Below are 142,780 nucleotides of genomic sequence, written 5' to 3'. Positions count from 1 at the left end.
GTTGAAATTGCACACTTAGATGACACGTCTTGGGTACAAGCACACCGATATGTTCTTTTCCATCACGATTCAATAGATCCCTTTCGCACGTAAGTCTTTCTGACCCAATCCTAATGAAATCTCTTTATCTTTTATATTTATCAATTTTTAACTACATAATATTCTTTATAGTGAGTTTAAAGAAGTATTGAGATATCGAGCATGCTCCCGAAGATTAAATCAGCGAGAGCTACAGAAGTTATTCACAGAAACTTTTCATGAATGGTTAAGCCAGACGGTAAGCAACAAAATCTTACGAATCACTTAAAAATTATATATGTCTTGCTTTTTATATCGACATCAATGCAAATTAATTCACCATTCATGTGTAATAGGTTTGGAGTGGGAAAGAAGTTAGTGATGAAGTTAAATGGCTTTCTCAAGGTCCAAATAGAATAGTTAAAAGATATAATGCCTTCCTCATTAATGGGTTCAGGTTCCACACTGTAACATCCTCAATACCGGGTTAGTGACTAAATTGGAAAGTTTCAGATTTTGGTGATTAAAATAGAATGAATGAATAGTATAAAGATATATATATATATATATATATGATTGTTTAGGATTGAATTGAAAAGAAGAAGGAATAAAATGACAAAATAATCATTTGCAAGAAAAATTAGTTAAAGAAAGGATATATATGAGTACACGTGGGTTGAAAAGGAGAGAACACCACAGGCTTCCAGAGTTCTCTTCTTTTTCTTTCTTCCTTGTACGTGTAAAGCAAAACAAAGGTGAGTTTTCTGATTATTGAGTTTCTTGTTAAATTTAAGATTGGGTTTTGATTATTAGATGGTAACTAAGCTTAAGAAAAGCTTAGGTTATCTAATAATCAAAAGATAATGGAGTTAGAAGAGAATAAAGATTAGAGGTTCTTAAATGAAATTTTGGAATAGAGTTCATATATAGAATTGGAAGTTAAATTTGGCTTGTCATCAAGTTAAGACATATTAAGAGTTAGAAGTTGAATTAAATCATGTTGCAAAGTTGGTATAATTTTTGGAATTCACAAGGAGGATAGGATTCTAAGGTTTAAGATGAAATAAATGAGTATAGATTGGTTTAAGTATATGTACTGGAGTTAAGAATATAAAAGGGGATAAAACAAAAAAGATTTAAGTTGAAATGGATGAGTTTTTGGGTTCAAGATATGAATTCTGGGCAGAGTGCATCGGTGCACATTCAAAGTGTACCGATGCATCAAGAGAAAATCCCAGAATTTGTTGAATGTGCATCGATGTATAAGGAGTGCATTGATGCACTCATTTAAATTAATGAACATCGAATGCCATTAATGCATTGATGCATAAGGAGTGCATCGATGCACCTGCTTAAAATAAAAACATCGAATATGATTTATGCACCGATACATGGGTAGTGCATCGATGCACCCGTCAAGGGATGCATCGATACATGGTGTAGTGCATCGATGCATACCTTTAATAAGAGATGGAAATAGCTTTCTTTTAGCCTAAGAATTAATAGTTTAAAATATATCAATTCGTATGCTGATAAGTATCAATGTATTACTATGTAGATTTAGAGCGTAATCTTGTTCCAGAACAATCGAAGGATTAGAATCAAATCAAGCAAGGCTAAGGTAAGTGCATTTTATAGTTAAAGTGTATAGAGACAAGACTTGTGATAAGTCTATCTCTGATAGTTGAATTAATAATTCCATACCCATGTATATGCATACATATACTATTGTAATAGTGATTGCATGCATAATTCATTATATGTTCATATGGCATTGAATGAATGAATATCATTGCCAGAAAATATAATCCAGGTATGTGAAATACTATAAAAGATTATGTGTTTACATGAAAAGTGATGAAAGAGATATGAAATGAGAAACGTATTCATATTAAAGCCTATGTTATATGATACGAGAGCTATAGGTATAGTTGGCATGCCAAGAGTCGAGGGTATATTAGTCCTTCGGGACATAGTGGTCCTTCGGGACATAGTGGTCCTTCGGGACGTATCCAGTGGTCCTTCGGGACAAATACTGAACAAATGTTTGGTGCCCCATGAGGGAATTTATTGAGTTGTGATGACAGCATTAGTGCACAACCTCAATATACTCAAATACTTATGTTCTCAATAATGTACATGGGTAATTGAAAGATAAAGTAAGGTGAAAGTGATACAAGAAAATAAGTTTCATTTGTACATGACATGATTGTATCGGTTACAGTGAAATATATACATGCATATTGAAATGTTATGATCAAAGGGTAAGAATTGCATATTCATGAATATATAGCTACATGTTTATTTAATGCCTCAGTAAGTCTATGACTTAGTGTGTAAGTGATTTACACGTAGGTACCAGTAAACAAGAAGAGCAGTATTAGAAGTGGCGAGAATAGCATCACTACTAAAAGATCAGATCAGAAGTAATTGGCAAAGTAGGTATTTTGGGTTGCGTATAGAGCGTTGGCATGTAATAAGTTGTTAATTACGAATGCTCTGGTCGATTTTGTATTTCGTAATCTCTTGTATGTAAATTAACGTATTTTGTTTTAATGAAAGTTTAAAATTTCCCTGTTTTTCTTTAAGTGGCAAATTTTGAAAAGTCAATGTCACATCTCGGACTCATATTCGGGTTGGATACGGGTTAGGGGTGTTACATTTAATGGTATCAGAGCTACGGTTTAGTCATTTCTCGGTATAAACTGAAGTCTAGAGTGTTTTATGATGTATACATGCCAACAAATTAGTGAAAACTTCTGATCTGATAGAATAGTAAGTATGTTGTTTTGCTAATAGAATGATATTATTGTGTCTTAATAGATGTCCGGACATGGTAGTTTTAGAAATGAAGCGGGAGATGATAGACCCACTGAAAGTAGCAATTCACCTGCCCTAGCCAGGTAGAGTGAAGAACAGACACCCTCTGGAGTGCCTGTGAATGAACAATATGTATTCTTTAGAACGTTAGATGCGGTATTGACGCGTTTCCAACCTCCTACTACTTCAACTCTGAAAATGAATGTTGCGAAAGAGTTGAAGGGTTTAGGATCTCCAGAGTTTAGAGGAGAAGCTGAGGAAGGTCCTGTTACTGCGGACCTTTGGCTTAATGACGTGAAAGTCATGCTTGAGGGACTTCATTGTTCAGATGCTGAAAAACTGGATGGAGTAATTTCCTTGTTAAGAGGGCAAGCGAGGATTTGGTGGACCAATGTTACCTTGAGGATGTCTACTAATCAAGTGACTTGGTCATTGTTTTTAGAAGAATTCAAGCATAAGTACATCGGAGATCAATTTGTTCGACAGATGAAATAGGAGTTCATGAATTTGAAGCAATGGAATCACACTGTATATGAGTATGAGTGTGAATTCAATAAGTTGAGCCGCTTTGCTACCAGACTTGTTCCTACAGAAAAGGATACTTGTGAATGGTTAGTAGAGGGGTTACGTCCTCGGTTGAAGGAAATGCTGATTGTATTGAATCTATCCTCGTTTCAAGAGGTATTCAATCGTGCCAAAGCTTTGGAAAGAGCTCAGAATGAGAGATTTGAAAATTCAAGAGCTTAGACAGTCAAAAGAATGAGTGCTTCTTCAAGTTCTGCACCATAAAAAAGGGGCAAAGATGCTGGTTCTCGACCCCAAGGGAGATCAAAGTCAGTGTCATCCTCCTCTTGAGGATCAAATCCGATGAGAGGTGGATAAACTCAGTTAGTGGGATCTGGAGCTGGGAGAGCTAATCAGAGTCAAGTCATACAATGCCCACATTATGGAAAGAATCATTCAGGGATATGCAGGAGAATTTCTGGAGCTTGTTTTAAATGGGGGAGACCGGACATTTTGTTCGGGATTGTCCCAGAGTAACCGATGATTCTGCACCACTAGAGAGGTCTATTTCCGCAGGCCAAAGGGGAAGAGGAAGAGACAGAGGAAGAAATCAGTCAGAGTCCTCTACTCAACAAGAGATACACTCCACGGCTCGAGCGTATAATCTCAAGACCAATGAGGATTGGGATGACCCAGAGATTGTAATAGGTACCTTTCTATTGTTTGATAAAAATGTTATGGTATTGATTGATACGGGGTCTACATATTCATACATTACTAGTAAGTTAGTGAAAGAATTGAACATTTTGTTAGAAACTACTAGCAATGAGGTGATAGTGACAAATCCATTAGGGGACAGTGCTCGGATAAATTTGGTAAGCCGAGGGTGTCCCATACAGATTCAGGGAATTGAATTCCATGCTAATCTGATGGAATTACCTTTCGACAAATTTTAAGTGATACTGGGAATGGATTGGTTATATCGTTATTACGCTAATGTCGATTGTAGATTGAAAAGAGTAACGTTGAAAAGTCCATAAGGGGTAGATGTGGTGGTATTTAGTGAAGGATAGAATCTATTGGCAAATGTAATTTCAGTAATGTCGGCGAAGAAGTTAATGTTACAGGGATGTCAAGGGTTCATTGCTAATGTATTGGATGTTAGAACCAAGGAGAAAGGGATTGATGAAATTCTTATAGTCAGAGAGTTTTCGGACATTTTTCCTGCAGAGTTACCAGGTTTGCCTCCAGATAGAGAAGTGGAATTCCAGATTGAAATAATGTTTGGAACTTCACCTATTGCAATGGCACCATACAGAATGGCTCTAAAAGATTTGTAAGAATTAAAGATTCAATTACAAGAATTACTGGATAAAGGTTTTATCAGACCGAGTGTCTCACCATGGGGAGCTCCAGTTTTGTTTGTTAAGAAGAAAGATGGTCCAATGCATCTCTGCATTGACTACATGCAACTCAATAAAGTAACCATCAAGAACAAGTATCCCCTCCCCCGAATCGACGATTTATTTGATCAATTAAAGAAAGCTTCAGTGTTCTCAAAAATTGATCTACGTTCGGGTTATCATCAATTAAAGATTCAAGAGAAAGACATTTCAAAAATGGCGTTTAGAACAATATATGGTCACTGTGAGTTTATCGTGATACCGTTTGGAGTTACGAATGCACCAGCTGCTTTTATGGATCTAATGAATAGAATATTTCAACCTTATTTGGATCAGTTTGCAGTGGTGTTTATTGATGATATTTTAATATATTCAAAGTCAGAAGAGGAGCATAGTTCACATTTGAAAATGGTCTTGCAAATTTTACGAGATAAGAAGCTTTATGCAAAATTTTCTAAATGTGAATTTTGGTTGAGTGAAGTAACGTTCCTTGGACATGTAATTTCTGCAGAAGGAGTTCGAGTAAATCCCCAAAAGATTAAAGCTATTCTGGAGTTGAAGGTTCCAAAGAATGTATCGAAAGTTAGAAGTTTTCTGGGGTTAGCTGGTTATTATCGAAGGTTCGTCAAAAACTTTTCGATCATAGCATTGCCCCTAACTAAACTTTTGAGAAAGGAAGAAAATTTGCTTGGACTCAGGAATGCCAGGAGAGTTTTGAAAAGTTAAAGAAGATTTTGACAAAAGCTCCAGTGTTAGTTCAACCCTAGTCTAACAAGAACTTTGTAGTGTATAGTGATGCGTCTCATAATGGCTTGGGATGTATGTTGATGTAAGAAGGCAAGGTGGTGACCTATCCTTCGAGACAATTAAAGTCGCATGAGAAGAATTATCCTACAAATGATCTGGAGATGGCTGCAGTAGTGTTCGCTCTTAAGATCTGGCGTCACTACTTGTATGGGGAAAAATGCTACTTGTATACGGATCACAAGAGTTTAAAGTATTTGATGACTCAGAAAGAGTTGAATTTAAGACAGAGAAGATGAGTGGAATTTCTTAAGGATTATGATGTTGTGATTGATTTTCATCCCGGAAAGGCAAATGTGGTAGCTGATGCTTTGAGTCGAAAGACGTTTGCAACTTTGCGAGCTCTTGATGCTAGATTATTGTTAAGTGGAGATGGTGCAATATGTGCAGAACTGACTATCAAACCATCATGGCTAGATCGAATTAAAGAATTGCAAGCTAAAGATAAAAAGTGTTCAAAGAAGATACAACAGATAAAGAATGGAGAATGTACGGATTTTGAGATCAAGTCTGATGAGAACTTGTATTATCGAGAGAGATTAGTAATTCCAGATGATGATGGATTAAAGAATGATTTGGTAATGGAAGCTCATTGTAGTCCATTGACAATACATCCGGGAGGGAACAAAATGTATATGGATCTCAAGAGTCGATATTGGTGGCTGGGAATGAAGAAAGACATTACGGAGTTTGTATCAAAGTGTTTGACTTGTCAACAGGTCAAATATGAGCATCAGGTTCCGTCAGGACTATTACAACCAATTTCGATTCCCCAGTGGAAATGGGAGAACGTAACAATGGATTTTGTGTCGGGGTTACCTTTAACTCCGAACAAAAGGGATTCAATTTGGGTGATTATAGATAGATTGACTAAGTCAGCCCATTTTATTCCGGTGCAAACTAATTTCTCCATGGATAAGTATGCTGAGATGTATATCAGAGAGATTATACGTTAGCATGGTGTACATATTTCCATAGTTTCTGATCGGGATCCTAGATTCATATCGCGGTTTTGGAAGTCATTACATGGAGTATTGGGAACTCGGTTGAACTTTAGTACAGCATTTCATCCTAAGACCGATGGACATTCCGAGCGAACTATCCAAATTCTGGAGGATATGCTTAGAGCTTGCGTAATCGAATTCAAAGGATCGTGGGAAAGGTATTTACCATTTGATGAATTTGCATACAACAATAGTTATCAGTCAAGCATCAAAATAGCTCTCTATGAAGCTCTTTACGGGAGAAGATGTAGTACGCCCTTGGACTGGTATGAACTTAAGGATCGAGAAGTTATAGGTCCTGAATTGATTCAGGATACGGAAGAAAAAGTTCAAGTAATTGAGGTTTGGATGTAAAGGAAAGTTGAGTCCTCGGTTCATTGGACCTTACGAGATTACTAAGAGGGTAGGACCAGTAGCTTATCAACTAGCCCTGCCATCTGAAATGGAAAGGATACACAATGTCTTTCATGTCTCAATGCTTAGGAAATATCGATCTGATCCATCCTATATTGTGACTACTGAAGAGATCGAGGTTCGATCGGATTTGACTTATGAGGAAGAACATGTTCAAATATTAGCTCACAAAGTCAAGCAACTAAGGAACAAGACTATTCCGTTGGTTAAAGTCTTGTGGAGAAATCACAAAGTAGAGGAAGTAACATGGGAACGTGAAGAGGACATGAGGATGAAGTACCCCTACCTCTTTTCATAATGAAAATTCGAGGATGAATTTTTTTTGGGGGAAAGAGTTGTAGCATCCTCAATACCGGGTTAGTGACTAAATTAGAAAGTTTTAGATTTTGGTGATTAAAATAGAATGAATGAATAATATAAAGATATATATATATATATATATATATATATATATATATATATATGATTATTTAGGATTGAATTAAAAAGAAGAAGGAATAAAAGGACAAAATAGTCATTTGCAAGAAAAATTAGTTAAAAAAAGATATATATGAGTACACGTGGGTTGAAAAGGAGAGAACACCACAGGCTTCCAAAGTTCTCTTCTTTTTCTTTCTTCCTTGTACGTGTAAATCAAAACAAATGTGAGTTTTCTGATTATTGAGTTTCTTGTTAAATTTAAGATTGGGTTTTGATTATTAGATGATAACTAAGCTTAAGGAAAGCTTAGGTTATCTAATAATCAAAAGATGATGGAGTTAGAAGAGATTAAATATTAGAGGTTCTTGAATGAAATTTTGGAATAGAGTTCATATATAGAATTGGAAGTTAAATTTGATTTGTCATCAATCTAGTTAAGACATATTAAGGGTTAGAAGTTGAATTAAATCATGTTGCAAAGTTGGTATAATTCTTGGAATTCACAAGGAGGATAGGATTCTGAGGTTTAAAATGAAATAAATGAGTATAGATTGGTTTAAGTATGTGTACTGGAGTTAAGAATATAAAAGAGGATGAAACATGAAAGATTTAAGTTGAAATAGATGAGTTTTCAGGTTCAAGATATGAATTCTGGGCAGAGTGCATCGATGCACATTCAAAGTGTACCGATGCATCAAGAGAAAATCCCAGAATTTGTTGAAGGTGCATCGATGCATAAGGAGTGCATCGATGCACTCATTTAAATTAATGAACATCAAATGCCATTAATGCATCGATGCATAAGGAGTGCATCGATGCACCTGCTTAAAATACAAACATCGAATATGATTTATGCACCGATTCATGGGTAGTGCATCGATGCACCCGTCAAGGGATGCATCGATACATGGTGCAGTGCATCGATGCATACCTTCTATAAGAGATGGAAATAGCTTTCTTTTAGCCTAAGAATTAATAGTTTGAAATATATCAATTCATATGTTGATAAGTATCAATGTATTACTATGTATATTTAGAGCGTAATCTTGTTCCAGAACAATCGAAGGATTAGAATCGAATCAAGCAAGGCTAAGGTAAGTGCATTTTATAGTTAAAGTGTATAGAGACAAGACTTATGATAAGTCTATCTCTGATAGTTGAATTAATGATTCCATACCCATGTATATGCATACATATACTATTGTAATAGTGATTGCATGTATAATTCATTATATGTTCATATGACTTTGAATGAACGAATATCATTGCCAGAAAATATAATCCAGGTGTGTGAAATACTGGAAAAGATTATGTGTTTACATGAAAAGTGATGAAAGAGATATCAAATGAGAAACGTATTCATATTAAAGCCCATGTTATATGATACGAGAGCTATAGGTATAGTTGGCATGCCAAGAGTCGAGGGTATATTAGTCCTTCGAGATATAGTGGTCATTCGGGACATAGTGGTCCTTTGGGACGTATCCAGTGGTCCTTCGGGACGTATCCAGTGGTCCTTCAGGACGTATCCAGTGGTCCTTCGGGACAAATACTGAACAAATGTTCGGTGCCCCATGAGGGAATTTATTGAGTTGTGGTGACAGCATTAGTGCACAACCTCAATGTACTCAACTCTGTTCTCAATAATGTACATGGGAAATTGAAAGATAAAGTAAGGTGAAAGTGATACAAGAAAATAAGTTTCATCTGTACATGACATGATTGTATCGGTTACAGTGAAATATATACATGCATATTGAAATGTTATGATCAAAGGGTAAGAATTGCATATTCATGAATATATAGCTACATGTTTATTTAATGCCTCAGTAAGTCTATGACTTAGCGTGTAAGTGATTTACACGTAGGTACCAGCAAACAAGAAGAGCAGTACTAGAAGTGGCAAGAATAGCATCACTACTAAAAGATCAGATCAGAAGTAATTGGCAAAGTAGGTATTTTGGGTTTCGTATAGAGCGTTGGCATGTAATAAGTTGTTAATTATGAATGCTCTGGTCGATTTTGTATTTCGTAATCTCTTGTATGTAAATTAACGTATTTTGTTTTAATGAAAGTTTAAAATTTCCTTGTTTTTCTTTAAGTGGCAAAGTTTGAAAAGTCAATGTGACACCTCGGACTCATATTCGGTTCGGATACGGGTTAGGGGTGTTACACACACAAAATCTCGTGAAAGATTAAGGAGGACACAAAATTGTGGAGTCATAGTTACTTCGTCAACTACAAGTTATGCTACTGTAAGGGAAAATAATCTGCATGAGGGAGATGTCGATTATTATGGAAATCTTACGGACATTATTGAGTTAGATTATTATGGAAAACGAAAGGTTGTGCTATTTCGGTGTGACTGGGTTGATATAAACAAATGTATAAAAAGTGATAAATTCGGGTTTACAATGGTGAATTTCTCTCGATTAATTCACACGGGTCAACATTTGATGGATGAACCATATGTATTTTATTCTCACGTGAAACAAGTATTTTATTGTCACGATCCAATGGATGACGGTTGTTATGTTGTGCTTCGAAATACTCCCAGAGACTTGATAGACATCGGGGATGGAAGTAGAGATGACATTGAAACAAGATCAGAATGTTTACCTCTACTACCACAAAACTTAGATGAAATTATCACTAATACAACACAATTTCAATGGGTTCGAGAGGACGTTGATGAAGATATTTATGACAACTGACATTACATAAAACTTTTGTACTATTTTATATCTTCATTTATTTATTTATAATGTTATAACCTTTAACATATTGTCTTTCAATATATTCATTACTTAATTCATTTTTTTATTACTCATGTTTGTTTATTATAGATAGCATGCCGAGGAGAAAAATAATTGATTTGCGGGTTGTTCGAGCTTCTGAATACCATGAAGAAAGAAATAACGAGGAATCGAATGCACCTGACACTTCTGAAGTTCCTGAAACTGTTGAAGAAGAAGTATAAATTAAAAGCAATCTTCAAAACATTATTTACTACTTTGTTCTTTTTCAAAACTGGCCTTTAATAATTTATTATATAGTTGAAAATGCTGAAACGCGCAAGACTCGAGGATGTACAACTTTGAAGGAATTATACCAACTTCCTCCTGGGCATCGTGTCAAAGTTTCAAGAAATGATGTCGCTCAGCCTATTGGCCCAGAATCACGTCTTCTAGCAAGTTACTTAGGCATAGTTAGACGTAATGCGAATCTGTTACCTATCTATTACGAGTCATGGCGCGAAATGCCTAATAGTAACAAAAATCAAGCGGTGGATTTTGTTAAGGTAATAATGTCATTATAATAGATACTCTATAGAAATTCAATACTAATTTATACTTATAGTGCACACTTATTTGTTGTATAGGAGAAATTTTCTTTAGAGGTCTTTGACGATTATGTGAAGCAAGCGTTAGGGAAGAGATGGAGGGACCACAAGAGCTCCGTAAAGAAGAAATACTTCAAGAATGATCTCAGCCTTGAAGAGAAGTTACAAACAGTCCCACCAGGAATGTTCAGGTACCAATGGGAATGCAGTCAGATTTTGGAGTTTAAAAAAAGGACAAGTATGATGTATTTTTCAGAAATAATTGTAACGAATTTTAAATCATCATTAAAAGTGATTGTTTGACATTGTAAGACCGAGAGCATGTTGGTGTTTCTAGCAGGCAACAATAAAATTTTACGCACACGGCTGGATCAAAAAGCTTTGCTTGTATAGCTCATGAGGATGTATTATAGATTATTGAAATAATTTTTTGTATTCTATGTACATACTAACTCATAGTAATTATATTATGGTACATTGTAGGAAAATGCATCTGGTTCTAAAGTTGGTCGAATCCAACTCTTCGACATGACACATACGAAGAATGATGGCACTTCTATGACTGCTGACACTGCAGAAATTATGGTACGTTTATTGGGTAGATGTTTTAAATTTACCTAAATTTATTTATATTTATACCATGACATTTTTTATTTTAATTAATTATTCACTTTATTATTAGGAAAAATTGAGGGAGAAAAAGGCGGAGCATCATGCTACTGCTTCGAGTCAAGGTATTGTTAATGATGATGACATTGAAAACCAAGCTATTAATGACGGTTTGGGTCCTGAAAAATATAGTCGGGTGTGCTGTCAAGGATCATTCGTTACTCCCACCAAATATTTTGGATCCAGCTCATCACAGTACATGTCATCACAGTCTCGATCTTCCCACCACGAAGTTAGTCGTTTAAAAGAAAAGTTGACTGAGATGGATCAACAAATGGCTAACTTAAAAGCGGAAAATAATGCAAGGGAAGCAGAGAGAGCAGTAGCGAAAGCAACTAGAGCAACAGCGGAAGCAAAGAAAGAAGCAGCAGCAGCACAGAGAGAAATAACATATCAGCAGAGATGTAAAGAATTTGAAAAATGACTCAATGATATGATGCTAATGATACAGAAAATGCAACCTCAGAATCCACCATCGTAGTCTCATTTATGTTATGAGCATTCTGTTAATGTTACTGAACCTTGTTTAACTGAACTTATATTACATTAATGAAAACTTTTATTTATTATATTGGATTTGATGATGTTTTTTATGGATATAGAGTTTGATGTTATTATTGTTTTGTTTGTTGGATAATGGAACAAGTTGAAAAAATAGATTTGGGGTAATCAAGCATTATTTTTAGAACTGTTAAATTTTGTGTTATTTAGCGGCGTTTGTAAAAAAAATGTCGCAATATACCATACATTTAGCGGCGTTTGTATACTAGAAACGCCGCGATATACCCAACTTTAGCGGCGTTTGTATACTAGAAACGCCGCGAGATACCCAACTTTAGCGGCGTTTGTATGAAAAACGCCGCTAAATCTCAACACCTATTACAACGTTTTCAATAAAAACGCCGCTAATTCTCAACCCTTATTGCGTCATTTTCGATACAAACACGGTTAAATCTGAAAAACCTACTGCGACGTTTGTGGGAAAAATGCCGCTAAACATCATCATCTTTTGCGGCATTTGTGAAAAAAAGCCGTAAAATATCAACACCTACTGCGGCGTTTGTAAGTAAAACGCAGCTAAATCTCAACACCTACTACGGCGTTTGTAGGGAAAACGCCGCTAAACACCAATACATATTGCGGTATTTTTGTGACAAACGCCGCTAAATAACAACACTTATTGCGGTGTTTTTTGTTAAAAAAACGCCGCTAACTTTAGCGGCGCTATTTTCAGCGGCGCTTTTTGCGGTGTTTTTCAAAACGCTGCATGTGTTTTTAACGGTGCTTAAAAAAGCCGCTATATGTAAAAAAATGCCGCAAAAAATTTGTTTTGTTGTAGTGCGTGTTTATGTCTTAAAGGAAAATATATTATAATCATTTAAAAGAATTATTTTAAACAGATAAACAAATAATAAATGCTTACATCTTATCTTGTCTATAAAATAGAAAGAAAGAAAAAACTATCTCCACATGCATGGGATAGCATAATTGAAGATTTAGGGTTCAATTTTTGAGCCATATCAATTAATTCAATGCCTTTGAGAGTTTTTCCCCCTTTAGATGTATATAATATCTTATTTAAATTAATTAATAAATTAAATATTAATAATTTTATTTAATCTTAACATAAATAATTTGTTTTTGGTTTAATATAAAAAAAAATTTATATTGTATATTCATATTGTTTTTTATATAATATTTGTGTTTGTGAAATTTTTGTGATAGTAAATTTTTAAATTAAGAGAAAGTTAAGGAAAATATGAAACATATATACTTTCAGTGTTTATTAAAAATAGAAAAATTAATTTTAGTAGATCTCCAATAAATAAGTTTCCTTTCTAATCAAGTAACTATCCTATAAATATATACTATGGAGGCCATGGATCATATCATCGTTGGGGATTCCTTTTTGTATTCTTCTACTTTCAAAATTAGTGAATTTTATTATCTTTTGCCAATTATTTTTTCTGAAAGGAATTTCCACGTAAAATCTTAGTGCGTCTCTTTTATTGTGTGATCATTGTATTTTTCATTATCTTTTAACAAATTAGTATCAAAGCGTCCGAGTTGCTTTTCTTAACTATAATAATGACATCTTTGAAGTATGATATTTCGTTGTTGGATTATAATACCAGATTTACGTTGTGACAAATAAATGTATGAAAATTTGCAAAAGCTTTCTTATTGTGATGAAAGGATAGAGAAAAATTGTCGCATTTTATGATTTAGAGGGTTTAACAATTCTAGGAGAGGAGGTTCTTATTGTTCTCCTTTGTGTCAAATGATGATGTTTCTAGTAAACATATATTAAGTGAATCAAGCAAATGAGGGTTTTATGTTGAACAAAACAAATGTGAGCATAACTGTTTTGGGGATCAAAAAAGAGTTAAATTATGTGGAAATAATATATTTTAGAAGCAAATAAGAGTTCAGTTCTTTAGGCATAACAGATCCGAGAGGCAAAAAATTCAATTATGTGAGCATAATACCTTTGTAAAGAAATTTTAGTTTATCACAAGGATTAATAACGTTAAGGGAATGATTGTTTCTTCACAATGTCCTATTGTTGGGAATAAATATAGAAAAGAAATTAGACCTCTACAAATATTTAATGAGGTTAAAGTGTTATGGGTGACTAAGGATAGAAATGTCATTAGTGGTCGAGGTCGTGTTGTGCATGATATTGCTCATGATAATATATTTGTGAGTAAATTTGACACTTATGATGATCTTATCGATGTGAAAACTAAATTACCTCATACATCCACGTTTTAGTAAGACTTGAATTCAATTGAAAATCATTGTTGAAATATACCTCTTTAAGAGATCTCGTGGAAGAAGATTAGGAGTATATTCTTAAGGTGGATAACTTATTTGTTGATGTGAAAAATTGTTATTTTGTTGAGTTTGGGTGTTTCATCAAATTTGGGATGTTGTCTTGAATTCCTTACACTTTCAGAATCAGTGTCAATGTGGAGATTATTAGAGTTTGCTTCGAATTTGATTTGACCCAATTAATGGAGATATAAATTAAAAGAAAATTGAAGAAAGTAGGAAACCTAGTTTTATTGAAAGTATAAAATATATCTACTTTCAATATTGATTAAAACTAAAATATCTAATTTTAATAGATCTCTATTAAATAAGTTTTCTTTATAATCAATTAACTATCCCTATAAATATAACAAAAATTTCTCTTGTATTCTTCTACTTTAGAATTAGTATTTTTCTCCTATTCTACTAGTAGTTTTTCCCAAAAAAAGTTCACGTAAAAACTTGATGTATTTTTTATTGTACGATTATTATACTTATGTTATTTTTAAATATATATACACATATATGTACTAAATTGCAAGAAATGGGTCTTGCGGTAATAACTATGTTGTTAATTTATTTCGATATATAAAAGAAAGTAAACATCCAAACTAAAATTAAAATTTTAAAACTTCAAATGTGGTATTAAAAAACAATATTTCAACGGTTTAATTTTAATTTAATTGTAAATTTAAAACCCAGCTCTGAATCAAATTCGACACAACTACTACAATTATTTGGTGTATAAATAGATACAAAAAGAAAAAGTAGAAAAAATAATGAAGCAGAATACACGTGTCGGAAAGGGAATAAGCAACTATGAAGTCCGCCGCTTCGGCCACGTTATTTCCAGCTTACGCCACATGCACCGCCGTAGGCCCACACCCAGCCCACCCCAACAAATTTCCAGCCATTTTGACTCCTTTATCTTTTTAAAGAAATAAATACATAAAATATAAGATAAGCTTTGCTTAGTCAATTTCTCGTGTACTACGCATTCCAATTTTGAGTCAATGGATGATTCCTACTTTATGTATAATTTTTAAAATTCGAAAATTTAAAGAAAAATTCCTCTAATTTCATATAATGAGTCATCTTATTGAATTTAATTGAAATAAATTTATTAAAATAAGATTAAACATCAATTCGACGAGTTTAACAAAAACAATCCGAAAAATAAGCAAATAAATTTATAAAAATAAAATCAGAATTTATACATGATAAAATAAAATATGTATGAAGATAACCATTTTCATTATTTTCATTAAAAAGTTTAAAATTTATTAAAAATAATAAAATCTTAGAAAAACAATCCTTTGTTATCATTGATAAGATTGATCTATAAAAAAACTGAAAGAGAAAAAAGAAAGTGAGATGGGAGGGACAGTCCTCAATTGTCAACGGTTAAAACTAGGACTATAAATGAGAGGAGATAAATCGCGATTTACTCGAGATCGATTTGATAAAGGCTCGATAAATACTCGGATCGAATGAAATTGACTCGATCAAGGCTCGATAAATACTCGAATCGAATGGAATCGACTCGAGCTCGGCTAGAGTTCTTAACTGGCCGAAACGAGCTACTTGATATTCGACTCGAAAAGCTCGTGAGCAGCTCGAAAATATAATATATTAAGATTTTTTTAAAAAAAATAAATTATTAATAATATTAATATTAATATTTATGTGTTGGTTTCTTAAAATACATTAAGATTTTTATGTATTTAAGGTTCAAGTTCGAGTTTGAAGCTTCAATTGAATTAGTTTAAGAATTTTTTTCATTTCGAGCCTTTTCGAGCTGCTCACGAGTTTCAGTTCAAGATTTCGAGTTCAAGTCGAGCTTGAAAATTTTAAACTCGTGAGTTTTCGAGTCAAGTCGAGTTCCATTTCAAAGTTTTCGAGTCGAGTCGAGCTCAGCAATACTTGAGCTCGACTCGTTTACACCCCTAACCTAAATTTTATAGTATAGCGAGCTTTGTTATTTTATTAAAAAATAATCTATTACCAACAATCAATCGGTCTAATAGGACAAGACATTAAATTCTTTAAATAAGGTTAGAGTTTGAACATTGACTTTTGTAATTGGAGCAAACTGGGTTGAGAGGGTCGTCATCACCTCTACATTATTTAATCTGAAATAGTCGATCAACAGATCAGATACTAGTTATTAATAAAAAAACAATCCATTAATATGATTAGAATATAAAATATAATGATTGGATTGTTAAAATAAGTTGATAGGTTTGAGAGCATAAGCCGAAGAAGTAATTAATATATAAAGCTTTACCCGGAAAAGTTCGTCGCCGAGATCGAACAGACGCTAAAGCTTGACGGCGTTGCATTTTACACCTGGCGTTATCGAGACGGGGCGACAAGTACTCGGCTAACGATTTGTACAGCATTAAACCATTGAGTAAGTTTTTCCGGCGATCGGAGTTGGTTCGTGTGCGTAAAGTTGACGGGTTCGGGTTGGACACCGAAGTTGTATTTCGTAAGAAGAAAATGATCCAACGGTACTAATTTCATTTGTTATTATTTAGTTTTGACTAAACTAATTATGAAGGATAATTAATTAATCAAATAAATATTTTTTATTGTTTATTATTAAATAACTATACATAAATTTATTGTTTATTATTAAATAACTATACATAAATTTATTGTTTATTATTAAATAACTATACATAAATTTATTGTTTATTATTTGGATTTGTATTATTTTGGAGAGGTAGGTATATAGGGTTATCATGTAATAATTGATTTGTTACAAAATTCTAGACATCTCTTTTGTTTTGCTTATCTTATTTGTAACGAAATATGTAGTTTAATTGGGACGAGAAAAAACTTGATTTTTTATTTTTATTTTTTTGTCCTTAATTTTTTTATTTTTCGGTGAACACAAGAAAATATTTTTTAGAGATTCTTAATCATTTGACATTAAATGTTTATACACTTCTATATATGTGATGTTTAAATTCAAGATCTCCAGTAATAACAATAATTCTTTAACTATTGAATTCGATTGGTTCGTACACTTAGTTTGTTGTTTGAATACTTATGATATCATTATTAATTTAGTTTAATTCTATTGATATATTATTAGTATATTATAGAGGACGATATAAAATTTAGTATATTCAACATTTTAATATTATTTTCAAAAATTATCTATAATATCTCTATATGATTTTTATAAGTTAAATTGTAAATTTAAAAATAAGCTTCTTTAATCAAAATTTGGGTAAACTACACATATTATCACTGAGTACTCTTCTGACTCATTTTTTGGTCACCAAACTTTATAAAATCTCAATTTTATCACTCTATCCTTAAATAATTAATAACATTATGACATGACATACAACACCAAAATAACATAGTATTGAAAAAAAAATTACACCAAAATAATGTTGTTTGAATCATGTAAAATCTTTTTCTCCTTATTTTTTCCCTTATTTTCTCTTTATTTCTTTCAATTTGTTCAGATTTTGACCACTGCTCTAATCGCTATTGACAGTAACTGATGAGTCCTAAAATTTACCACAAATTGCATTTTATCATTTTAAATGTAAATTCAGTGTTTGTTTAATTGTAAATCACTCCATACATCATAATTATAGTGTTAAACGCTTTAGTTTTTTGTTCTTCAATCTCCGTCATCTTTTGTTGGATGAAGCCTGAATGGAGGAATGTTGCTTTGTCCAAAAGTGGTATTTTGTAACACCCCAAAATCAGAGATAGTGACTAAAATGTAAATTTTGGAAACTTTGTGCTCAATTTCGAAATGAGCTAAAAGTTCAAGGACTTAAGTATGAATATATTAGTATGGGATTAAATAATAATTATGGAAGAGTGAAGGGCATTATGGTAATCTTAGTTTAAAATATATTTTTATCCTTTTTTATAAGAGATATATACGTGAAAAAGGAGGAAGAATTATTCAGAACATTTTCTTCCTTTTTCCTTCTTCCTCCTTCCTCCTTCCTCCTTCCTCCTTCCTCCTGTTGCTTTAGCTACAAAGGTAAGTTGATTTAAGTTGTTTAATTCTTAGATTTATAAGTTGGTTTTGATTATTTGGGTGTTCTATAAGCTTAAGGAAAGCTTATATAAGCTTAAAATATCAAGAAAAGAGAATTAGAATGGAAATTATATTAGGAGTTTAGAAATGAAATTTTGATATAAAGAGGTTTTTAAAGTTCTATGGATGAATTTGACTTGTCATTAGAAGGAATAGGAAGATTGAAGCATTAGAAATGAATTTAGAAAACATGGAAAGTTTGATGAAATTCTTTGATTCAAGAATTATGGTTAATTATGAAAGATGATGAAGTGTTATAGTGTTATAAGAAGGTTTATATATGTATAGATAAGTTTTAAGGCATAAGGAGGGTTAACAAATAGAATTTGGGGGCAAAGTGTTAAATTTTCGGGTGAACAAGTCTGTTCTGTGCAGGGTGTACCGGTACATTATGAACAGGTACCGATACACTAAGACCAATTTTGAAGAACATCTTCATGTTGTATCGATACATAGGTGGTGTATCGATACCCCATTGAAATGGAAATTTTGAATGTAATTTGTGTACCGATACATAGGCAGTGTACTGATACACCAGTGAAGGGATGTATCGATACCCTATATTGTGTATCGATACACTTCAAAGGGAAAATTGAATTAAATCTTTCTTTTAGTTTAAGAAATGAAAGATTAGAGTATGCCAAGTGAAATGTTGATATGTATATTATACGTGTGATTGTGTATATATCAGTCGAGAGCAATGTCCGGACAAGGTGTCAAGTATTAGTCGTCAGGAAGAGATAAGGATTAGGTATTGACTAGTGAGGCAAGGTGAGTGCATATTCATTGGTATATGATATGTATGGAAATAAGACTCGCGATGAGTCTATTTCCAATATTTGATTGCATGATTTTATGAATGTTAATATGGGTGATATGATTATTATGTATGCATGAATACATTAATAGAGTTATAAGAATTATATATGATTTTGTGTGATATGGGTATATGTAATTGTATGATGATAATGTATCAATTATATGAATTAGATTTAAGCGAATAAATGAAAATTGAGATAAACAAAGTAGGGTTGACCTATATGATACTATAATAATATGAAATAAGTTATATGATAAAGATGGAGCATGTAGATACTCGATTTGTCCGAGGCAGGCCAAATGTTACATGCATGACCCAAACATAGGCCCAAATCAGAGCAAACCTATTTGATCGGAGCCCAAGACACAATTAACCCAGCAAGTGTAGGCTCAAGAGTGGAGACAATACCAAAATCTTCAGCAGTTTCTTTCCATCCAGTAGATGCCAGACGAGTCCCATAACCGTGCAACCGTTTTGGAGATACCTGCAACAAATAAGGGACGTGGGGATATACCAACGGAGAAGGGGGAAATAACCACTGATTATAAAAAAAGGATCACACATAAAAGATACACAAACAGAGAAAAAAAGAGGACAGAGAGCAATTAACCGAGAGCAAAAACAAAAAAAAATCTCCATTGTTTCTCTTTACAGAAAGTAGATAGCAAAACGAAAAAACATTATACTGTATTTTCCTTCAATTTGAAAATCAAAGGAACGGAAGAGTTCACTCATTTCAACGAATCAAAGCAATACAAAGTGGAATTTAGTTCCTACAAGGTTTTTTTTCTTTCTTCTCTATGATTACATTAGTATTTCTCTTCATCTATTTTAATTTTTTTAACTAAATGCAAATTGTAAAGTAAAAACAGAAATTAATAGTTAGTTTTATACCTTGTTTCGCTTCAATTTCGCCGGAGATGAGTGATCCCTTCATCGGGAGTGGAAACTTGTTAGACGAGTGATAGGGGCCGCAGTGGTTGTTTTCTCTCGGTCGTGGCCTGTGTTGAATGGAGAAGAGGGAACCATCTTGAACAGTGGTCGGCTTTATTAGGATCGATTGTGTAGAGTTTTAGGACGAGAGTGTGATGGAGAGCTATGGTCGGAAGAGAGGTGGCCACCAAAGTATGGTGGCCGAGTGTTGCAACGAATGCCATCGGAGATTGATGGCCAAGCTTCGGTCGATGGGTCTCAAAGCGAGAGAGAGGGTTCTTGTTTCACAGTGGTCGGCATAGAGAGTTGCATAACTCTCTGTTTGAGAAGACGAGAGAATAGAAATTGAGCGTGAGAGGAGAAAGGAGTTTGCTGTAGGTTTAGTTTACATTAGATTAGGTTTAATTTTAGTTAAGTTATATATTAAAACATTAGGGTTAATTATTGTTAGCCACCGTGAACTTAGGGATGGATTAGGTTTAGGCCCTCATAACTTAAGCATTTTCGTTTTAACCCTTGTTTTAATTAGTGATATATACATATATATTTTTAATTTACGCTTTATTTCCTTTTAGTCCATTTAGTTTATTTGTTTGTACTTCGTATAGTTTATGTATTTGATATGTTTTTTTATGTTCTTTTATTTCAGTACTATGTATGCTTATGGTTTATTAGTAATTTAGGGTCTGAATTATTTGTCCTTCATGTTAAAATTGTATGAATTTGTGTAGTATACTGAATTGTACATTTAAATTTAGTCACTACATTTATGTATATATATTTTTAAATTTTTAGTTTAGCATGTTATGTTTTTGTTTTTATATTTGAGTCATATTTGTACATTGTATGTTAATAGGCATAGTTTATAATTTGTAATTAAAATATACGTATATAATTTTTTTTATGTCACGTTGTATGATATTTTTAATGCTTTTTAATTAATTTTGGCATGACATCCTTTTTGCACAATTCGCATAGTAACCGCATTTGCATAACTCGACATAATACATAATTGAATTAAGGGTAATACACTTTTAATTTAAAATTGTTTTAAGTGGGCAGTCATAACTGATTTGAGGTTCGCTTTTAATGATTTTAAAATAAAAGTCTATCCCATTAGTGACGCCTAAAAATTGATCCGTCACCTAAAATTTGGGAACGAAAGAAAATGAAATGTTCGTTTATTTAAATTTATCGAGAAAAGGTTGTTATAACTTTTAAGATATGGTCTCGATATTTGTAAATAATCGAACATTCTTTATCTTTCTAAAATGATTCGGTAATTTTAATTTAATTTATTTGAGTGCTTTTGAATGTTTTAAATTTACATCTTTGTTTTTATGGGATCAAAAATCAAATTAAGTTCGAATTTGTAAAGTTCAATGCAAAGACATTAATTAATCGACTAGGTACCGTTTTAGAGCGTTGTGGGGGTGCTAATCCTTCCCCGCACGTAACCGACTCCCGAACTTGGATTTTGGTAATGCAAACCTTAATTTGTTGTTTTAATTAAAATTAATTTTTATTTAAAATAACAAAACATTTTTGGGTGCCCAATCACACCCTAATCAAAGATTGGTGGCGACTCTTTGAACCGTATTTTTTTTATCGTAAAGGAAATCCAAAAAATTTCGAAACGAGAGGTTTTTAAATTGCATTTGTTTTTAAATTAAAAGAGATAATTCAAAAATTAATGTGGTTTTCAAAATCTCACTTTTTCACCTTTTAGAAGAAAAAAAGAGGTTTCGACAGCTTGGCGACTCTGTTGGGGACTTTTTTTTAGATATTCAGGCCGATAGTCGATTAATTAATTATCTTTGCAATTGAAAACTATAAATTCGTTTTAATTTGGTTTTTGATCCCTTGTTTGGTTTTTAATAAGTTTTGTTTGTATTTTAATTTTTTTAATTTAATTCGATTAACTAATAAATAGTTGTACTGATTTGTTTGCTAATGGTTTCAGAATAATTATGTGTTTTGGGAATTGATTTTGAGTGTTTTTATTGTTTGTTTTTTTTCGCTTTTCCTCACACACTACACAACTGCATTATCATAACATGAGCTAAAACCCCACTCCGTCCTATTTAAGTAGGAGTGAGAGACTATGCCCTCGTGTGGTTTTCACCTCCGCATGGGATATTGGATTGCTCCTGGAGCTCACGCCTTATGGTCCTCGTGATGGTAATCACCTCTGCATGGACATAAGAAGGTGTGTTCCCTCGAAATTGAACTCGATCTCCTAAAGCCTATGATGGGCCAGGATTGAGGGTTCAGCAGCCCAAGGAGGCACCGGCAAGGACAATTCAAGAACCTATTACTTTAGAACCGAACCCAGCATATAGTGAACATAGAGTCTGAACTTAGGTGGAGCCTAACCCGAACCTTAATAATCCCGTGAGGAGGGTACACAAGGAAAAGCTTTTTTGAGTCATTTATTTTCGTTTTTCGAATAAATGCATGCGAACTAGATATCATGCGGTTAGGTTTATTTTTTGAACAAGCATGCGAATTAGATATCATGAGGTTAGGTTTATTTTTTGAACAAGCATGCGAATTAGATATCATGCGGTTAGGATTTCCTTTTGTGAATAACAAAGCATGGGGGTAGATATCATGTTGGGTAGGATCTGATAAAGCATGATTGGGTAGCCAACATATGGGTAGGATTCTTTAACAAATTATTATCCCGACTTAATTGCTTTATGTTTACTAACCGATCTGTTGTTGTCTTTGCCTTGTTTCTTTTCTATTTTACATTGCATTATCCATTACATGGTGTTGATTTGGGATCGATATCCATATAGAAGGCCAGTAATATGGAACGAACGGTTCAGAAAGAGGTTGAAGATAATGCGGATGTTCTGAGGTGGTCGAAACAGTCACAACTGACCAATAGGGATAGTGTGATGCCTGGATATGTGTCGGAGTTATTTGGTTACACTCACATCAACGTACGTCAGAATGATCTGAGTGAACTAAAAGAGGTATGGGGAAGATGGGAAGCAACCGACAAGGAGATGATTTATCAGTTGTATGACGATATTCCTTATCTTTTGGATGTTCCTATTGACCGAAATCTGTTTAGAGCGTTGGTGCAGTTCTGGAATCCGGCCTATAGCTGTTTCACATTTGGTAGAGTGGATCTGACACCAACAATAGAGGAGTATCAAGCTTTGGTCCGTTGTCTGAGGTCCCAGATAGATAGAATATATACCAAGCTGCCAGTCACTCCTTCGTTTAAGAATAAATTACTATTGATGACCGGAATGAGTGAAGATTGGGTAGTCAGAAATATTAAGAAGAAGGGAGACAGTGAGTGCATCTCTTGGGCTGCTTTGAAAGATGTAATTGCTCATCACCCTGATAAGAGAAAGAAGCTTGACTTGTTTGCTTTAGGGATTTATGGGCTCGTTATTTTTTTAAAGGTGCTAGGATATATAGACGTATCAGTCGTTGACCTGTTTGAAAGATTGGACAAGCACGTAGATCTTGTTCCAGCCATTCTAGCTGAGACGTTCTGGTCTTTGAGTTCTTATAGGCGCGAGGAAGAAGGACGCTTTATAGGATGTGCGCCTTTGCTGCTAGTGTGGATTCTGAGTCATTTCAAACATGTTGAAAGAGTACCATGACGAGTGTTTCTAGAGGGGTTTTCGCCTTTGAAGGATTTTCATTCTAAAGAATGGCTTGGGGGCTTCACCGAAGAAAAATGGATGGTCATCTTCAAGGATATCAGAGATGGTGATATTTTTTTGCGAGCTTCGTGGAATGTCTCTTCGGCTATACTTTACCGATGTGGAGAGCGAGATTGGGTTCCTTTGCCAGGTATATAGGGTTCTGTTGGGTATGCGCCGCTACTAGTTTCCAAACAGTATGGGTCAAGGTAGTTCATTCCAGCCACATGGGACTTGGTAGGGTCGGATTTTGCATTCAAAGGAGATCAGTATAAGGGTAAAGTTAAAGGGATTGCTGAGGTCTAGAAGCAAACTCGTCGTGTGAATCTGTTCACTTATGATCTCGAGTTATCTCAAGAGTACGAGCAGTGGAGAAGCGGTCGAGTAAATGACAACATCCCGATAGTGAATCCTGAAAATATTCAGCCGGTGGAGGAACAATTGAGAGTGGTGCCATCTCCATTAGAGTTAGCTAAGCGCGATTTCGAAGTAGAACGGAGGCAATGGAGAATGACTTTGCATAAGCTGGAAGATGAAGTGTATTAAAAGGGATTGAAGATTGACATTCAGAAGAGTAGAGTAGATCGAATTGAAAAAGTGGAGAAACAACTTCGGCTAGACTTTGACGATCTTCGATCAACTTATCAGCGAATGGTAAAAGCTCAGACAGGTTCTAGCTCGAGTAAGTTATCTGTCGAATGGAGGCAAGAAGTGGCAAGCCTCAAGAGAGTAGCCGGAGAGAGTCAAGAAGAGCTCAAGCAAAGCAGACACCAAGTGAAAATTTTATCGAAAGAAAAGGATTCTTTAGAGCAGCGGTTACAAGAGAGTCAAGCCCATAACGAGAAGTTGAAGGGGAAAATTTCAAGTTTAGAGACTGTATTACGACGATACCGAAGCGGGGAAGGTAGCTCGAGCCAGTGGGAGGTTGAAAGTCTAAAAAACAAGTGAGTGAGCTTGAAGCCATGGTTCAAGATTTTCAGAGGCAAGCAAGTGAGATATTGATAGTTCCTTATGAGGTGGATATACAGTGGCGTTTTCAATGGGAGCGAGCTCAGGCGAGAATTAAGCAAAGAGAGGACCTTATTGCTTGTTACTTAGGACACGCGCGGAGAATAGCTCAATATTTGGTCATTCTATCTGAGGAAGCTGCTGATGTGACTGAAGAACTGGATCCCGAGGCTGAAGAAAATCAGAAGATCGTGGAGTTGCTAGCACATGTACAGCAAATAGGAGATATGGTGCAGATTTATTTGTGATATATTTCAACTTTGTAATTGAACGTCATTCTAATATAAAGAGTTGTTCTAAGGAGTCGTTCCAGGATCAACACCCTGCATTTTGCATATGCATTTTTTAATACATTTAAATTTTTGCATCGCATTTTATTCATTCATAATCATATATTTAATATTCATTAATAAATATCAGCAATAACAAAATGACTCTGTGACAGAGTAATACTGGAAAATCCCAAGCATACCTACAAAACCAGGAAGAAAGTTATAGAGGACAAACTTGCCCAAATTGAGAAGGCTCAGTTGGGTTACAAGATAATATCAAGAAAATGCAAAAAGATATGATGAATGCCCAAAAGGAGATGTTTGCCAAGTTTGCGAGTATGTTGGAAGGAAGAAATCCAGAACATGGGAAAGGCCCTATGCCGGGAGCTGTAACTGAGGACCCACTTTATCCTCCAGGGTTAACCCCAGAATAATCTCAGAACATTCAAATGACCCATGTTCATATCGGAAAGGTGCACATTAATCCAGTCGGTGTTTCTGTTAACGTACAGCCTGGATCTAGTTCATATCAGGAAGAACATCAATATCATCAAGTTCCAGACCTTGATGAAGAATCCAAGAAGGACCAAAACAATCCGCTGGAAGAGAAATGGAAACATCTAGAAAGAGAAGTCAGAGCCATGAAGGAAGATACCATTGTCTATGGATTCGACGCAAAGGAATTAAGTCTAGTTCCGGATTTGGTTTTGCCTCCAAAGTTCAAGGTTCCTAACTTTGAGAAGTTTGATGGTACCAGGTGTCCCTCTGCGCATATCACTATGTTCTGTAGGAAGATGACCGGATATATAGGGGATGATCAATTGTTGATACACTGCTTTCAGGAAATCTTAACTGGTTCGGCAATCTGGTGGTATAACCAGCTGAGTAGAGCTAATATCAAATCGTGGAAAGACTTGGCTAAGTCATTTCTTGAGCAATAAAAATATGTAAAAGATGTTAGGTCCAACAGGATGATGTTACAAGGAATAGAAAAGAAGTCTAACGAGAGTTTTAGACAATACGCTCAAAGATGGAGAGATGTAGCGGTGCAAGTCCACCCACCATTGGAAGAGGAGGAAACAAATATGCTTTTTGTCAATACCTTAAGGGCTCCTTTTTTCTCCTATCTTATCGGTAATCCTTATCGAAGTTTTACTGATGTGGTTACGGCGGGAGAAATGATTGAAATGGCGGTTAAGAGTGGAAAGCTCGAGGGAGGAGAGTCTAGTAAGAGGCCACCAATGAGGAAAAAGAAAAACGAAGTCAATAATGTGAGGCAGTACGATTCTAATAACATCATTGTTTCTCGTCCTCAAGGAGTAGGGTCATCAACACAAAATGACAATAGACAAGGGGCAAGGGACCAGAGGAGAGAGAGGCCTCAATTTGACCCCATCCTGATGACTTATAAGGAATTATTTCAGATTTTGTATGATCGGCATGTGGTTTCGCCGTATCACGTGACACCAATGCAACCTCCTTTTCCCAACTGGTATGATGCTAGTGCTTAATGTGAGTACCATGCGGGGAATCCCGGGCATTCCATTGAGAATTGTACTGCGTTTAAGAAGGTTGTCCAAGCTTTGAGAACAAGGAATGTCATCAACTTTGGTAACAGTGAGCAGCCGAATATAGCTCAGAATCCGTTGCCAAGCCATGCAGGGGCAGGAGTTAACGCGATTACTGAAGAGAAAAGAAAGAAAATTATAAGGAATGTTAGTGATGTGGTATCACCCATGAGTTAGCTGTGGTGCCAGATGGTTAAGGTAGGATTATTGAAGCCCAGTTTGATGGTTGAACAGTTTAACAGTGGAGAGGTATGTTAGTATCATAACAGTGAAGGACACAATATTCAGTAATGTCCTGACTTCCTATATTTGGTACAAGACATGATGGACAGTAAAGAAATTGAGTTCTTTAAAGAGATTGCTGAAGAAGAGGAAGCGGAAGTTTGTGCTTCAGAAGGATCATCTAAAGGGGTATACAATGCTAGTTGCCTCCTAATTATTACTCCCAAGAATCGAGTTGCTGAAAAGATAGCTCCGAAAGTGGTTATTACACCTCCATCTCCATTCCCATATCGGGATAATAAACAAGTGCCTTGGAGATATGATTGCCAGATGGGAGATGTAACAAAAGAAAATGAGGAAGTAGATGAGGTGGGACACTTTACCAGAAGTGGTAGGTGTTATTCTTTTAATCTACCTAAAGAGTCTGAGAAGAAGGTTGCGGTTGATAAGGGGAAAAAGGATGATATTCAAATAAAAGAAGATGAGCATGTTATCAATGAACCAGTAACTGAGAATGAAACGGTAGAATTTTTGAAGTTTCTGAAGCACAGTGAGTACAGTGTTCTTGAATAGTTACACAAGTTTCCTGCCCGTATTTCTGTTTTATCATTTCTTTTGAGTTCAGAGGACCATAGGAATGCTCTGTTAAAGTTTTTGAACCAGACTTTTGTTACGAAAGAGTTGCCCATTGAAAAGTTGGACCGGTTAGTTTCCAATATACAAGCTGATAATTTTTTATCTTTTTCTGAGGATGAGATCCCTTCTGGGATGATTGGTAGTCATAAGACTTTGCATATCACAGTTAAGTGTAAAGGGCATGTGTTGTCCCGAGTTTTGGTTGATAATGGTTCGGCTTTGAATGTGATGCCCTTAGTGACTCTGAAGAAGCTTCCATTAGATAGTACGCTTATGAGAACCTGTCAAAGTGTGGTTCGAGCTTTCGATGGGACTAAAAGAGAAGTGTTGGGCAAGATTGATGTTCCTCTAACTATTTGTCCAGCAACTTATGAAGTTGAATTTCTCGTAATGAACATTATGCCTATGTACAACTGTTTGTTAGGAAGGCCTTGGATTCATCAGGCCGGTGCAGTTCCGTCCACATTGCACCAGAGACTGAAATTTGTGATTTATGGAAGGTTGGTATGTATTCATGCTGAAGAGGACATTATTGCTTCTGTTTCTACTACTGCTCCGTACATTGAAGTGGATGAGCAAGCGGTCGAGTGTTCTTTCAGATCGTTGGAGTTTGTCAATGCTACGTTTGTAGCTGAAGGCAGGAAGATACCAAAGCCCAGATTGTCAAATTGTACCAAAATGGGACTCAAGTTGACCCTTGGAAGAGGAGCAAAAGTTGGGAAAGGGTTAGGAAGTCAGTTACAAGGACCGGTGTATTCAATATGCCCTGTTACTAAAAAGAGATCGATTTGGTTTGGGGTATCAGCCAACTCCGAGGGATAAACTGGGGGGAATTAAGAAGGGTCAGGAAATGAGAAAGGCCAGATTGGCTGGTGAATACCTTAGCTGGGAACCCATGACTTTCCCGCCATTGAGTAGCATTTTCATATCTGGAGGGTATATGTTTCAAGGGAATTCAAGGAGTAATAAGATAATGGTTGAGAATGCCTTGGGAGATTTAGGCATTAATGTTATAACTGATGATGAATTTGAGGAAATGAGAGTTATGGGTATTTATCCTGCACCGCCGGGCTTCGTGTTGAACAATTGGACCGCGGAAGAACTGCCTGTAGTTTACAAATCTGTTACAGAGTAATGCACTAGAACTTTCTCCCTATTGTTCATACCCTGGGGCAATAGGTGATTTTATGTAAAGGGTTAAGCTGTTTGTTTTTTCTTGCTTTCAATAAAGATGCATTCTGTTAGTTCCAAATGGAAAACATTCTCCCATGCATTTCATTCATTCATTCTTTGTTGTATAATGTATGTATTTATTTATTTCTATTTATTTATATAGGAAAATATCCTCCCATATGTATATATGTATATATATCTTCTCTTTCATTATTTTTTTTCAGGAGCTCAGATATCAATAATATGAATGCTAATGACTCTGACCCGGAGATTGATTTCGAGAAGCCTATATGTCAAGGGGAAATCGAGGATTGTGATGATGATGAGGGATGTGAACTACCTTCTGAATTATTGAAAATGGTGGAGAATGAAGATAAGCAGATTCTGCCTCATAAAGAGTCTACTGAGATTTTAAATTTGGGGACAAATGATGATAAGAGAGAAGTAAAGATTGGTATCACTCTGTCAGTTGGAGGTCGACAAGATTTGATAGAATTGCTTCGAGAATACAAGGATGTGTTTGCTTGGTCATACAAAGATATGTCGGGTTTAGATACAGGACTGGTTGTTCACAAACTGCCAATAAAGCCTGAGTGTAAGCCGGTACAACAAAAACTGAGAAGAATGAGACCTGAGATGCTACTCAAGATTAAAGAGGAAGTGAAGAAACAATTTGATGCCGGGTTTCTTAAAGTGGCTAAATATCCTGAGTGGGTGGCGAATATCGTCCCAATACCGAAGAAGTATGGGAAAGTTCGAATGTGTGTTCACTACAAAGATCTCAACCGAGCTAGTCCAAAAGATAATTTTCCTTTGCCACATATAGACACTCTAGTGGATAATACTGCTAGAAATTCTTTGTTCTCTTTTATGGATGGTTTCTCTGGCTACAATCAAATTAAGATGAACCCTGAAGATATAGAAAAACGACGTTTGTTACCATGTGGGGAACGTTTTGTTATAAAGTAATGCCATTGGGATTGTAAAACGCAGGGGCAACATATCAAAGGGCCATGGTGACGTTGTTTCACGACATGATGCATAAATAAATAGAAGTTTATGTCGATGATAAGATTGTCAAAGCTAAGACAGAGAAAGAACATATTGGGAATTTGAGAAAACTCTTTAAAAGACTAAGAAGATGCCAGCTAAAACTCAACTGAAATAAATGTACTTTTGGGGTGACATCTGGGAAGCTGTTGGGATTCGTAGTAAGCCAAAATGGAATTGAAATAGATCCAGATAAAGTAAAAGCTATTCAAGACTTGCCAGCCCCACGAACACAAAAAGAAGTCAGAGAATTTTTGGGGAGATCGAATTATATAGCTCGGTTTATTTCATAGCTGACAGAAAAGTGTGATCCCATATTCTGCCTCCTTCGCAAGAATAACTCAGGGGAATGGAGTGAGGATTGTCAAAGAGCTTTTGAAGCAGTGAAAAGATATTTTTCGAGCACTCCAATCTTGGCGCCACCCATCTCAGGCAAACCATTGATTCTGTATTTGTTTATTCATGAAAATTCAATGGGGTGTGTGCTGGGGCAACGTGACCAAACTGAGAAGAAAGAAAGGGCTATTTATTATCTCATCAAGAAGTTCACTGAATGTGAGACAAGATACTCACCCGTTGAAAAGTTGTGTTGCGCTTTAGTATGGGATACTCGAAGGCTTAGGCAATATATGTTGTATCATACTACTTGGCTTATATCCAAGCTTGATCCCTTGAAGTATCTTATGGGTGTGCCTGCATTATCTGGAAGATTAGCTCGTTGGCAGATCCTATTGTCCGAATTTGACATCCAGTATGTAAACCAGACGGCAATCAAAGGAAGTGCTATAGCGGAATTCATTGCAAGTAGGGCTTCGGGAGAATATGAGCCGTTGAGCTTTGATTTCCCAGATGAGGATTTAATAACTATTTCGGTAGAAGAAGCAGTGGCATCCACTAATAAATATTGGAAGTTGAACTTCGATGGTGCTTCAAATGCCATAGGACATGGAATCGGGGCAATTTTGGTCTCACCAGAGGGAGAGCATTATCCTTTCACCAGTCAGCTTAATTTTGATTGTACAAACAATATGGCCGAGTATGAAGCTTGTGTTCTAGGTCTTAAAGCTGCTGTTGAACGCAAAGTAAAAATGCTCAATGTGTATGGGGATTCAACTTTGGTAATTTACCAGCTCAGAGGAGAATGGGAGACAAAAGATCCTAAGCTTTTAGAATACCGTAAGTTGGTTATGGAACTTGTTGAAGAATTTGAAGAAGTAACTTTCAATTATCTCCCCAGATAAGAGAATCAAATGAAAGATGCCTTAGCCACACTGGCAGCATCATTTAAGATGAACGAGCATTCAAATATGATGCCCATTGAAAGCTATTTGTCATGGTCAGATGTACCAAAAACGTATGATACGAGCACATGGTAAGAAAGTTCGTCTTCGAGAATTCCATGAAGGAGATTTGGTGCTTAAAAGGATTTTGCCTGTTCAGAAGGATTTACGAGAAAAATGGATGCCCAATTGGGAAGGACCTTATGTTGTCAAAAAAGTATTTTCTGGGGGAGCTCTAGTCTTAACTGAAATGGACGGATCAGAATTACCCTATCCAGTGAATTCCGACGCTATTAAGAGATATTTCCCTTGAAGAAGAAATAAAAAAAAAGGAGAAAAAAATAATGAAAAACGAAAAGAAGAAAAAGAAGAAAAGAAAAATGGGAAAATGGAAAAAATGAGAAATGATGAAAAAGAAAAAAAAGGAAACAGAAAAAATAGAAAATGGAAGGAAAAATGAGAAAGAAAAAATGATGAAAAAAGAAAAAGAAATAAAAGGGGGGTTCAAGATGAAAACCCGAAAAGGGCGTCTTGAAACCAAAGGAGGTCTCAAGTTGAAAACCCGCAAAGGGCGGCTTGAGTTTTGTTTAAATTCAGAATCTGTGCATGGTGGAGGTTCTGAATTGATTTTGAAAATGAAAAGAGTTCCTGATATGAGTAGTAACAATGACGTTTGGCGATCAGGATTGAGACTAAAGATTAATGGGTCTCAATTGAAATAACCAGGAGAGAAATTGAATGCACATGAGATTCAATACTGGTTTAGGGCATCCAATGATGGAGATTTAGGAGTTTAGAAGTAGCTTCACACTCTTAAGCATCATCACAATTTTGGAGATCCTTTCGACAGAAGCTACTCTCGAGACATTCTAACGGATTGCCAGTTCAAAAGCATTTGCATTATTGATATTTGAAGACGCCTACTATTTTGTTCTTTTACTTTTTCTAATTAAAAGTTTGTCATGTAGTTACCTAAAAATTCTCTGCATTTATAAAAAGATGTCTTTTCTTATTAATTCCCTTTTTGCGAGCATCTTATTTTGAAAAGTTAAAACATATAACTTAACTTGAAGTACATGAGATCATTTTGTAATATTGTGCAAAAGGTTTTGGACAATGCAGGTATTCTGAAGCTGACAATGGTTTAAACATGTAAGCTTGTGTGGTTACGGGAAACTAAAATCTTGGAATTCATAGAAAATCTCAGCCATGATAAGAAAACCTAAGGAGATTGTCATTAATCAATAAGTTGGTTATGGGTAGCAGTGGGTTTCCAGAAAAGAAAGAAGTCAAGGTCCTGTTAAGCCGAGAGATATGGAATTGAGATTGTTAACTGGGGTGAACTGGTCAAATGTTCTATACCCAAGATAAAGCTGAGTTCCATCAAGTTCAAAGAGTTCCTTCGAAGAAGAAAATGCATTAAATTGCATAATTGCATACGTTTTAGGCATGAATAGGATCATGGCATTCATAATTGCATGATGACTTAAGCATTTACAGGTTTTCCAAAGATAGTTGAAGATTGAAGATATTGAAGCATTGAGATGAAGATAACTAGTTTTGAGATCTTGAAAAGAATGTTGTTTAGACGAAAACTAAGCCGAAGTAGATTCACGTATCCAATGGCTTCCAGACAAGTTTTCGCGATGGAGATGGATTTTCATAAATTTTCTCAAATTCTAAATTTTTTAGTATAATATTTTCAAACATACATTAATGATTGGTAATGTTTGATTTTCAGGTTGGACTTTCGAAACAATTCAAACTTTAGCCTTCACGGAAGAGTAGTGAAGCAAATCATCTATAAGCCTTCACGGAAGAGTAGTGAAGCAAAGTCGTTTGTTGAAGATTGAGTCCTATACTCTCTGAAGGAATAGGGAGCAGACAAATTCGTTGAAGATTGTTCAAGTCCATACTCTCTGAAGAAATAGGGAGCGGACATATTTGTTTCAGATTGATCAAGTTCTATACTCTCTGAATGAATAGAGAGCGGACCCGTTTTATGAAGATTGTTCGAGTTCTATACTCTCTGAAGGAATAGAGAGCGAACCCATTTTATGAAGATTGTTCGAGTTCTATACTCTCTGAAGAAATAGAGAGCGGACCCGTTTGTTGAAGATTGTTCGAGTTCTATACTCTCTGAAAGAATAGGGAGCGGACCCGTTTATTGAAAATTGTTTGAGTCTTATACTCCCTGAACGAATAGGGAGCAGACACGTTTGCTGAAGATTGTTCGAGTCTTATACTCCTTGAATGAATAAGGAGCGGACCCGTCATTTGAAGATTTTTCAAGTTTCATTTATCCCGAAGTAATAGTGAGGTGCTTTAACCTTTTGAAGTTCTCATGTTCGGACAAATTCGATCATCTTTTTATCTTTTCTATATTCTCGTTATACGACAATGAGCAAAGAGGGGCAGTTGTAGATACTCGATTTGTCCGAGGCAGGCCGAAGGTTACATGCATGACCCAAGCAGGGGCCCAAATCAGAGCAAACCTATTTGATCGGAGCCCAAGACACAATTAACCCAGCAAGTGCAGGCTCAAGAGTGGAGACAATACCAAAATCTTCAGCAGTTTCTTTCCATCCAGTAGATGCCAGATGAGTCCCATAACCGTGCAACCGTTTTGGAGATACCTGCAACAAATAAGGGATGTGGGGATATACCAACGGAGAAGGGGGAAATAACCACTGATTATCAAAAAAAAAGGATCACACATAAAAGATACACAGACAGAGAAAAAAGAGAGGACAAAGAGCAATTAACCGAGAGCAAAAACAAAAAACAAATCTCCATTGTTTCTCTTTTCAGAAAGTAGATAGCAAAACGAAAAAACATTATACTGTATTTTCCTTCAATTTGAAAATCAAAGGAATGGAAGAGTTCACTCGTTTCAAAGAATCAAAGCAATACAAAGTGGAATTCAGTTACTACAAGGTTTTTTTTCTTTCTTCTTTATGATTACATTAGTATTTCTCTTCATCTATTTTAATTTTTTTTAACTAAATGCAAATTGTAAAGTAAAAACAGAAATTAATAGTTAGTTTTATACCTTGTTTCGCTTCAATTTCGCCGAAGAGGAGTGATCCCTTCGTCGGGAGTGGAAACTTGTTAGATGAGCGATAGGGGTCGCAGTGGTTGTTTTCTCTCGATCGTGGCCTGTGTTGCATGGAGAAGAGGGAACCATCTTGAACAGTGGTCAGCTTTATTAGGATCGATTGTGTAGAGTTTTAGGACGAGAGTGTGATGGAGAGCTATGGTCGGAAGAGAGGTGGCCACCAAAGTATGGTGGCCGAGTGTTGCAACGAAGGCCATCGGAGATTGATGGCCAAGCTTCGGTCGATGGGTCTCGAAGCGAGAGAGAGGGTTCTTGTTTCATGGTGGTCGGCATAGAGAGTTGCATAACTCTCTGTTTGAGAAGACGAGAGAAGAGACATTGAGCGTGAGGGGAGAAAGGAGTCTGTTGTAGGTTTAGTTTACATTAGATTAGGTTTAATTTTAGTTAAGTTATATATTAAAACTTTAGGGTTAATTATTGTTAGCCACCGTGACCTTAGGGATGGATTAGGTTTAGGCCCTCATAACTTAAGCATTTTCGTTTTAACCCTTGTTTTAATTAGTGATATATACATATATATTTTTAATTTACGCTTCATTTCCTTTTAGTCAATTTAGTTTATTTGTTTGTACTTCGTATAGTTTATGTATTTGATTTGTTGTTTTATGTTCTTTTATTTCAGTCCTATGCATGCTTATGGTTTATTAGCAATTTAGGGTCTGAATTATTTATCCTTCATGTTAAAATGGTCTGAATTTGTGTAGTATATTGAATTGTACATTTAAATTTAGTCACTACATTTATGTATATATACTTTTTAAATTTTTAGTTTAGCATGTTATGTTTTTGTTTTTATATTTGAGTCATATTTGTACATTGTATGTTAATAGGCATAGTTTATAATTTGTAATTAAAATATACGTATATAATTTTTTGTATGTCACGTTGTATGATATTTTTAATGTTTTTTAATTAATTTTGGCATGACATCCTTTTTGCACGATTCACATGGTAACCGCATTTGCATAACTCGACATAATACATAATTGAATTAAGGGTAATACACTTTTAATTTAAAATTATTTTAAGTGGGCAGTCATAACTGATCTGAGGTCCGCTTTTAATGATTTTAAGATAAAAGTGTATCCCATTAGTGACGCCTAAAAATTGATCCGTCACCTAAAATTTGGGAACGAAAGAAAAGGAAATGTTCGTTTATTTAAATTTATCGAGAAAATGTTGTTTTTAACTTTTAAGATCTGGTCTCGATATTTGTAAATAATCGAACATTCTTTATCTTTCTAAAATGATTCGGTAATTTTAATTTAATTTATTTGAGTGCTTTTGAATGTTTTAAATTTACATCTTTGTTTTTATGGGATAAAAAATCAAATTAAGTTTGAATTTGTAAAGTTCAATGCAAAGACATTAATTAATCGACTATGTACCGTTTTAGGGCGTTGTGGGGGTGCTAATCCTTCCCCGCACGTAACCGACTCCCGAACTTGGATTTTGGTAACGCATACCTTAATTTGTTGTTTTAATTAAAATTAATTTTTATTTAAAATAACAAAACATTTTTGGGTGCCCAATCACACCCTAATCAAATATTGGTGGCGACTCTTTGAACCGTATTTTTTCGATCGTAAAAGAAATCCAAAATTTTTCGAAACGAGAGGTTTTTAAATTGCATTTGTTTTTAAATTAAAAGATATAATTCAAAAATTAATGTGGTTTTCAAAATCTTGCTTTTTCACCTTTTAGAAAAAAAAGAGGTTTCGACAGAACATGTGATTTAAACTACAAGTTAAAGAAATTATATGATATCTGTGAACATAAGATATTCAAGTGTAAGACATGTGATATTGTATAAGGGATTATACGAGAAAAGTTATGAACTCTATGAGATATGAACTACGTGATCATATGAAAATGTGACAGTGAGCTATGTGAAAGAAGCTATGAGATTATGTGCCTATGTGATATGTTTATATGAATATGTGAAATGATAAATGGAAATGCCCATGTTATGTGTCATAAGAGCTAGAGGTATAGTTGGCATGCCAAGAGTCGAGGGTTCTACGTGGTCCTTCGGGACATAGTGGTCCTTCGGGACATTTCATAGTGGACCTTCAGGATAAATTTCACATGCCCCTAGTGGGACCCCATACGAGCTGTGGTGATAGCATAGTGCACAACATCTATATACTCACATATCTTTGGTTCTCACATGTGCACATGGGCCAACAAAGAGATAACAATAAATATATTACATGTAATGTATAAACTTTTGTGTGATATGAATTGTATTATATGAATATGAGAATGTGTGTATTGTTTGATTAAAATGTTAGGTATAAGAGGATATGATTAAAATATATAAATGATCGTAATGTTGATAGGGAAATAAGTTAAATGATGAAAATGATGAGTGATGTGTATATATATATATATTTGATTATACGAAAGCTTATATAGATAGATGAGTGATTTTTATGTGATGTCATAGTATGATATATTCATGCATGGTTAAGTATATCGAGTTTCAATTATATATATATATTATGCCTCACTAAGTCAACGACTTAGCGTGTAATTGTTTCACACGTAGGTTCGAGGAGATTATAGCGCAATAAGGAGCAAGACACGTCAGTTCTCCTTGCTAAAGATCAGATCAGAAGAGAAATTGATACGATTATGTATTTGATATATTGAATGTAGTTGACATGTACTAGGTGATTTGTATTGAATATGCTCTGATAGGCTTTGTAAAACTAAATGTTTTAATTAATGCAAGTTATTCAGTTTTATTTAAACGAGAAGCTAAGTTTTCTTTAGTCATTTCGCGAAAAGAAACAGTTTGAAAAGTCAATGTGACACCTCGGACTCGGATCCGGGTCGGATACAGGTTGGGGGTGTTACATATTTTCACCATTGAGATCTTCAAATGGAGGCTACGACCATCAAAGATTTTTTTTTCATTTTTCTTTATGTTTTCCTTACATTAATCGATAATTTCTCCTTTTTCCAACGAAAGTTTTTTTTTCTTTGTTTTCTGAAGGATAGAACCCTAAGTTTTGGGTGACTCACCATTTGTTTTCAAATAGAGGCCGAGAGTGGTGGTATTGGTAGGTGAGAATGGTTTATTTTCTGAAACCTACTAGAAGTTTTAGGGATAATGGTCACGAAATGGTAATGGATTTGGGATTTGAGCAAAATAGAGGTCAAATTCTGATTTAAGAGATTGAAACATGAAGATTTAAACATGAAGTAAAGTGGTTGGACACAACAAACTATGGTCAAAATCTAAGTTGGCGTCTATATGACTAAAAAATTAATTAAAAAAAAAGTTAGCGTAGAATTAGAGAGAGAACATATGAGTGACCAAATTAATAATATCTAATATTGAAGTGAGAAAATTAAGAATTTTTAAAATTTAGTGATCAAAATAAAAATGAGAATAAAATTGAGAATAGTTTGTATAGTTTACCCTCAAATTTGTTACAATAGGACCTGATATGTTTACCCTGCATAAAACTGATTAGTTTTACATTAAAAATATAATCATCACACGAATTTAATGAAATATTGAGATTAAAACCTTATGCATTAGTATTATATTTTTGCTTTAATTTTTAATAAAAATTAAATTGAAAACCTTTTAATTTCAAATATTTATTTAAATTCATTCAATAACCTATTTTTTTATATAAAACTAATGAAGTTTACACAATATAAACAAATAGTAATTCCTATTACAATTGGATTATTAATTGCATATTGTTCACCAAAGAAAATTTTCTATAAGCAACTATATAATTGTAACAAATATCTCTATAATAAATTTTAAAATTGAAGAGTAAAAGAATGAATTATTTATTATAAGTATAGTTTTATTTATAAAAAGATATATTTTTTATTATCAGTGCATATAATAATAATTATAAAATCCATTATATATAGAAGAATAGTAGAAAGAAACAATGAACAAGCGCTTGCGGCTTTCGGCACGTTATTTCCAGCTCGTGCTAAAGCCGGATTTTCCAACTTTCCTCGTAGGTCCACTGCCCACACGTAAAGCACACTCAACCCGAACCCAACCTAATAATAAAGGAAGCATTTTTTTTACAAAAAATTATTAAATACATTATTAATAGAGTTTTAAAACTTTACAAGTAAGGTATTGAAGGTGACATATGTCCTATTGATAGAATGGAATATTGTAAAATTAATATAAAAATTGATGACAATATTGCATGTATGAAGGATGGTGTCATATTCATGAAATTAAAGTAATATATTAACAAAAATAAAAGCATTAAAACATTGGTTGAATTAGGTTTCTTGTTGAATATTCTCATAATACTACGATATAAACAATTCAAGATCCTACCTTCCTTAAATAATATTATGCTGAAATAGATAGAGGAAAGTTGGAGTGCAGTTGTATCCCTAGAAATTTCAATTTCTCATAGTTTAGAAAGCAGAGCATGCAGAAATGGGTTCATAGATATCTATAACTTCATCCCTATCCTCCACCAAATCATGTCCTAATACATAATGGAAGTGTCACAATGCCAGAAGGAACAGAAAATGGTACATCTCAAAAGATTGAAAGGAGCCTAATGCACGTTGATCCCAATGATCTTTGAACTACATCAACAGGAAAACATACCAGAGTCAACTAGTTGTTTTCATTCATTCTTCCTAGAATCTTTGAGTTGTCCCCTCTTTCTAATGCCAAGACAAAAGTGCAAACGCCATGCATCGACCATGCTCTCCGGCAGTGAATAAGCCAAGCCCCAGAGGATGGAATGGGGCCAGTAGGGTGTGCAACGAGGTTCATAGCCTATCCAGCGCATGGCTGCACGAGCATAACCATCTGTTGACGGAACAAAGAAAGAAGATCTTCTGATTGATGCCATTTTCGTTGCCACGTATAACGGAACCTGCATTTAGAAACCCCTTGGTCAATTAGAGAATGTCGATGCATAGAGTCCAGCAGGTCTCTATGTTTGCAACAATATTAAGACAAAATATTTGTAAGCTATAGCTTTCGTCAACCGACCTAAATACACCAACTTCATAGAAGTTCAACTTTTATCTTGTGATGATACAAATGGATAGACTTCCTGCCCCCGGTTTAACAATAACCCTCCCTTTTATTTTGACAATAAAACACAATGTAACCTTAGATGTCAATACTGAAAATAATCTCATCAAGATTTACGAAGCTGATTCACATGAGTCATCAGAAATACATACACGAGAATTAAGGATTGAGTGAACGGAAAAAAGGGATACTAAGAACCATTCAAATCGAAAGGAGTATTCAGAAAAGAAATCCTAAGATATAGAAAACAATATGATCTTGGGGGCTATACTAATGTGAAAATTGATGACCTATTGATGACAATATTGCACGTAATTGAGTAGCATGAATGAAATCCTGGAACTAAACTAATATCATAAAAAACGCATAAAAATATGCTGAATCAGCTTTTTTGCTCATCGTCTTGCAGTGAAAGCAGCGTTTAATATATTCATAATACTAACACCCTAAGAGAGTGAAAGTGATTGAAAAGATTGTACGGTTGAAAACAGTAAATCATTTCTTCTCCCAAAAGAAATTAGCAAATCAAATTTTGTCAACATTTCTGGTCAAGTAGATTAAAAAAATGCCTTTTGAAACAAGAAAACAAGATAATGATATATACCTAATTTCTAAAAACAGGACAAGTGGGGTAGCATGCATGGCCAACACACATTTGTAAAAATCAATATTTCAGAACAAGAGTCCATTTTCGCTGAACGTTCACAAATTAGATTGTTTACACATAGAATATCAAACTGTAATATACTACATATAGAGGTAATTCGTTGTTGATGACACATCAATTCATCACTGAACCACTTTTAACTTATGAGCTGCAATTTCTAACAAATGAAAAAGTGGCAATGCACTTCTACCAATAGAAGTTTGAAATAGTAAAAACACATAGCCAAGATATTTAGACCTGTGTTTCTCTACCCTCAAGTGTGTCAAACGCGCGAATCTCCCATCCATTACTATTCATTACAAACTTGATCACCATTCATCACTATCCATAGGCAGGTCCTACACATATGGTGGTAATGGTTGATGGATTGGAAAGTAATGGACAAATTACTAATGAATTGGATCTCAACATATGTCAAAGACGTATATGGCAATATGACCTCTAAGGATCATCCAAATACATGAAAAAAAACATAGAAAAGACTGATCACACTAAGTCGAATGCATACCTGTATCTAACACTCACACCCGAATCCAGGTAACATAGATATAGACTAATCCATATCTAGAATATCGGTTCAAGTTTCAACCTTTACAGAATATGCCTTTAGCATTTATAACTCTATACTAAACCATTGGTATATATATATTAGCAAACATTACCTGGCACTGAACATCAATCCCACTGTTCTTGTATTCAACATAAAGGCACCTAGAGAATTGATCAATATACCTGAAAAAAATCCCCCAAAACAATCAACTTCAGCTTCCAAAAAGCAATAAAACCCCGATTAACATTGTAAATATCAGAACACTCACGCCTTAGTAGCAGCATAAACAGCATATAGTGGATCAGAAGGTATAACAATGGCAGCACCAGAACCAATATTCACAATAGCACCTTTCTTTCTCTTCACCATCCCAGGCAAAACAGCTTGAGTAACCTTTGTGGTGCCTTCAACATTAACCTTAATCAAATTCCTCAACAACTCCTCGTCAACCTCGTGGAAGAATCGAGCATAAGGATACGAAATGCCAACATTGTTGATCAAAACACCAACATCCAACCCTTTAATTGTTTCTTTAATCTTCTTCACACCTTCATCGAGATTGCCAGTGAAGTCCACGACCACGGTCTTGATCTGAATCGTGCCATGCTTGGCCAAGATCGAATCGGACACATCTATGAGTTTATCAGGATTACGGCCCACCAAGACGAGATTAAGCCCTTTCTTCGCCAGCTGAAAGGCGAAACCTTTGCCTATACCGTCGGTTGGACCGGTAACAAGACCCCATGAGCCGTATTTCTTGAGGTTTTTACCGGGTCTGAGGAAATTGACCCAGACCCATTTGAGGAAAACAAATGAGAATTTGAAGATTGATAAAGAACCCAAAGTGAAAAGGAAAATGACCCAGAAAGGTTGAGACTTGAGAGTATCGAAGAAACAGTTTTCCATGGATTATTTCGAGGGAAAATTTGAAAATTGTGTGAAAATAACAAGAGAGATCTAAGGGGGAATATAAATAGAGTGTACAGAATCAAAAAGGGGGGATCTTTAGCAATCCTTTTATGAAGAAACAGTTGGGGAAAACTGGAAAGGATTGATTATCTATAAATGAAAAGGACAATAAGTGGATAAAGTAGATGAGCTGAAAACAACCATAATTAACTACTCAATACGAGACTTGGGAGAGCTTGTCATCTCATGTTTTGACTGTTCAACTATTGTTATGGCTAAAAGTATAAAAAATCCCTCATTTAAAAAAATAAAATAAACCAGTTAACTCCATTAGATTTTTTTAACTTAGTATTATTGTTATCATTATTATGAACTATATTAGTAGTATTGAATTTTTAAGAATACTTTTACTTTAATTATTAAGCTTTTAAAATTATATTAAAATTATTAAAATTTTAATTTATTTTTAATATAAATATTAAAAATATTGATGTGACATATTAAAAATTCAAAATACGAATTTGATTTTTTAATATGTCACATCAATATTTCTTAATATATATTTATATTTGATTTGTATAAGATGGTTATAATATAATATTTATTCGAAAGTCTTTTAAACATTTGACAATGAACACGCTCAAACACACCTACAAATATCGTATTTGAATCTAAATTCATCCCTACTATCCCTTTAACTATTAAAATCGCTTGATTCTTAGCTCCGAATTCAAATATGAATATGAAAGATCCAGATGAAATTTAATGTGTACGTATGAATTCTAGAGTGTCTAGCAGGTACGAGTTTTCAGTCGTTTTCACATGGCGGTTTAATGGGTTCGTTGCATTTTTGTTAAGAAGATGGAGATAATAAACGAGTGGAGCTCAGTTGATGAAGACAATGAAGTTGAAGCTTAATATATGTATGAATACTGGGTATATTTTTCTCAAGTGTTTACGTACAAATAATGTTAGATATACACGTAAACTATATACAATAAAGATGAATCTTAATGTATGAATGCATGGTATGAATACAGACTTTCATTTAATCTCCACCCATCCAACCCGATCCGAATACTATTTTCTTTTATATAAAAAAGCACGATTCTACAAGATTAGATCGAAACCAATCAGATTTAGATCTTATGCATATTCTATATTTTAGATTATTTAAATTATCTATCGAAACTAGGAATGTATTAAAACGGGTCAAATTATTTTTTATTTTTCATAAATACAATTTTCTTTTACTTGAGGAGTGCTGGATAAATTTTTTTATTTATTTTTCAAAAAAAAATATTTTTTAATATTAATTAATATTTAAAAAAAATTGGCGGGGGAAGGGGAGAAGTTCCGCTTGTAACATTTTATTCTAGGGTGACCCAATTGTACATAAACTGATAAAAGCAGGACAAATTAAAAAAGAAAAAAGAAAAAGAAAAACTGTTAACAACATATATCATATGCTATTAATTTTAGTCTATTAACTATCATAATGTGCAACGCTTCACTTGAAACAACTCACCAATTGTTGCCTTCAAAAGTATGAACCCTACATCCTCCACAATTCTAAAATTGAGAGTGCGGATATTAAATATATATCCATGATTTTATAGAAAATAAATAAATAAAAGAATGGGAACGAACAGAATGGCTACCATATTTATCCATGATGCAACGTTGTGGAAGCAGATAGGAATACCAGAGGATTGTTGGTCTCACGAACTTCATTATAAAATGGTTCCGAGTAGCCATATATGTAGGAGAAGACAGTAGGCAATGAGGCCGAGCCTCGCTCTGGGACGACTGCTTAGAACTTGGCCACTGGATACCCTGTAACATACAAAAACAAGTACAAATCATTCAAATGCATACGGTAAGAATTAGACAGCACTTGAATATTCACTCCGGGGAAAACAAAATTTCCCTTTCCATGAGATAATTTGGGTAGAGATTTTACCATAATCCATCGACTGGATCTGCAATCAACTTTCCTTGCTTTGGGATGAGACCGGATGTGTTGAGGGACTTGAACAAATGACCTGTCAAAAAGAACAAAAATGACATCTGCTTAAGTTCCGCAAATCAGAGACTTGTACTCATTAGATGTAATTCTTTCTATATATATGAGAATGCCAACCTTTCTGCTCATCAGTTTCCTCACTGTTGATCAAGCTAACAGATTCTGGTTCAATATTAAGTGCAAGATGATCTGTTGATCCTTTTCGCATACTTCGGACGTGCGGAGCTAAGGGCACAGGAGGCATTGTGTTCTTTCCATATGATCCCTGAAAAAGCATCTAAGGTAATTAGAGAATATAAGAGCAGAGTTTAAGAGTGTTTTATGTACAGAAGAGCCTCGAAGAATGGGATTGGCAATTGAAATCCGACATTCAACTTTAAATGAGAGTGGTGCTTCGAATTTATGAAATACAAGTGTTTCTTTTTCGGAGAAACATGATGAATGTCATTGTAAAGCTAAGCACTTATTTGACAGTACAAGAAGTTACATGATATCTTTCACTGAATCCACAGACTAGTTCAAATATTTTCCATACTATTTCGTAAAACAAGCATAGCACAAAAGGCTTTCCTTAATTCACCTTCCTCCATATTCGCACACAGTTACAATGGGGAATCATGCTCAAATCCTCATCTACAGTAACGAAGCAATTTCAACAAACATCACTGGAAAATGCTCCAGTAATATGTACACACACAATATAAGCGAAGCGAAGGATCAAAGATTAGGCCCATGAAAGTTTCACTATATAGCCATAAGAACATGAGGTCAGAGAAATAAATCTGTCAAAGCAATGGTACAGCAATAATGAAGCAGATTCTTTAACAAAAAAGTGATCTATTGTATTTCCCTAGAACTAAAGAACCATACTTATGATTAAATTTTGAACCTGCCGCTAAGAGAAAATCAGAGGTCTATTTTAATTGCCACGCATATAATATATCTTCCAAGAAGAAAACCATCCCAACTCTTTATTTTATATGCATGTTTTCAGAACTTCTTACCCAGTTAGATTCTACAAAATTGAAGTAACAATAATAACTCAAATGCTAATTAAACAAAACAAGCTAATTTTACATGCATCAAACCATATAGTTCAGTGACAAGATCAATTTAATAAAATGAATTAATTGGAAACATGTTAAATAATTACTTACTGGGTCTTCAATTTCAGATATTTCTGATCCAGTGGAAGCAGAAGGTGCTTCAAAGATGCTCCTTTCCTGGACATTCTCAGGAAGAACAGTCTTACCCTGTATAGAATCTTCAAGCAACTTAACCTTAGTTGACGATTCATTCACGACTTGTTGGCTTCCGGCCAACTTGGTACCAAGCTCCTCTGCTTTAGATTTTGAATTTTCAGCCTCTAACAGCAGGGATTTAACTTGCTTTTCTAAATCAGGCAAAAGTGTTTTTGTACCAACAGGATTCTGGTCTCCAATAAACTCTTTACCTCCCAAGACAACGATAATCTTTTCCAAACCAAATGTAACCTCAAACAGCTCCGTTTTCATCTGTTTCAAGTCTGGCTTATTCGTAACACGTGTTTCAATTTGTTCTTTAAGATGCTCAATTTCAAAATTCTGTCTTGAAAGCGTACACTTTAAGATAGCAAATTTAATTGGTTCTGCAAATCAGTGAAACTACCAATAACAGAAAACAGTTTCTTAATATCAGAAGAGCTATGGGGTTCCAGGCTGTCGGACTCCACAAGAGGAATTTCAATCCCACTTAACTTTTTCAACAAAATTCTTGTTTGAGATGCTGACAGGAGAGGCTCTTCAGCTTCTACAACAATAAAAAAATCAACTTAATATGGAGTATTGACAATTAAACATCAAGAGCACAAGAGTAACCAAGTGAGAGGGAAACATTTACCTTTTTCTTTCATTAACAAGCTATTGTATGATGACAAAAGTTCTGCATCTTTTTCTTTCCATCTGTCTTCTTTGGCTTGATATTCCTCTATCTTCAGCCTCGCTTCTCTGCATGAAACTTCCAACACACCTACATCACTCTCCAACTTCAAAACCCTGCTTTGGGATACATCTCTCTCTTCAATTGCTTTCTGTAACTCTATTTCTGTATTGTTTTTACCAATTTCCATCTCCTTTTTCTCTTCAGCAAGTCGGGAGAAATCATCCTTTGCGATAGCCAATGAGTCTTCAAGTAATTTCATAGTTGATTGGGCCTCTGTTAACTTGCCAGCCAGGATGCTCGCCTTTGCTAACTTGCCAGCCCGGATGGTAGCCTCTTCCTTTACTTCCCTCAACTCTTGTTCAATCTGTATCTTGGAAGTCTGACAATCATCAATGTACCCAGCAAGCAATTTCAGCTTCTCTACAGGCTCTAGTAATGCCGAGTCAACTGGAAGAACAATGCGATTGATAGATTCAATTACCCTTTGTAATTTGCCATTGCTCTCGAAAAAGAACTTCTCAAGTTGATCCTTTTCCTCTTTCATAGATGCAAGGTTTCTCTCCAACTTTGGGATGCGCTCTAAATCAGCAAACAAAGTACTGATCTGCCCTGTGGACTCAGCAACTCTAGACTCTTCCAGTTGTAATTCAAGCCTCAGCTTCTCAATTTCCGACTTCTTTTCCTCCAGAAAAACTTTCAATTTATCCCGATCTTGAACCAATCCCTTGCCTATCTTAACTGCCATTGATAACTTCTCCCTCAACAGACCAGATTTCTCCTCTAACTGTTCAAGATCTTTTTGTAGAACATCTTTCTCCTCCTTCAAAGCAAAGAGTTCCTGAGAAGTTACTCGGAACTGATTTGACAGATCATTCAGTTGTGACCTCAACAACATATCTTCTTCCAGTATCTCCTCACAAAGCATCAACTCCAGATCCCTAACATACAGAAGACTCTGAAAATTTTCAAAAAGTTCTGCATCCGCAAAAGGAATCTCCAATGATTCACTTGTTTGTTTCGTTATCTTCTTTAAGCACCTATCTATCAACATGGATAGATTAGAAGAAGTCTCTTCAATCCCTTCTTGATCCCCATCACTATTCCAGAACCCTCTACCAATAACTGGATCATTTGATCTTTCTCCGATGAAAGTTGATGGAGCTTCTCAACTACTTTTTCATATTTACTAGTGAGATTTTCCAACTCCTTTTGATCATATTCTTGTTTTTTTCTTGGTCATACTTTTCACCTCATCCTCTGTGGCCTGTAATTTTCTTAACAGGGCTGCTAATGACTCATCCAGGAAGCTCGAAAAACCTTCAAACCTATCTGCAAGGAGTTTATTTCGCAATTGAAACACTTCTGTAAACCTTCTAAAACATGAAAAATCATCAGCATTTATTGCATTGGCTTCGGAATTCTCCATCTCAATACTTAAAAGTATTATCAGTATCATCAAAGATTTGACTCAGCAGACTAGCAATATCCTGTGAAGAAAAAAAAAAAGGAGAAACAATTAAAAAGAGCAACAAATTCTTTACTCATTCAGGAAACTGAGGAAAGATGGTGATTCAGTGTCCAGAAGGCAATAAGCTAAAGAAAAAGGAAAATTTTGCATCACCTCTATGAGGGGGTAACCTTGCAGAAGTTCCAAATCCTTGTCAAATAAATGCTCCCTTGTGTTCTTAATGGTAAGGTCCAAATGCTTAAGGCGCTCCAAGTTCCTATCAAAGCATTGCTTCATTGTAGACAACAAACTTTGGTCTTTGACAAACACTTGAAGATTGTTGAGATGACCAGCCAACTCCTCCATGCACGCATTCAGTTTGGAATTAAGGGTTGATACCTCCTGATCAGCAGTTCGTTTTTCGTCTAGAAGTGCCGAAAAGTCATTTTCTGCCTTAACCAATGCATCTTCTAGTGATTTAATGGTTTTGCCACCTTCTGTCAGCTGGCTAGTCTGGGACTGGATTTCATGTTTCAGTCTTTTCAGCTCATTGTTCAAGTTGGTTATTTCCACCTGTGCATTGTTGCTTTGTTCAGTTAGTGAATTAACCGTCACCTCTGACAGAGAAAGTGCATTTTCAAGTGACTTTATAGTGTTATATGCCTCTGTGAGTCTGCTGGTCTGATAAGTAACTTCCTCTCTCATTTTCTCCACTTCTATCTCTGAAACAGCTTTGCTACCTTGAACCTCCTCTTTCTCACTGATTAGTAATGAATTTTTATTTTCTGCAAGTGACAACGCCTCTTCAAGCGACTTTCTAGCCTCGCAAGCCTCAGCAAACTTGTTAGTTAGCAAATCAATAGTTGCTTGGTCCTCTGCTAACTTCCTAGCCAGGGTGCTAGCCTCTTCCTTTACTTCCCTCAACTCTAGTTCAGTCTGTGTCTTGGCAGTCTGGCAATCATCAATATACCCGACAAGCAACTTTAGCTTCTCTACAGGCTCTAGAAATGCTGAGTCAACTGGAATAACAATGCGATCGATAGATTCAACTACCCTTTGCAATTTGCTATTGCTCTCGAACAAGAACTTCTCAAGTTTATCCTTTCCCACTTTCATGGATGCAATGTTGCTCTTCAACTTGGGGATGCGCTCTAAATCAGCAGACAAAGTACTGATCTGCCCTGTGCACTCAGCAACTCTAGACTCTTCCTGTTGTAATTCAAGCCTCAGCTTCTCAATTTCCGACTTCTTTTCCTCCAGAAGAACTTTCAAGTTTTCCCGCTCTTGCACCAATCCCTTTCCTTTCTTAACCGCCATTGTTAACTTCTCCCTCAACAGACCAGATTTCTCCTCTGCTCGTTCTAGATCTTTTTGCAAAATATCATTATCCTCCTTCAATGCAAAAAGTTCCTGAGAAGTTACTTTGAACAGATTCGACAGATCATTCAGTTGTGACCTCACCATCATATCTTCTTCTAGTAATTCCTTATAAAGCATCAATTCCAGATCCCTAACATGCAAAAGAAACTGATATTTGTCAAATAGTTCTGTATCCACAAAAGGAATCTCCACAGATGGACTTGTTTGTTCCTGTATCCTCTCTAAGAACCTATCAATTAACATGGGTAGATTAGAATATGTCTCTTCAATCCCATCTTGATCCCCCATCACTTTTCTGGAACCCTCTACCAACAACCGAAGCATCTGATCTTTCTCTGATGAAAGCTGATGGACCTTCTCAACTACATTTTCATATTTATTTGTGAGATCGTCCAACTCCTTTTGGATTTTATCCTTCTCAGTTAGTTCTGCTGTAAGTGAATCACTTAAATGATCCTTGTCCAATGCTATGTCTTCTGCCCTTGCAACAATTTCATCGTTTTTAATTCTGAGGTGATCAAATTCTTCTTTAATGTAGTCCTTCTCTTGTTGTATAGTCAAAATTAATGCACTCACTTTATCTATCTCATCACTTGCAACTTCCTTTGTTCTGGACAATTCATTTTGTAACATATTTATTTCATCTTTAGCTAGGTAAAAACATTCCTTAAGCCAAGCCAAGCGAGAATCTAAATAGGGAAAGGAGATATTTTCAGGTAAATCAATTGCACAAATGGTATCTTTCAATCTGTAGAAGTCCAATGCAACATCCTTCAATTCATTTCTTTCATTAGCAAGCCATCTAACTCTTTCAACAATATCCACTGATTGGAGTTCCTCAGGTACATCAAGATGAGATAGGATGTGTTCAAATGTCTCAAGGGTCAAGGTCTTTTGCGATAGTGATTCTTGCAATGATGCAACCAAGTTTTCACTTTTCACCAGCTCTTCCTTATGTAATTCAACAGCCTCTAGGGCACTAATCTTCTCTCGCAATTCGACCAGACATTTATCAAGCTCATCTGTTTTATCAGCCAGGGACTGCTTCAGAACATCCCGCTGCTGAATCAATGACTTACCTTTAGTCACAGCCAAATTCAATTTTTCTTTAGCATTAGCACGCTTCATCTTTTCCTGTTCAACCTCCGTCTTCATTTTTCCAAGCTCCGAATTCAGAATCTCCACTGTTGATTTCTCATTTTCAACTTGTTCAAGCAATTTCCTATTTTCATCTTCCAAAAGACCCATTTTTTCAATCAGCTCTGCTTCCTTCCTCCTCAACTCAAATACCTCATCACAGGCCGCAACAAATACAGTCCCAAACTCCTGCACACCAAAATCATACTCAGCCTTTGTCAAACACTGCCTAAGTTGATTAACTTCAATAAGAAATTGGTTATACTTCTCGATTAATGCCAACTTGCTTTTCTCAACAAGATCAATCTGATCTCTGCCAGAATCACCTAAAATATCACCTTGATCAACAACTGACCCAAGAGCAGCCAAAATCCTCTCCATTGCAACCTCACTTTTCCAGTGTTTCTCTGCATAAACTTCCTTGTCAGCTTCAGCTACAGAGCTCGTAACCTTCGCATTCAGCCCTTCAATCTCTTGATCCTTTATATGAACCTCCCTTGCGAGCACCTCCATTTCTCCCTGCATACACTAAATCCCTAAGCATCACTTTGAAAACATAAAAATTATTGACCCATATCTGGACAAATCTACTAAACCTTGTATTTGACTTCAAGTTTCTCTTTTTCATCAACTGCCTGCTCGAGGGAAGCTTGCAAGCGCTCTATTTCATTGAAAAATTGATTACTATCATTATTGTGCATTTCATCAAAATGTTTAGCTACTGCCTCCTGTTTTTCCTCCAAATAGGCAGCGCTCGGACTTGCATTCGCCGTTTTTGAATTCGGCGTTCCACCTTCCTTATTGTCATTCAACTCATCCGGAGCATCCATAAACAGATCTTCTCTGCTATCAACATGAAGCAGCTCTTCCTAAATTGATTTTTGGAAACAAAAAAAAACCGTAATTAAAGATTTTTCTATCAACGATGACAAGAATAAAAGGAAAACAAAACTGCGATTACAAATTGTAAAAAAAAAAGGAACCTGATCAGTCAAAGATTGAGGTCGATTATCAGCTCCGGAATTTTCTGTATCGAGAAATTCAGACATTTTTCTATCTCCTACTCATCATATAAATTCATAATAATTAAAACATGTTCCTTCTTCAACAACACTAATCAAATGTGAAAGAAAAATCCAACGCCAAACAGACAAAAGAACAAATAAATTAATAAAAACCCTCGAAATCAAGGTGTGAAATGGATTCTACCTGGATTTAAATCATACGGTAAATCATAAGGAAGTAATTTCTTTTTGTGTTTTTGTTTCGTATGATTTTGTTTTGGTTCTTGACCTTACGCTGTCGTTTTTCGTTGATGAATATGCATGACGACGAGGTTGGCTCCAATTAGATGCAAACGTCTAGTCTCGCCATTGTCAATGATTCATTTCCAAAGATGTCCCTTTTTCTCTTGTTCATATCATCTCAACTAAATTGGGTCATATTTGAAAGGACAAATTAAATTGGAAAGACATTGAGTTATGGTCAAGTGATCATTTTAGTTATTAGATTTTTAAAAATTATAAAATAAACACTAAATTGATTGAATATTTACAAAATTGTCATTACAATGTTACAATAATTATATTTTTTTTAAATCTAATGATTATTTTATAATAGTTAGATAAAATTTAACATTATTTTATAATAGTTTAACAAATTTAATAATCATTTTATAATAATTCGATGAATTTAATGATTGTTTTATTATTTTTAAAAGTTAAGTGACCACAATAATCGCTTAAACATAATTCAATCACATCTAATGTACTTTACCTTATTTGAAAATATGACAAATATAAAAATAATTTTAACTCGAACCATTTCAGATCTAAATGATTCCGACCCAAATTAAAATTTAATTTTTTTACAATAATATTTTTAGTATGTCGTATATAAAAAAATAGTTATAAAAAAAAAGAACAATCATATATGAAGTGATAAAAAAAATAGAGGAATTTTTTTGGATTCGTGTCTTTTTATTTATACTTGTGTTGCATGCTTATATTTATAAAGTACATAAAGTATAGTAAAATAAAAATGTCATTGAACTTATAAAGTTCAACATTCACATGTTTTTATTTGCATGTTAGTTTATCAAATATCAGTTAAAGTAGCACTGTCGACGAGCGATTTCCAGTACCTTCTATTTAAAGTACAATATTCAATTTACTTTAATATGGATATTTGCACTCCTAACATCTTATTGATATTTCTGCTTTTAATTCTACTATTATTTTGATGTATTACGTTTCAGATCATATTATATCTTGGAGATTCGAATTTGTATAAACGTTTTTACTTTATTTATGTATTTGTTTTATTTAGTATGTGAATTTTGAAAGCATTTGATGTATTTGGTCTGAATACTTAAAGGTTTTAAAGTTGATAATCATTTTGGTGGTCCAATACAACATCTTAGGCTCATCGTATATCACAATTCGATTTTAGAATGTTACAAATAAACGTTCAATGTCCGAAGAATAATGATATGGATCTTACCTCAACTCGAAGCATGAACAAAACATAAAATTGGACTATTAATGTATACGTTTTTATTACAAGATGAACGTACATGTGACACCTCAAGAAACAAACTCCCAACAGGGAAATCTAAATTAATCCAAGAATAAAAAACAAAATAGAAACAACAAAGAAAATAAACTATAAAAGAAGAAAATAAGCAACAAAATAACCACTTTAAAAAAATTTCTATTACAACCGAACCACAATTCCCAATATTTATTCGAGGAGGAAGCCGAAATTGTGTTTTTTACTGAAGCGACTAGAATAAATAGAGAAATAGTATGGATAAATTATTGTCACCAATGAACAAAACATTCAATAAATTCTTATTTTTTAGATTTGTCGAAGAAAATCACATTTTTGAATTATTAGAGCGACAAAGATGAATGGAAAAGATGGGAGGCTGAACAAACTAATAGAAGAGAAAAAAATAACAATATAAAAAAAAGACTCATAAAAAGGAGGTGTAGATAGGGAAGAAAAGAGAGAATGAGAGAGTAATAGAGATGAAAAAGGATTGTCGACAAAAAAAAATATGTCGACAATGAAAAAAAAAACAAAAGAAAAGAAAATGGAAAAAAGAAAGAAAATTTGTGCATTCTAACAAGTTTAAGAATTCTAATTCATTCTACAATAATTATGTGTAAAGATGACGAAGAAAAAATATTAATATATTTATATTTTATTGATTCCGCTCATATCCTATATAAAAAAATATTTATAAAATAATTTTTTATTCAATTAACATAGTTGTTATTAAAACATTTAAAAAATAAATTCGGTTTAACCACGTATTAACCTCAAATATAAATATTTATTAGTATCATTTAGGGAGAGAGATCCACACACTCCTAATATATTTGTGATGTGATTAATTGAATATTTTATATATTAAATGTTATTTGTAATACTAAGATTGATTATTATTAAAATATTAATTCTCAATTAAAGATGTCATCATTTTGTTAGAACCCGTGTCGGTAATAATGTCTAAGTAATAGGAGAACGCATAAAAATCTTATTGATACGATATTGTAAAAATGGAAATAAAATATTTTAAAGTTTAAAATTAATTTAAAAATTAGAATTATAGTTTAAAAATATTTTGTACAATTAACTCAAAGTTATGGTATATATAAAATTATTTTAAACTACATATATCTTAGTCATGAAAATAATATTTAAGGCTATTCACATATAACGATATATGCACCCAATATATTAAAAGTATTCTCTTGCTGTTTCATTTTTTTAATAAAACTTTGATAACATATGTAAATGCTAAGAATTTAATACAATGATCCAATATATTACTTTAAGTCATAGTAAGAATTATGAATTTCATAAATCAAGTAAAATAAGTTTGATTTTTAATAAGGGTTGTATTTATAATTTTAATAATAATTATAATAATAAGATAATTTAATAATAAAAGAATTTGATATTCTCTTACATCATCATTATTATTATAATCATTACTATCATTATTTTTATTCGAAGGAAAAAACAAAGAATAAAAATTGCTAAACCACAAACTCCTGAAACAACTAGAGAACTCGACGTTCTCCTAAAACTAATGACACTCCATGCATTACCCCTTCCATATACACTATATTAAGCAGGAACGATACGTGTAAAAGACTCTGAATACACATAAACTTAAAGCAAGAAAAAATAAAAATAAATAAACATCGTCATTTAAACACATATAAAAACAAGACGATGATTTTAAAGCACGTCTTTCAGGCATTATTTATTGCTTTCTACTTATCATTGTCATTCTCCTTCGCACATTTTCAGGATGTGAACTCGACTCCGGGCATCTCTGATCCACTTCCTGTAAAGTTGAATTCTGGTTCATGTTCACATTCTGGTTCTTTCTCACATTCAAGTTCTGCTGCAGCTTCCCACTCTTTTTCGGGTTCACAATCCTTTTCGGCAAAACATGACGATGGCCAAGGCTCTTCTTCTTCTGTATCACATTCAAGTTCGGCTTCTGGTGCATCCTCACATTCTACTTCAGCTTCACATTCTGCTTCTTTTCATCATTCTGGTACTATTGAAGGTTCTGGCACTACTACAGATTCTAATGATTCTAAAGGTTCAGGTCCTGGTGTGACTTCTAAGTCTTCAACAAGTTCTGGGGATTCCGGTTCCTCTATAAAATCTGGGGTTTCTAAGGGTTCCGACGAATCCTCAAAACCCAATTCTACAAATCAAGGTGGTGCTACGGGTCATAGCTCTGCATCTTTCTCACATTCAAGTTCGGCTTCTAGCTCACATTCAGCTTCTTTTAATCACTCTGGTTCTTTTAAAGGTTCTGACGCTACTGCATATTCTAATGATTCTGAAGGTTTAGGTTCTGCTGTGACTTCTAAGTCTTCATCAGGTTCCGGGGCCTCCGGCTCCTCTACAAGTTCTGGGGTTTCTAAGGGTTCTGAAGAATCCTCACAACCTAGTTCTGCAAATCAAGGTGGTGCCACAGGTCATAGCTCTGCATCTTTTTCACATTCAAGTTCAGCTTCTAGCTTATCCTCAGCTTCACATTCAGCTTCTTTTCATCACTCTGGTTCTATTAAAGGTTCTGGAACCACTGCAGATTCTAATAATTCTGAAGGTACAAGTTCTGCTGTGACTTTTAATAATTCTGGGGTTTCTAAGGGTTCTGGACAATCCTCACAATCCAATTCTGCAAATAAAGGTGGTGCTACGGGTCATAGCTCTTTATCTTTCTCACATTCAAGTTCAGCATCTAGCTCATCCTCACATTCTAGTTCAGCTTCACATTCTGCTTCTTTTAATCACTCTGGGTCTATTAAAGGTTCTGGAACTGCTGCAGATTCTGATGATTCTAAAGGTTCAGGTTCTGTTGTGACTTCTAATTCTTCATCAAGTACTGGGACTTCTGGTTCCTCTACAAGTTCTGATTCTTCATCAGGTTCTGAGGTTTCTAAGGGTCCCAAAGAATCCTCACAATTCAATTCTGGAAATCAAGGTGGTGCTATGGGTCATAGCTCTGCATCTTTTTCACATTCAAGTTCACTTTCTGGCTCATCTTCACATTCTAGTTCAGCTTCACATTCCGCTTCTTTTCATCATTCCGGTTCTATTGAAGGTTCTGGCACTACTGCTAATTTTAATGCTTCAAAGGGTTCTAGCGAATCTTCACAATCCAATTCAACAAATCAAGGTGGTATTACGGGTCATGGCTTTTCATCATTCTCACATTCAAGTTCAGCTTCTAACTCATCCTCGCATTCCAATTCAACTTCACATTCCACTTATTTTAATCATTCTGGTTCTATTAAAGTTTCGGGAACTACTGTAGATTCTGATGACTCTAATGGTTCAGGTTCTGCTGTGAATTCTAAGTCTTCATCAAGTTTCGGGGCTTCTGGTTCCTCTACAAATTCTACTTTTTCATCAGGTTCCGGGGTTTCTAAGGGTTCTGGCGAACCCTCACAATCTGATTCTACAAATCAAGGTGGTGCTACGGGTCATAGCTCTGCATCTTTCTCACATTCAAGTTCATCTTCTAACTCAACCTCACATTCTAGTTCAACTTCACATTCTGCTTCTTTTCATCATTCTGGTTTTGTTGGAGGTTATGGCACTACTACAGATTCTAATGATTCTAAGGGTTCTGGTGAATCTTCACAATTCCGTTCAGCAAATCAAGGTGGTATTACGGGTCATGGCTCTTCATCTTTCTCACATTCAAGTTCAGCTTCTAACTTATATTTACATTCTAGTTCAGCTTCACATTCTGCTTCTTTTAATCATTCTGCTTCTTTTGAAGGTTCTGGCTCTTCCGTGGATTCTAACAAGTCTAATGATTCCAATTCTGCTACGAATTCTAAAGGTTCTGACTCTTCTATAGATTCAAACAATTCAAAGGATTCCAATTCTATAGGGACTTCCCGATCTTCATTAGGTTCCGGGTTAGCAGATTCCTTTGAAAGTTCTGGTTCATCATTAATTTCTAACGATTCTAAGGGTTCTGGCTCATCCTTACATGTAAGTTCTGCAACTCGCGCTGGTGCTACGGGTCATGGCTCTTCATCTTTCTCACATTCAAGTTCAGCTTCAGGATCATCCTCACATTCTAGTTCATTTTTACATAATGTGCCTTCTGACGGTTTTGGCTCTTCAGCAGATTCTAACAAGTCCAAGAATTTCGATTCTGCTACGATGTCTAAAGGTTCTGGATCTTCCTCACATTCAAATAATTCAAAGGATTCCGGTTCTACTGAGACTTCCCAGTCTTCATTAGGTTCTGAGGCTTTGAATTCCTCTACGACTTCTAGTTCATCATCAGCTTCTAACGGTTCTAAGGATTTTGGCTCATCCTCACGATCTAGCTCCGCAACTCACGTTAGTGCTACAAGTCATGGCTCTTCATCGTTCTCACATTCCAATTCTACAGGAACAAATTCCCAGTTTCCACTAGGTTCTGGGGAAACAAATTCCTCTAAAAGTTCTGGTTCATCATCAACTTCTAACGATTCTAAGGGTTCTGGCTTATCCTCAAATTCCATTTCTGAAACTCACATTGGTGCTACGAGTCATGGCTCTTCATCTTTCTCACGTTCAAGTTTAGCTTCAGGATCATCCTCACATTTCGCTTCTTCTGAAGGTTCTGGCTCTTTCACGGATTTTAACAAGTCAAACGGTTCTGGTTCTGCTATGATGTCTAAAGGTTTTTACTCTTCCGTAGATTTAAACAAGTCAAAAGATTCCAATTCTACAGGGACTTCCCAGTCTTCATCAGGTTTTGGGGCTACAAATTCCTCTGAAGGTTCTGGCTCATCATCGGCTTCTAGCAATTTTAATGGTTTTGGCTCATCTTCATATTTTAGTTCTGCAACTCACGCTGGTGCTACGAGTCATGGTTCTTCATCTTTCTCACATTCAAGTTCAGCTTCAGGATTATCCTCACATTCCGATTCAGTTTTACATAACGCTTCTTCTGAAGGTTTTGGCTCTTCCGCGGATTCTAACAAGTCTAATGATTCCAATTTTGCTACGATGTCTAAAGGTTATGGGTCTTCCTTGGATTCAAACAATTCAAAGGATTCCGGTTCTGCTAAGACTTCCCAGTCTTCATTAGGTTTTGGGGCTTCGAATTCCTCTGCAAGATCTGGTTCATCATTAGCTTCTAGTGAATCTAAGGGTTCAGGAATATCCTCACATTCCAGTTCGACAACTCATGTTGGTACTACAAGTCATGGCTCTTCATCTTTCTCACATTCAGGTTTAGCTTTAGGATCATCCTCACATTCCGGTTCATTTTCACATTCTGCTTCTTTTGAGGGTTCTGGCTTTTTAACAAATTCTAACAAGTCTAATGATTTTGTTGAAAACATTTTGATATTTCGATATAACAAATTAAGTTAAATAAATTTTAAGATTTTCCAAATGATTTTCTAAGTATATTCGATATAACTATTCGAATTTCAAAACATTACTCCAAATCTTTCAAAAATCATTTTTAATCCTTACTCAAGTGTAAAATTAAGTTTTAATCTTAAAACAATTTCAAAATAATTTTACAAAGTATTTCGAACCATTTCAAAGCCAAAAATTCTAGATTGCTCAGAGGGAACCGATTCCCCCCAAGGGGGTACCGATTCCCCCTTCATGGTTTGGCTCCGAGAATTCCAGTATGCTCGGAGGGAACCGATTCTCCCCCAGGGGTACTGATTCCCCCCTTGTATAACGGTCGAAATATTTGAATTTTACACTTAGGGAACCGATTCCCCATAGGGGGTACCGATTCCCCCCACACTCCAAGCTATTTTATTAATTGTTTTCACACTAAAACGGCTATAGTATCTTCTCTAATCATCCCCAACGTTCAGAAGTGATTCAAGATGTATTTAAGCAAGCTTAGAAGCCATTGATCAATAACAAGAAACATCAAGCAACTAGAATCAAGAGAGAATCAAAGAAAAAGCATCAAACCTCAAGTTTGAGCATTTCAAGCCTATTTTTCATTCAATATTCATTTTGCTTTCAAGAACACTTATTGTGCTCAATTGTATTTATTCTTGAGTATTCTTTCTTTGTTCTAGAATTGTGCAAACATATTTGCCTTGTGAGGTTTTTCTTGTAAGTTTGCAAATTTGTATTTCTCTTTGAGAAAAGAGTGTTCTCAAGAATTGGGGTATATTCTTGAGAGAGTTGTAAGGTTATCTCTTTGGCCTCAAAAGAAAGAACAAATTAGTGAATTTGTTGGAAAATCCTTAGTGTGGATAGCTAAGGTAGTGGACGTAGACTTTGGTTGATAAAGTCGAACCACTCTAAATCGCTGTGCAATTTCTTTCAATTTTCTGCAAAAGCTTCAACCAAAATTTTTATTGCCAATTCACCCCCCTCTTGGCCAATTCTGTCAATCGATTAACTCAACAGATTTTAATTCCGCTACAACTTATAAAGGTTCGAACTCTTCCATAGGTTCAAACAATTCAGAGGATTCCGGTTTTACTGAGACTTCCCCATCTCCATTAGGTTTTGTGGCTTCACATTCTTCTACAAGTTCTGGTTCATCATTAGCTTCTAGTAATTCTAAGGTTTCTGACTCATCCTCACATTCTAGTTCCGGAACTCACGATGGTGCTATGAGTCATGGCTCTTCATCTTTCTTACATTCAAGTTCTGCTTCAGGATCATCCTCACATTCCAATTTATTTTCACATTCAGCTTCTTCTGAAGGTTATGGGTCTTCAATAGATTCAAACAACTCAAAGGATTATGGTTCTACAGATACTTACCAATCTTTAGTAGGTTCTGGGGCTTCAAATTTCTCTCAAAGTTCTGGTTTATCATCAGCTTCTAGTGATTCTAAGGGTTTTGGGACACCATCGTATACCAGTTCCGTAACTCACACTGGTGCTACGAGTCATGGCTCTTTATCTTTATCACATTCAAGTTCAGCTTCAGGATCATCATCACATTCCAATTCATTTTCACATTCCGCTTTTTCTAAAGGTTTTAGCTCTTCAGCCGACTCAAATAAGTCTAAGGATTCCGATTTTGCTACAACTTCTAAAGGTTCTGACTCTTCCACAGATTCAAATAACTCAAAAGATTATGATTCTACTAAGACTTCTCAGTGTTCATTATGTTCTGGGGCTTCTAATTCCTTTGCAGGTTCTGGTTCATCATCAGCTTCTAGCGATTCTAAGGGTTTTGGCTCATCCTCATATTCCAATTCTGCAACTCGAGCTGGTGCTATAAGTCATGGCTCTTCAACTTTCTCATATTTAAGTTCAGCTTTAGGATCATCCTCACATTCTGCTTCTTCTAAAGGTTTTGGCTCTTCTGCGGATTCTAACAAGTCTAAGAATATTGATTCTGCTACGACTTCAAAAGGGAATTCAAAAGGTTTTGACGCTTCTACAGGTTCAAAGGATTTCGATTATACTAGGATTTCTCAGTCTTCATTAGGTTCTAGGGCTTCGAATTCCTTTACAAGTTCTGGTTTATCATCAGCTTCTAGTGATTCTAAGGGTTTTGGCTCATCCTCACATTCCAGTTCTGTAGCTCAAGCTGGTTCTACGAGTCATGGCTCTTCATCTTCCTCACATTCAAGTTCAGCTTCAGGTTCATCCTCACATTTCGTTTCTTCTAAAGGTTTTGGCACTTATTCGGATTTTAACAAGTCTAAGGATTATAATTCTACTAACATTTCTCACTCTTTATCTGGTTCTGAAGCTTTAGGTTCCTCCACAAGTTATGGTTCATCCGCATATTCCAACAATTCTAAAGGTTCTGGCTTATCTTCACAATCTGGTTCAAGTCATAATGTTACTACGAGTCATGGCTCTTCATTTTTCTCACATTCAAGTTCAGCATCAGGATCATCCTCGCATTCCGGTTCATTTTCACATTCCGCTTCTTCTAAAGGTTCTGGCTCATCTTCACAATCTGGTTCAAGTCATAATGTTGCTACGAGTCATGGCTCTTCATTTTTATCACATTCAAGTTCAGCTTCAGGATCATCCTCGCATTCCGGTTCATTTTCACATTCCGCTTTTTCTAAAGGTTCTGGCTCTTCCCCAGATTCCAACAAGTCTAAGGATTGTGGTTCTGCTATGACTTCTCACTCTTCATCAGGTTCTGGGGCTTCAAGTTCTAGTTCATCATCAGATTCTAGTAATTCTAAGGGTTCTGGCTTGTCTTCACTTTCCGGTTCTACAAGTCATAGTGTTGCTACAAGTCATGGATCTGTTGGGAAATAAACAAGTAACAAGTAATTTCCCTATAGCCAGATTAGTGAGAATACAAAATAAAAGCGGAAAAATAATACCCGAAAAATTGATAACGGAGTTCAGCCAATTGTGCTTACGTCTCCGGACTGCTGTAGATCTTTTACTAAAGAAAAAAAATTACAGGTGTTTACAAAACACACTTGAGAGAGAACTGAAAGATTTTGGGATGATTTTGAAGCTAAATGGGCTAGGGTATATTTATAGTTGAAGCTTAGGGCCTAATCTTTGAAAATGCCCTAAATTGCAATGACTAAAGTGTAATTATCTCATAATAAAAGTCAACATCTCATGCTCATTTTTTAACCAATTTTTTCGGTGCATTAATGCACCACATGCACCGAATAAATTTCTACAAATCCCACCGAAAATTTGCCTGCAATTGTTGACTTCCATCCAGCCCCCAATTTTTGACTTTACTTTCAACAATCTCTCACTTGAAGACTGATTTTAATCTTTCTTCACACATCGATCAATGCAGCAGCATTTCTAGTCTTGTTATTCTAGCATTCCAACTGAAGTTGAACACAACTTCAGTTTATCTGTGGTCACTGTCTTTGTCAACATGTCTGTCGGATTTTGAGCTCCACTGATCTTTTCAAGTTTCAAAATCCAATCTTCCAGAAGAGACCGGATAAAATGATATCTCAATTGTATGTGCTTTGTTCTGGAATGAAAAGACGGATTCTTTGCTAGATGTATAGCACTTTGACTATCGCAGTACAAGACATTGTTCTCTTGTTTCTTGCCTAACTCTTCCAAGAAACTTTGGAGCCAAACCATCTCCTTGCTGGCTTCCATAACAGCGACATATTCTACTTCAGTTGTGGAGAGAGCAACTATCTTCTGTAGTTGAGAAACCCAACTCACTGTAGTACCTTCTAGAGTATAAACATACCCTGTAGTGCTCTTTCTGATGTCAACATTTTCGGCTAAGTCAGCATCTACATAGTCTGTCAGTATCGTATCTCCACCTTTGAAATAAAGTGCTTTATTTGTAGTACCCCGCAGATATCTGAGGATCCAGTTGACAGCTTCCCAGTGTACCTTGCCAGGATTATTCATGTACATGCTAACAGCTCCCACTGCATGAGCAATATCTGGTCTGGTACAAACCATGGCATACATCAGACTTCCAATTGCTGAGGCATACGGCACCTTCACCATGTGTGCACGTTCTTCCTCCGTCTTTGGTGACTGTTCTTTGGAGAGTCTAAAATGAACACCTAAAGGTGTACTTACTGGTTTAGCATCTTGCATGTTGAACCTGGAGAGTATTTTGTTAATGTACTCAGCCTGTGATAACATCAAAGTCCCCGATTTTGAGTCTCTATTGATCCTCGTCCCAAGAATCTGCTTTGCAGCGCCCAGATCTTTCATTGCAAACTGCTTCGATAATTTTTGCTTCAAGTTTATAATCTCTTGCATGTCTGAGCCTGCAACGAGCATGTCATCAACATACAACAATAAAATAATGAAGTTGTTGTCGAACCTCTTGATGTAGCAACAATGATCTGCTTGGCATCTGGTAACACCACTGCTACTCATGAAGCTATCGAACTTCTTGTACCACTGTCTAGGAGCTTGTTTTAAACCATACAAGCTCTTCTTCAACTTGCATACCAGGTTTTTGTTTCATGCCTCTATGAAGCCTTCTGGCTGCCTCATATAGATTTCTTCATCCAAATCACCATGAAGGAAAGCTGTCTTTACATCTAACTGCTCAAGATGTAGATTTTCTGCAGCTACAATTTTCAACACCAGTCTGATAGTAGACAGTTTCACAACTGGAGAGAAAATTTCATTGTAGTCAATACCTTCCTTTTGCTGAAAACCTTTGACAACCAATCTCGCTTTGTAACGTTTGCTCCCATCGTGCTCTTCTTTGATCATGTAAATCCACTTGTTGTGAAGCGCTTTCTTGCCTGGTGGTAATTCAGCTAATTCCCACATCTGATTTGACATAAGTGAGACCATCTCATCTTTCATGGAAGACTCCCACTTGACTGAATCCTCCACTTGCATTGCTTCATCATAGCACTCTGGTTCACCATTGTCAGTCAGTAACAAGTAGTGCAAAGAAAGAGAATACCGTTGGGTTGGTTTAGGAATTCTGGAGGAGCGTCTTAGTTCCGGTGTGCCTGGTTCTTCTTGAACTGCTTCAGGACTGATCTGAACATCATTTTCAGAAATCTCCTCGAACTCAGCAAATTTCTTTGTTTCAGCTTTGGTATTGAAGCTGCTTGATTCTACAGTTGACATGTCTTTGTACATCACATTCTCATTGAAAATGACATCTCTGCTTCTGATGATCTTTCGATTTTCATAGTCCCAAAACCGCTAACCGAACTCATCACAGCCGTAACCAACAAAGGCATATTTGTTGGACTTAGCATCAAATTTACTTCTTTCAGCCGAGTCTATGTGTACATAAGAAATACAACCAAACACTCTTAAGTGTGAAAGGTTTATTTCTTTCTTGCTCCAAACTTTCTATGGTATTCTGCCATCTAAAGGAATTGAGGGCCCACAGTTGATCAGGTAAGCTGCAGTGTTGATAGCTTCAGCCCATAAAAATTTGGGCAATTCGACATGTATCTTCATTCTTCTGGCACGTTCATTCAGAGTTCTGTTCATGCGCTCTGCTACTCCATTCTGCTGTAGTGTCATGGGAACTGTTGCCTCCATCTTGATCCCATTGTTTGCGCAGAAATCTCTGAATCTCCTATTTTTGTACTCTCCTCCATTGTCAGACCTCAACCTCTTAACTTTCAGACCAGTCTCATTTTCCACCATGGCCTTCCATTTTCTAAAGGTATCAAAGACTTCTGATTTCTTCTTCAGAAAATAAACCCACACCTTCCTTGTAGAATCATCGATGAAGGTGACATAATATAATGAGCCTGCAAGAGATGGAACTGGAGATGGTCCCCATACATCAGTATGAACCAACTCTAACTTTTCAGCCTTGGGTGTCTTACCAATCTTTGCAAAGCTGACTTTCTTTTGTTTGCCAAAGATGCAATCCTCGCATAGTCCGACATCTACATTCTTTAGATCCGATAACTTCCCCTTTGACAAAAGTGTCTTCATCCCTTTCTCGCTCATATGGCCAAGCCTTTGGTGCCATATGTTTGATTTTCCATCAGCATTTGCTACTGCAATGATATTCTCTAAATTTGAGGTTATATAGAGAGTACCAGTTTTCTTACCACGAGTAATGACGAGTGCTCCTTTAGTAATCTTTCATTCACAGCCTGAAAAAGTTGTGCTAAATCCTTCACCATCAAGCTGTCCTATAGAAATCAAATTTCTTTTGAGGCAAAGAATATGTCTCACTCCTTTCAGCGTCCAGGTGGTCTGGTTTGACAACTTTAATCGGATGTCTCCTTTTTCGACGATCTTCAAGGTTTCATCATCGGCTCGATGAACCTTCCCAAAATCACCACTAACATAGTTCTCCATGATTTCTCGGCATGGGGTGGAGTGGAAAGATGCCCTTGAATCCAAGATCCAGGATTCAATCGGACTGTTGACGCTTAGAATCATGGCATCACCTGTCTCCTCTGTCATGTTTGCATATTCCTGTACGCCGGTATCTTTCTTCAGTGCTCGACAATCCCTTTTAAAGTGACCCTTCTTGCCACAATTATAACAGGTAAAATCTTTCTTTCCCGTTCTTGATTTTCCCCGTCTGGATTTCGATCTGCCACGATTTGAATTTCTTTATGAAGTTCTCCCTCTGGACTCCGTGTGCAAGGCTGAGGAGGTTGATGCTTCACCCGATTCTCTCCGTCGAATTTCTTCGCTCAGTACCAGATCCCAAACATCGTCAAATTTCAATTTACTATTTCCCGACGAGCTGCTAACTGCTGTAACAGTAGTATTCCAACTGTCTGGTATAGATGATAAGAGAATTAAAGCTCGAACTTCATCATCGAATTTAATTTCCACGGAACTCAACTGGGTTGTGATTGTGTTGAGTTCATTCAGGTGTTGAGCTAATGATGCCCCTTCCGTCATCCGCAAATTGAATAATCGCCTCATCAAATGAACTTTGTTTGAGGCCGATGGCTTCTCATACATACTGGAGAGAACCGCCATAAGATCCGCTGTGGTCTTTTCCTTTGCTATGTTGAAAGCAACATTTCGGGACAACGTCAGTCGGATAACTCCGAGGGCTTGTCGGTCGAGAAGAGCCCAGTCTTCATTCTTCATGCCCTCTGGTTGTTTTCCTGAGAGGGGTTGATATATATATTTATGGTACAGAAAATCTTCGATCTGCATCTTCCAAAAGTCAAAGTCTGCACCATCGAACTTTTCAATTTTCACATTCCCTTCGTCTGCAGCTATCGCTCCCACTCGAATCTGGCTTCTTCGGATCGTTTCTGACAATTTGTGCGAACCACCGTGTATTATAACACCTCTGTCGATAAATTCGTATCGCCGAAAAAATTTCACTATTCATGAAATTTACTATTTACTTGAATAGTAATAAATAGTAACCTCGCAAAAAATTGACAAAATTCACAACCCAAAAGCTCTGATTACCAGTTGTTGGAAAATAAATGAGTAACAACTAATTTCCCTATAGCCAGATTAGTGAGAATACAAAATAAAAGCGAAAAATAATACCCGAAAAATTGATAACGGAGTTCAGCCAATTGTGCTTACGTCTCCGGACTGCTGCAGATCTTTTACAAAAGAAACAATTACAGGTGTTTACAAAACACACTTGAGAGAGAACTGGAAGATTTTGGGATGATTTTGAAGCTAAATAGACTAGAGTATTTATAGTTGAAGCTTAGGGACTAATCTTTGAAAACATCCTAAATTACAATAACTAAAGTGTAATTATCCCATACTTTTTTTAACCAATTTTTCGATGCATTAATGCACCACATGTACCGAATAAATTACTGCCCACTGAAAATTTGCCTGCTATTGTTGACTTCCATCCAGCCCCCCATTTTTTACTTTACTTTCAACAGGATCTTCATCTTTCTTACATTCAAGAGCAGCTTCTGGATCATCCTCACATTTAAGTTCATTTTCACATTCAGCTTCTAAAGGTTCTGGCTCTTCCGGAGATTTGAGCAAGTCTAAGGATTCTGGTTCTGCTATAACTTCTCACTCGTCATCAGGTTTTGGGGCTTCAAGTTCATCTTCAAGATCTGGTTCTTCATCAGGTTCTAGCAGTTCTAAGGATTCTGGCTTGTCTTCACATTCCGGTTCTACAAGTCACAGTGTTGCTACGGGTCATAGTTCTTCATATTTCTCACATTCAAGTGAAGTTTCTGGATCATCCTCACATTCCAATTCATTTTCACATTCCGCTTGTTCTAAAGGATCTATTTCTTCTGCAGATTCGAACAAGTCTAAGGATACTGGTTCTGCTATGAATTCTCATTCTTCATCATGTTCGTATGATTCTAAGGGTTCTGGTTCATCTTCACATTCCGGTTCTGTTTCTAGATCAACCACACATTCCGGTTCTATTTCCGGATCAACCACACATTCCGGTTCTGCTTCTGGATCAACCTCACATTCTAGTTCATTTTCACATTCTGGTTCTTCTAAAGGTTCCGACTCTTCTATATATTCTAACAAGTCTAAGGATTCTAGTTCTGCTACAACTTCAGATTCGTTATCAGGTTTTGGAGCTTCAAGTTCTGATTATTCATCAGGTTCTAACGATTCTAAAGGTTTTGACTCTTCTAAGTCAGAATCAAGTTCTGGTTCCTCTGATTCGTCTACAAAGCATGGTTCCTCATTAGATTCTAGTAATTCGAATGGAGAAAGCTCTTCTAAGACTTTAAAATCTACAGAAGCTTCTAGTTCCTTGTCAAGTTCTGGTTCCTCATCCGGTTCCTCTGCAGGTTTCGGCTCTTCATCAGGTTCTAGCAATTCTAAGGGTTCAGTCTCATCCTCACATTCTGGTTCAACTTCTGGGTCATTGTCCCATTCTAGTTCATCTTCACACTCCGGTTCTTTTAACCATTTTGGTTCCTTCAATGGTTCTGGTGTTTTTAACTCTGCCACAAACTCTGGTACATACACAAGTTCATAATTGTTATCATGTTGTAAACATTCTAAGGATTCTAATAATTTGAATTGTACATCAGGTTCTAGTGGTTAAAGCTCATCCACAGGTTCAAGTTCCGGTAATTCAAGCACTTCCACAGGTTCAGGTTCCAACAATTTTGGAGATTCACAGGCTTTATCACATTCCGATGATTCCAGTTCTTCCATAGGAACTGGTTCTTCTACGTCTTCTAGTTCTACTATGAGTCCTTCCACAGGTGTTGATTCTTCTAAGGGTGATATTTATACAAATTCTGGTGAGACAAGTTCAGGCTCTTCGGCACACACTGGTTCTTCTGCAAAATCTAATCACTCTGCGACACAAAGCGGTTCTTTTGTGACATCTGGTCACTCTGCGGCACAAACTGGTTTTTCTTCTGCGACACCTACACACAGCGGTTCTTCTGCAACAGCTAGCCACTCTGCGGCATACACCGGATCCATAGGCACTAATTCTTACGATGCTCAAGGTTCTACAAACTCTGGCTCTTCCGCAGGTTCTGATATTTCTATGGATTTTGACAAAAGCCAATTTAGTCATAGTTTTTCCAAGGTTTTTGCTTTTGGAGACTCGTACACCGACACCGGAAATGCCCAATCATTAGGCATTATGAAAAGCTTTGTGAGTGAATTTTTATCATAATTTGATCAAACCATGCACTCAAACCTTGAGTTTAATGGTAGATCAAGTAATGGTTGCTTGGTTATTGATTTTCTTTGTGATTCTCTTAACATATCTGTGTTGCCACCATTTGAAGTTGCTTCCAAGAACCCTGATATCAAAGAAAATTATGGAGTGAATTTCGCAGTTGGGGGTTCGACTTCTCTTTCGAGTGATTTTTTTAGTGCTCACAAGGTCTCCAATAACTTTGTGTGGCAAGGCACTCCATTAGGTTTCCAAACACAAATAGAATGGTTCAACCAGTTCTTCACAGAAAAAGCCTGCAATGGGAAAATCACAGAACAATGCAAGGCGCAAATGGGAAACAACCTCATTTGGATTGGACAAATGGGTGCAGATGACTTTGCCCGTGTTATCGGGTCTTCTGTTTCCTTGCGGTGGCTCACCGATATAACTCTTGATCAAATTTTCAAAATCCTCACGGTACTTATATCTTGTCTGATATTATCAGGTTTAGCATCAAATATGCTGAAATATGAACTTGAAACTTTGTTTTTGTTGCAGACGGTGTTGGATAGTGGTGCAAAGTTCATCGTGGTTCAAGGACTACCACCGGTGGGGTGTTGGCCATTAGCCAAGTTATTAGCTCCCCATTTTGCCAAGGACGAAATGGGGTGTTCCGAGGTTATCAATAAAGCAGCAATGGCTCACAATGATCTTTTACAGAAGACATTGGACGAATTCCAAAAAATACATTCTGAATCTATAATCGCATATGCCGACTATTACAACGCATTCAAGACAATCATGGGAAACCTCTCTAGGTTTGGTTTTTCAGATGGAGTCGACACATGCTGTGGCGTCGGGGGTGGACTCAACTTTAACTTGGACATTCTATGCGGTATGCCTGGCACCAACACTTGCAGCAACCCTGATAGTTACATCCATTGGGATGGACTTCATCTTACAGAAGCAATGCATAAACAAATATCTCTTCTCTTCCTCCATGATGGCTTTTGCAAACCACCTTTCTCCGAACTCGTCAACAAGGAATGTACCTTACTTCAATCCTCTCATCCATAGGCTCATTCTTGTATATACATTTTGTCAATAAAATAGTCCACATACATCCCTTCTTCACATTGGTAGAGCAAGAGTGATGCACCATAGACTTCAAGATGTAATAAATATGTATCATTCTGCACTTTATTAGATGATATGGTGGCGGCTTTTGTCGCCCTTTCTTATTCTATTTTCGATCTCCATAGACTTCAATTTGTGTTACTCGGACTTTTCATTTCTCCAAATATCTAATATCATTGAAACTAAAACAAGGACAGGAATCTGATTTCATGTTCCTGTAATATGGAATAATAACCACGAACAGAAACTTGAAAGCATGGAAATGCAAGAGGTAGTGGTTTCCGATTACAGGTTCCGGTAGCATTTGATGCACACTGCATGAAAACAACTTGGTAAGACCATTTTGGCGCAAGGCTCCAAGCAAATCCCACATTCATCTTCCCTCTCCAAGTCAATATGCTCGAATCCTCTCTTACCGAAACTCTCTATTATAAAACGCCTTTCCTTATCGTCATCCAACTCCCTCAAGCAACCATGAAGCATTTGAATAGATGGCAATATAACACCTACAATGCGATCAATTAGACAACGGTACATTGATAAGGCAAACGAATCACAAAAGCAGCAAATTATAAGTTCATTAAAGCATGAAAACACACACAAATAATCATATGCATGCCATAAAAATTCCCTAATTGTTGTCTTCCTTCCATGTGTAGATATCTTTGATCTCTCATCTGCGTACTATCCATCCATTGTAGCAAAAACAGAAAGAAGGGCCAAATGGTTGTACACCAATTTCATAATTTCATTTGAAGATGTGCACTGCTCTCGGCATCCGAAGTTGCGGCGGCCGTATAACCACAACAACACAGGCGCATAGAAGAATGAAAGTGGAGACATCTAAATGACATTCAAAATCAACATCCAAGCAGCACACATAGCCTAATGTTAGACTAAAGATTAAAGGCCAAATCCCCCAACTTCTATTTGTTTTTGAAGTGAAACCTTGTCATAAACATGCAGCATTAATATAGCACTAAATAGCCGAAATCAAATTCAGTTCCTATCAGCTAAACAAGCATCAAAATACCAACAAGTCCAGCAAGTACTCACATAGATTTTAGCTGGTATAAGCCTTGTTAGGCTGACAATTTACCATACCAAAGATTATAAAGTAAACAGATACAAGAGCAAGTAAAGAAAAAACTCATTACGGAGATGGTGAAAAAGGAATCAAAGTGTCCAGATTCGGTATGTCATATTAAGTAAATATGACACACTGATATATACCATTAATTAAATTATCTTTATTAAATAAATATTAAAAATTCTAATGATATATCGACAATTAATCCTTTATTAAAATTTAGTTTTAATTCTAATAAGAATATAATTGAATCATGATTTTTATTAAAAATTATAATTAATTTAGAATTTTATTTGTGCAAGATTCAAACACTTAATTTATGTAACTTTGTAGATTCATCATCAACAACAATATCAAAAATCAACATCCGGCGACCATTGTTTATCGTCGAGAAACCGTTTTCATCGCATGGAAAACCTTTACTTCATGATATTGGTTTATGAGCTTCATAATTTTGGTGAGATGGACATTATATGTCAATGAGATTAACTCTTCTAGATTACACATTATAAGAAAACGATTTTCTAATTCATAAACCAAGCATCACAAACAGCAGCCGAGTTCTTGAACAATTCATTATTTACTAGATTTGATGTCTCTATGGATAATGTGTGAGGTTGAATATAACTGAAGTGATCAAGTGAAAGAGGTTGGGTTAGCATTCTCCTTAGAACAAGTTAGAATAGAAAAGAAAATGGGGTCCAATTCCTTCAGCGGAGCCAATTGCAATATTCATCCTTCTGGTCCAATCAAGAAGACATGAGGCCGAATGGTGTCCATGAAGATGTGAAAGCAAACTCAGGTTGGGCAATTGGTTCTTGATGTTACTGTTGCTGATGAATCTGTAAACTTATATGAATTAAGCGTTTGAATCATAAACAAATAAAATTTTAAATTAATTATAATTTTTAATAAAAAATGATTTAATTATATTTTTATTATAATTAAAACTAAATTTTAATGAAGGACTAATTATTAACGATTATAATTTTTAATAAACCAATAATTTTTTGTTTGACATTTTTATAGTCGGATACTACATATCTTTCTGGTTCACTATACATAACATCAATCTCGACGAGTTCTACATTTTCACAAGGTAAAGTATCACTGTAAACAAGTTTGACAGCTTCTGAAAGTTTAGTCGCGCCACGAATGTTCTTGAAGTTAATGTTGTTTAGTGTAACTTTTGATTCTGCCTGCATGATCAAAATAGTAATTAGATGATTGATCAACTCTTTTCATTGTATTAGGGTGTGCATAAGTATCCACGTACATTCATGTTGCATTTATTTCATGGACAATACTTCTGGTCAGTTAAGATGGGGCAATTAACATTCTTCATTGTGATAACCACAAAATGCATGTTTGATGCAGTGCCAGAAAATTTACTTGTCCAACTCTTGATTCTAACACCATTCGAAGTATCGATTAGTATCCAACTCTTGATTCTAACACCATTCGAAATAATGTTTAGAGTTTATTTGGATATTTTAATTTCTTTAACAGGTTCTTCATCCCCAGTTAAAAACAATCATCACCTGTTTTTATATTTGTATTAAGAACCTTAACCCCTTCTGATTTTTATTAATATTTGAGTTGTAAAACGAGTTGAAGAGATGGATGAGACTAAACCAAATGCAACCATATCGCAAAAACACTTGTCCCAACGGTGAACAAAGAACAATGTGATTGGGAAGCAAACTCGGGATAGAAAATGTTAGGGTAAATCATTTTAATCACTTACCGTTAAAAAAAATTGTTGATATAATAAATTTTAATTTCTTTTTCAATAATAATGTGACATTACTTTAGAGTAACACGTCATCATCACTATTAATTTTTTAACTACAAGTAACCAAAACGATATCAAAAACAAAATGTTAGTGATAATATTTTAACAGCATCTTCGACATTGATTTTTTATATTTATACAACCGAGTTCCGATGATGGTAACACAAGCCCGGCAGGGCATGGGCAATATGGGTTCATTCCTTCATACACTATAATACATCCCAATGTTGAAATAAAATAATATGAACAAATGAATATTCCTAGTGAAAATTGTAGCTGAAATCCAAAGAATATGAACAAAGAGGAGGCAAGGGCTCTCAAACCAATAGGCATTTGAAATGAACAAGTCTGCGACCGGAAACTATATACCCTCGTCATGCAAAATTGCGGACCTTGTTGCTGCGATATGGACCGTTTTGCGCTTTCTCGTTTTTCCTTTCCGATCTGCTCAGTAAGAAAACTCATGGCCTCTGAGTGATATGTATTTCTTGACCCATATGGCAATATCTTCAGCACAGGCTTGTGCTTGTGGTGTCTGGAGGAGAACCTCTAGAGTTGCAAATTCATGAACTGCATCCTTGTATTCGAGAAGCGGGGCGTCTATGTTCACCTTCCGAAGTTCCTCGGAGTAAGCAATGGCCCGATCCCTCATCCAGTCTTGTTCTGCAACAACCGTCAGTGTTGGGGGCATGAACTTCAGAGGAGGCTCTCGCCCAGGGATCAAAGGGTTGGCAGCAGGATGATCGAGGTTGAATTTTTTCTCGGGTAGAAAAAGCTTCCATGCCCGCAAGCATGTTGACTTGTCATAGACGTAGGAGTTTGCCAGTTTAATTTCGGAAGCTGTCGGACTGCTCCCGATGAAAAACGGATACATCAGGACTTGTGCCACCACCTTAACCGGATCCAAAAGCTTCCCTGCCTCAACCACCTTTCGAGCCACGTAGTCCGCTATGTTCGCACCACAGCTTACCCCGAGAAGTACGCATCTGCTTCGACGACAAGACCAAGAGAGCCGATTAAAAAGAGAGAAAAATACCACGGCCAGCATGATTAACTGACAAGCAAGGAACGAGTTAACTACAAGAAGCCAAATTATAACCTTGTTGAATCATGTAATGAAATCTGTAATTCAAATCACCACATTTACAATCCCTTTCCCTATTCCTAGATCGGATCGAACCAAAATAACTCGAATTTATCTAAGATTCAAATAGGGAATTTTCAACTAAATCACTAGTTATTCTTGATTGCAACTTTTTTCAGTAATGAACAAGCAAATGATTCATTAGTTTAACAAGTTTTTAATGATTAGAACCAAATCGATACTTGAACGACACTCAAAGAAAACAATATATACACGTTATCAGCACGACTTGATCTAATAGAAATGAATCAAATTGATCGAAAAGCGAAGAACTGAGTTCATACCTAGAGGGATCTCCATGAGCAGCTAACCAAGGTTCAGCCATGGAAGCACCAAACCCATCGAAAACATGAGCATCCATTCTCCTTCTCCCATTCCCCATCCACTTCCCACACTCTGCCAAATTTGCCTCCTTCACTAACCAATTCAACACCTTCAAACCGTCGTCGAATGCCGCCGGATACCGGCTCTCTGGCGCCAGTCTATAGCCAACCGCAACGACGATCACATCGCAAAGCTTGGCAATCCTCCGACAGAACAAGTCATTCCTTACACTATCATTGCTTCCACCGATGAAAGCCCCGCCGTGAAATTGTAACGCCACGGGTAATTTCTTGTGCTTTGTTCCCGGCTGAGGACAATATCCACTGTAAACAAAAGCACAATCTTTGCTTCTGTCTTCGTATATTGTCGGGTCGTGAACCACCGTATCCGGAAGGAAAATCCGGATACAGAGAGAAGAAAAAGGGTCGATGTGGATGTCTTTGGTGGCGATCCCGTCGGTGAAGGAAGGGTTGCTGGCAGCAGTCGATTCCGCACGCCGCGAAGTTACACCAAAAGGATCGGCACCATCAATCGGAGCTCTCGCGATATTATGAAGAGCATATCTTTGCTGCAACTTGAAGAAGATGCTATAGAGTTTCACAGGTAAACTCGGCATATTCGATTAAAACAAACAAAACAAAAACGAAGAACAAATAGATAGCTTTGAAGTATGACAGAGTTCAAAATTTGTGTGATTGATTTGACGCCATTGATGACGAACAGAGAAGGATTCAACTCGTTGAAAGCCTTGAAGGTGTCAATTGGAGACTTTTTTTAATGGCTGCCTGGACAAATAGTCAGAGATGATTCAAGAACTTTCTTAGTTCGATTGAAAGTTTCAACTTTGATTAATTTCAAAGAATACATAAATAAAATATTAATTGAATTGTATGTAAAGCAAGAGATAGATTTGCATGATGATAATTCATACGCAAATATAATGATGGGTTCAAATTTACCTACCTGAAATCTCAATCCAATCACAGAGACTCTTCGATTTTGATTTCAAATTTTGTGTACTGGGAATTGGGAAGTAAAAGGAGTTTAAGGACTGAAACTTTTGTGATAAAGTACAAGGATTAATTTCATCAACACCCTCAAACTATAGCTTAGATTTTATATTGGTTCCTAAATGTTTAAAATATTTAATTAAACTGTTAAAATATCATTACTATTAATAAATTCTTTTCTCAATTCAATTATTAATTTAAACGTTAATTTTTATTAAAATATAATTTAATATATATTAGAAATTTTTGAAACAAATTATAAACATAAATATAATCAAGTATAAGTCAATTGAATAATATTTCGATAGTCATTGAGAGATTATAGATTTTTTATTTATAATATATAAAAACTTTAACTGAATTAATTTTTAATACATTGTATTTTTTTATTAAGCTAAAAGGTGATGACAATGAACACTCAATCACCCTTGCAGTTGTTGGTGCTCGAACTCATGTCCTCTAAGAACAACGATTCCTTAACCCCTGAGGTAAGTTGGTCCATGCTAATACATTGTATTTAAATTGTCTATACAATAAATATAAATATTTCAATTTATATATTTTACATCATATTTGAAGCGACATTTGATATTGAAATTAATGATCGAACTAACAAAATAGTTTAGAATATTTTTTAAATTTAGGACTAATTCAGAATCTGAATCATAGTTTAAGGACGTGTAGTTAAATTAACCTATGAAAGATGATTGGTGGGGATTCGCCGATTGGGATCGTTGTTGGCACGCAGGACCAGGTTTAATCAAACACCGACACTGCTAAATCATTGTTCATCAGTACAATTCTTAGTTATTTGTGAAATGGAAACTTGGAGACAAATGATTTGTTCTTTTATGAGTTGTTGCCAACCAAAGAAAGGAATCAATTACATTCTTTTTTGTTTATATATTTTTCATGGTTGCCATGTATTTTTCTTGTTTCCATTTCTACCAATTTATTAAATAAATATTATTTTTACAAATAAAAATATATGCATGTTAGATATGATTAGATATAATCGTTTAAATTGAAACAAATTAATATTATAACCTTATAAATAATTATGTTTAAATTTGAATAAAAACTTAAATAAATAAATTTGGTTCAACTCGAATTTCATACATTCAAAAAAAATGTTCAAACAAGATTTAAATAATCAAATGATACTCGTAAACTCGAATTATTTTTCACTCGACTCGATCTAATATTAACCGTTTCTCAATTGATCTTTCAAGGGAGCAACCTCCACTTAGATATGGTTGATTCTATGTTAAACAATTGGAGGGGGAAAAATCACAGGGATAACAATAGATACCATCACTGTGATTTCCCCGAGTCTTTACCATTTGATGAGTGTTTCTATGGATAAATAAAAATATGATGCAAAACCAACAAGAAGCATTACATAAGGCAAGGAACTTATCATACAGTAATCTACGATCCCATTTTCCGCACTGGGCGAGAAATCGAAAACATCCGACCACCCAGACACGCCTGTACTTCGATCCCGATATAAAATTTGACTCTTAAAAGTGTCAAGAAGTGTCTATCCATATCTAACCTGGAGAGACGTTGGCATTTGCCTTGTGGGGAACGGCATTGTTTCGCTGCCAGAAGCTTTCTTTTCAGCAAGTTCTTCCAAGCGCTTCCATGTAGTTTCGCGTCTCGCTTCAATCTCATCTCCCTTTGATTCGTCTTCCCGAAATTTATGCAAGCATTCCTTGCACAACTCCGGGTCGAGATCGTAGAAGATCTTTCGGGCATTTAAAGTCAAGCCGTGTACAGCCTGATTCCAGTGATTTCTTGCATTTTTCTCCAAGGCAGGGAAAATAATCGGCAGTTTAACCTTGCGGTTTTGAATGATTAAGTTCTGACAAGAACAAAGCTCGCTCGGCTTCCTGAGACGCAAAAAAAGGACAAAAAACAACTGGTGCTTAGGACATTCCGGGGGAAGAAAACTATGTATAGAATATTGTAAGTTCTACGAAAGACTAAAACATCGGATATCATTTACCGAAATCACGCCATTCAGAGTTCAGACTCAACGGCTATCATTCTCGATCATCAAATGGTATAGTTAACTGACCGTACTCATACGGCCACAGGATTTTGTACACAAGAGCAGCGACAGCCTTAAAAGTATTTGGTGCATATTTTCCGAAAAAAAGCACATATAGTTCAATCAGCGCATATTGAATCTCCCAATATACATTAAAGTTTGTTTTGCAGGGCCAACCATTAGACCTAACTACATTTCGATCAACCAAAGAAAATGGTGTTTTAGTTTAGATATTTGGCTTTCCTGAGCCTATGTTACTGGCACTCGTCATTTTTATTTAACTACCCGTGTCTGACACAGAGACATGGGGATATGACCTCCAAAGTTCCTTCATATACATGAAAAAAACTTCGAAAAATGATTCAAGTAACACAGTCCTGAGCTATTCCAACTTGCCAATATGACCATCAAACACCAAAGCACTCAAAGACAGGAACAACAGATATGAAAATGATTCAATCAATTAACTAAAAGATTTTGCTTTCAAAACAATTTTATAGTCGGTTAATTTCATAGATGGTACCTCATGAAACTACAAAGGAAAGTAACATTTTATAGGGCCTTGACTTTAGGAAATCCCGAATTTCTATAAATTTGAATCAATGCCACAGCCTGCTACAGTTCGAAAGATCCTAGAAATTTTCGCAACATGAGAGGACAGAAAAGCGTGATGTTGAAGACGGTGGCAGTAAGGGTAAAACAATCTGAAAAATGGTCTGATCAATGCCACAAACTATATACATACAGAATGAATCCACAATATGGCATATCTGATGCAATCAATTGTAAGTAAAACAATATGATCTCCAAGTCCGAGATACGAAACAAGCAAATCTAGAACATCATCCATAATAAAAATATTTCCAGAAACTTCTCACCTGAAAGTGCAGAGAGTTCAAACAGCGATCAATTCTGCGAAATAACAGTACCATGCAGCACTGGAATTCGAGTGGCTGAGTTACTTCTAAAACTTCCTCCAATTCGTTAAGGAACATGACTTCCTTTGCACTGTTGGTGATAGCCCAGTACTTTAATAACCCCCTAATGATGGAATCAGCAAGCTTCCAGTCTTTCTCCACAAACTGAGTAATGCAATAAAATAACTGTTGATGATACATTGCTAAGGATTTCGGCTTACACAAGGGAATTAGTGCCCGGACAAGGAACAGTTTATGTTCTTCCTTCAGCAGCAATGCAAACCCGTTAATAATACTGCCCAATATCTCTAGAAGTTCACCAATTCCATTATGCTTCTCATTCTCAAAAAATAAAACAGAAAAATATGTCATTTATAGCTTTCCTAATGAACGGTCGATGCACCATGAATTTGCCATAGATGCGATGAAGAATGGTTTTCAAATATTCCCTTTCTCTAGGATCTTCGGAATCAAATAAGTTGAGCAACCAGATAATGGAGGGCTGATCAACATATCTTTTGGCCAATTTCGTATCAGTCTCAGGTGAGGCTAAAAACCTCAAAAGAAACTCATATACAAATTGCAAGTGTTGCCAAGCAGGATCCATTGATGGTTCCTCCTCTTCCAAATCAAGGCTTTATATGACACTATTCTCACGTGGTTGAGGATTAAGGCTCCTAAATAAGTTTGCCGATACCATTTTAACGATTTCTTGCAGAATAGCATCGGAAAATTTCCCATTCGCTGAGATCACGTGCTCAACGAGCTCTAACAACGTCTGTCGCTTGATCTCCTTCTCTTTGAGGTTCTTGGTGGGGTCATTGAAATCAAATACAACACAACAGAAGTGAATCTTTTTTATGAACAAATTCTGCTTCTCTGAAGCCGGAACATCTTTTCCATCCAACATCAGCAGAAGAATTAGGTGCCTGAGAGTACGAAACACTCGAATTTCCCGACTTCTCAGATACTAAATCACCACTCCTTGAGCCACATATACGGTAGAATAAGTAGCATGGTTCCCACCATGTTCACGACTCTCCGAATTCTTTGATGGCTTCCGGGGAAGCTTACTTAAAATCCGTTTGAACATGATTCACCCCCTTCCACCCCTCTTAATCCAACCAATCAAAATCTAATGACTAATTAAAATCCATGAAATACCAAACCCTTTCTTCAGCTAAAACAGAGACCCTTCATATTCGATAGAGAAAACCCGAAATAAGGAAAGTGGAAACCAAATCCCCTACTATAAGAAAACCCAAACCAAAGCTGCTAAAACAATTGAACCAATCATCCCACGTTGCAGTTTTTTTTCCCTAGTCCCTATCATCTAAAACATAGACCCTTTGTTCAGCTTCAAGCCCCATGCCTGAAATTCAGCCCAAACTTTGCAAAAAAATTCAAGCTTTCAGGCTTAAAGAACAAAATCCAGCAAGGACAAACTCGCCCAAAACTAAAAAGCACCAGCACATCCTTCTCTGTTCTTCCACCAAGGAAAGCAACAGAGGAAAAGAACAAGAATAAACTAAGTAAATTCCAGGATATTCCATGTTCCAAATTATTTATAAGATGAATTGAAACAATCAAAGCACTCTATCCAACATAGAAAGTTTATTTTCTTCCTTTTTTTCATTAATTAAAAGAAAAACCAAACACATGCAGTAAAATCCAGATATAAATAATTGAGAATTAGAAAGAAATGAGGACCTGCTACAACGACTTACAGAGAAAATAATCTGCGAAAATTTCCATCTTGGTTTGCTAGCTATGCTTTGTTGACTATGTTCTCAGTCATTCTTCCTTGATTGACTTCTCAATCTCTGCAAAAAAAAATAATCAAATTTTCTAATCATTTCGTGGACCTCGTCTATCTTAATCAAAAGTCAAATCCGAAACAAGAACCAGGAAATCCAAAACCAGAGCCTTCTACGACGTCGTTCTTCATTTTTCTTTTCACTAACTACCGTACGGTGTACACTCGTTCTGTGCTTTTTTTCCTCTTAAATAGATTATTATACGAGAAAAAGTAGGTTCTGTCGACAATATTTCCTTTAAGCGTACATGGGATCGAGTGTCTTCGAAATGAAATTGTTAATTTTGAATCTTATGAATAAAATAAGATATACAATTTAGGAGTTTATATGATTTCTTGTTATGTATTAACATTAATTTGTTTTGTTACTATTTCTTTTAATTTTTTCGGATTGTCTGAATTTTTACTCTTCATGAATTTGTTTTAGAGTCGATTTATGTTGCAGCTTCGTTGTTTCAAGATACGAGTATCTCACTGGTTTAGATTGTGATATGGTTTGAATACAGAGTTATTTTATTGCTCCCTTTCTCTTGAACTTACAAGTGGAAGTATCACCGGAGTAAACGACCTTTTCTTATACTTTCGTTATGTGAGGTTTAAGTGTATGAGATTTGACCAAGTAAATGGTATAATGTCTTTTTAGAAGAAATATCTATTAGATTATCAAGAAAATACTCCTTATTAAATGTCATATGAGTTATGATCGAATAAATCTAGGCTCAATGGTTACAAATAAATATGATTTATATAAAGATATTCTTTTCAAGTGTTATAAGACATAACAACAAAATAGATAAATTAGGTTCATAACATTTGATATCATATTCTCAAGTCATGTATATGCTATCCAATTTCTATTTTATATGTTTTTCTTTTTTTATTTGATTTTTAAATTATTATTATTATACGTTTTTATTTATTTTACTTGAATTGCAGCTCATGACCATTAGTTTTTAACCATTGAACTCACTTTAACATATTAGTGTTTCCTAATTAGTTATTTACTAATATAGATTAAAAAGAATTAGAATTTTCCAAAAATTAATCTCACAGTTACGTCATTTAGGGGGGAAATAGGTGTACAAATTTTTACATACAACACAAGTGATGTTGATGATAACATAAGGCAAGAGGCTACAAATGAAAGATGAAAAGTGAACTCCAAGATAAATTACCAAAACTTCCATTGTCACAAACTGCATCCAATTACGTTGTCAATAAATGTCCGAATTGAAGGTTCTCTTCCGAGAAAGTCGGACAGAATTTCAACCGGATCCTTAGCTCCTCCTGATGCCAATACCTACCACGAACTCGGATATTATTAGATGATATGATCATCATGAGAGAAGTATGCATATGTGCATCAATTCACAGATTTCTTGTTATTTTATGCTGTATACATGGAAGTTAAGCTATCAAGATTTTGGTTTTCTTATGATGGCTGTGCTAGTGAAATAAGTATAGCAAACTTTTCGACATCAGAAACGGCATAGTAACATAATAAAAATGCACTTCAGAAACAGTAACAGACTAACAGTGATTACCTTAGTTCGAAACTGCATACCAACATTCTGGTTCAAAAGATCGTCACGGAACATCGATGTAAATATATCTGCTGCAAACACCTGAACATTTGAAGCACCATAAATGATTTTCATCGGGTGCATTTATCATTCAGGTATAATAGATCATCCACTACATATTGGCTTTGCGCCATAAAGATGTAAAAAGCTTACAACAGTTTATACCAATCTAGACGATAAAATTAAAACAGGCAAGAAAAACTGGGATGAACTGATCGAACCTCACTCCAAATACGACTGTAACAAGCAGCTTCATAACCGATAGCACACCGGGGGAAGCATGAAGCTGGATTAGTTCCTTCTAACACAGGCAATCCCAACATTACCTAAAGAATATCGAAAAGATGGAAGAAAAATATATATATATAAGGATTTTCCTTTTAATAGCACATAGTCAGAAGCAAGAACAGGAAAATGTGCTTACCTTTGGATGAAGATGCTTGAATAACTCGACAATGTCAACGTCATCAGCGGAATGTATAATTTGATCAAAAAGACCTGTCAGAAAACATCTTTAGAGCATAACTAAAGAGTGGGGCCAAATAATGTGCGTTACAATATGCATCTAGAAACAAATTCCAAGGCGTTGATTCCATAGAAAGATGACTAGACATCCCTGAAAGCTATCTATAATCTATTTCAAAAAACTTATCAAATAGTGAAAATGAGATGATTAGAGGAGTTCAACTTAGAACAGATTTTCCTGATTCAAGAAAGTCAAAGTCGCAACAAATTTCAGTAAAATAGGAGTTTCCTGATTGATGACAGAGAAAGACTTACAGTAAAGAACTTCTTGCTTCAATTTAAGTGCTGAAAAGGAATATCGCCATCGTTTAAGTGATTTACATATTTCCTCCTTGATGGGCTTTGTAATATCCTGCAAATTATCATGTCACCAATAAAACTTCAAGCAATTAATTCTCCTTTAGTTATTTAAAAGACAGTTTGTCTTTGAAAATCAAAAACAATTCTTCCTTTATCAATCATTTTAGAAAGAAAGGACCGATCCAGACAGATTAAAATATACCTCATAAACACACATGAATATACCCCAAGACAAGCAAGCCAGAAGTTCAAGCCAATGCATGTATGAATAAATAGCAGACACTAAATCACAGACAATCCCACACATAAATTTGCATACAGTACGTGTATTCAGAATTTGTTAATAAGATGTACTCACCTGATAGAAACCAGATATCAACTTCAGTGATAAGCTCTCGTAACACCTACACGTTAAAAACAATTGTCAGGGAATTTCATCTGTCAGAGAAAAAAAATAAGAAATAGTAGGATCCTGGTCTAGATTTACTTAACCCAAAAATAAAGAAATAAAGAAATCGTAGGATCATTGACCTACCAATTCTCTTGCACATGAGCGGGGATCTCCACAAAGTCGGGATCAACACGGACCCCAGACAATCTTGAAAATGATGCATGATTGCACATATGTTGGACCTAAATACTCACAGATAATATAACCCGTATTATCTACCAATAATACAAAGTACAATAAAGCCTGTTTTATCTACCAATAATACAAAGTACAATAAAACCTGTATTATCTACCAATAATACAAAGTACAACAACATACAATAAAACCCAAAAAGATAATTAAGAATCAAACATACCACATGGCCAAACTCATGGAAAAAACTGACCACTTCAGAGAATCTCAACAAACTTGGAACTCTGCCAGTGTCCTTCTGAAGTTGAGAAATCAGCAATGCCACTGGAATCTGCTAGGGAAACCAAGAGAAGAAAATTAATCAGTCTCTGAATTTCAAGATAATGCAAATAGCATATCTCGGGAAAATTTGAGCAAATTAATTATATTTATGCACTGAAAGATGGTAAGATAACATTTTATGTATTTAGCAATTCAGGGAAAGAAAGCATAATGATTATGTAATATCGATCACCTGCCGTGCACCATTGAATGCTACAGAACCATTTTGAAGAGCAACCATGCAAGTTTGACCATATTTCCCTTCCCTGATCCACAAGGAAAGCCCATTTCTTTCTAACTAGAGCAAGGAGTGCTAAAACAAATAAAGATATAACTTAAAACTAACGCATGAACCTTGTATACATGTCAAGGTAGAAATAACCCAAAAGTTCACCAGAACTCAAATCAAAAGCAGAAAAAACTTTAACATCACTGTGCCAGACATCAGCATTGGCAATTTCTTCGAATCTTAAACCTGCATTAAGTAGAATGAGCATATGATACCATGCAATACAAAGAGATGAACATTCGCCATGAATCCAAATATGCATGTATGTAGAACTTACCAAAAAGATCTTGGAATATTTTGAAAATTCCAGATAAAACCAAATTAACAGGAAAGTATTGTTTGAGAGCCCCAAAGTCCAAATCAAATTCCTGCTGTTCAACCTTCTTTACATAGTACAACAGATCTTCAACTCCAAATGGAATCTCTCCTTCCTCTTGCTTCTGATGACATAAAAAAAAGCAAATAAATTGTCCATCTGAAAGGAAAAAGGGAAAGGAACCAAAAGATGGAGGGTATGCTCTGACCTTTAACTCTTTCAACACTGCCAGCTCCTTCTGGGCTAAGTCTGATAAACTGGAGGAAATACCTTCTAAGAATTGCAATACCTGACCACATTTGCAAAGTCCTAAGAAGATATCACTCCTTAATGAATCACAGAGAAAATAATACACGAAGTTGATTCATCTTTAAAATACATTTTTGTACAGGTGTTCTAAATTCTAATTCAACTTGATAGCAAGATAATAAAGTACAAACCAAGAACTTGTTCCTTCCTGCGTTTTTAATGTTGCTATAACATAAAATTTCAGGTTAAAAAGAGCGTCGGTTTGACATAGTTCAGTTCATATCACTCAGGAAATGAATTGTCAAAGACCCTAAGAATTCCAGGAGTTATGACATAAAACAACACATTCCATCATATAGGTGATAAACCTAGAGGCACCCAACAGGTTCTAATGGAAAAAATAGGATCTGGCTCAACCTTGTCGGTGAAAAAAACTGTCAATAGACTAGACAAAAAAGGATCCAATGTGGTTCATAAGAAAGGAGAAAAGAGAACGGAAGAGAGAGAAAGAGAGATGGCAATATTTCAGTCAACTACTTTAATCCACTAAAAAAACCCTACCTTCATTTAAAAAGAAAATGAAAGCTGGAAGACATGGAAATTACATTATTTTCATTCATGCAGTTAACATACAAACAGCCCCAAGAAAATAAAGTATTATGCAAACCTTTGAGGAAGTCTTAGCCATTCTAAAACTCACAGCATAGTCTGCATAGTTTGAATAGCCAAGCAAACGAGCAAATTTATGACGTGCTTGAACCTATATCACAAGAGAAAAGTGGGAACTTGTTGGTGTTCTTATACTCAATAAACACATTTAATGAAAAATGGAAATGGACGGTAATACAGGCTCAAGGGTCAAGTAAAACTCAATGTTCGGATCCACATGGAGGAACATGAAGAAAAGGGCCCTGGTGATAATAAAGGCTGAAATAAAATGAACATCCCAAAGTTGCTGATACGATAAAATAGTTGTAAGCCAAGACAAGGAACCAATATTTTGTCACTAGAACAGCCATAATATTTTTTTTTTATGAAATGTGATACCAACAGGGTATGCATGGTTTCTCTTAACAAAAATCTAAATAACAGAGAACCCATGACAATCAGTTGATCTTACAATATAATTTCATTTCAAGCTTAAGAAAAATGATCTTCTAGATGCTGAGTTCTCTTTCCTATGTAAACGTCATTTCAAAGAAAAAGGGAGGAGCCCAGGGGGACGCGATATTTACCAATTCTTCCAAGACAGAGAGGTTGACTTTTGCACATCTCTTTCCATAGGTCATAGCTACTAACCTTCTTGTCTTTCCTATCTGCAAAGGCTCGGAACAAAAAAGTGAAACACCACAGTGGTCATTCCCATATTTCAGGATTAAAAAGGAAATAATAATAGTAAATCTGAATTAGGTTCCCTATCTAAAGAAAAATAAATGAAATAAAGTTTATCTTAGTTGAGCAACTGTCATGATCATTCACATGCAAGGCAATGATTCACCGCAGCAATCATAACATACACCTAATTGAAAACTTGCCGGATCTTATTGGCATGCTATAGTTGAATCACCAGATATCCTTAAAAGCCAGTAATAAGAAAGATAATGGGGACTCTTTCAGCATTCTACAACTCAAATACATAACTGGTCTTCATAAGTTTCTCAACCTATCACCTTGTAACTTGTAAGTTTATGCAATTTTTTTGCTAAAAGAGGACAGAGCCATTGTCAACAATTCACAAGCAGATCCTTAACCAACTTCAATAATCATACCATGCATAACTCGAGAACTGCTGCAACATGATTACTTTTCAGTGTCACTTTGAACATTCCATTTTCCACTTCTTCTAATGTCTGCAAAATAAGCAGAGTGGAACACATTTCATTACAGTTCATATTACAAAGCAAAGTTATTCAAAGAAAACTCCATCATAAAGGTATGAAATTTCTAGCTATGTTACTCCAAGTTTTCGTATTGAAGTACCCCTTTAATCACCCATGTCAAGTGCATAACTGAACACGGGTACAGAGATATGACAAGAACCATCTAAATACATGGAAAACCAGGAAAAAATCGAATATACTTGTATTAGACACACATATTTCCAACAATCACACCCAAATCCAAGTAACACAGATTTCCAAGATTTTAAACTTTGTATTCGTAAATTATATTTCCATCTAAGAATAGCAGCAAGAGTTATGAATAAAAGCATTTCCAGAATGGAAAGTTTTTCTCTTTGAATCATGATTCAGTATCAATTTTCAATACAACATATCATGTAATTTTAACTTAATTGATATTTGAAATATCGATTGTAGAGGCATATTTTCTTAGATTTCCACAAAGCCAATGGTTAAAGCTCAAAATAGAATTTATTCTTGATACTAAATCAATACTTCACATTCTATAACATATAATAATTGACCAACACGCCTTATCCAGGATGTTAAAAATTCAACTAAAGCATTGTATGGATAATTTATGTATTAAATTATCAGCATAGAAGAAAATTTCACCAGCAAACAAGCACAAATTAGATGCAAAATATAACTTGAATTTTGAAGTTTTCGTTTAAAAGAGATTATTGAGTCAGAATTCCCAAATATAAGCTAATAAAGCAACGGCGTAAAGGAGCAAATAAGAATATAAGAAAAAAGTTAGAACCTTGAGGAACTCTGTCGGTAGTCCAGCTAGCTCATTCTCACTGAATAAAAGATAAGTGGCATCATAATTCAAATTCTGAACATATTGAAAACTTAGCTCATCAATTTGAGCTCTCAGGCGTTGCACTTCTTCTCTTTTTGTTGATGTAAGATCCAATCCATTCTGTTCAAAGTCTCTTATCTGTCACTGATCAGTAAGAAATCAATACTAGAACCGAACAACCAAACCACTAAGCAATATGTTAAGAATATTGGAAACAACAAAAGAAAATAGTTTCTTGTATCACAGCACATCAAGGCATACAACCTCATCAGAGAATTCTTTCTGTATAAAACTGTAAATATTTCCCTTACCAAGCACTGAACATAGTGTCTAGCTTCGGGGCCCATCCATTCCCCTTTTGCAGAAAAAACTTTAAGGACACGGTATACATCTTCCCGCTTACTGATTAGCACCCAATGAAAACATTAAAAATGGTCAATTATATGCTTAGTGAACAAATAGGAAAGTAGACTTCCATATCTACAACTACTTAAAAAATCATAAGATTTAAATTAGATCAATAGTTTAGATTAAAAACTTTTGCTAACTAAATGAAACAAACCAAAAATTCAAGTGATATATCTTAATTCGTATATAATTGAATAAAAACAAATGAGTTAAACCTGCAGGAAGATACATGAGCATCTATTTTCTTTTCAGCTTCAATGCTTGCTTTACGAACTTTATCTGAAGTTGAAACAAACTTTGGCACCACACATGATTGCATCAATGGAAACTGCTGAGCCTCCAGTTCTGCCAATGGTGATATAACATTCTTATACGTAACCTGAGAATTTTTAATATACATATATATAATGGAATATGAGTCGAAGTATTTCAAATGTAGAAATAGGCAAAAGGAAAATCAGAGATTAAAATAAAATAAAATAAAAGGTACTGAGATTATAAAACCTTGTCGAGCGGTACAGATGCAACAGCATCATGAACTTCCTTTGATTTTGCAATTATTCGGTCAGCTAACTTCAGAATCTCACTCGCCGACAAGTTAACTCGAAAATCACACCCCGGAAGATCTAAAATTTAAAAATAAAAATAAAAAAATCACTAGATATAAACGTGTGGAACCTAGAAAGTAAGTAAAACGAAATGCAGTAAAAAAAACTACTGAAATAGAGAGAGAAAAATGTAGTTGCCTTTTCTCTTGGAGTTTCTTCGGTGATTAATGGCGGTGATAGCAAAGCTGGCAGCGAGAGTAAGAAGAGCGGCAGCTCCTGTGAGTGGTACGATGTAACTTCCTACCTTCGATTTGCTGCTCAATTTCTTCGCGCCGTTTCGTTCACTTTCCATTGCTAGTATTTTTCTCTTTCGTCTTCGCTTCCTTAATTAATTTTCTTTGGAGCCAAACAAAAGCCGAGGACTTAGGCTAGATCGGGAGGGAAATCTCCGCCTTTTCGAGCGGAAAACCAAATGTTGAATTTAATTTAATTTGGTGAAGGGAGTAATGGAAAATAAATAAAAACAAGCAAACAAACAAAATGAGATTTGACTTCTCATTGAAGCCGCGCAATGTAGGAGTGATTTTTGCTTCAAATTTAATTTAAAAGAAAAACGGATGCGTCTAGGTGTAGCCGTGGAGCTATCGCTTTCAATCGTTACATTTCACAAAGAAAGGCCGTCCCTTACAATAAATTATGGCCCTTGGATTTTGTCCGATTGTTATAATGGTGTGTTTGGTTCACGAAATGGAAGATTATCAGTAGGAATGTACGATTATCAGAGAATATAATTACTGGAAATGTTGTATTTTGTGTTTGGTTGGCTTAGCAAGAATGTAAGATTATCGTGTTTGATTAAAAGAATAAAATATTATTGGAATGTATATTTGACCAAATTATCTTTATTATATATTTGTTTTTTTTAACAAGTTAAAAAATATTTATATATTTTCTTTAAAAAATTTAAATTCATAAAATTTATATAATTTTTTTATAAAATTGAAAATATAAAAAAGTTTAATGAAAGGGTAAAATTTTATTTTAACCTCTGAACTTCATATAAAATTTTAATTATAGTTTTTTTTTGTAAATCTAAAATAGTTTAAGGATAAATTTGTAATTTAACATTCGTATAATTTTTATTATTCAATGACAGAAAAATGATATTTAAAAAAAATTAAGGGCATTTTAGTCCAAAACGTCGGGAATCCAACAATACTTAAGGAAATGGGGGTAATGACATTCTCGGTAATATACCCAAAAAAATCTACTATTGTAATCTTACATTACCGGGAATGAGATTATCGGGCTAACCAAACGGGAGAATATGGATTTCATTCCCATGGAAATCCTACATTCTCCCATCCAAACACCCCCTGATAGATTAAAATTTCATCTTATAAAAATATGGGTAAAGTATATAAATATTCCCTAAACGTTTAGGGTTATTACATTTTGATCACCTAACTTTTAAACTTGCAATACACTCACTGAACTTTTCATTCGTTTTCGGTAAGATCTCTTATCGTTAGTTTTAGCCGGCGAGGCACATTAACTCCATTAAAACACCCCCGGTCTTCTTCTTTCTTATTTCTTCTTTCTTCTCTCTTCTTCTTCTATTTGCATAACAAATACATGTATGTTTAACAACCAGAAAATACTTCCCACACTTCATTTATCAAACATCCATTCCTCAAAATGGAAATTCAACTTTGAATTCATTCATTCTTCATTTTCAGATTAAACCAAGAGTTTTTGCCCTTATTTTCTGTTAAAATATTGGAAAGATGGTGAAAATAAAGTCTCCTATCCCCATGCATTTGTTAACTACAACTGCTAATTCCATTTATTTTAACTTTAAGCCCTATTAATCAAAGTTGGCTTTTCCATTTTACTGGTACTGCAGGCGTGATGGTTTTATCACTCACCCAGCCTTTTGTGATGCACTGCCTCAAGAGAGTGCTAGACACCCCACCAACTTAAGTACAATGGGCAATCGTTATCTCTTTGAAAGTAATCATCAAATGAGTTTAGGGCCATTACAAGATCAGAATCAAGTTTACCCATTGAGTAATCTGTTGCAATTGGGGAATACTTCTGAACCGCCAAAGTCCGATCTCTTTATCGCTCCATCGAATTCTTTTTCATTACATAACATGCCTTCATCTATGTTTTTCATGGGTGATGCTGCAAACCAAGGGTTTCATCGTCAAGGCCATGGTTACGGGTCATATCTGAACAAACCATTGCATGGGCTTCTGCAACTTCTCCACCTTCAAGGCAGTAGTACTAATAATTCCCACACTCTCGCAAATCTTTTCAATTTGGGATTCTTCTCCAATGTCAGTGGTGCAAGCATTATACGTAATAATGAACTTCAATGCATGGGAGATCATGTTGGTTTAGGATTCTCCTTTCTTTATAGCACTTCAATGCAACACGAGAATATTTATCCTCACGTGTTGGCCACTGCATTGCTTTAAAAATCTGCATAAATAGGTTCAACTACAAGCAACAAAATCAACAACGCTTCCTATTTGTTAAGGGGATTGGGCGGTTTATTATCGAGTGGGACAAAATACGATAGACCAATGTTATCCCTCAACTTCGGCAATGATTCGACGATAAAGAAACTGGTAGCGAAACCCTAAGATCATCACAGATGGAGGATGATAGCAATCTTCAAGGACCATTGAACTATCTTGCAAACGACAACTCTTCCATTTTCAACGGTGGCGCAAGCCATGGGCAAAGTAATGCCTTCGGAGGTTCAGTGTACGTGAGTTGCATCAAAATCTTGTGATGGGCACGAGTGGGAGAATAGAAGAATAATAAGAGTGGGGTTAACAAGGGTGTGAGAGAAGAAGAAGAAGAGTTAGGTTAACGGGGGTGTGAGAGAAAAAGAAAAAAGAAAAAGATGAATATGAAGAGGAAGAGGAAGAAGAAAGAAGGAAAAGAAGACCGGGGTTTAACAGACACATCAGCTAAAACTAAAGGCGGGTAACGACAGAGACCTTACTAAAAACGAACTAAAAATTCGATGGTTGTATTGCAAGTTTAAAAAATGGGGTGACCAAAATGAAGTGCTCTAAAAGTTTATGGACTATTTATATACTTTACACTATTTATATACTTTACCCTAAAAATATTTATACGTTTTTATTCAAAATCATATTTACATATTTTTATTTTATAATTTCTTTTACATAGAATAAAATTCATAAAATAGGTAGAATATTTTTCCTGATAGATATGAGATTTAAATTTAACGGGTCTTGACTCTTGACCCAATATTGTGAAATTAATTTTGTTTAACTTTAAATTTGGATCGATTGAATTAATTCTTTTAAGACTATATTTAGATTAGATTGGGTTTATATATAGAGTAAAAATTTACAACTAATCTAAAATAATAGTACAATTATTCCTCATATATTTAAGGACAAGTACAATAATATATATTTCTCTATTTTTTAATTATTAGTATTTTACTGAATAAAAAAATTATACATATATTTGAGTTGAATATAAATTTTTATCCTAAAAATGACACTAAATTTGAACTAAATCGATTGACAGATAAAAAATATAACACTCAAATCGAATTTGGATTGTTCAAAATTTCCAACCCATTCTTAAATTACTTTTATCAAAAATATCAGAAAAATAAAACCAAATTTTCGTTCAAAATCTGTCACCATGTCCATAAGTTATTTCCCTACAAAACATTTCTTATTTTCTAAAATACGAATGTGATTTTTTAGTTTTTAAAATTTCATGTCACGTTGGTGTTTTCCCATCGAGCCACGTCATCGTATGATGATAATGGTTGACAATTCAAGTACCAAGAAGTCGAGACCAATACACTAGAAATTCGAGATAAACTGAGGGAGGCTGGGGAAGCAATATTTGTAGAGTCGGATTTCACGTTTAACATTATATGGTCATTGTTATTGACAGATGGTCAGTGGACTTATAAAAATACAATGACCACTGTATATTGTTAAAAATCAATAGCAATTATGAAAAGAAAAAAGGTGCAGTGACTAATGAGAGGTTCCAACTTAGGATCATCTATAAAATTCAACATGACCTGCAATCTCCCTACAAAACATCTTTGCTTCACTGGCTAACCTTATGCTTTTTGAAATTGCAAGCCCTGTTTTCTTGTGTGTGGATGCAGGTTCGAATGTCTTAGCATCCTCTTCCTTGCCTGACTACAGTGCTTCTCTAGCAGGCATTACGTTTCCCCACCAGAATTCCCGTAAGATGCTGTGTATAAGATCCCAGTAACTGTGTTCTCTACACACGCGGAATATCGTGCTTCCGTTTTGTGTCCAGCAATATAAATCGACCCATTCTCGGTCCATTATCTCCATTTGACCCTGGACCTGAGGCATGTAATAGAATGGCATAGTTGACCATGGCAGAGCAGTCTCGGGTTTGCCTTTGTTGTATGGACACTTCACTTCCAGGATGCCACCTCCTGGAAAGCAACCAAGAAGACCGTCGGGTGATGCACCAAGCCAGTCGAACTGCTCCTTAGAATGGATAGCAAATCCTAATGAGCTGACCTCATGTCCTGTAATACTTCTGTACCGCTCAATAGCAGCGGCTTCATTGAGAACACCCCACTCCATAGCACACCTTTTAGAAGGTTCCACAACCTGCATTTCCGATGAAAAAACTTTTTCATGCCAGAGTTCAGAGCGGCGCTTTCCTTTCCAAATCCCCAAAGTAGTACTGAAGGTGCTTGTGGTCAACCTGTTCCTCCGAAGGGCAAACCATTCATCGGAGCGTTGAGGTGCATCAAATGGGGTGAGGTTCACAGCTAACACTATCGATGTTGGGGCACGGACAATACTTGAAGTGTTCTGGGAGAAATGCGTTAAAGTACTGGTGGGAAGGGTTCTTAGACATCCATTTCGACATCTTCTGCCCATGGACAAGGGAACCACAGCTTTACGGTGAACAGCACAAAATCTAGTCATGTTGCAATTGCTCATTGTGAAGGAACTAAAAAACTGCGGATAGCTGCTTTGTTCTGATACAAGATCAAATAAAAAAAGCAATGCAAATTTTAGACAGGTTTCAGTTTCGGGACTAAAGGAGCGAAAATAATTGGACGGTGTTCGTACATCGACTTCTGTTTATCATAAAAATAGACATAAAAGGAAAGCATATAAAAATCCACAGAGAATAACATATTCTAAAATGGTAAACATTAAGTTTGGTTACAAATCCATGGTACAATAAACACTTGTAACATAATTCAAACCGATTTTCAGTTTTGCAAACTCTGATCAATACACAATATATCTTAAAAGGGTTAATGTAAATTTGGATATCCCTAACATTTAAGCTTACATAACAGGAAAAAAAAACACCAATTCTTTCAATTAGCCATCAACATCAAACATTAAGCTTCAAATATAATAAAAACTACTGTAAAATTTGGTGGTTTACACTTTGCAGAACCACCTAATTGTTTCTTTCTCTGATAAAGCAGTCCCTAAAAACAATTGCATATAGAAAGTAGCAATGTCAGAGCACAATTGCAAATAGTAAATCTTACATATAAAATCCGGGAATTTCAATCAGTCAATGAAAATTGGAAATAAGGAAAATGAAAACATTACTCCACCTATACCGCCAAACTCGCATAGAACCAAGCAAAATCATGACTTTTAAATTTAAAATTAGATAAGTAAATAAAACGGCCAACAGGTGTTCGATTATATACCTGAAAGAAACCTCGGTTAGCTGAAATAAAGCAGAAATGGGAGCTGAAAGAATGGGAATTGGAATTTCAGGATTTCAAATACGGGACTTTAATCAGCTTGACGAACATAATTGGATTATAACCATCGTTTTTAAATAATGATGATGAATAAATTGGTAGATATTTTTATCTGGCATTTTAGGGTTTGGCTCCAAAAACCAAAACCAAAACAAATTGGTACTCGAAGTCTTGAACGCACCGTTGTTATGATTATCACGTTCACCATGGAACGACGTCGTTGCTTATGAATATCGGAATTTTAACTATAACAACAAAAATATCCCAATGATTCAATTCAATCCCCTGGATCCATTTATACATACATATATATATATATATATATATGTTGATATGTACTTTTTAATATATGGAATAGGATTTTAGTCTAGAGTTTTTTAATAGTATGTGATTATTACACGGTAGTATTTGTTTAAATTTTTTCTATCACATCATGTAGATATAATTGATCAAACTCGAGACCTTTAATAAAAACAATATTATTTTCTATCACAAATGTCACTCAATAAGTTATATTCAATAATTTAAATCTATACGTTACAAATTAAATTAGGAAAGTTACCTTTATAGTGAACATCATAGTACACTATCCAAATTAAATTAGGTGATAGAATTGGAAATTTTTAATATTGAGTGATCAAAATAGAAATATAATAATAATTGAATGAAAAATATGAAGTGACTAAAAAGAAATATAATAAACATTAACTGACTAAATGCACAGTTTGTCCTTTTTGTTTGATCAAAATGGCTAAATTAACATTATTAATTTGGATAGACTTAAAGGCTAAAGTCAAGAGTCAACGCAACGGCCGAAGGCCTAAAAAGACAAAAAATAAGGCAAAATACCGCTTGAGCCTGAGCCTGAGCCTCTTTACTCAACACTCACTGCTGCTGCTGCTGCTGCTGCAATATTTATCGACTAAAAGGAAGAGAAAGATTAATTCATTACCAAAATTAAATCCAACCCATGATTTCTCTTCTCCTCCTTGTCAAATCCCTCACTCATTCAACTCCTAAAAAGCCTTAAACCCTCTAAAAAATAAGCAAAAAAAAACCCATTTTCCTATTCAGATTCAAAGCTGTCATGTACTTATCGGAGAAGCCTCGTCCAATAGATTTATACATGGAGGAAGGTCCTTCCATGGCTTGTGACATGATCATCGAGGTCCCCACCAATGGGGATTTGCCGCATCACCTCCACCACCAACAGCAACAGCAACAGCAACAGCCTCAACCTCTCCAACAGCAGCATCAGCAGCAGCAAATGATGTTGGGTGAAAGCAGCGGCGATGACCCAGAAATCAAAGCCCCCAAGAAACGAGCCGAGACCTGGGTCCAAGACGAAACCCGAAGCCTTATCGGTTTACGAGGAGAAATGGACGGTCGTTTCAATACTTCCAAATCGAACAAGCACCTCTGGGAGCAGATATCGGCTAAGATGAGGGACAAAGGGTTCGATCGATCCCCGACTATGTGTACGGACAAGTGGAGGAACTTGTTGAAGGAGTTTAAGAAAGCTAACATCAAGATAGGGGGAGTGGGTCAGCTAAGATGTCTTACTATAAGGAAATTGAAGAGATTTTAAGGGAGAGGACGAAGAGCGCTTATAAGAGTCCAACTCCTCCTTTTCCTCCAAAGCTTGATTCCTTCATGCATTTCTCTGATAAAGGTATGTATAAATTCTAAATTTTAGCTCTCTTTCTTCATTTTGAAACTGAAACTTTCATTTCATTGTTGTTTGGTTGTTACTATGGTTTGATGTGAGGCTTTCTATTTAAATCCTTTATTTGGGTTTAAGAATTTGTTTTTGTGTGATACGGCTTTAACGACTTTACAATGTAAACATTGGTGTTAGCTTTAGATTTTTCATCTTTTTCTTATTATTGTTATTATTATTATTTTGGGTCTAAAGCCTGTAATTTTCCAATTGCATTTGTTATTAAGTTAGTTTGTAAAAGTGACTTAGGAATTAAGATGGTACTATGAATTGTAGTTGAGAAAAGAAATTATGTTTGTTCTTTTACTGCCGAGGTTTCTTTGATTGCAAATAATTTTGAGACAGGAACATATTTAACATGTTTTGTATCTACTTATGATTCAAGTCGTCATGCCTAAAGGAACAAAAGGGTTAATTCAAAATATGATATGGGGTTCAAGGTGTTTGAAGCATGAACCAAGCTGCGTTGAACATGATGAGTTTTATTTGAAGCAAACTTGAAGATAAAGGCAGCAGGCTTCTCTCGTTTCCTTAAATATTGGGAGAGATGATTATCTATATGTGGTCTATTGATTCCTCTGTTTCGTATGTGGTTTGGTCCATTTTCCACTACATCATTCTACTTTTACAAGGTTTACCTGTGATTTATTTACTTAAGACATGATATCTTGCTGTTTCATCGTTTCATGAAAGCGGTGTATAAGTTTTTTCTCTCTCTCCTGCTTATGTAAATTTAAATGGCCATTCTCTTTCACTCTCTTTCTTTCATTAGCAGAGTGCTCATGTGGGTACCTGATGGGTTATTGCTGCATATACTTAGCCTTTCTTTCTATTATTGTGACTTTAATAATTGTCACCGTTATGGTTGGACTCTTGCAGGTTTTGAGGATACCGGCATAATGTTGGCGGCCCTGAGACTCTTACCCTCGTCAAGTGGCATTGTCAATGTGTGCGGCGTGAGCGGTTGTTGTCCGGTCGCAAGCTCGAACGGACTCCGGCCTGTGGCTTCACTTCGCTGCAAGTTATAAGAGAATTGGGCGACGTCTAGCAATTTAGCCCAGTCTCGCTGGTTAGCACTCACAAAGTGCCGCAAATAACACTCCAACAAGGAGTTCACCTGTTCAGTCTGCCCATCAGTTTGAGAGTGAAAGCTTGTGGAGAAATTTAACTCGGTGCCAAGGAGCTTGAACAATTCCGTCCAAAGGCGTCCGGTAAATCGAGGGTCTCGATCACTGATGATGCTCCTTAGTAGGCCCCAATGCTTCACGACATTCTTGAAGAATTCTCGCGCGGCCTCCTCCGCAGTACAATCCTTGGGGCATGGTATGAAAGTCCCATACTTAGAAAATCGGTCCACGACGACCATGATCGAACCGTATCCCTCGGACTTGGGTAATGCACTAATGAAATCCAAGGTGATCGCATCCCAAGGTCTTTGGGGGACTGGTAAAGGTTCCAGTAATCCCGCCGGCTGTCGGTTCTCCACTTTGTCTTGTTGGCACACAAGATAAGTCTTCACGTAAAGCTCCACGCTATCCTTCATATGGGGCCAAAAGTATGCCGTCTCTAGTAATGCCATAGTGCGCTTTTGACCCGGATGACCAGCCCACTTGGTTTCGTGACACTCTTTGACAAGATCTCGCCTTAAGTTGTCCCACTTTGGAACATAGATTCGTCGTCCCTTGGTGTAGAGTAGACCGTCCTCTACCCAAAACCGTTGGGTTTTGCAATCGCTAGCCAGCTTTACTAATTCTCTTGCCATTGGATCTTGCTCAAGGCCCTCCTTGATACGTTCCAACACGGTTCCCTTGGCTAGAGAGATCGCGGCGAGCTCCGCCTTTCGACTTAAGGCATCGGCTACAACGTTGGCTTTGCCCGGCTTGTATTCCAACATGTAGTCGAACTCGGCTAGGAAGTCTTGCCACCTAGCTTGTTTTGGTGATAGCTTCTTCTGGGTCTGAAAGTAACTCGTCGCCACGTTGTCGGTCTTGATGGTAAAATGCGCGCCGAGTAAGTAATGTCTCCATACCCGCAAGCAATGGATGATGGCCGTCATCTCCTTCTCTTGCACCGTGTACCGCCTCTCGGTGTCATTCAGCTTGCGGCTCTCAAATGCTATCGGATGTCCCTCTTGTATTAGTACTCCCCCGATAGCGAAGTCGGATGCATCGGTATGCACCTCGAACGGCACGGTAAAGTCGGGTAAGGCCAAGACAGGTTCTTGGCTAACTGCTGCCTTCAGGTTCTCAAAGGCCTTCTGACATTGTTCGGACCACTCCCATGCCTTCCCCTTCTTGAGTACGTCCGTCAATGGTGATGCTCGCGCCGAATAGCCCTGTATAAACTGGCGATAATAATTTACTAGACCAAGGAAGGACCTCATCTCACTTACCTTGGTCGGCGGCTCCTACTCGGTTATGGCCTTGATTTTGTTCCTGTCCATTAATAGCTTCCCGTGGCCGATTACATGTCCAAGGAAGTGTACTTCCTCGGTGGCAAACGTGCACTTTTCCTTCTTGGCGTACAGCTCGTTTTCTCGCAGTATCTTGAACACAATCCTCAAGTGGTCTACATGTTCTCCGATGGAGTTATTGTATACCACGATATCGTCCAAGTACACCACCATGAACTGGTCCAAGTACGGTTGGAAGAGCTTGTTCATGAGCGTGCAAAACGTCGCCGGTGCATTGGTTAGACCAAAGGGCATGACCAACCACTCGTACGATCCGTATCGAGTGATGCATATAGTCTTTGGCTCGTCACCTTCTGCTATTCAAACTTGGTAGTAGCCTTTTTGCAAGTCCATCTTCGTGTACACCTTGGCTCCTCCAAGTCTGTCAAATAAATCGGCAATCAAAGGGATCGGGTAGCGATTTTTAATGGTTACCTTGTTAAGTGCTCGGTAATCGACGCACATGCGCAATGACCCATCATGCTTCTTTTGGAAGAGTACCGGTGCGCCATACGGTGCCTTTGAAGGTCGAATCATTCCCATATCGACTAGCTCCTTGAGTTGCCTTCGAAGTTCCTCAAGTTCGGGTGGGGCCATTCGGTAGGGTGCCAAGGCTGGCGGCTTTGCACCGTGTTCCAACTCGATCTTGTGATCCACCTCACGTCTTGGGGGAAGTTTATTTGGTAACTCGGGCGGCATCACGTCCTTGTTCTCCTCTAGGACTTCACGGATGATCAATGGTAGGTCATCTGTTTTCTCGATCTCGTCATCTTCCTTTAGCATGGCCAAGTAAGTAATGTCCCCTTTCTTGACGCCTTTACCAAGTTGTATGGCCGAGAGTTATGTGGCATCTCGACCTTGCTCTTTCGGTGCCTCGACCGTGGGGATCATGCAAGGAGACCCTTTCTCCAAGATACAAACAGAACTAAAGGAATGCATAGGGATAGCGGTTACCTGTCGGAGAAAGTCCAACCCCAAGACGACCTTAAAGTCATCCATGGGAATGACAGAAAAGTTCACTTGGCCCTCCCAAGTGCCTAAGCGTAGCTCGACCCCTCGTGCCACGCCATGGAGTGGTACCGCTTGTGTGTTTACCGTCTTGAGCCATCCTGTGCTCCCAGTGTACTTTAGGCCCAAACGGTTGGCTTCGTTTTTGGACACGAAATTGTGGGTAGCTCCCGTGTCCACCATGGCTCTTGTCCGCTTCTCGTTGATCACCGCTTCTACATACATGAGCCCATTACTCGATGTTGGTGTCAATGGCTTTGCCTTCAAGGCGTTTAGAACTTGGAGTGACCCCATCTCGGCTTGAGACTCTGTGTCTTGACGATCGACGATGGCAGACAATGAACCAAGTTTGGGACAGCTACTCATCGGATGCGGTCATTTACACAAGAAGCATCCTCATTTGGGAACGAATGCCTTTTTCTTCTCTTCATAGTCCCTCCGGCCCGGACGTCGATCACGATCTCCCTCTTTAGCTTGTGGCATTCGATGATCTCGGTCTCGGTTGCCTTGGTAATTCTCCCGCCGTTCTCCCCCACCTTTGGCTGGATACTTATCTTTATTTTTCGTCGCATTGGTGTGGGAGTAGGGTTGGAAGTCGACGAGTGACTCGGCGATGGCAATGGCCTCATCAACCGTTTTAATGTCCCGACGGTGCATCTCTTGCTTGGCCCATCCTTGTAGTCCGTCAATGAAGTAGAACAAGAGATATTCTTCGGACATATTGGGAATTTGAAGCATAAGGGTTGTGAATTCTTTCACATAGTCCCGCATAATACCCCGTTGCTTCAACTCCCGCAATTTATTGCGAGCCTCGTATACCACATTATCGGGATAGAAGTGCTTCTTGAGTTCTTTCTTGAACTCATCCCACGTATCTACCTGACAAGCTCCTCGCTCAATGTCGGCATGTTTCCTACGCCACCATAACATAGCAGTATCGGAAAGATATAAGGCAGCGGTCTTTACCTTGGCGGCCTCGTCGTTAAGGCCGATTCCCTCAAAGTATTGCTCCATCCGCCATAGGTAGTTTTCGACTTCCTTGGCGTCCCTTGCCCCGTTGAACTCTTGCGGCTTGGGGCACTCAACCCTCGGGGTGGAGACATGGTTAGCACCCCCGCTAACGGCGGCTCTCTTGCAGAGCGTCAAGTCCTCCCGCATCCCCTCGATGCTTTCACGGACGGCTTGGATCATATCCTCTAGCTGTATGAACCGAGCTTCAACCTCGTTGTTGGTCTCTTCGGCATTTCCTTTGAGTGTGTCAACTTGCTCCAAGACATGGTCCTCCAACGTCTTGAAGTCGTGCTGGACCCTTTCCAGCTTCTCGCCAAACTCTACCACCATCGGTTCTATAGAAGTGCTCTCGCGGGCCTTACTTTGGTCCCTCTTCTTATTCTTGTTGGTGGGTGCAGCTTCTCTTCCACGTTCCTCAGCAACAGTCGACTCGTTCGAATTTCCGGCCATTCCTACCATACACGTGCACGATATTGACGCCTTTACCGGCTCTGATACCAACTGTCACGGACTTAATCGCTCAATAAGCCTCGTGCGGCCTTAGCTCATTTTCGCCCCTCGCGATAGCTAAGTCAGCCTCACTCGAACTCGTGCTAGTGAAAGGATTGGCAAGGAAACAAAGAAGAAAGGAAATAACTTAGAGAGAAAGCTTGTTGAATGCTTGAATGCTTACAACTCTTGGATGATTTACAAATGAGGATTCTACACCTATTTATAGCATCCCACCTCCTCAATGGACGGTGGAGATTGATTTGATCCTACGGTAGGGAGAGATTCTCTAGAATTCTCCATTATTTCCTACCTAACATGGAAGACTCTAGAATGCTTCTAGAATATGTACAAGTCTTGAGTGTTATAGAATAATCTTCACTATTCTATCAACCTCCAAGACCAAATGTGGCCCAACATAGCCAAAATAGCCCAAAGTGTGGGGAAAAAGCCCAATTTCGTGACAGAGTGCTTACATGATTATCTTGAATTTATAACCAAAAGGAAACAAAATTACCATAAGTTTCACGCAGGGTGCGGCTCACGTGATCCACTAGCTAAAACGACTTCGATATTTGAGCTCTCTAAACATAACGGCTTTTGTGCCGCTGAATGGTCTAAGGAGCAAAATCCCGATCCTCCCTCTCATTCAAGCGGGTGAAACTTACCGCCTCGTCAACAAGGTTCTTTCAGTCAACAGTAAAAATCAGATCCCACTAACGCGCGTGGAATTACCGGTTTTAAAGTACCTCAGTAAATCCAGCAGCTAAGACAAGATTCGTAGAGGGAAACAACGGCTCTAGCTAGTTTTCCCTTCGCTTTTTGCCCACGGTAAATTTGTAATGTAATTTGATCATTTAAAGGTAAAATCATGAATATAAGATATTAGTTTTAATTTTCTTCATTTTGATATAATATACCTTTTATTATTAATATAATATTATTTTAATATTATCCAAATATTCAAATAGGTAACATTAAATCAACAACAAAATTTAACAAGTGATCAAAATAAAAATTAAATATAACATTAAGTGTGATTTATTTTGAAAAATATTTGATTCATCAAAACAGAAAGAGTACTTGGATGACCAAATAAATAATTTAATCTAAAACTATATTTAAAACTAAATATAATATTAATATATACAGATTTAATTATAAATAACGAATTTTTAAATCTCTTGTGACGTGATATTTCACCAACTTATTTGCTTTAAAAACCCCCCAGCGTATTGCTTTTTTGTCTCACCGCTAAATCTCTCTCTAAAATCCTCTGCTTAGCTCTAAACTCTTAGATCTCAGTTCTCCGGCTTTCTTCGTCGTTATCGTCAATGGGTAATTTGCTTCATTTCCCTTATTTCTGCATTTTTCATTTCATTTTGTTAATTCACTATTTCGCTATCAACTGAGTACGATACTTTCGATAATCATTCGTTTGACTTCATTTGAGCAGCTTCAGATAAGAAGATCAAGATCGGGATTAACGGTAATCATTGGATCTAGTTATGTTACTTCGGTTTTAGAAGCATTTAAACTGATTTTGAAAGGTTTTGATATTTCTTTTGATTTCCTGCTTAGGATTTGGAAGAATCGGACGCTTGGTTGCTAGAGTAGTTCTTCAGAGGAACGATGTTGAACTCGTTGCCGTTAATGATCCCTTCATCACCACAGATTATATGGTAACAGCTGATTTAATCTAGTGGTTAACTTAAAAGATAAAAAAACTGTGATTTAAACTCTTGAATTGAGATTTTGTTTTTTTAATTTACTCGATGGGAAAATGCAGACATACATGTTCAAATACGACAGCGTTCACGGTCAATGGAAGCACCATGATGTTAAGGTCAAAGACTCTAAAACCCTTCTCTTCGGTGAAAAACCTGTCACCGTATTCAGAATCAGGTAAAAATAATGGACACAAAAAAAGGGGAAAAATCTCATTTCTAAGATTGCTTTTAGTTATCTTTTTAATGGTTTTAATTATTGTATTTCATGATTTAGGAATCCCGAGGAGATTCCATGGGCTGAGGCCGGAGCTGAGTTTGTTGTCGAGTCAACCGGAGTGTTCACTGACAAGGACAAGGCTGCTGCTCACTTGAAGGTTCCTTGAAAAAAATATTCATTGGGCTTTTGTTATTTGTTCTCAATAAATAGATGGAAGCTTGAATGAGATATTGTTTGTTTTCAGGGTGGTGCTAAGAAGGTTGTGATCTCTGCTCCAAGCAAAGATGCCCCTATGTTCGTTGTCGGTGTGAATGAAAAGGAATACAAGCCAGAGCTTAACATTGTTTCCAATGCAAGTTGCACTACCAATTGTCTTGCTCCCCTTGCCAAGGTTATCCATGACCGATTCGGGATTCTTGAGGGTCTCATGACCACTGTTCATTCCATCACTGGTAACTTACTTTACCCTGTTTTTTTAATTAACTTTTTTAATGGGTTGGTGATAGTTTTGACTATAAATTCTTTGGGTTTCAGCCACACAAAAGACCGTTCATGGTCCTTCGATGAAGGACTGGAGAGGTGGTAGAGCTGCTTCCTTCAACATCATTCCCAGCAGTACTGGCGCGGCCAAGGTACCTCTTCGGCTCTTAATTCTTAAATTATCTGAAATCTTGAAAAAAATTCGAACATTAGCCTAACCGGATCTGTTAAATATAGGTTAATGTATGCTACTTTAACTGATCTTTAATATATGCATTCCTTGATATTGTGGATAAATAGGCTGTTGGAAAGGTTCTCCCCGCCCTCAATGGTAAATTGACTGGAATGGCTTTCCGAGTTCCTACAGTCGATGTATCAGTTGTTGACCTCACTGTTAGGCTTGAGAAGTCCACGTCTTATGACGAGATCAAAGCTGCAATCAAGTAAGTTCCGTAGTAATCCCTCTTGAGGATTGAATCACTGTATTCATGCCACTATTATATGATTTCTCACCCACTGTTTTCAAGCTACTATTATATGATTTCTCACCCGCTGTTTGATAATTTCAGGGAGGAGTCGGAGGGAAAGCTTAAGGGCATTCTTGGTTACATTGAAGAAGACATTGTCTCCACAGACTTTGTTGGTGACAGCAGGCAAGTCGAGAACGATATCCCGTTGTATTTATGTTATTAGACTGTCATTTGTAAAGAGGTTTATGTTCGATCTTGTGTGTTTTTCAGGTCGAGCATATTTGATGCCAAGGCTGGTATTGCTCTAAGCAAAAACTTCGTGAAACTTGTCAGCTGGTATGACAATGAATGGGGTTACAGGTAATGAAAGATGAGCCTTTTTTTTTTCTCTCCTTTGAAATCTATGGCCTTTGAACTGCAGGTTATGGTGAACATGACACTCCCTCCCATGTTTTGTTTTGCAGTTCTCGAGTGATTGACTTGATTGTTCACATGCATCTACCCAAGCTTAAAATCGATTGATAATTTCTGGTGTTGTTTTTGAAGCTGCAAATAAACCTGAGATTTTACCTTCTTGGATGTTTCCATTTCTGCGTTTTAAACTTTGAAAAGAAAATCAATGTTTCAATGGCTTTTGCTCTTTCTTCGATATATTGAAGATGTAGGGAACATAGTTTCCAGTTTAGTAGTAAGTATAGAACCGAATGGTCAATGAAAATTCTGTTGTTGCTTTTTTGTGTTTCAGCACTTGCCCCCTCTGCCATTTGAATTCCTAATTATTTAGAGAATTTAATATAATTCATCACCTTTAATATAATAATAGTAAGGGGGTAAACTACAAAATTGGTCATAATATAGTATCATAGATTTTGATCTCTCACATTATAGTCATGCTTGGTTGTTATCTCAGTTGAAGTGTTATCTAAATAAAATATTTAATTCACCCAAAAGATTATTAAAAGCACTGCGACATCTCACGTCCCGCTCCACGCCCAACACTGCTGATTCACTTTGCCGATCTTCACTGTCCAATTTCATGTCATCTATCATCATTTATATTACAACAACTCACCCCATTCAATCAGCACACCCGAGTCGGTCTTCATCTTCACTTTAACCCAACCTTCAAATCTAACACCAATGTCAGTATCCCGCCGACAATCTATCATCATCAATCCCCAATTCAACTCTGTTCACCATCCATTGATAATTATTTGCTCAGCTATAACCCTCAACTCCATTTCGACTTTACACGAGTTTTTTATATCGGGGCAGCCGTCAGTCATGCCAAGAAGAACATATTTAACTCTGACGTCTATGGACAGCTCAAATCCGACGAAGGAAATTTGAAAGTTTGAGTTTAGTTTTACGGGCTTTCAAATGGTTTTGGGAATCTGATTTTTGAGAAGAAAAAAAGGGATACAATAGGATTAGTTTGACACAATCATCAATGGAAGGGACCAAAGTCAGTGAATTTGAAGATGTGCATTAGTTTTTTTTATTTAAATTTTGGAAGTTCAATTGGGCAACAAAAAAAAAAAGAGAGAGAGAAGAGAAACCATTTGGTGATAAGGACGATAAAGAAAATTGTCAAAGCGACGACGACTAGAATATTGACTCTTAATTACATCATTAAGTTATAGCATTATTTGTCACAAACAACTCTTTTATTACATCACCAAAACAAAGTTTGCTCAAGGAAAATGGTAATGGCATAGTCCTTGTTTTGAACAACTTTAGCTTTGGTTTACATCCCACCAAAATCCCATTATTCCAGATGCTTCTGCATTTACAAAAGCCCAACGGAATCACGTCATTTATGCCATGTGAATCGTGAAACCATTACTCTTAGGAGACGTTTACTTCGTGAAAAATATCATTATCAAGAGAAATAATTTTTTTCAAAATTATATTTTCACATTTGGTTGACAATTGCTTCTGCATTTACAAAAGCTCAACGGGATTGGGCAAGGGTTTCTGTTTCTTGCTTCTCTTCCACTTGGGTTTTATTTCCGTTTCTCATTCTCCATCATCATATTTTCTTTTTCGTTTCATTTCGATTTCCTCCCAACATTGTTGTCAAACGTGAACCTTAATTTCAACCATGTATTATTGCTTGCAAATAGGTTTAGGTGACTATACATTATTATATAAACCCTTGTAATGGCCATGATCGTGGTTTTCATGCAGTTCATCCTTCTCTAATTTGGCTATTTAAAGCAGGCATTCAAAAGGATCCCAATTGGATCAATGAGCTTCAAATCAGCATGACTTAGTAGTTTTATCGTTTTCTCTGTGTAATTGTAACTCAACAAAAAATGTTGGTTTTATTTTTCTAGTGGAGCGTGTGCATAAATAGAAAAGAATCTTATTGAGTGAAAAGTTACGAGAAATTATTTTTCTTAAGACGAAAGTAATAGTAGTATTTTTGAATTCTGAACGTCGAACATTTTAAGGGTCAATAGTTCCAGTATGGATTAATTTGATCAAAGGCAAAAATAAAAGAACGGGAAGAGAAAGGCGGCAAAGGGTAAAGATGTAAACATACTTAAGATAACTGTTGGCTGTTTTGATAATAAAAATGCCTAACAAGAGCCCAATAGACCAAGGGTAATTCAGACATTTACGTGAAAACATTAAAATAATACAAAATACTACCAGGCGGGAAAAATTTAGCGCTAAAAACTGAAAAGCCGCTGAGCACTCCGCATTTTACCCACCCACCGCTTCTACTTTGTCTCCGTGATTCAGTTGACACACATGGATTCCGATTCAGACTCGGACGGCTCACATATTTCAGCCACTCCTCCACGTGACTCACTCCCGCCTCCGAGGAGGCTGCCGCAACCGCCTCCAAAACCTCCTTCCTCCTCCTTGAAATCTACAGCAAAGATCAAACCCTCCTCTCATCCAGACACCATTTTCAAACCCAAAAAGCCGTCTTCGTTAAAACATGATAAACCCAAACCCAAACCCAAAGTTGTACCGGAACCCGAACCCAAACCTATTCAGCAACAGGATCTCCCTTCTCCAGTCGGCAATTTTCCTTTCCAGATTCGTCGTCCGTCGGATCAACCCCGTCAAATCTCCGTCGGACGTTCCCTTGAAACCCTCCCCGCTGGTTTCTTCTCCACGCGCCGTGTTTCCTTCTCCAAAATCTCTAAACCTTCCCTTAATTTTGAACCCGAAACCACACCGGAAATAACCGCCGAACCTAAAATTAAAGTCTCCGACTGCTCAGGTTCCACCAAAATTTTCAACAAGAATCTTCCGAATTTGATCAGAGGGGATGCCCCTTTACCTGAAGTTAAATTACAAAGACGCAGTGAAGAAGGTAACTTCGTTAAGCTAAATTTCAGAGGCTATAAGCGCAAGTTCACAGCTAAAGGTAAAAAGATGAACAATTACTCTTACAAATCAAAGTATTTCAAAAGAAGCAAGAGAAGAGTCAAACCCGAAGTTCATATGGGAAACCTTTGCGACGAAGAAGGTTTAGTTTCTGACATTACACAGCATTCGAAAGTAGAGAACCTTAGTAGATTTGAGTCAGTTGAAGCAGCAATTTCTGCGGTTCGAAATGAGGTATCGGATGAGAACCTGGTGAGGTTGTTGAAAGCTATGTATGGCTATGATTCATTCCGTGACGGACAGCTGGAAGCAATCAAAATGGTGCTTGCTGGCAAATCAGCGATGCTAGTTTTGCCAACTGGAGCTGGGAAGTCGCTTTGCTATCAAATTCCGGCAGTGGTTTTACCAGGGGTTACATTGGTGGTGAGTCCATTGGTGGCTTTGATGATTGATCAGTTGAAACAGTTGCCTTCCATGATTCCAGGCGGTTTCTTGTCTAGCAGTCAGGTAGGAATTGGGTTGTTTCTCTCTCTTTAGAATTTTATTAGTTATTGATAAATGGCGTTATGTTGTGTTTTTGCATGGAATAGGGACCCGAAGAGGCTGCCGAGACACTAAGAATGATTCAAGAAGGAAGCATAAAAGTGGGTTTAACATTTTAGGAAGTTATTGGTGAATAGTATGAATATTGTTTGAATTGCATCACTGCCCAAAAGCTAATGTTTTCATGGCTTATGTTTCAGGTGCTTTTTGTTTCACCAGAAAGACTTTTGAATGCAGACTTTTTGTCAATATTTTCTGGTACTACATCTGTATCACTTGTCGTGGTTGATGAAGCTCATTGTGTATCTGAATGGTGAGTGGTTGAACTATCATTCTTCTTATTTACATCTCCTGAAAGTATCGAATGTATTGAAATGAATAAAAATTATATAGGTCACATAATTTTCGGCCGTCATATATGCGGCTGAGGGCATCTTTACTTCGTGCCAAATTCAATGCTGAATGCATTCTTGCAATGACTGCAACTGCCACAACCACAACTTTGTCATCTGTTATGTCAGCGTTAGAGATTTCTTCAACCAACCTAATTCAAAAGGCACAAGTAAGGGATAATCTACGGCTATCGGTGTCTTTGAGTGGCAATAGGCAAGTCTGATCCTGTTTTTTCAGTTTAGCTTTACTCCACACGTAGGTTATCCTATGAATATGCTTCTAACTGTTTGATCATCATAGGATGAAGGATATGCTAAAGTTGATGAAGTCCTCTCCTTTTCTGGAAGCTCGAAGCATTATTGTTTACTGCAAATTTCAGGTAAGACTTGTATTCCTTTGAATATTTTTGACTCTATGGCTCTTCTCATTGTTGAATTCCTTTACTCAGTTCAATTGGCTATTAATGCGCAGCTTTGAGCAGTTCTTTTGGATAGCACATATCTGCTAATTCTATAAATCCCTTATATAAGCAACTTAGCTTCTTCTGCTACTAAATTTGCCTGAAGCAGAAAGACTACTTTTATAAGGCTTAAATATACATTTAGTACCTGAACCAGGCATGTTCTCCCAAATTAGTACCTAACTTTTGCTCCCAAGTTGGTACTTTAACTTTAATTTCATGCACTGATTTGGTACTTTTAATAAATTTTTACAAATTTTAAAGCTTTTCTTTAAAAAAAAAACTTATGATGACATCATCATTGACACATTGTATAATCTTATTTTGTCATGTCATCAAAAGTTATTATCGTTAATAAAAGTACCAAAACAATGAATGGAATTATGCCAACTTGGGAGCAAAAATTCTTTAGGTACCAACTTCGGAGAAGGTGCCTAGTTCAGGTACCAAATGTATATTTAAGCCTTTTCGTAATGCGCTTGATCTCAGGTTTTAGCTATTGCATTTATGCAGTCAACGTATAGTTCTCAAGCCATTAGTAATTTCTACTTGCCCTGGATTTTGCAGTCTGAAACTGATGAGATAAGCAGGTACTTATGTGATAACAATATCTCTGCAAAGGTGAGTATTTTTACATGCGTAATGTTTTCCATCAGTTAGTAACTTTTAGGCTTCTAACAAGCTTATTTTTAATGTTCATGTAGAGTTACCATAGTGGAATGCTGGCAAGGGATCGCAGCCGCATACAGGAGTTGTTTTGTGCCAACAAGATCAGAGTGGTATGAATTATCTCACTGCAGCATCTAAGTTCTGCACTGAATATAATTTTCTCCCTTTTGAAAGCTTTTATTGGTTGTAACAATTACCTCAATAACTATCTTTTGAAGGTTGTTGCAACTGTGGCATTTGGCATGGGGCTTGACAAGAGGGATGTTGGAGCTGTAAGAAGAAAAACTTCATTTATAAGTTCTGTGGTTTCTTGTCATAAAATTCACATCAAATCTAGTCTAGTTTTTCCCTCCTGGCCTTAGCTCAAGTTGTAAAGGGTAGTTGAAATTTTCCTGATGATGCTAGGCTAAGTCCATAGTATCCTCTTGTACCCAAAATAAATTATAGTCCAAATTTTGGTGCATTAGTGATTTAGAATATTATGATGGTATAATGGTTCTGTCATAAGTGATGGTATGTGTAAAGGGTAGACCACTGCTCCTCCTCTCTACTTTAGTTTTCCTGGTTGTCTTCTTCACTGGGGTTTGAAAGACCAGAAGTAGAAAATTGTTAAATAAGAGAGTCAATTTGAGTTAGCACTTCGGGAATCTCATGTATACAAACACTTTCTATGCTCTCTTTCTGCTGTGATTTGCTTGCGTTAGATGTTGCACCACCATTTTTAAATAGTGGCAAGTGTTTTTTTTTCCTTGATTTTGTTTCAGGTAATTCATTATAGTTTGCCAGAAAGCTTGGAAGAGTATGTCCAGGTTGATATGTGCTCCTTAACTGTTAGGTTTTTGCAAGGCATTCTGTACCTTGATGACTGCTAATCAAATGAACGGTCACCTCTTGTAGGAGATTGGTCGTGGTGGACGAGATGGGAGATTGTCTTATTGCCATCTTTATTTTGACGACGTCACATATTACAAGCTCCGAAGTCTTATGCACAGGTTCTTAGCATGAAACTGATCTTACAATAAGAATTTATTGAGAGGATTTTTCTGAATTATACTTACACAACTTTTTGTTGTCAGTGATGGAGTGGATGAGTTTTCAGTAAACAAATTCCTTTGTCAAGTTTTTGCTGATGACGGAAATTCACATGGGGAAGTTTGTTCACTGGTCAAAGAATCTGTATCTCGTAAATTCGATATGAAAGAAGAGGTTCTCTCTTGTACCATGCTGAATGGACTTTTAGAATTTGCAATCTAATAGTTTCCATATAACTAATACTACGTAGCCAAATATGCAATTTGAAACATTTATGCTAAAATTTGGAGTAGCCTAATCTACTGCATCATGATTCTTCTTTTCATTTTTAAAATCATGTTGGTAGCCTGACATTCAGCAAATTATCGGCTACCATTTATCTAAACTGTTGCTTGCAGGTAATGCTCACACTTTTAACACATCTGGAGTTGGGTGAAACACAATACTTGCATCTGCTTCCACAGCTAAATGTTACTTGTACTCTGAATTTCCATAAGGTAATGGAACTTCTCATAGATATCTCTTACATGTTAATTGTTTTAGGCAATTACATTGCGGTGATTGTTTAAACACTTTAAGGGTCTTTTCTTGAAAATTGGAAGTTCTGAAGCAAGGTATTAATTGAAGACTGAAATAATTTACATTTTACAGACTTCCCCAATGTCACTTGCTGACAAGGATCCTGCAGTTGCTGCTATTTTGAGGAAGTGAGTATATTTTTCATGCTTGGTTATGTAGAATGGGAATTCTTCTCAGGTATGTACCTCCTGACAGAACAAGTTATACTTTATCATAAATTTTTAGGTCAGAAATTAAGCAAGGGCAGTATGTGTTTGATATACCCACTGTGGCAAATAGCATTGGGATTGCACCTAGTGAGCTATCAAATCACTTGCAGGATCTTAAGGTTGGATTTTCGAAAAGAAACCAGTTCTCGTTGATTATTATACATGTTTTATTTGTGCGGAAGGCTCCTCAAATGCCAAACAAAAACAATCTCGAATTTTTGACATCTGCCGATTAATAATATAATTGTGAGAGATCATAAATGGTTAGGTTAAGACATTAGTTTATGTGATTTTTTTCAAGATTATCTTTTGAAGATATGCGTTATTTGTGTGAAAAAATATGCATTATGGTTTATTAAGATGAGAAAAAAGTATATGCTCTGTAGGTGATGGCATCAACAAATTCCTTTTGATTTGCCTGATTTGTATGCTGAACAAGATTAAGTTCGTATTCTTTTTTCAACAACCTATCAGCAATTGTAGAAAGCTTAAAACTCGTTTACAATAAATTACAATGAATTTGTTTAAACTTTAAAGCCAAGTGTTACTTTTTCGTAGTTAAATGTGATTGCTACACTGTTTTTTAATGAATTTGATCTATAACTTTTCATTTTTTTTTCTTTTCTTACGAAGCTTATATTTTGGTTTATCGCGTATAACTTGGAAGCAGTATCATTTTCAGCTTATTCTTTTTGGGATTATCTTAGGTAAAGGGAGAAATAACATACGAGTTGAAGGATCCAGCCTTCTGCTTTAAGGTTGTGAAGTTTCCTAGTGATTTCTGTTCTCTTACGGAACTTCTTACAAGATGGTTACTGGATATTGAGAATTGCAAGGTAACTGAGCCTGATATTATTTAAAAGTTGTCGGCACATTAAGCAGGATATTAGATTTTTTCTCTGGGGGTATTTAGAGAAAAAGATGTTAACGAGTTTAATGGTGTATTAATTTAGGTGGCTGTTATTACCCTAGAAGAGATTCATGTATGTTGCAATTTCTGTTTCTAGATATTTTAATAAGAAAAACGATTTGGTTATAAAGCAGTCTTTCTCCACCTCTAAGTTATGAAGTACTCTCTGTTTCTACTCTGATTTCTAGAAATATTAGTATAACAGTTGATGGTATTTTCAATGCAATCAACATATCATACTGGCAATGCTAATTTTTGGTTGATTTATAATATAAAGGCTCTAATATTTTTCCCTTATGAATCAGGTATGGAAATTGGATGTCATGTACAGTTCTGCAGTTTTTGCAGTGAATGCATGCGAGAAGACACATGATTGCAATGTTGCTCAGCAGACAACATGCTTGCAAGAGAGGATTTTGGATTATTTTAAGGGACACAATAATCCTGATGTCCTTGATAAGATGGGTCACAACAGGTACACAAATTCTTTGTCTTTAGCTTTAAGACATCAAAGATAAATGACATTTAACAATTATCCAAGATGGTTTTTGATTTCATACTTTTTAAAAAAAGTTTTTCATGCCGAATAAATCATCTGTCCCTTTCTCTCTCTTTTAGTTTTATTTCTCCGTAATAATAGAACTATCGTCTGTATTTGCAGCCCTTTTCTACGTGCAGATATAAAGGTGAGAATTATACAGCCAATGCAATTCTGTTCTCAGGGTACTCATGACTCATGAGTCGTGTGTGGTAGTTATAAAACATTTCATCTGTTTTGGTCAACCAGGTCTTTCTGCAGAGCAACTCCAATGTTAAGTTTACTCCAAGAGCTATTGCAAGGGTAATGCATGGAATTGGGAGCCCATCCTATCCTTCTTCAACTTGGTCAAGAACTCATTTCTGGTATATTATATATTTCCTTTGATTTGATTGTTATTTTTCTAAGGATATAACACCATTTGTCGCTGGTAATAGTCAAGCATCCATTGAGCAATCTGGTTGAAAGTCTTGAGCAAATCATAATATATGATATCTATATTATTTTGTTTGGAATTACAATGTTCATATATAGGAATTATTAACATCAAGAGCAGTTGCAAGTTTCTTGCTTCAGTATAATGTAAAATTTGATATGTCATATGATAGGTTGTCTAGTGAGATTCTTGGTCCCTTTTTTCTACCTAGTAAGCCACATGACCCGTTTCAGCCATTAAAGGAATGTTTATTCTTTTCTAGATATATTTTTCGAAAGATTTTAAGAGTTCCACAGAAACTACATAAAAATATTTCCTGGAATTTTGCCTCGTAATCCTATGAAGTTTTGGTATATGGCGCAAGAATAAAATGGACTTGATCAAATATCACATAATGCTTGGTAAATTCAGGGCTTTATTGAGCTTTACATTTGAGACAAAGTCCAAGGATAATGAGTCTCATGTCACTGCCCTTTAGCCATTAATTTTGACAATGTGCTTCATCCGTGCATACCCATGGTTTTATAATCTTTTTCATGAAGAGGGAGCTATTCTTGAGTTGCAGGGGAAGGTATACACAGATAGATTTCAAGGCGGTAATGAATGCAGCAAAGGCAGAGCTCATGAACTTTGTTGGAAAAGATGCACCTTAAATCCTTGTCGATGTTTTTATACTTCTTTCCGATAATGCTTTGGCGGTCTGGAAGTTGGTTTTGCAGAGAAGAGGACAACAAGATAAAAAGGCAGTTTACGTGCAGGTGTAATTTATATGACAGGTAAACTTCTTTACTTAGCGACCTTTTTGTTTTACATCGATATAAACCGGATTTGGCACAAGTATCAGCTGCAAAACTAAAATGAATTAGGGCTCTGAACTTATAAAGGATATTAGGAATGCGAATACTTTCTAGACTGCAAACAAGCATGCAGCATCATGAACTTGTCTCATTGCTCCCTTGTGATAATATAATTAGATATTCAAAACTGACAGCAATAAATATGCATTTAAGTATTCATTATTGCAGGAAATAATCTAATTTGACATTTGAATTTCCATTTTATGTTTTCTGCAGTCTGCGTAAATGATATATACCGTAAGAATTATTCGACTTTTGAAGGTTAAGTAGGAAGGGGTGGTGTTGGTGGAGCTGAGACTGAGAGGTGACATAATATTTGTATTTAATTCTTTATATTTATTGGAATTTATATGTGTTTATGGAAAATGTTTCCTCAACAGCCTCGAGTATAATAATGAGTTTTATGAAGGAACAATGAAAAGGTAAGGAATCTGGATTGTACCTAACATATATACTGTTCTATGAGGAATAGTAATTTGGATAAAATACTTGTCGGACTTATTTAATTTGATAAAACGTTTGGTCTTTCATGTAAAATTAATGACCTAGGTGAATTTATCAAGTATTTTCAGTGAGAGAATGTTGTTTTTATTAGAAATTATAAGTTCAAGCAGTTAGGTCTACAAAATATGTGTACATTATCGATGTTTAAAAAATATTCTCAACATATATTAGTATATTACCTTATAACTAGTCAAGATTATTGAAAAAAATTTAATGATTTAGGCCTTGATGATTTGAATAGAGCAAATTTTGTTAAAAGGATCAATTTTTATTAATGTATTATCTAAATTAGTCAACTAATAGATAAATTTTTATAAATAATATTGTGAATTTTTTTTAAATAATATTATTTTAAAATTATTTGTTCAATTAGGATGGATGTTATAGTAAGAATCGAAGTCTCCCGGCTCATGGGAGTTGCATTGCACTCCCTACGACTATGGGAGTTTTGCATTGATCCAAACTTGTAATAGAATAAATAAGACTAAAAATCACAAAGGAAATGCGCCTATAACTCCACATTAATTACAGTATTGCCATAGAGTTTTATATGATCACCTTGGAGAGATGCATTGTCTTCGTGGGTCTCGCCGTTTTTCCAAAAAAAAAAAAATCATCTTTTTAATTTAATATTTCCGATCAGGCACCGGTCAAATTATATTTCCTGATCTAATACCCTTTACAGTAAGGTACGTCATCTGTACTGCGTTATACGCTAAGTTGGCGTCACGTGGGATAAGGCGTGCCCCTAAAATGCACTTTATGCTGACATAGATATACGTGTGAACGGGCGAGGGTAGGTTGGTAATTAAGAGTATGGCGCGACACAGGGGCCGCGCCTTACCTGTGATTCTGATACGCGTCAGAAAGGCACGGGCCCTGCCCCTTGCTATACCTTTAATTATCAAATTACCCCCGTCCGTTCACACATATCTCTCCCTATAAATACCCAAATTCTCAATCACTTTCATCACACTAAATCATCTCAACTTCTCTCAAATACTCTTATATTCTATTATTAAGGTATATTTTATTATATTTAGTTTTTTAGTAATTTATTTAATTATTTTAATTGCTAAATATCTTATTTAATTAATTTTTTTGCATACATAAAATGGAAGGCGATCTATTTTGGTTGGATGAAAATCATATATCTCGACACTTTACTGATACGATAACATTTTAACGTTTTAATTTAATTAATTTATTTTTTTAATGCATGATTATTAGTTTAAAAATTAATCTGTGTAATTATTTATTTTTTAGGAGAGATACCGTATGTTAGATCCTTTTATTAGGAACCTTAAGTTAGTTATAACTACTCGTGTAATGCCGTATTTAGTAGAGACTGGATTCGGTCACCTAGGTAGATATCAGAGTCACTGTAAGATAGAACCAGACCTTATTTCTGCCTTAGTAGAGCGGTGAAGGCCGGAGACCCACACATTCCATCTTCCGTGCGGAGAGTGCACGATCATGCTTGAGGATGTTTCTATGCACCTGGGGCTTCCGGTGGATGGAGGTGTGATATCAGGGATAGCTTCCGGTTCTTGGACTACTTTGTGTCGGGTTAGTCTAGGATGTGTCACGGAAAATTTTAACGGTGGACGGATACCGTTAAATTGGTTAGATGCTAATTTTCGGGAGTTGAGCGAGGACGCGTCTGACGATGAAGTTAAACAGAATGCACGGGCATACATACTGCAGCTGATAGGAAGGCTGCTGAAGCCGGACAAATCGCGCAACTAAGTTCACTGTATGTAGTTGCAACATCTTGGCGACTTTCATCTGGTCGGATCACTCAGTTGGGGCTCGGCAGTTTTGGCTTGCCTGTACAGGGAGATGTGTCGAGCCATTGACTACAGGCGTAATGCTATTGGCGGATGTCTCCTGCTGCTGCAGTCTTGGGCATGGTATCGATTGCCCTTTTTATGTACCGTTGTCAAGAACCCATTCATATTTCCGCTACTCCTGAGGTAATTATAAAACTAATTTTGTATATTAATAATTTTATACAGTTAATAAGAAATTATTTTTCTTGAATATGTGGTCTACTGATAGGAAAAATCATCAGGAGCTACCTGATGATTTAGAAAAAATTAGGGTGTTAATCGATCAGAAGGCTGACACACAGGTATGAATTTTAATGTTTAAAAATCGATTTTAGATTATAATTATATAATTAGATTAATATTTTGATAAAAATTATATATATTTGTTTTAGTTTGAATGGATGTCATATTCTACTGATGATGTGAGGGCGGTGATCCCACCTGAGTTGAGGGGCCCATCAGATGTTTGGATGGCGATGGTCCCCTTGATCTGTTATGTGACCGTCGAGTGGCACTCCACTGATCGCGTGCTCCGGTAATTTGGTTGTTTTCAACCAATTCCGGAAGCACCTCGCAATATGGACAAGTTGCATAGCACAGATAGACGCGGCAAGACAGATACAGATTGGCTGGTGAGGCATCATGTGTGGGTCATGTTGTGGGAGGATTGACATCGGCGTCTTCCCCATAGAGAGCCCATTTTACTTGACCTCTTTATGGTTGCTGACGGTTATTACGAGTGGTTCAACAGTAACGGGAAACCGTTTCTGGTTTCCGAGGATGCACAAGGGCAGACCTTTCCGCGACGTCGACAGAGACGTTCACCGACACATCACCATCGTCCCCCGACTCGTGGACGGAGAGCAGGTGCATCCGGTTCATTTACCATTTAATATCAGTTATTATAATTTGGTTATCATTTACCATTTAATACTTATTGTAAGTTTGTTGTATTTAAAATTATTTTGAAATACCAAATTGTTCGATAACTTTCTTAAGTTTGTCACTTATTATCTCTTTTATTATAATCACATATAACACAAATGTCCAATCTCGTATTATTGTATCATTTTTTTTAATCTTCATCAGCGATTATCGAATGACATTAACTTGAAGTAAATGCATTATTTGATAATGCAAATCGTTTCCTCATTTCCATATCGATATCCATCATCATATGCGTTCGTCCACATTTCTTTATCGATGAGGCTGATGTAATCGTATCCTTCCTCGTTCTTCACCCGTAAATCTTGAAGCATTGATTCAAACGTTCGAGGAAGTAGTTCGTAACCTGATTAAAAAATGTATAACTTACTAACTTGCTTTCTTTGCAAAATTAAAACGATCGAAAGAAAACAAACTATAACATCCCAAAATACGGGTTAGTGACTAAATTGTAAAACTTCAGAATGTGTTGATTAAAGTAAGATATTTGAATAGTGTAATGATTTGTTCGGAAATATTTCCTGAAAATAATTAGTAATTATCAAAGGAATTAAGGGGCAAAATGGTCATTTAACATGAAAGATATTTTTTATCTCTTTATGAAGAGATAAACGTTGGGGGAGAGTATTTAGAAAACTCTTCTTCTTCTTACCTTCTTCTTCTCCAACGTGCAGAGCATAAGGTGAGTTTTCTATTTGTTGGTTATTTATGAAATTGAAGATTAGTTTTTTATCATTAGATGATAACTAAGCTTAAGGAAAGCTTAAGTTGTCTTATAATCAAAAGATGAAGAAGTTATAAGAGATTTAAGAAAATGAGTTTTTATATGAAATCATAGAATAGAGTTGATAAGTTGAATTTGACTTGTCATCTATGAGAATAAGAAGATAAAAGTGTTGGAATTAAATTTGGATAACATGGAAAATTGAGTATGATTCTTGAATTACATATGAAGGATAGGATTTTGAAGTTATAGATGATTTTCATGGATATAAGTTGGTTGAAGTAATGGTAGTTGAGTTTAATGACATGATTGAGGTTTAAAATAGAAGAATTAAGTGAATAATTGATGATTTTCGGGGTTAAAATACAATTTCTGGGTAGAGGGAACCGATACCCTATGAATGGGAATCGATTCCCCCTCTTGGACGAAAATTCCAGTATGTGCAGGGGGAACAGATTCCCCCCTGGGGGGTATCGATTCCCCAGATTCCCCCTGGGGGGGTATCGATTCCCCCCTAAATGAAAAAATAGAATTTGATTCATTAAACCAGTTTAAGTTATTAACATCAAGTTTAAAGTTTAGGCTTCTGATAGTTGTTTTGAAATGATATATTTATGTAGATATTGAGCCTAAACAAGTTCTGGAATAATCAAAGGATTAGAATTGATTCAAATCAAACAAGGCTAAGGTGAGTGCAATTTTAATTGTACTTATATTATTGAACATTGGCTTGCGATGAGCTAGTGATGGAGTTACTATGGTAAGAGGTGACTCTTAAAATGTTATTTGATTTGTGATTCTTATATGTGCATGAATACATTAAATGAGTATAGGATATTATATATGTTATATGATATGCATAGACATAAGAGCATAAAACATAAGATATATGATATGATATACATGATTATAAGAATATGTGATATATGCTATGAGACATGATCAATGTGAAATGAGATAAGTTATGTGAATAAATGAAATAATATATGAATATGCAATACGTGATACATGTGATATGATATGAAATACATGGTTACACATACATGTGGTATGTGACAGAAAAGAAAGAACAAGTGATGAGAAAAGTATTCATCGTAAATGCCCGTAGTATATGATACGAGAGCTATAGGTATAGTTGGCATGCCAAGAGTCAAGGGTATTGTAGTCCTTCGGGACGTAGTGGTCCTACGGGACATATATAGCAGTCCTTCGGGACGAATACTGAACAAATGTTCGGTGCCCCATGAGGGAATTTATACGAGCTGTGGTGACAGCATTGGTGCACAACCTCAATGTACTCACATACCTCTATTCTCAATAATATACATGGGCAATAACAACAGCAATTGAAATATAAATTAAAGTGGAAGTGATGCAAAAAAGTAAGTTTCATGTGTGCATGACTTGATTATATATGTCATACGAAATATATACATGCATATTGAAATATCATGATCAAATGGTAAGAATGCATATTCATGAATCTACTGTTACATGTTTATTTATTACCTCACTAAGTCTATGACTTAGCGTGTAAGTGATTTACACGTAGGTACCAAGAAACGTGAAGAGCAAGAATAGAAGTGGCAATGACAGTATTATTACTAGAAAATCAGATCAGAAGTAATCGACAAAGTATGTATTTTGTTGTGTATAGAGTGTTGGCATGTAATAAGTCGTTAATTATGAGCATTCTGATCGAGTTTGTATTTTGTGGTCTCTTTTATGTAAATTAAAGTATTTTGTTTTAAAAAAAAAAATTTAAATTCCCCGGGGTTTTTCTTTAAGTGTCAAGGTTTGAAAAGTCAATGTGACACCTCAGACTTGTATTCGGGTCGGGAACGGGTTGGGGTGTTACAGTTAATGGCATCAGAGCTAAGGTTTAGTCGATTCTCGGCATAAACCGGAGTCTTGAGTGTTTTATAAGGTATACATGCCAACAAAATAGTGAAAACTTCTGATATGATGGAATAGTAAGTATACTGTTGTGCTAATAGAACTATATGATTGTATTTTTATAGATGTCCGGACAAGATAGTTCTAGAAATGAAGTGGGAGATGATATACCCGCTGAAAGCAGTAATTCACCTGCCCTGGCCAGGCAGAGTGAAGAACAGACACCCTCTGGAGTGCATGTGAATGATCAAGATGTATTCTTTAGAACTTTAGACGCGATATTGACGTGTTTTCAACCTCCTGTTACTTCAACTCCAAAAAATGAATGTTGTGAAAGAGTTAAAGGGATTAGGAGCTCCAGATTTTAGAGGGGAAGCCGATAAAGGTCTTGTTACTGCGGACCTTTGGCTTAATGACGTGAAGGTCATGCTTATGGGACTTCATTGTTCCGATGCTGAGAAGCTAGATGGAGTAATTTCCTTATTGAGATGACAAGCAAGGATCTGGTGGATTAATGTTACATTGAGGATGACTAATGCCCAAGTAACTTGGTCATTGTTTTTAGAAGAATTCAAACATAAGTACATCGGAGATCAATTTATTCGTCAAATGAAGTAAGAGTTCATGAATATGAAGCAATAGAATCACACTGAATATGAGTACAAGTGTGAATTCAATAAGTTGAGTCCCTTTGCTGCCGAGCTTGTTTCTACTGAGAATGATGCTTGTGAGTGGTTCGTAGAGGGGTTACGTCCTCGGTTGAAGGAGATGTTGATTGTATTGAATCTATCCTCATTTCAAGAGGTAGTCAATCGTGCCAAAGCTTTGGAAAGAGCTCAGAATGAGAGATTTGAAAATTCAAGGACTCAAACAGTCAAGAGAATGAGTACTTCTTCGAGTTCTGCACTGTCAAAAAGAGACAGAGATGCTGGTTCTCGACCTCAAGCTAGGTCGAAGTTAGTGGTATCCTCAGCTAGAGGATCAAATCCGATGAGAGGCAGACAAACTTAATCAGCAGGATCTGGAGCTGGGAGATTTAACCAGAGTCAAGACAGACAATGCCAACATTGTGGAAAGAATCATTCTAGGATATGTAGAAGGATTTCTGGAGCTTGCTTTAGATGTGGGGAGACCGAACATTTTGTTCGGGATTGTCCTAGAGTAGTCGATGAATCTGTACAGCTAGAGAGGTCTATTTCTACATGCCAAATGAGAAGAGGTAGAGGCAGAAGAAGAAATCAGTCAGAGTCATCTGATCAACAAGAGATACGTTCCACTGCTCGAGTGTATAATCTCAGGACCAATGAGGATCGGGATGACCCGGAGATTATAACAGGTACCTTTCTGTTGTTTGATAAACGGGTTATGGTATTGATTGATACGGGTTCTACATATTCATACATTACTAGTAAGTTAATGAGAGAATTGAACATTCAATTAGAAACTACTAACAATGAGGTGATAGTGACGAATCCATTAGGACACAGTGCTCGGGTAAATATGGTGAGTCGAGGGTGTCTCATACAAATTCAGGGAATTGAATTCACTGCTAATCTGATGGAATTACCTTTTGAAGAATTTGAAGTGATACTGGGAATGAATTGGTTATATCGTTATTATGCTAATGTCGACTGTAGACTGAAAAGAGTAACGTTGAGAAGTCCAGAAGAGATAGAAATCGTGGTGTTTAGTGAAAGGTGGAATCCATTGGCAAATGTGATCTCAGTGATGACGGCAAAGAAGTTATTGTTACAAGGATGTCAAGATTCATTGCTAGTGTGTTGGATAGAAGAGCCAAAGACAAAGAGATTGAAGAAATCCCTATCGTTAGAGAGTTCTCTGATGTATTTCCTGCACAATTGCCAGGTTTACCTCCAGACAGAGAGGTAGAATTTTAGATTGAGATAATGCCAGGAACAACGCCCATTGCAATGGTACCATACAGAATGGCTCCAAAAGAGTTGCAAGAATTAAAGATTCAATTACAAGAATTGCTGGACAAAGGTTTTATTAGACCGAGTGTATCACATTGGGGAGCTTCAGTTTTATTTGTTAAGAAGAATGACGGTTCAATGCGTCTCTGCATTGACTATAGACAACTCAATAAAGTGACCATCAAGAACAAGTATCCACTTCCCTGAATTGACAATTTATTTGATCAATTAAAGGGAGCTTCAGTGTTCTCAAAAATTAATTTACGTTCGGATTATCATCAATTAAAGATTCAAGAGAAAGATGTTCCAAAGACGGCGTTTAGAACAAGATATGGTCACTATGAGTTTATCGTAATGTCGTTTGGAGTTACGAATGCACCAGCTGCTTTCATGGATCTAATGAACAGAATTTTTTAACCCTATTTGGATCAGTTTGTGGTGGTTTTCATTGATGATATTTTAATATATTCAAAGTCAGAGGAAGAGCATAGTTCTCATTTGAGGATTATCTTGCAGAATTTACGAAACAAGAAGCTTTATGCTAAATTCTCTAAATGTGAATTCTGGTTGAATAAAGTGACATTTCTTGGACATGTAATTTCTGCATAAGGAGTTCGAGTGAATCCTCAAAAGATTAAAGCTATTCTGGAGTGGGAAGTTCCAAACAATGTGACAGAAGTTCGAAGTTTTCTGGGGTTAGCTGGTTATTATCGAAGGTTCGTTAAAAACTTTTCGATCATAGCATTACCCCTAACTAAACTGTTGAAAAAGGAAGTAAAATTTGTTTGGACTCAAGAATGTCAAGAGAGTTTTGAAAAGTTAAAGAAGATTTTGACAGAAGCTCCAGTGTTAGTCCAACCTGAGTCTGGCAAGGACTTTGTAGTGTATAGTGATGCGTCTCATAATGGCTTGGGATGTGTATTAATGCAAGAAAGCAAGGTGGTGGCCTATGCTTCGAGACAATTAAAACCGTATGAGAAAAATTATCCGACACACGATCTGGAGATGGTTGTAATAGTGTTCGCTTTAAAGATCTGGCGTCATTCTTGTATGGTGAAAAATGCTACTTGTATACGGATCACAAAAGTTTAAAGTACTTGATGACTCAGAAAGAGTTAAATTTAAGACAGAAGATGAGTGGAATTTCTCAAGGATTATGATGTTGTGATTGATTTTCATCCCGGAAAGGCAAATGTGGTAGCGGATGCCTTAAGCCGAAAGACGTTTGCAGCCTTACGAGCTATGGATGCTAAACTATCATTAGGCGGATATGGTGCAATTTGTGCGGAATTAACTATCAAACCATCATGGTTAGATCAAATTAAATAATTGCAAGCTAAAGATGAAAGTGTTCAAAGAAGTTGCAGCAAATAAAGAATGAAGAATGTACAGATTATGAGAGGAAAACTAATGGGAACCTATATTATCAAGGGAGGCTAGTGATTCCATATGATAATGAATTAAAGAATGAATTGTTAATGAAAGCTCACTATAGTCCATTGACGATGCACCCAGGAGGAAACAAAATGTATATGGATCTCAGGAGTCAATACTGGTGGCCTGGAATGAAAAGAGGTATTACGAAATTTGTATCTAAGTGTTTGACTTGTCAACAAATCAAAGCTGAGCATCAGGTTCCATCGGGACTGTTACAACCAATTTCAATTCCTCAATGGAAATGGGAGAATGTAACAATGGATTTTGTGACGGGGTTGCCTTTAACTCCGAACAAAAGAGATTCAATATGGGTGATTGTAGACAGGTTGACTAAGTCAACTCATTTTATTCCGGTACGAACTGATTTCTCTATGGATAAATATGCTGAGTTGTATATCAGAGAGATTATACGGTTACATGGTGTACCTGTTTCCATAGTTTCTGATTGGGATCCTAGATTCACTTCACGATTTTGGAAGTCTTTACATGGATCATTAGGCACAAGACTGAATTTTAGCATAGCGTTTCATCCTCAGACAGATGGTCAGTCTGAACGAACTATCAAAATTTTGGAGGATATGTTAAGAGCTTGTGTTATCGAATTTAAAGGATCGTGGGAAAAATATTTGCCACTTGCTAAATTTGCGTATAACAATAGTTATCAGTCAAGCATCAAAATGGCTCCATATGAAGCTTTATATGGAAGAAGATGTCGTACACCCTTGAACTGGTATGAACTTAAGGATCGAGAAGTTATTGGTCCTGAGTTGATTCATGATACGAAAGAGAAAGTTCAAGTCATTCAGAATAATCTGAAAGCTGCAACTGATAGACAGAAATCATATGTTGATTTAAAAAGGAAAGAAATTGAGTTTCAAATCGGAGATAAAGTGTTCTTGAAAGTGTCTCCATGGAAGAAAGTATTGAGATTTGGACGTAAAGGAAAATTGAGTCCCCTGTTTATTGGACCATATGAAATCGTTAAGAGAGTAGGACCAGTGGCATATCAATTGGCTTTGCCACCTGAAATGGAGAAAATCCATAATGTCTGTCTCCATGCTTAGGAAATATCGATCTGATCAATCTCATATTGTGACTACCGAAGAGATCGAAGTTCAATCAGATTTGACTTATGAGGAAGAACTTGTTCAAATATTGGCTCACAAAGTCAAGCAATTAAGGAACAAGACTATTCAATTAGTCAAAGTGTTGTGGAGAAATCACAAGGTTGAAGAAGCGACGTGGGAACGTGAAGAGGACATGAAGATTCGATATCCCTATATCTTTGTACAATGAAAATTCGAGGACGAATTTTCTTAAGGGGAGAGATTTGTAACATCCCAAAATACGGGTTAGTGACTAAATTGTAAAACTTCAGAATGTGTTGATTAAAGTAAGATATTTGAATAGTGTAATGATTTGTTCGGAAATATTTCCTGAAAATAATTAGTAATTATCAAAGGAATTAAGGGGCAAAATGGTCATTTAACATGAAAGATATTTTTTATCTCTTTATGAAGAGATTAACGTTGGGGGAGAGTATTTAGAAAACTCTTCTTCTTCTTACCTTCTTCTTCTCCAACGTGCAGAGCATAAGGTGAGTTTTCTATTTGTTGGTTATTTGTGAAATTGAAGATTAGTTTTTGATCATTAGATGATAACTAAGCTTAAAGAAAGCTTAAGTTGTCTTATAATCAAAAGATGAAGAAGTTATAAGAGATTTAAGAAAACTAGTTTTTATATGAAATCATGGAATAGAGTTGATAAGTTGAATTTGACTTGTCATCTATGAGAATAAGAAGATAGAAGTGTTGGAATTAAGTTTGGATAACATGGAAAATTGAGTATGATTCTTGAATTACATATGAAGGATAGGATTTTGAAGTTATAGATGATTTTCATGGATATAAGTTGGTTTAAGTAATGGTAGTTGAGTTTAATGACATGATTGGGGTTTAAAATAGAAGAATTAAGTGAAGAATTGATGATTTTCAGGGTTAAAATATAATTTATGGGTAGAGGGAACCGATACCCTATGAATGGGAATCGATTCCCCCTGTTGGACGAAAATTCCAGTATGTGCAGGGGGAACATATTCCCCATGGGGGGTATCGATTCCCCCTAAATGAAAAAATGGAATTTGATTCATTAAACCAGTTTAAGTTATTAACATCAAGTTTAAAGTTTAGGCTTCTGATAGTTGTTTTGAAATTATATATTTATGTAGATATTGAGCCTAAACAAGTTCTGGAATAATCAAAGGATTAGAATTGATTCAAATCAAACAAGGCTAAGGTGAGTGCAATTTTAATTGTACTTATATTATTGAACATTGGCTTGCGATGAGCTAGTGATGGAGTTACTATGGTAAGAAGTGACTCTTAAAATGTTATTTGATTTGTGATTCTTATATGTGCATGAATACATGAAATGGGTATAGGATATTATATATGTTATATGATATGCATAGACATAAGAGCATAAAACATAAGATATATGATATGATATACATGATTATATGAATATGTGATATATGCTATGAGACATGATCAATGTGAAATGAGATAAGTTATGTGAATAAATGAAATGATATATGAATATGCAATACGTGATACATGTGATATGATATGAAATACATGGTTACACATACATGTGGTATGTGACAGAAAAGAAAGAAAAAGTGATGAGAAAAGTATTCATCGTAAATGCCCATAGTATATGATACGAGAGTTATAGGTATAGTTGGCATGCCAAGAGTCGAGGGTATTGTAGTCCTTCGGGACGTAGTGGTCCTACGGGACATATATAGCAGTCCTTCGGGACGAATACTGAACAAATGTTCGGTACCCCATGAGGGAATTTATATGAGCTGTGGTGACAGCATTGGTGCACAACCTCAATGTACTCACATACCTCTATTCTCAATAATATACATGGGCAATAACAACAGCAATTGAAATATAAATTAAAGTGGAAGTGATGCAAAAAGGCATGTTTCATGTGTGTATGACTTGATTATATATGTCATACGAAATATATACATGCATATTGAAATATCATGTTCAAATGGTAAGAATGCATATTCATGAATCTACTGTTACATGTTTATTTATTGCCTCACTAAGTCTATGACTTAGCGTGTAAGTGATTTACACGTAGGTACCAAGAAACGTGAAGAGCAAGAATAGAAGTGGCAAGGACAGTATTATTACTAGAAGATCAGATCAGAAGTAATCGACAAAGTATGTATTTTGTTGTGTATAAAGTGTTGGCATGTAATAAGTCGTTAATTATGAGCACTCTGATTGAGTTTGTATTTTGTGGTCTCTTTTATGTAAATTAAAATATTTTGTTTTAAAAAAAGTTTTAAATTCCCCGGGGGTTTTCTTTAAGTGTCAAGGTTTGAAAAGTCAATGTGATACCTCAGACACGTATTCGGGTCGGGTACGGGTTGGGGTGTTACACAAACTACATCAGTTTCACTTACAATGCGCACAATTAATTAACGCTCATCATTCTTCTTGTACCTTCCATGATAGTTCGCAGCAATGTGTCGGAGACAATACCTATGTTGGAAAAAGGGTGGTTGTCACATTGGACCCAAAGACTTCATTGCTGCTTTGATCCCAACTCCGCGATCTGAAATGACACAGATGTTTTCCCTCGTGATAACACGTGCACGTAAATTTCAGAGGAAAAAATCCCAAGAAACTGTATCTTCTTCTTCGACAAGAGCAAAAGCAACTGGAAGAATGTTGTGATTGTTATCTTAGACAACTGCCAATAATAAAACTTGCTTGTATTTTCCATACAAGAAAGTCCTGTCGATCTAGACCACAGGCTTGCAGTATTTGACAACATTAACGCACTGTGGGTAAGTCCAAAAAACCCGGTAGAATTGGCATCGATCGCAGAGAACTCGATCATTATGGTATGCATAGGAGGTTTCGAAGTCTACAATTGTCCCAGGATTCAACCTCCACACCAGCCTAAACCAGCCTGGAAGTTCATTGTAAGATGCATCCCATTCGCCATGAAGTTTTACAATGGCATTTTGTTTTGCCAACCAAGCTTTTTTTATAGGAGACATTGTACCCATACTGCGATTGTATAGCTGAAATCAACACATCAACAGCTATATGAGAGCTTGCTTTTATCATGGGCATGATGGCTTGACATATCACTTCAGAGTCCAAGTTGGGATGATCTTGGTTGACCCTTCCAGCACAACATGTGTGAGGACTGTTATATATTGTTAGTTCCCATCTGTTGTTTTTCCTTTTCCTCTTCGATACACGAACCATCCAACTGCATCCGTTTTCGCGTCGGGCACAGTAGCATACATATTTTTCGGTCGTGGAGCGGTCGACTCTGGACTGAACATAATTACGGATATTGTAATTTTTTATAGTCATCATCGTTTCTTCCTTGCTTGAAAACTCCATGCCTAAAGATAACTCACCATTATTTATTGATGAGAAATATCCATAGTCACCGAGATGAGGCATATCCGCAAATTTTGGCCCATACATTGCATCATAATCAGTTTCATACATGTGTGTTGGAGGGTCAGTTTGTGCCACATTTGTTGGAACTTCATCTACATCATCATCACTATCGGAGTTGAATTGTGGTGATTCTAGGTGAATGAATAGTCCAGTCTCAGCACTATCCGCACCAGGCTCACGAAGCGGTTCTTCTGGTGGAGATGATGGTTCCTCCATGCTCTCCACATTTAGGTCGAATAACCTACTACTGCACGCCTTCCCCTTGAACTAGAAGGCATATCTGGATTGAGATCGAAAAAGCTCGCAGTCGAATGCGTCCCCCTAGAGCTTGAAGCCATCGTGTCAAATGGAAACTGCACAGATTGTTGCGTCGATGGCATCTCCATATTAAGGTCAAAGAAATTTGCAGACGAATGTCTTTCCCTCGGAATGGACACGATGTTGCCATACGGATTGTTCGTGGACCCACCTCGATACATATCGTAAGGAGTTGCAGATGAATGTCTCCCCATTGAATTTTATGTGCCGGCACCATGATGTGGATTTCCCATTATGGCATTAAAATCATTACACATTACTGTAGTCGGGCTGTCAACTTGATCAACTTGTTCAGCCAGCCCATAGTGTGAGCTTAATGGCTGACCCCGAACAGCACGCACTTGAACAAACTTTGCATACATCTCAATATCGTCGTCTGAATAATTACTTTGAGAATCAGCCATCATTTCAACTTCATCATTGTTCGATAGTTCGAACGCTGTGTAAATTAATGGCAACAATGATGTTGGAAATCTGTACTGCAACGATGAGATTCTTCTACTACTTCCAACATGAACCTTCCTCGAAATCTTCGTTATCAGCTTCTCAAGAGTTATGTTTCTCTTGAATGATATTTTAACACGCTCGTTTGATACGAATACAACACCGGTTTCATCTTCTCGAATTTCTCCATCATAATAAACAACTGAAATAAACATGATTAAATAAATAATATATGACCAAAAATATAACAGAATAAATTTTTTACACATAAACGTAAATAATTTAAATAATATAATTTTATATTATTACCTGCACCGCAAAAATATTTCGACGTATGCTCCTACTTTCTAATTCTACAAACACATACATTAATTGAAAACAATTAGTATAATATTTTTTTAAATAATCATATATAACTATAAAATAAATATTATAACAAAATTACCTTATATCGAAAGATCGAGCAAACTTCTGAATTAAATATAAGATGATTGTCGGATGTTATTTACTTATTCAAAGGATTGTTGGTGAGAGAGTTTACGGGAGACGACTATTTATAGTTGAGAGAGGATGTCTTAAAGCCGAGAAGTTTGGGAAAATAATGCAAGGCGCGGTCCTTGCACTGCGCCTTTCATGATGCATGTTTGATAATTGAGATAATTGAATAGTGTGACCCTTGTCCCGCGCTATATCTTACGTGGCGTAAGGCGCGGCCCCTGCCCCGCGCCATACACTCGTGCATCCATGTCAGCATAAGGCACGCCTCAGGGGGTCGCCTTACCCCACGTGGTGCCAAATCAATGTATAGCGCGGTGCAGGGGGTGCGCCTTACTGCAAAATACGTTCGATCGGGAAATATAGTCTAACTGATGTCTGATCATGAATATTAAATTAAAAAGATGATTTTTCGGAAAAAACACCGTGGGTCTCTCATCAATATTGTAGTAAATATTCTATTCGAATAAATAATTTTAAAATCACGTTATTTTACGATTTTTTTCATTCACATTATTAAAAAAGTTTCCCCTAATAATTATATATGAATATTTAATATAAAAAAGCTAAATATATTATTCTTAAAAAAATAAAAAAATATCTTTTAATTTTTGTTTTTTTCAAAAAATCAAACCTCTTTTAATTTTTTTAGCCAAAGTAATTCTTATATCAAGAAATATTTTCAGATAAATAATTAAATCGATCAAATTTTAATAATAACTTATTTATAAATGATGATATCATTTTATAAATGGTTAAAAATTAGATAAAATAATAATTTTATACTAAATATATTAAAAATTAGATAAATATTTAAAATTTCGTTTTTATAAAATATAAATAGGAATTTAAAGTAAAATCCAATGATATCATGTCAATTGAAATATTAATTTTAATATTAAATATACATATTTATTTAAACAATTTTAAAAAATTATTCAAATTAAGTATAACAAAATAAAAATGATAAAAAAAATCGTGATTTTATACTAAAAAAATAAATGAAATTATGAGCACTTGATTAGAGAAAAATGAGTAAGATTAGTCAATTATTTTTAAATATAATTTTGTTTTTATTTTAAATATTTTATTATTTTCATAATTTTAAAAATATTTTTTTCAAAAAAAAACTTTTATAATACATTTTTTATTATTAATATTATATCATAAAATTTAATATCATTAATAAAAATATCATAACGTTAAACACTGGGAACCAACATACTTCATTATATAATAAACAAGCAACGCAAAGCAAAGCATTTACTTGGTACTTCTGTTTCTCTTTTTCTGCTTCCAGGAAGGAATTCAATTCATTGAACTTCGCCACCTAATCTGCTCTTCTTCTTCATCACAACAAGGACCTACTCTTTCTTTGCTTTCTTGTTCTCGTCTTCTAAACAAGTACGGAATTACAACTACATCAGTGGCTTTGATTCAGAGTATCCCCCACAGACGCACACACATTCTTATTATTGTCTTTCACCAATGTCTTCTTCCTCCTTCTTCACGAACTACCCTCTCATCTCTGCGTTTCTTGCCTTCGCTATTGCCCAATCCATCAAGTTCTTCACCTCCTGGTATCTCTTTCTCTCTGTCTTTTCAATGAATCTTAAAATCTCTGTTTGTTCTTGCCGTATTTCTTTTTCTTTTCATGTTGCAAGATTTGGGCATTGTTTTTGGTTTTTTGTCTTTCAATGGACTTCTCGCTGCGAGTTTTGAAATGGGTAATTGCTGTTTTGCATTATTAATGAAATGATGTAGCCTTTACATCTGTTTTGAGTTGAAGATCTGTAGTCGTGATGATAATTGATATGATCTGGTTTGGGAATAAATTCTAAATAACATCACATGTATTTTCTTGAATCCTTGGGTTGTCTTTGAAATGTATTTCTGGTCAATTGTTGCCTTGGTTCTGTGCCTATTCTGTGATCATGAGCATTTCGAGCTTTCTTTTTTTTACTCTTTTTCATAATCCAATTTCTAGCTGTTCGTTAGGAATGTGAAGACAATTTTGGTTCAAGCAACCATTTTGGGTACTCAAACCGGATAATTTGATGAGAAAAGCTTAGATACTTGACAAGCTTATAGAAAAAAAATCATATATGGGTATTTGCTACTTTGTAATTAGTTTTCTCCTGAGGGTCTTAAGGTTTTCCTAGATTTGCAGGTATAAGGAAAGAAGATGTGATTTCAAGCAACTTTTAGCATCTGGTGGGATGCCTTCATCACATTCTGCTACAGTTATTGCTCTCGCTGCCGCGGTCGGGGTCCAAGAAGGCTTTGGAGGAGCAATATTTGCAACTGCATTGATTTTAGCAACCATTGTATGATCTCTTGTTTCTTATTTTAAAGATTACATATATGTATGTACGTAGGATAATGTAGAATTGAAAAGCCTGAGGACTTCAATTTCCAAATTATTTGCTTTCTTTGTTTCTGCTAGTGCTAATCTGAGTTTTCTCCTAATATCGACTTGTGATACATGAGAAAAGTGTATTATATGGCTTATTCAGTGAATATGCATCTAATGTCATTGATATTGCCTACATTGCGGATTGAGTTTTGATAGGGTGGATTTGATTTGCAGGTAATGTATGATGCAACCGGTGTGAGATTACATGCTGGCCGGCAGGCACAGGTTCGATTCCATTGCTTTTATGCTCTAAGTATCCCATACCTTGTCTTCACCAAAGAAAATTTTCCTCCATGTCCCTTGCTAGTGTTTCCTAGTAGTTGGATGTTTTGGAAATTGGCATTGAGATGCTTAACCACTTGGTATCAACTTGATATCTTTCATGTATTCAGTTCCAAAACCTTGTGTTCTTCAGGTCTTAAACCAAATTGTTTGTGAATTACCCGCTGAACATCCTCTGGCTGAGAGCAGACCGTTACGAGAACTTCTCGGTCACACTCCTCCCCAGGTATCTTTAACTTTTTGCTAATTGATCGAGAATATATTATCTCGAGTAATTATGTTTTTCAAGAACAATGTCCAAGTTAATGTACTGCAACTAATTGCTATAGCAATCTGAGTTTATATTTTTCCGTTATTGACATTTTAGATTAAAAGTTTCGGAAGTTAAAAACCGAGTTCCTAAAGAGAAACAATCTCTGTCGTCGTTTCAGATAATGTCAGACACTGCTAGGTCATCATAGATAGTTGTTTATATGGAAGAGTTATGCTTTTAACATTCCATTTCAATTGCAGGTTATTGCTGGTGGATTGCTTGGTGCTATTACAGCAGCCACCGGTCATTTAATTATGCTGGCGGCTGCTAGGTAAGGTTGATGCTTGTTGTAGATCATAGATAGATAGCATTCAATGAACAGCTTCGAACGGTTGAACTTGTACTGGCTACACGAAAAGAACCTCAATTTGAATATCTTTTGGCCTCATTGGAGATTTCTGAGATTTGAATTCTAAGTATCAGATGCCTAATGATGAAATGCTGTTAACTTTGGGTTTTGGGATTACCTTCAATTCACTTTAACCATTAGCATCTTCATTTTTAGTACAATACATGTATATGGAACCATGGGACTTGCTTTAATATGATGAAATATAATGATTGTTTCTGCGCGATACTTCTGTCGGATATGTGTTGTGTTATTCAGATTCGAGTGTGAATATTTGATGAGTATGTATATTTGAAATGGTGAAATTAGATACAATGAGATTAAAATTAGTGGTTTGACATATGTTTGAATTCAAATGCAAATGTGTTTTGAGGATTAAACGAATATAATTTGTTCATATTGGGGATTGAATTGTTGAAATATTTAAAACAAGGATCAAATTTAATGGCATACGTAATGTTGGGGGATAAAATTTTTATTATGTCAATTAAAAAATGAGAAATGTCGTTTGCGAATAGAGCAAACTGGGTTAGGAGGGTCGTCCTCGCCTTTGCAGTACCCGATTTGGATTAGTCGGTCAACAGATCGGATATCAGTGATTAATTCAAACGAAAAATGAGACATGTAAGCAATTCTATTAACTATTTAATAATGGAGAACCAAAATGATTATTTTTTATAATGTTGCCGATTAAATAAAAAATAGTTTGATGATGAAAATTTGAACTCCACGTGTATATTTACTTAAATATCATTTGATTTATTCGAACGAATTTAAACCTGAAATCATAGACGACATATCGAAAAAAGCTTTAAAAATATGAGTGAAAATTGTTATATTAAAGTGTTTTGTCTCTTCCGATGGCACTGTAATAATTGAATGAACAACTTAAGCCCTATGGTGGGGGGGGGGGGGGTTTGGAATAAAATCAAAATTAAACATGTTAGGAGAGCCTAATACTATATCATGGCCACCTATAAAAACAATGAATGGAGGCAATTAGGTAAATATATTTTGATAATTTAATTACTTAAATAACTATAATTTATATTATTTTTTAAGCTAAAGTGCAAGGTTGTAAAAATTAAAATTTTCGGTTGAATGGAATATCATATATTTCTTTTAGGTGAATCTAGACTCAAACAATTTAATCTATAAATATACATAAATTTATCTAATTTTAAAATTAAATACATATACTACCTTTGAATCATAATGTTAAAAAATTTACTTCTATCATATATATACTAAACTGAAAAAAAAAATTGAGATCCGGTTGAATAAGTAAAAAAGAAAGACAGATTTTGACTTCTTCCATTATATTTTGACTTATTTTTATCTATAGCTTTTTGTAAATAAAATTTTGTAATATATTTTTTTGAAATTTGTATTTTTTAATATCTTTCTTATCTATTTCAAATCCAAACTTAAATTCTCTCGATAGGAATACAACTGCTACCATTAATTTCTTCACTACCCAATACAATCCAAATACATTATAAGCATTAAATATCCCCCCAAAAGACAAGTTAAAGCTAGTAGTACGGATCTAATAAAAAAAGGGTAAAATACACGGATGATCCCTTGACTATAGGGTATTATTTTATTGAGTTTTCTAACTATTAAAAATTACAAAATGGTCCTCCAACTATAGAAAACTATACCAACTATTCATATTTTCCAAACTCGTCATTTTCCATTAAAAAATTGATGTCCTCTGAATTGGACGATAACATGTTGATTAAGATATGATAAAATCATATTTTAATGATGTTTATTGGCACCACATTGTTTTCAAGTATTAGTTCAACGACATAATGTAAATGATGAGTTTATTCATAAAATACAGCTCAAAAAGTTATGGGATCATATTTTATCATGTCCATTCAACAAGTTAACATTCAGCTTAGACGATCATTAATTTTTTTTTATGAAAAATGACCAATTTGGAATATATGAACAGGTAATTGATCATTTTGTAACTTTTAATAGTCAAAGGACTTAATAGAAGAATACTATGTAGTTAAGAGACACATTTATAACTTTTAATAGTGAAATGACTCAACAAAACAATATCATATAGCCGGAAACCATTTGCGTACTTTATCTTAAAATCTAATACTCAAGTAGGATAAGGTACATTATATATTATTAAAACGATTATTTTGATCATTTAACTTTTAAAAATTATTAAATAATTATTAAATTTAGAGATGAGTATTTAATCAAATTGAGTCAAAAATTTCAAGTTAATCAATTGATGAGTTATTCGAGTTTTTGTTCAAATTTAATTATAATTATTTATAAAATTATGGTACAAATTGATTCCAATTTAATGACTTTATCCAACTATATAAAATCATACACATTTCTTCATATTCATTTTTCACATTACAATATTATTTAATAAATCAAATGCATATAAAATTATAAAAAATATTTATAAATTTTTGAAAAAGAAATATTTTGATAATAAAGTATTGATGAAGTCATAGATAAGTCAAAGAATTGATGAGAATAAAAATTTGTAAAAAATTACAATAAAAAAACTAAATTGAATAAAATATAAAGTTGAGTGACTAATTTAGAAAAAGAAAGAAAAAATATTGTTAAAATAAGAATTAAAGTTACATAGATATCTATAATGGAAGAGATCTATATGATTCAAATTTAGTTAAAATAAACTTAAAATGAAGGAGAAACTAGGGGTGGGTATTCAATCAAGTCGAGTTGAATTAAGTTAAATAATTTGAGTTAAGTGAGTTGACTTGTCATATTTTATAATTCAAAATTTATTTACAAAAAAATTCAAATCGACTCAAATTTATAAAATTTAAGTCTCATTTTTTCAAATCGAGTTTTGTTCACCCCTAATTAAATTTATTAAACCAAAATAAATCAATGATTAAATTTTATCAAACTATCATAAAATGATCATTATATTTTATCAAACAATTACAAAATGGTCATAAATTTTATCAAACCATTTTCACTTATTATAACATTGTAGTGACTGTTTTATAATAATTTGATGAATTTAATAATTATTTTATATATAATTCAGTGACCCCTCGTATACTTTATCCAAAATTTAACTGACATTTACGCCAACAGTCAATTTTTAATTTAAATAACTCACAGACGAGGGGCCATTCCAGGCACGTGAATGATTTCAGAACAGCCCCATTATGAAACCTCTATTTCCCGCCTGTCCCGACACACTCCCACATTTTCATCTCTCACTCCTCTCCCCGATCTTAATATTAAATTATGGATAAAGTATATAAATGGTTGATTGACTATTTAAAATTATAAAATAGTTACTAAACTATTCATCTATTACAAACTAATCACAGAGCTGGATTTTAATATGTTGACTAAAATATAATAAAATCTCATCTCATAACTGTTTGAGATGTATTTTGAGGATCAAATATTCATTATTTTGTCGTCGAGTCAATGCTTTAAACATTATATCATGGAACCAGTGCATGAAAGCAATGACAGTGTCAATAAACATTATTAAAATATAATTTTATCATATCTTAATCAACATGTTAATGTCTAGCTCAGACGAGCGTCGATTTTTAACGAAAAAGAACAAATTTGAAACATATAAATAGTCGAGTGATTATTTTATAACTTTTAATAGTCGAAAAACTTAATAAAGTAATGCCTCGTAGTCGGGGACCATTTGTATTCTTTACTTAGATTATTTGGTATACAATTTGATATTTATACTAATCTTATTTTTTTTTATTAAATAGAGGTATATTGTATTTTTATGACAATGCTAAAATTCGAACTCACACGATGTGAGATAACATAAATATTTTTGACCACATGGTCAATAATTAAGAACGGGTGGGGACGACCACCCCTAAAAATTTCAAATTTTTATATATCTTAGGTTTTATTTTTATTTTTTATTAATAATGTATTTTCACTCTTCCTAAAATTTTATAAGTTCGTTCCCCTAACATAAAATCTTACATATATCCCTAGCCCAATTGATAGAAAGTTTTTATCAGTAACTTGTTGTTGTTTTATAGTAGAATGCAATTATCTAATTGTTGCCTTCATTCGATGTCTCACGTGGTTTGATGATATCGTAAAAATGATTAAATTGAAGTAATTTTTAAATAGGTTACTTTTTTTATTAATTTTTTTAAATTAATACCAAATTAATAGAATATATAAATTTTGATAATTAAATTTAGTATTTTATCAAGTCAGGTTAGACTTCCGTTTCATTTTTAATAGAGTGATATGTTTGTAACGATATTTTAATTGATTAAATTGTAAATTTTAGTGAATAATGACCTATTTATAACCAAAATCATGATAAAGTGACCTGGGATGTATTTTACCCTAAAATATCGTCCTCCTTATTAGATATATGATTTTCACCATTAATAGGGATGGAAATGGAAATGGGTCGGGTCAGATCGGATTTTCGATCAATTTGGCCCGATTCAAAAAGTATACATCCTCCATTGGAATTCGACCCGACCAAAAAATTATACACCATCAACTCGACCTGAATCCGACCCGATTTTTTAGATAGAATATGAACTTGACCCGGCTTAAAATAATATATTTATTAAAAATATTATTTTTATTTAATAAAAATAAAAATTTAATTGAAAAAATAATATATAGAAGGGTATTATTATAATTATGCATAAATATAAAAAGATAAAATTATATGTTTTTCTGATGTTGGATTGAGTTGAGTATTTTTCTCTCTAAATTCGAATTTAATCCAATTCGACCTGAACTTTATTTTTTTTTAAAAAAATAACCGATCGAGTCGGATTCGGTTCCCATGCCGGTCCTAGTTACATTTGGTCTTTGGTTGGTCCGAGTTTCCAGCAACGCAAAGCATTTGTCTTTCACTATATTTTAATGTTCAATGGATCTGAAGCTCTGAAAACTCTGAAAATTTCATCTTTAGCTCTGGCAAATGCGTCACAAAGATCCATGCTTTTAACCCATAATTCTCTGTTACACTGTTACATGACGTTTCTTCTACCCAAAAAAAAAACCAGTTGCCTCTTTTAGTCTGTGAAATCATTAAGCTTCCATGGATAGTTCTAGTGTTTTAAACATGGTGATTAGTTAAGCTTATGGGATAAAATCCCACACGTGAAGGGGATGGGCCCTTTGCTTTAATGTTCCTATGAAAGTAAATCTTAGAGGCATTCCTGTTTGTGTACTACTGTCTTTCCATTTTTGTGTTTTCTCTAGTTTAGTTGCTTGTAAAAGATAAGCTTGAAGCTTTCTCTGTGTACTTGTCGCATTGGAGCCTTTAGCAGGCTCAAAGATTCTCAAATCTGAGGCTAAGACCTCAACTTTGCTTTGGGATTTGGTTTATGTGTGTTAGAAAAAATGAGATCCGTTGAAGATAAAACTTGCTATAGCCTCGGACCAGCTAATGAAATTTCAAGCAGCAATGGCGGTGCCATAAGTTTTGAGTTTCATCGTCCCGCCTTGGGGAAGCAACCGACGACGCCTTCGAAATGGGACGATGCGCAGAAATGGCTAGTGGGGCTGTCGAGGAGTCGAGACAAAAAGGCGCAATCCAAAGCCAAGCCTCGGGACTCAAACGCCGATGATACAAGGCTCATAGCTCCTTGCCCGCAACAGGAACAAAATTATCCGAGCAGTGAGGATGAAACACAAAGGGTTGGTCTTAATTTGGCTATTTGGAACTCGGTTTCGGGTGTTCGATCGATATGCGTGAGAGATATGGGGACCGAGATGACCCCTATTGCAAGCCAAGAGCCGTCGAGAACTACAACACCGTTAAGAGCCACCACTCCTACTGCAACGAGTCCTATTTCTTCAGGATCTTCGACCCCGCTCAGGTGCCAACAAGGAAATCGAGCTGCCTCGGGAATTAATGTTGCTGCTGAGGGAAATGGTTCGAACAGACTCGATGGACAAGAATCAGGTCAAGCTAGTAAGCAGAGTAGTTTGGAATCTCGAGCTATGGCTTGGGATGAAGCTGAACGTGCCAAATATATGGCAAGGTAATGTGCTAACGTGTTCCTTCTCTGATAAAGCACTAGCTGATATGATAAGCTGTTGCTTTGTAGGTATAAGCGTGAAGAAGTGAAGATACAGGCATGGGAAAATCATGAAAAGAGGAAAGCTGAATTGGAAATGAAGAAAATAGAGGTAGCCCATTAGCTAGATCCATGGATATGACACACTAGATTACTTCTTTTGTCTAAAGACTTCGCCCGGTAGCCGCAAGGGATTCGACTATATCCACGAGATTCGAATCCCAAATCTTGAGGAATATCTATAGGCTTTGAAATATTTACCAAAACATTCTTACAAATGGTGTTTTATGGGGTTATAGGTGAAAGCGGAGAGATTGAGAGCTCGGGCAAAAGAAAGGTGCGCAAACAAACTAGCAGCCACAAGGAGAGTAGCTGAAGAGAAACTTGCAAATGCAGAATCAAAGCTAAACGAGAAAGCTATAAGGACTTCACAGAGGGCGGATTACATAAGGAGAACTGGTCATTTTCCTTCTTCATTCTCCTTCAAGTTGCCTTCCCTTTGCTGGTAGTAACTCTGCAGATTCCCAAAGTTCAATGCCAAATCTGCATTCAATCCTTCTTCTACCTACATATGTATGTATGCATGCATGTATGTACCTTTGGATTTATATGGATGTGATTTACTGCAGAAAAAAAATTGCAGTCATGATGATTATTTTCTGCACTCTATTATGTCATGTTGCGGGCACGGCGTGTCATTCCATAAAATCATGTAAGACGTACAGTTCTGCAAATTGTGTTATGCTCTTAGTGAAGAATGCTGCAGTTCGCTTTTTTCACAAACCCTAAACTTTAAACTCTAAATCTTGAAATTAATCACTTTCATATGAAAAGGGAAAAAGAGAAAACAAGGCCATTGACCATATATCAGAAAATCACTTCAATGTTACTACCAAATCTGTAGTAAACCATTATTTTGTAGCAAAAATCCCTCTTGGGCTCACAAATCCAGCAAAATGCTTATTTTCGACATGTGAGCTCCGGTTTTCCGACAATGTGTCGGATTAATTCGAAACGGTTTACAAAGTTTTGGAGAAAAGTAAGAGATGAAGGATCAAGTCCTATGAAGAAAGGACTTTTTGAACCTCAGAAGTGACCTCTTTTGGGGGTTTCTCTGCAGGAAGATTGGCAAGAATACCTTTGCTGTCGTAGTAATCGATCAGCTGCACGTAGCCAACCGGTCAGACTTTGTTTATAAGATCACCGTGCGAAATGAAGAAACAGAAAACATGAAACTGAATAATGGGAGATCGAAGGCCATTTATTAATCACTCGGTGAATTGCAACGACTAGAGGGGTCGATGAATTGCAGAGGTGTCATCTTTTCTTTGAATCAAAGGCTCCCCAGTGACCTTCAGTGAAAACAGTTAGAACAACACGAGATAAAAGGGTGAAAAATCCGGAACTTGAGACTCTTGCAGTAGAAATACATCACAAAGTACGAACCGACACGCAATCGAACGTGAAATTACGAATGTTTACATTTTAAAGTGAGCAGATCTATGATAATGATTCATAGGTCCAGTGCAGTAAACGAACAAGCAGAGCATTGAGAGTGCATCATCATATCTCGAAACAACAACCATACAATCAGCATACCCTTCTTACATATGCAGTGAAAATTATCTTAATCAATACGAACATGATATTGATGGAGGTAAATTCCCTAGCATCGATCCGTATGAGGCATAAACAAGAGTTCTAAGGACATCGGTGATCGTCACAGTTAGTTGAGCAATCAGTCCATGCATTCTAATGTAATAGAGCTTGCAGATTCATTCAGTATCAATAACCATTTAAAAAAGAAAAAAAAAGAAAAAGAAAACCTACATCATCGACACCGGGAACTTTGGGAGGTGAAAATTTCGTGTGGTAGGTTCGGCCACTAGAAGGATGAATCCATCGACTGGTGATCCTCTCCTCCAATACTACATCATCGATTGCAAAGTTCATCACCTTGTCGATCTTAGTTCCCTACTTCTGAAGCATCTCATCAAGCTGTATATCAAAGACAACCAAAGATTGTTAAAGATGAAAGACCAAAAGAGTATATTCAAAGCCAATAAACAGCACCTTCTGTGCCTGAACCACAGTCCTGGGGAAACCATCCAAGATGAAACCTTTTTGGCATGAGGGTTTCTTCATGGCTTCATCAATAATCCCAACCACCAAATCATCATAGACAAGTTCACCCCAATATTAAACATTCGCAATTAGACGAATAATCAACAATTTGAAACTCGATATCCTATGGGGGAAAACAAAGGAATTTACTTTATCCATAGCTTCTTTGGCCTTAACACCTAGAGGGGTTTTGGCAGCAACAGCAGCTCTTAGCATATCACCAGTGGCTAAATGGCACAAGCAGTACTCATCCTTAATCATGGGTGATTGTGTACCCTTTCCAGATCCCAGGGGTCCTGGAGTTCATTAAAGGAACAGACAATGATCGATATCGGATCGAATCCCCAGAGCCAAAGACTCGATACAAATCCTTTATCACTCTACGAAAGATTCGGTCGAAGACATCGTAAAGCATTGAAGTTATATACAAATTTGTAAACTTCAGAGCCTTACAAAAAATTTAAGGACATGAAAGAAAAAAATGGCTCCAACTTTGAACAAACTGTGATTATACCAGATCTAAAGCAGACAAATGAAAGTGTCCAAATAATCATAAATTGAATAAGAAACACACTGCAAATCCAGGTGAATGTAAAGCGAGGACAAAAAGAAAAACGAAAACCAAGAAACGAACCGATGAGAATGAGGAGTTTGCCGGGCTTGGAGGAGCACTTGAGACGGCGAAGTAGTTCGGTCATGATATCAACGGAAGGAACATCGTCCAAAGCGACAGCAGCCATTTTTCTTGCTGAAAATAATATGTAATGAAATCAAACTATAAGAACACCCAATAAACCAAACCGAAAGAGTATATGAAGAGGAGAAAGGTGGCCGGTAAAGATGTTTTTGGACTTTCAAATGTTCTGGTAAAATTTTATAATTAGTCCCTATATTATACATAACTTTATATATTTAATCTATAAAACTTGTGCGTAGTAAGATCGGATAGAGGAATTTGATCTAACAAATTTAATGATAGTTTGGGTCAGGGATGATATTTCAAAAAATTGAAAATTATAGTGATTCAAAGTGATGAAATTAGAGTATTGGAACTAAATACATTACTCACACATATATAGGGACTAATAACATAGTTTAGCCTTTTAATTTTTGTTAAAAGCTGGATGTCGTAACGTCACACACTGACTCTGAGTCTCTGACTATCTGTTATTTCTACATCTCCGACAGACTCCTCAATGTCTTCAGTTTTGGATTTTTTTAGTAAACTATATATTCAATACTTAAACTATCAGTTTTATTATATTTTACTATCTAAACTTTTATTTGTTTCAAAATTATACTTGGTTTTTATGTTTTGTTTCGTTTTAATAGTTTGTCGTTAAAATCTCAATGAACTGTTGTACCAGGCATTTTTATGAGTAAATTATATAATTCATCACTTAATTATCTTCTCACTCTTATTTTGGTCATTAAAGTTTAAAAATTTTCAATTTAACTACTCAACTTTCAAATTGCTCATGTTTTAATCACTCTAATTTATTTTATTAATAATTTTTGTGACATTACATTTTTTTTTATTATTTTATTAATATATAAATGAAATAAAAAAATAAATTTGAAAGTTAGAGTGATTAAATTTAGAGTAATTTGAAAGTTAAGTAATTAAATTAAAAAAATTAAATTTGAGTGACCAAAATCGGGCTTTTAACGGTGAGGTAACAAAACGAAACAAAAAGTAAATATTAAGTAAGATTTTGAAACAAATGAAAGTTTAAGTACTAAAAGAAATAAAACTGATAACTTAGGTATTAAACTTGTAGTTTACCCTAATTTTTTCCCACTATGTTATTCTCTACTGATCTCTATGTGTCGGGTCACTCTATCTAACTTGATCAATCAGACTTAGACTGTATTTAATGACGATTCAAGAACTTAAAAATAAAAAAGTTTAATATATATATATATATATATAACTTAAAATTTAAAATAACAATTTATTTGAAAAAAACATAATGAAAAAAAATATCTTCAACGTTTGATTAAAAAATCATTTTGATTTTTTTATCATTTAGGTTCATAACATTTAATTTTAGGTAAAAAATTCTTATAGATGAAAATAGTTAGCCAACAAAATGCAGCGCTCTAAATATGAGCTTTTATTAAAAAAAATAAGAACTAAAGTGATTATTTAAACAAATATTATGAGTTTTTTTATCTTAAAATGAATAATCAAATACAAAAATGCTCTTAAAAATAAAACCTAAATTGTATATTTAATGTAACGTTAAAAATAGTTTTTAACGTTGTCTTTAAAAAGATTACTAATACTAAAAGTAATTACAATTATTCTTGATGAGTAAATATTTTAATATATTTTTTTCGAAATTAAAAGAAAACCATTTAAATTTAAAAACTTTTTTTTTCAAATAGATAAGTAGATTTTAATTTTTTTCACTTAACATACTAAATTAAATTTGGCAGCCTTCTCGTAGAATAGGTATGCAATAGCTACCAAAGGAATTTACACATCCATTAAAACCGAAGGGTTTTATAATCCATTTAAATTCGAATATGAATGATTAAATTTATACTCGGAACACGCGTGATGCATTGGGGCATGGGATTGGGCCAATATTGGTCTCACCGAATGGAGAGCATTATTCTATTATCAATCGGCTCAATTTTGATTGCACAAATAATATGACTGAGTACGAGACTTGTGTCCTGGGTCTTAGAGCTGCCATTGAACGTAAGGTAAAAATGCTAAAGGTATATGGGGATTCAACTCTAGTAATTTGCCAACTTAGAGGGGAATGGGAGACAAAAGATCTCAAGCTTGTAGAATACCGTAAATTGGTTTTGGAACTTATCAAAGAATTTGAAGAAGTAATCTTCAATTACATCCCCAGAGAAGAAAACCAAATGGTAGATGCCTTGGCCACTTTGGCAGCCACATTTAAGGTAAATGAGCATTCAAACATGATGCCCATCAAAATGCAGGCTTATGAGTACCCAACCAATTGTTTTAACATTGAAGAAGAAGAAGAAAAAGATGGAAACCCTTGGTACCATGATATCTTGCAATACATTAGATATCATAGTTATCCTGAATAGACAACCGAGAATGATAAAAAAACTATTAGAAGAATTGCATCATGATATGTACTCGATGGTGAGATCCTATACAAGAAAAATCTGGATCAAGTCTTATTTAGATGCGTGGACACCAAAGAAGCTAAAACAATTCTCGAAGAAGTACATGAAGGAGTTTGTGGTATTCATGCCAATGGACATACAATGGCTAGACAAATTATGAGATTTGTATATTATTGGTCAACCATGGAAACTGATTATTTCAATTATGCCCGAAAATGTCACAGATGTCATATTTATGAGGATATGATGCATAACCCTTCTCATCCGTTTCAAGTGATGACAACTCTGTGGTCATTCTCTATGTGGGACATTGATGTTATTGGACAAATTTCACCCAAGTCTTCATATTGCCATTGCTTCATTTTAGTAGCAATAGACTACTTTACCAAATGGGTAGAAGTAACTTACTATGCAAATGTCACTCAGTCCACAGTCTGTAAATTCTTGAATAAGGAAATAATTTGCCGATATGGCCTACCAGAGAGGATTATTTTTTACAATGCCCTGAATCTAAACAACAAGATGATGAAATCAGTCTGTAAGTAGTTCAAAATAAAGCATCATAATTCCACCACTTATCGCCCGAAGATTAATGGGGTAGTAGAGGCAGCTAATAAGAACATCAAGAGACTTATATAGCAGATGACAGAGACGGATAAGGACTGGCATGAAAATTACCATTTATTCTGTTGGCTTATTGAACTTCAGTACGAACATCGATTGGGGCAACTCCATTTTCTTTAGCCTATGTGATGGAAGCTGTCTTATCTATTAAGGTAGAAATTCCCTCACTTCGAGTTTTATCATAGGTAAAGCTAGATGAGGTAGAATGGGTACACGCCAGATATGACCAATTGAATTTGATTGAAGAAAAGAGATTGAAAGTTATTTCTCATGGTCAGATGTATCAGAAACGTATGATACGAGTACATACTAAGAAAGTTCGCTTCTGAGAGTTTCATAAAGGAGATTTGGTACTTAGAAGGATCTTACATATTTAAAAGGATTTCCGAGGGAAATGGATGCCAAATTAGGAATGACCTTATGTTTTAAAAAAAGTCTTTTCTGGAGAAGCCCTGATCCTTACTGAGATGGATGGGTTGAAATTATCCTACCTAGTGAAATATGATGTAGTTAAAAGGTATTTTACCTGAAGAAAAAAATAAAAAAATAAAGGAGGGTTCTATATGAAAATTCGAAAAGGACGTCTTGAAACCAAAGGAGGTATTAAGTTAAAAACTCGCAAAGGGCGACTTGAAACCAAAGGAGGTATTAAGTTGAAAACCCGCAAAGGACGACTTAAGTGTCATTCAAATTCAGGATTCGTGCCCGGTGAAGGTCCTGGATTTATTGTGGAGATTAAAATTCCTGGGTCAAGCGGTGATCAGTATTATTACTGAAGATATAAGATTCAATTCTGGCTGATGACACCTAACATTTTGAGATTTGGCAGTCTAAGAAGGAATTTCATACCCTTACGCATTATCACGACTCTCGAGATCCTTTTGACAGAAGTTACACTTGAGTCACTTTGCGGAGTACAGTTCAAAAGCATTTGTATTATTGATATTTGAGGATGTCTACCTTTTTTTCTTTTACATTTTTCCAGTTAAAAGTTTGACATGTAGTCACTTATTCTAAAATATTTTCACAAATACATTTTCATATATACATATAAGTTCCACTATTATTAAAGAAAAAAGCACTGTCATTATATAAAATAAATCTTCTATACTTAAAATATTTTTCATAAATATGTATATACTTAACCCTTCATGTCTAAAACACTTATCCGTCTCTTTTACCTTTTTTTTTTGATATAATAACAATTTAAGAATAATTTATAATTACTTTACAATAATATACAATTAACCAATTCTTGCTTTGAGATTACCATAAAAAATGATCAAGTTGATAAAATTTAATATAAATAATTAAATTGTTTTAAATTAAGATTAAATTA

The 142,780-nt window shown here is 35.6% G+C and overlaps 13 protein-coding genes, 2 long non-coding RNA genes and 3 pseudogenes across 17 annotated transcripts; 8 read left to right on the top strand and 10 right to left on the bottom strand.

The window, feature by feature from the left end:
* Positions 1-38,426: 38,426 nt before the first annotated feature.
* LOC120134699 (very-long-chain 3-oxoacyl-CoA reductase 1-like) lies at positions 38,427-41,344 on the bottom strand. Its single transcript, XM_039151140.1, has 3 exons — positions 40,581-41,344; positions 40,425-40,494; positions 38,427-38,931 (listed from the first exon to the last, which is right to left on the bottom strand). The coding sequence occupies exons 1-3, from the start codon at positions 41,216-41,218 to the stop codon at positions 38,677-38,679; spliced, it is 963 nt and encodes a 320-aa protein (XP_039007071.1). The 5' UTR covers positions 41,219-41,344; the 3' UTR covers positions 38,427-38,676.
* A 1,319-nt stretch (positions 41,345-42,663) lies between these two features.
* Positions 42,664-44,789, bottom strand: LOC120134019. Its single transcript, XM_039150501.1, has 5 exons — positions 44,405-44,789; positions 43,365-43,512; positions 43,185-43,266; positions 42,869-43,057; positions 42,664-42,824 (listed from the first exon to the last, which is right to left on the bottom strand). Exons 1-4 carry the CDS (start codon positions 44,759-44,761, stop codon positions 42,955-42,957), a joined length of 690 nt encoding a protein of 229 aa, XP_039006432.1. The 5' UTR covers positions 44,762-44,789; the 3' UTR covers positions 42,664-42,824; positions 42,869-42,954.
* Positions 44,790-44,818: 29 nt separating this feature from the next.
* Positions 44,819-46,351, bottom strand: LOC120134018 (tropomyosin-like). 2 transcript variants are annotated; one of them, XM_039150500.1, is made up of 3 exons: positions 45,499-46,351; positions 45,126-45,468; positions 44,821-45,035 (listed from the first exon to the last, which is right to left on the bottom strand). In XM_039150500.1, the coding sequence occupies exons 1-3, from the start codon at positions 46,216-46,218 to the stop codon at positions 44,851-44,853; spliced, it is 1,248 nt and encodes a 415-aa protein (XP_039006431.1). In that variant the 5' UTR covers positions 46,219-46,351; the 3' UTR covers positions 44,821-44,850. The 2 variants fall into 2 exon arrangements, with proteins under 2 accessions (XP_039006430.1, XP_039006431.1); XM_039150499.1 differs by having other exon boundaries at positions 44,819-45,035; positions 45,126-46,351.
* Positions 46,352-46,393: 42 nt separating this feature from the next.
* LOC120134017 (GRIP and coiled-coil domain-containing protein 2-like) lies at positions 46,394-50,279 on the bottom strand. Of its 2 annotated transcripts, none has more exons than XM_039150497.1 (4): positions 50,115-50,279; positions 49,728-50,000; positions 46,789-49,650; positions 46,394-46,654 (listed from the first exon to the last, which is right to left on the bottom strand). In XM_039150497.1, the coding sequence occupies exons 1-4, from the start codon at positions 50,178-50,180 to the stop codon at positions 46,595-46,597; spliced, it is 3,261 nt and encodes a 1,086-aa protein (XP_039006428.1). In that variant the 5' UTR covers positions 50,181-50,279; the 3' UTR covers positions 46,394-46,594. The 2 variants fall into 2 exon arrangements, with proteins under 2 accessions (XP_039006428.1, XP_039006429.1); XM_039150498.1 differs by having other exon boundaries at positions 46,395-46,654; positions 49,740-50,000.
* Positions 50,280-53,634: 3,355 nt separating this feature from the next.
* Positions 53,635-54,202, bottom strand: LOC120134374. Its single transcript, XR_005517165.1, has 2 exons — positions 54,167-54,202; positions 53,635-53,944 (listed from the first exon to the last, which is right to left on the bottom strand). It is a non-coding gene; the product is annotated as an uncharacterized LOC120134374 (long non-coding RNA).
* A 1,062-nt stretch (positions 54,203-55,264) lies between these two features.
* Positions 55,265-59,379, top strand: LOC120134291 (hornerin-like). Its single transcript, XM_039150739.1, has 4 exons — positions 55,265-55,326; positions 55,410-56,971; positions 58,114-59,279; positions 59,374-59,379. The coding sequence occupies exons 1-4, from the start codon at positions 55,265-55,267 to the stop codon at positions 59,377-59,379; spliced, it is 2,796 nt and encodes a 931-aa protein (XP_039006670.1).
* A 90-nt stretch (positions 59,380-59,469) lies between these two features.
* LOC120134363 lies at positions 59,470-64,929 on the top strand. Its single transcript, XR_005517162.1, has 3 exons — positions 59,470-59,565; positions 59,704-59,745; positions 64,919-64,929. It is a non-coding gene; the product is annotated as an uncharacterized LOC120134363 (long non-coding RNA).
* A 1,703-nt stretch (positions 64,930-66,632) lies between these two features.
* LOC120134498 (GDSL esterase/lipase At3g48460-like) lies at positions 66,633-67,949 on the top strand. Its single transcript, XM_039150925.1, has 2 exons — positions 66,633-67,116; positions 67,198-67,949. The coding sequence occupies exons 1-2, from the start codon at positions 66,667-66,669 to the stop codon at positions 67,714-67,716; spliced, it is 969 nt and encodes a 322-aa protein (XP_039006856.1). The 5' UTR covers positions 66,633-66,666; the 3' UTR covers positions 67,717-67,949.
* A 2,888-nt stretch (positions 67,950-70,837) lies between these two features.
* Positions 70,838-73,158, bottom strand: LOC120134496 (probable carboxylesterase 16). Its single transcript, XM_039150923.1, has 3 exons — positions 73,093-73,158; positions 72,090-72,914; positions 70,838-71,647 (listed from the first exon to the last, which is right to left on the bottom strand). The coding sequence occupies exons 2-3, from the start codon at positions 72,743-72,745 to the stop codon at positions 71,110-71,112; spliced, it is 1,194 nt and encodes a 397-aa protein (XP_039006854.1). The 5' UTR covers positions 72,746-72,914; positions 73,093-73,158; the 3' UTR covers positions 70,838-71,109.
* Positions 73,159-74,352: 1,194 nt separating this feature from the next.
* LOC120134495 lies at positions 74,353-77,378 on the bottom strand (annotated as a pseudogene).
* Positions 77,379-79,068: 1,690 nt separating this feature from the next.
* On the bottom strand, positions 79,069-86,237 carry LOC120134494 (probable thimet oligopeptidase). Its single transcript, XM_039150922.1, has 20 exons — positions 85,956-86,237; positions 85,714-85,835; positions 85,425-85,588; positions 85,113-85,203; positions 84,760-84,939; positions 83,865-83,945; positions 83,331-83,411; positions 82,763-82,855; positions 82,055-82,135; positions 81,808-81,970; positions 81,596-81,716; positions 81,435-81,507; positions 81,144-81,251; positions 80,872-80,969; positions 80,695-80,740; positions 80,292-80,388; positions 79,936-80,009; positions 79,733-79,837; positions 79,473-79,553; positions 79,069-79,228 (listed from the first exon to the last, which is right to left on the bottom strand). The coding sequence occupies exons 1-20, from the start codon at positions 86,107-86,109 to the stop codon at positions 79,118-79,120; spliced, it is 2,124 nt and encodes a 707-aa protein (XP_039006853.1). The 5' UTR covers positions 86,110-86,237; the 3' UTR covers positions 79,069-79,117.
* Positions 86,238-89,730: 3,493 nt separating this feature from the next.
* On the bottom strand, positions 89,731-91,699 carry LOC120134499. The gene is made up of 2 exons (XM_039150926.1): positions 91,501-91,699; positions 89,731-90,794 (listed from the first exon to the last, which is right to left on the bottom strand). The coding sequence occupies exon 2, from the start codon at positions 90,761-90,763 to the stop codon at positions 89,975-89,977; it is 789 nt and encodes a 262-aa protein (XP_039006857.1). The 5' UTR covers positions 90,764-90,794; positions 91,501-91,699; the 3' UTR covers positions 89,731-89,974.
* Positions 91,700-92,429: 730 nt separating this feature from the next.
* Positions 92,430-94,305, top strand: LOC120134290 (annotated as a pseudogene).
* Positions 94,306-99,465: 5,160 nt separating this feature from the next.
* On the top strand, positions 99,466-101,727 carry LOC120134497 (glyceraldehyde-3-phosphate dehydrogenase, cytosolic-like). The gene is made up of 11 exons (XM_039150924.1): positions 99,466-99,575; positions 99,694-99,726; positions 99,819-99,919; positions 100,027-100,142; positions 100,242-100,341; positions 100,429-100,636; positions 100,719-100,816; positions 100,965-101,107; positions 101,234-101,317; positions 101,405-101,494; positions 101,599-101,727. Exons 1-11 carry the CDS (start codon positions 99,572-99,574, stop codon positions 101,654-101,656), a joined length of 1,035 nt encoding a protein of 344 aa, XP_039006855.1. The 5' UTR covers positions 99,466-99,571; the 3' UTR covers positions 101,657-101,727.
* Positions 101,728-103,894: 2,167 nt separating this feature from the next.
* Positions 103,895-111,513, top strand: LOC120134391 (ATP-dependent DNA helicase Q-like 5). The gene is made up of 20 exons (XM_039150823.1): positions 103,895-104,989; positions 105,073-105,126; positions 105,226-105,338; positions 105,419-105,631; positions 105,719-105,797; positions 106,446-106,499; positions 106,583-106,657; positions 106,766-106,819; positions 107,312-107,356; positions 107,445-107,539; positions 107,624-107,753; positions 107,978-108,076; positions 108,231-108,286; positions 108,384-108,486; positions 109,075-109,203; positions 109,583-109,752; positions 109,939-109,963; positions 110,065-110,180; positions 110,817-111,027; positions 111,325-111,513. Exons 1-19 carry the CDS (start codon positions 103,895-103,897, stop codon positions 110,902-110,904), a joined length of 2,793 nt encoding a protein of 930 aa, XP_039006754.1. The 3' UTR covers positions 110,905-111,027; positions 111,325-111,513.
* A 16,077-nt stretch (positions 111,514-127,590) lies between these two features.
* On the top strand, positions 127,591-129,720 carry LOC120133994 (uncharacterized membrane protein YuiD-like). The gene is made up of 5 exons (XM_039150477.1): positions 127,591-127,725; positions 128,316-128,472; positions 128,736-128,786; positions 128,977-129,069; positions 129,357-129,720. The coding sequence occupies exons 1-5, from the start codon at positions 127,634-127,636 to the stop codon at positions 129,429-129,431; spliced, it is 468 nt and encodes a 155-aa protein (XP_039006408.1). The 5' UTR covers positions 127,591-127,633; the 3' UTR covers positions 129,432-129,720.
* Positions 129,721-134,835: 5,115 nt separating this feature from the next.
* Positions 134,836-136,217, top strand: LOC120134437 (remorin 4.1-like). Its single transcript, XM_039150871.1, has 3 exons — positions 134,836-135,540; positions 135,607-135,688; positions 135,876-136,217. Exons 1-3 carry the CDS (start codon positions 134,897-134,899, stop codon positions 136,083-136,085), a joined length of 936 nt encoding a protein of 311 aa, XP_039006802.1. The 5' UTR covers positions 134,836-134,896; the 3' UTR covers positions 136,086-136,217.
* Positions 136,218-136,426: 209 nt separating this feature from the next.
* On the bottom strand, positions 136,427-138,467 carry LOC120133970 (annotated as a pseudogene).
* Positions 138,468-142,780: the final 4,313 nt, after the last annotated feature.

The sequence above is a fragment of the Hibiscus syriacus genome, unplaced genomic scaffold (genome assembly GCF_006381635.1).
Source record: "Hibiscus syriacus cultivar Baekdansim isolate YM2019G1 unplaced genomic scaffold, ASM638163v2 tig00110597_pilon, whole genome shotgun sequence".
Lineage (NCBI taxonomy): Eukaryota > Viridiplantae > Streptophyta > Magnoliopsida > Malvales > Malvaceae > Hibiscus > Hibiscus syriacus.
The sequence above is the reverse complement of the archived record's forward strand: the minus strand, read 5'-3'. Positions and strand labels throughout refer to the sequence as shown.

Coding starts and splice junctions, on each gene's coding strand:
- LOC120134496 (XM_039150923.1), bottom strand. CDS start 72,745: ATGCCGAGTTTACCTGTGAAACTCTATAGCATCTTCTTCAAGTTGCAG. Junction 71,648..72,089: donor GCTCATGGAGATCCCTCTAG/GTATGAACTCAG, acceptor TCGTCGAAGCAG/ATGCGTACTTCTCGGGGTAA.
- LOC120134497 (XM_039150924.1), top strand. Junction 99,920..100,026: donor TCATCACCACAGATTATATG/GTAACAGCTGAT, acceptor GGGAAAATGCAG/ACATACATGTTCAAATACGA. Junction 100,143..100,241: donor GTCACCGTATTCAGAATCAG/GTAAAAATAATG, acceptor TTCATGATTTAG/GAATCCCGAGGAGATTCCAT.
- LOC120134498 (XM_039150925.1), top strand. CDS start 66,667: ATGCACTCAAACCTTGAGTTTAATGGTAGATCAAGTAATGGTTGCTTG. Junction 67,117..67,197: donor AAATTTTCAAAATCCTCACG/GTACTTATATCT, acceptor TTTTTGTTGCAG/ACGGTGTTGGATAGTGGTGC.
- LOC120134018 (XM_039150499.1), bottom strand. CDS start 46,218: ATGTTGATAGATAGGTGCTTAAAGAAGATAACGAAACAAACAAGTGAA. Junction 45,036..45,125: donor CTTGTTAATGAAAGAAAAAG/GTAAATGTTTCC, acceptor TTATTGTTGTAG/AAGCTGAAGAGCCTCTCCTG.
- LOC120134291 (XM_039150739.1), top strand. CDS start 55,265: ATGGCACTACTACAGATTCTAATGATTCTAAGGGTTCTGGTGAATCTT. Junction 55,327..55,409: donor AATCTTCACAATTCCGTTCA/GCAAATCAAGGT, acceptor TTTACATTCTAG/TTCAGCTTCACATTCTGCTT. Junction 56,972..58,113: donor ACATTCTGCTTCTTTTGAGG/GTTCTGGCTTTT, acceptor ACTCTTCCATAG/GTTCAAACAATTCAGAGGAT.
- LOC120134017 (XM_039150497.1), bottom strand. CDS start 50,180: ATGTCTGAATTTCTCGATACAGAAAATTCCGGAGCTGATAATCGACCT. Junction 50,001..50,114: donor CTCAATCTTTGACTGATCAG/GTTCCTTTTTTT, acceptor AAATCAATTTAG/GAAGAGCTGCTTCATGTTGA. Junction 46,655..46,788: donor AAGGTTACCCCCTCATAGAG/GTGATGCAAAAT, acceptor TTTTCTTCACAG/GATATTGCTAGTCTGCTGAG.
- LOC120134499 (XM_039150926.1), bottom strand. CDS start 90,763: ATGAGCAATTGCAACATGACTAGATTTTGTGCTGTTCACCGTAAAGCT.
- LOC120134437 (XM_039150871.1), top strand. CDS start 134,897: ATGAGATCCGTTGAAGATAAAACTTGCTATAGCCTCGGACCAGCTAAT. Junction 135,541..135,606: donor CGTGCCAAATATATGGCAAG/GTAATGTGCTAA, acceptor GTTGCTTTGTAG/GTATAAGCGTGAAGAAGTGA. Junction 135,689..135,875: donor TGGAAATGAAGAAAATAGAG/GTAGCCCATTAG, acceptor ATGGGGTTATAG/GTGAAAGCGGAGAGATTGAG.
- LOC120134494 (XM_039150922.1), bottom strand. CDS start 86,109: ATGGAAAGTGAACGAAACGGCGCGAAGAAATTGAGCAGCAAATCGAAG. Junction 83,946..84,759: donor TACCGACAGAGTTCCTCAAG/GTTCTAACTTTT, acceptor CTTATTTTGCAG/ACATTAGAAGAAGTGGAAAA. Junction 80,970..81,143: donor TCCATGAGTTTGGCCATGTG/GTATGTTTGATT, acceptor GTGAGTATTTAG/GTCCAACATATGTGCAATCA.
- LOC120134391 (XM_039150823.1), top strand. CDS start 103,895: ATGGATTCCGATTCAGACTCGGACGGCTCACATATTTCAGCCACTCCT. Junction 105,632..105,718: donor GTGTCTTTGAGTGGCAATAG/GCAAGTCTGATC, acceptor TGATCATCATAG/GATGAAGGATATGCTAAAGT. Junction 110,181..110,816: donor TGGTCAAGAACTCATTTCTG/GTATATTATATA, acceptor CTTGAGTTGCAG/GGGAAGGTATACACAGATAG.
- LOC120133994 (XM_039150477.1), top strand. CDS start 127,634: ATGTCTTCTTCCTCCTTCTTCACGAACTACCCTCTCATCTCTGCGTTT. Junction 128,787..128,976: donor ATGCTGGCCGGCAGGCACAG/GTTCGATTCCAT, acceptor TGTGTTCTTCAG/GTCTTAAACCAAATTGTTTG. Junction 129,070..129,356: donor TCGGTCACACTCCTCCCCAG/GTATCTTTAACT, acceptor TTTCAATTGCAG/GTTATTGCTGGTGGATTGCT.
- LOC120134019 (XM_039150501.1), bottom strand. CDS start 44,761: ATGAAAACGGAGCTGTTTGAGGTTACATTTGGTTTGGAAAAGATTATC. Junction 43,267..43,364: donor GGAAACTGATGAGCAGAAAG/GTTGGCATTCTC, acceptor TCTTTTTGACAG/GTCATTTGTTCAAGTCCCTC. Junction 43,058..43,184: donor GATCCAGTCGATGGATTATG/GTAAAATCTCTA, acceptor TGTATGTTACAG/GGTATCCAGTGGCCAAGTTC.
- LOC120134699 (XM_039151140.1), bottom strand. CDS start 41,218: ATGGAAAACTGTTTCTTCGATACTCTCAAGTCTCAACCTTTCTGGGTC. Junction 40,495..40,580: donor GTTTATGCTGCTACTAAGGC/GTGAGTGTTCTG, acceptor GATTTTTTTCAG/GTATATTGATCAATTCTCTA. Junction 38,932..40,424: donor GGATTGATGTTCAGTGCCAG/GTAATGTTTGCT, acceptor TTCTAAATGCAG/GTTCCGTTATACGTGGCAAC.